The 121,896-nt window shown below is 41.1% G+C and overlaps 3 long non-coding RNA genes across 3 annotated transcripts; 2 read left to right on the top strand and 1 right to left on the bottom strand.

Annotated features, from left to right (window-relative positions):
• Nucleotides 1-680: 680 nt before the first annotated feature.
• On the bottom strand, nucleotides 681-17,669 carry LOC148132241 (uncharacterized). Its single transcript, XR_015747763.1, has 3 exons — nucleotides 17,553-17,669; nucleotides 10,111-16,534; nucleotides 681-7,358 (listed from the first exon to the last, which is right to left on the bottom strand). It is a non-coding gene; the product is annotated as an uncharacterized LOC148132241 (long non-coding RNA).
• LOC113420757 (uncharacterized) lies at nucleotides 17,015-76,809 on the top strand. Its single transcript, XR_003372090.2, has 2 exons — nucleotides 17,015-17,669; nucleotides 75,605-76,809. It is a non-coding gene; the product is annotated as an uncharacterized LOC113420757 (long non-coding RNA).
• A 5,481-nt stretch (nucleotides 76,810-82,290) lies between these two features.
• Nucleotides 82,291-91,492, top strand: LOC148132240 (uncharacterized). The gene is made up of 2 exons (XR_015747764.1): nucleotides 82,291-83,823; nucleotides 90,952-91,492. It is a non-coding gene; the product is annotated as an uncharacterized LOC148132240 (long non-coding RNA).
• Nucleotides 91,493-121,896: the final 30,404 nt, after the last annotated feature.

Genomic DNA, 121,896 nt, shown 5'->3' with positions numbered 1-121,896 from the left:
ATGGAGAAGATATAAAAAGCCCTGTGTTGCAGAAACAGAAATTCTCTCTTTTTAAAACAAATATATTACTTTTTTTTATTCAGTCTTGAGGAAGCTCAGGCTCTTCCTCCCCACCCCAAAATACTATTTATGTAACCGTTCTGTTAAACTCGATTGAGAAACTGTTGGGATGTTATACAGAAGGATAGAGTCATGCAAATACATGCTTATGGCTACTTCTTTGTTAAACTATAGATGACTGAGCAGAATCTGTAAGCATGACTTATTCTGTTCAATTAATTTTTTTATACTGAATTCCTACATGAGCAGCACATGGCAGCGCAGGAAAAATGTTGAAAGAAAAATGTTTAAATATAATCAACAAAAATATAGCCGTGATATTTATGATTTTAGTTATATTTATAAATAAGTAAGCATATACAGTACAGTATGCATCTATCACGGAGGGAGAAAGATTAGCTTTTACTCATGGAAGTCCTGAGTGAAACGATAGGCCTTCAGTGGAGCCCAGAAAAGCACCCGCAAATATGAGCAAGGGATGCAGAGGGGGCTGGCTGAGACTACTGAAGGCTCTGGGCCTCTACTTTAGTGCTAGTGATGCCACTGCCATGGAGGAGTCTGCTGTGCAGAGTGGCCAAAATGACCGAAATTGGGAGTGGGAGTTAAAGAGGAGGCAGTTCCTTGTCTTACCAAGGATTGGGGCTGAGAGGGACAAGGCAGGAATGACTTGGATCTGGGAAGGTCCTAACCTAAACACTGGTGGGATTCAGTTAACAATAAGCAATGAGGACTGTTTGTTTGCCACTGCTAAGCAATGCGGTCATATGTTGCTGCGGTTTACAAACACATCATGTAGCGACAGAAATGTTCGTCATTTGTTAAGACAGATCACAAGTGAAATGCTTTATACACTTGTTGTATAGGAACACGCTTAAGCAGAAATTCTATTTCCACTTATCCAGAGGACTTTCTTCAAAGTCAATTGCCTTTGAGCTAAACTCAACTTAAGACAGTGGAGGCTGCCAAGCCAGATGGGAACCTGTGACTCTCTTGATGTTGCTGTAGCCCTTTTTCTACTGGCTGGAACTTCTGGGAATTCAAATTAGGAGGGGGACAAATTATCTTGTCTTTTATATCTCTGTGGGGTGTAGTTTGAATAGAAGTTATATGATGTTGTGTGGCCCAAAGCTTTAGTGGAAAAATAGTCCAAAATCGAATGTATTAAGCATTTTCTAGCTGCAATTTCTATATTCTTTGTGCAAATATGGGAAAACATTGGCTTGAGTGAAATAAGAAAGTTAAAGGGATTAAAAAAATAAAGAATTTGATTCCTAGTGATGGTGCCCATATAGGGGCTTGAGACTGTTAAATGTTTTCTTCACAGCCATTACTGAAGTGATCCTTATTGTTTTCTTCCAGGATTCTATAAAAATTTCCAGTCTAGCTAACAGCTTTGGGATTCCCATATGGCACTCCAAATATAAACCAGGATTGTCACTATTTCTTTTCCAATATCAGCCACAATTGGCCATATCCTTGGAAGTACATACAGTACAGCTTAAAACAATTTTTTTTGAGAAGGATGAAGTTGATAATTCTTCCAAGCCTAGAGAAGCTGTCTAATTTATCACAATTGCTTGGATAAAGGCTTTGGTGGGTTTACAATAGCTTTATTCAATCAACTTTCATAAATAAATATTGGGAGGGACATTATAACCTATTAATCTTCCATATGTATTGTTGTTTGTGAACCTGCCTCCTTGTGGTGAAATCAAGATACAACCCTGCAAAAACTCAAAAGCTTTGCAAACAATCTTGGAAAAATGATTAGGATAGGAGAAATCACTTAAAGGACATTTTTTAATGTTGACCTACGCAGCTTGGAAGCAGGAACTGTCTCCTCCTGCTAGAAGGCTAAAGAAGTCTTTCTTTCTATGCCTGATAGAAACACAAATGGAAGGATAAGAGAAAAGATCTTTTATGGTGACATAGAGAAGGGACATTTTGTATACATTTCTATCACCTAGCAGTGTTAAGTTTACATGGGTAGTGCCAGGAAAAAAAAGCTGACAATCTTCCTTTCAGTTTGAGCTTTATTTAGTAATATTTTATTGAGCGTCTGCATATACTGTATAAAACTGGTACCATTAAAATGGATGGAAGGGAATAAATTAATAATATAGTTAAAGAAACAAAGAAAAAGAAGTGAAGCTTGTCTCCAGCCTTCCATTGTAGGATAAGATTGTTGAAAAGGTGGTCAGATTGCAGTTTCAGAGGGCCTGGAAGAAATGGATTATTTGGATCAATTTCATTTGAGTTTCAGGCCAGGGCATAGTACCAAAAGGGCATTGATTGCATTTGTGGATAACTTCTGGTGGGGCCAGGATAGGGCTGGTATAACTGTTCTTGTTTTTCTTGATTTCTCAGCGACCTTTGATACTATTGACCATAACCAGCTACAGGGCTTGGGAACGAGAGGCCCAGTGTTGCGGTGGTTCTCTTTTCATTATGGCCGATGCCAGTCCATGTCGACAGTAGAGAGCTGGAGCCTGCGATCCCTAACTTGCAAGGTACCACAAGGCTCAACTCTCTTGATTTTCTTTTTTGTAAAATATCATTTTTATTGAAGGTATTTTTTTTACAAAGTTAAAAGTTAAACATGAAATATATAGAAGAAATATAAAGTGTGTTGAGAAAAAGAGAAAGCAAAGAAGCTACTTCCAATCTTCTCTACAGTTATATACCTAGTATTGTGCCCCTCTCAATTCCTCCCATACACAACCCTTTTTAGTTGATACAGATAAATATGGAAATCACTTTTCAAATCAAATCATTTTTACCAGTTTTCAGCAAAAAAGTCCATAGTGCTTTTTTTTTTTAAGTTGTTGCTCCCACTCTAATCAAACAAGTCAATTTAGCCATTTCTGCAAATCCTACCATCTTCTCAGTCTATTCTATTGTGGCTATTTTTGTGTTCTTCCATTTTGGTGCCTATAATAATCTCACTGTCATTACCATATATAAAATCAACTGCTCATGAGTCTTTTCTGATTGATTATCCATAAATCCTAGTAAGAAAAACTTTAGATTCAATAATTTTGACTCTCTTGTTTAACACTTATATGAAACCTCTGGGCAAGATCATCCATTGAGGCCAGGTTTGGTCAGTATGATGATGATAGCTGTATTTTTCAACCCTTGGTGTTGCAGTCAAGATATTTTCCAGTGATTGGAAACTGTTAGGTCTGAAGCAGTGGGAGGGGGGAGGAACTTGACAAGGCTTTAAATGGAACCTTTTCCGGGAATGAAAGCTGCTCAGTTACTTATGTCATGGCCACCTTGTGCATAGAGTATTGCAGTGTGCTGTACACGGATCTGTTCTTGAAGACTACTTGGAACCTGTGGCCAGTCCAGAATGCAGTGGGGTGAACAATTATGAACCCATCACAATGTGCCCTTGTAACGCTTCTGGTATTTGAAGAATTCTGAATGCAGTTCCAGGTGCTGTTTACTACCTATAAAGCCCTTCATAGCACAGAGCCTGGATATTTGGCAAGGAAGGTATGTTGCGGATCTTGTCATCCAAAGAATTCTGATTGGTAGGATCCAAGAATAGAGCCTTCTCTTGCCCCCACTTTGTGGAACATTCATTGCCTGGAGTGAGGGGAGCTCCACTCTTGGCCTTTAGGAAAGGCATTAAAATGTGGCTTCGCCATCTTGCTTGGGGTACAGAGAGGCATGTGTCTGTGGGTTTGATTAGCGCCTGAAAGCCCTTCTCCCACCTTTAATTAACATTGTTTGCGTCTTTTTAAAATTTATATATAGTTTTTATATTTTTAATATTTTGTTTGTACATCACCCAGTCTCTCTGAGGAAGATCAGCAATTTTAAAAAGTTGATAAAAAAAAATCTATAGGACCTTTCTCCCATCATTTCTCCTTGTCACATATATTTCAACAGAGCAGGCATGCTTTGTGTTCTGTGCATTAAGTAGTGTTACCTGATGGGACTCAGGAAGGGCACTTTCTCTTGTACTGCCTGCCCTTTAGAATAACAACTCCCCAGAGGTTCAAGCTATCCTGACTCTGTAACCCTAGGGTGGTGGTGATATCAGCACTATCATCATCCAGTCGAGTCTGATTCTATGGGCCAGGTCTTTCCACATCTTTTGATCTTGCACTGCTTCAAGTTTTTCTATGCTCTGGTTGGTAGTGTCAGCTTGATGGTGTCCAGCCACCAAGTTCTTTAATAGCCTAATTTCTAAGCTTTCTTCAGTGAATTCCCCTCCTTTGACATGGTCAAAGTGAGACACATTTTTGTGATTTTGCCTTCCTAGTGATATGTCTGCTGTTACGCATTCCAGTACTTGTTTGTTAGTCAGCTTTGCGTCCAAGGAATAGATTCTAGGGTACCACTGCAGATTAAAGATTTTAATAAAATTTGCTAGCTACTTTCAATGCTATTTGTAGAAAGGCAGATAAAAATATTTTGAATAATTAAGGAAGTACTGAATACCAAATTGAAGTTGCATTCTTAATTTCTAGACCATTCTATATTACTCTGGGATTAGGAAAAAAACCAAATGCTGTTTGTAGTCAAGATGTTATGTTTTTCATGAAACTGGGAATCAGAATGATAGTGGGAAGAGTACAAATAGGCTTGTCCTTTTTTACTTGATGAGGAGCTGGGTCTTGCCACTAGATCAAGAGCCGTGGTGGCACAGTGGTTAGAATGCAGTAATTTGCAAGCTAATTCTGCCAACTACCAGCAGTTCAATCCTGACTGGTTCAAGGTTGACTCAGCCTTCCATCCTTCCTAGGTGGATAAAATGAGGACCCAGATTGTTGGAGGCAATATACTGACTTAAACTGCTTAGAGAGAGCTGTAAAGCACTATGAAGCAATATGTCTTTTTGCTATTCCCATTTAGCTATCTAAAATCTACCAAATTCCTAATCACCAAAGCAAATGGAGAGGGTAAAATAAGCCTTTTACTCTTGCACAAGATTTCTTGGACTTTTGCAAGAACTCCTGGAATTTGACCTCATTGGTTTTGTGCAAGATTGGACAAGAAGCACCTTCTCTTTATGGTAATGCTATATGGTATCAGTTGACTCAAACAAGGCAACAGTTGGAGCTCTATTGGTAATATCAAAACCTGAATTTCAAGGATATCCATAGGGTTTTCTCCTTTGCCTATTACTCTGCTATCTCTCAAAGGAAATCCCATTTCCAGTTCTGCTAATACACATACATCTGCATCTACAAGAAAAGGAAGAGTGGAAAGTCTCTTACAGCTGAGTCCTATAGTGTATATATCAACTGCAGGCTTTCTTATTTGATCTTGTGGTCAAACCTGGAGTGAAATGCAGAACTGAATTTCATTCATTTTATTGCTATCCCACTTTTATTGTTTATAAATAACTCAAAGCTGTGAACATACCTAATATCCTCCTTTCTCTTCCTATTTTCCCTACAACAACCACCCTATGAGGTGGGTTTGGCTGAGAGAGTCACTGGCCCAAAATCTCCCAGCCAGTTGTTCATGGCCAGGACTAGAACTCATGGTCTCCTAGCTGATGCCTTAACCGTTAGACCAGGGCTATCAAACTCTCAGTCCGCAGGCCAAATGCATCACATGCTGCCCATGCCCAGTTTAGCGAAGGGGAAAAGTCACAATTTGTCATGTGACGATGCTGTGACAACACATGTGTGACACCCCTGCATTAAACCAAATTGTACCATTGTTGAATATGAAGGAAATGAACACAGTTACTTTTAAAAAATTAAGTTGAATGGGAAGAAATTTAAAGACGCACTAGACCTCTTGGGTGGAATCCAGCCTGCCAAATTTCAGTGAAATTGATACAGGACATTTCCGGTTACTCTTCATTAAAATCTGCCTTTTTGTGTGTGAGGGTAATGTGCCTATGGCTCTGTTTGGGAATATAATTTGTTTTTAAAATGTAGTGAATGTAGTCTTTCCTGTGGGGAACCACTGCCAAATTTCAGACAGATGGATTTTGGTGCAAATGGAAGTGATTATATCAATGTTTATTAATGACTCATCACTTGTGTAATAGAAGGACTTGTACTGAAAGATGTTCTCTTTCATTACATCCTTATCCAGCCCTACAAGCAACAGATAACCAGTGGGGCTGGACTTTTACTGCCACAGATTTTCAATCTTGCAGCCAGGTTAGAAGTACAAAAAATATTATGCCTAGGGACCATAAAAAAATACAGTCTGAATTATTTGAATGTTTATTCCAATCCACATGAAGCTGTAAGGATAAAACTCTTCCTGGGAGATTAAGCACCAACATAAACATGATGGCGATGGTTTTCACAAAAATATATGACAACACAGAAAAAAGATTGTATGGATGAAATTATCAATAAATCTGAACAATTTAGTCAAAGGGAGGGATGCCAATAACAACAGTAATAAAAACAAGAAGTTGGCTAAGGAAGGCCGAAATATTAGTAGGTCTTCCATGAAAAAAGAATCAAATGAATTAGAGGAGATTTTATGGAGGAGGAAGCAGTCAATTCCATAACATTTAAAAAACCACTAAACTCAGTTAACCAAAACAGGCCATAACCTGAACAATATGCCAAACTGCAGAAGGAAGGAACCACTGCAGAGCATATCATGCAAGTTCCCAGGAACACTGAAGTGCTACCAGTCCCTGAAATCTGACCAATTACTCCTGTCTCCTTCAGTACTATCAATTGTTTGAGAAAGCAATCTTAATCCCCCCGTTTACAAAAATGGAAAGGACGAGATTGTCAGCAATGTCCAAATCTGTATTGAAGCTGAATCGACTGGGCCCACTTCCTCCAAAGTTTCCAAAAGATCTTATCAAAGTACCTCGCTCTTCTGAATCCTATGCATAACACTTGTGGGGCTTCAGGCAGATTCTTGAATGTTAAATTTGATAAAGTTTTATAAACTTTGATAAACTTTGATAAAGTTTAACAGATCAGATCTGATTACATAAGGAAGGAATAAAATAACAGCCTATCCTCCATGGAGGGCAAGCCAGCAGTTTACAATGTTTTAAAACATTTTTAATGTCATAAATACATAAAATGCAAAGTTGTAAAATATTGCAGTAATAAATATCGAGGACTCCTAATTCCCAAGTGAAGCCAGTTGCACAAGGGCAAATACTTAACAAAAACTGCTCAAAGTGTTTCTCTGCTACCTTCCTCCAGGAAGCCTTCCACCAGCACCAGAATGGATTGGCAAGGACAGGTGAGGGATCAGAGGGCTCAAATTGCTGTCGCTCTTAGACTGCAAGAGTCAAGTTTGGGTAAAGGCTCTAGATGTGCTTCATAATCAGGCCTGCAAATCTGTAATTGATTTAAGAAGTACAACTATTCATTTAAAACTCTCATTAACAATTAAAAAACTCCAGTTAATCAGTAAGGCTAACAGCAAGCCAAGAATCAGGCAGTTTGGAAAGGTCAGACTTTTTATTTTTGTTTCAATTTTAATTATTATCTATTACTTTAAAATGTTTTCTTGAATATGTTATTAAAAAAAGAAAAAATGGGTCAGACACATTTCTGCAGGGGAAACTGATGGTTTTTGAGATAACTTGGTTCCAAGCTGTGGGACTAGAGCAGAGGGATGCAACCAAAGTTTTGCTGGGTCAAAAACAGCCACTCAGTTGTAACTTTTAATGTGACTGAGAGGGAATTTATGAAATACATGTGGAGTAATTATTGCTTTCATTTGATTCTATTAAAGCTTGAAGGAAACAAAATTTAGTTTTAAACCTCTTTTTTATTCTAGCTTCACCCACTTACAATCTCTCTCTCTCTCTCTCTCACACACACACACACACACACACACAAACTCTTCATACACCATGCAGGCTGCCCCTGCAGCTCTATATGATAGGGACCCTGGGGTTTTCCAAATTTCAGTTAAGCTTGGAGAGACATGAGGGAAATTGCTTTCCTCAGAGTTCTGCTTCAGCTCAGAAGCTATGGGAGATGAAGTTGTTCATCTCATCCAAGAAGCTCTCTAGCCACCTCAAAAATTAATCCCACTGAAATTAAGGGACCCATTCCCACAAAGATGTAACATTTGCAGCCTGAAGATAATATGGATGCAGATAGACTGGCTTGGAATAATTTAAGGGAAATCTGAAATCAAATTCTTTGACTGTGTCCTGTTCCTGTTAGGATGCTTATTCTGATTTTAACTGTGACCTTTTCAATGTGCATTTCAATTGGAAATTAAAAGATCTGCGTGAAGCTTTTCTGTGCTCACCACCAGTTTACTTGGATAAATCACTAAACATGTTAATCTCCTTCAGAAATTAGACATGAAAGCTTTAAACACAGTTGTATAAATACTTAATGCCACTAGTCTTTTGTAGATGTCAACTAAGATGCGTTATGCTGACTTCTGGGGAAATGCATTCCAATTTTCACTACTTTTGTCTCTGAGTACTTAAGAAAAAACGTCATAGAACCAAATCCCCAGTAGAGAAAATCTCAGTGTGAATAACTTCTTGATGTTTTGTTGCTTTCCAGGATGTTGGGATTATTATAGGATAATAGCCTTCCCCAGTAACAGGTGTTCTTGTCTGTGCATATTATTTATATATGCAAGTTGTTAATCCTGTTGTAATATTTCAAAAGCAGTCGGTCAGTGTGCCAATTGTAATCATATCTGATGCTACAAGGTGATCCCTACAAGCAATTTGCCATTAATAGCCATAACCTGCAATAAATGTTTCACAACAGGGCAACATCATGTGATTGTGCACTTCTGTTGCTCTTTGCTCTCTGGTAGTGTTAAAAACAAGGGGAGGTCAGTGTTAGTCTATTTGGTTAGTTCTCCAACTTTTCTTTTAAGGGGGAAAATTGTTAGGTCCAGTTTGGGCCCTTCCTGATCCCTTTGACAACATCACAGGGAAGCAAAAACACCTAGAATGAGGGGGGGGGGGCTTGCTCTGCCCTGTTTTAGGAAGACAGTGAATCTTATCTATTGGACTTCAGCCCTGGCCCTGCTTACTACAACTCCACACTAGGGACCCCAACAGCTATGTCCTAGGGAAACACAACCGTTCATAAATATATTGCCTGCCTATTTTGGATTTTAAATCTTAGAACTGGTTGGCAGACAAAAAAACAATTTGGAAAGAAGAAAGGAGGCTGCCTAATTAACCAAATTCTACTTTTCAATTCAGGGCAACCAGCCTTAGCCCCAGCTATCCCACTACCAGTCAGACCCCTCCTTCCAGGGTAATCCCCCGATTCCTGGGGTAGGGCTGCCCAGGGCCATGCATCACTGCCCAGAGTGGGACTCCCCACTACTGGGCAATCAATCATTCCAACCTAGTGAACAGTTTCTTCCCATCCTATTTCCTGCCTGCCAAATCTGAAAAGCGGCAGAGGAGGATGGAATTGGGCATATGGCCAGAGTTGAACCCATTGAGACTGAGTTGAACCTATTGAGTATTAGGGCTTTCCAAAAGTTTTTTTGACAAAGTCCCTCATTTTGACAATGGCATTCTTGAGTTAGCTGAGGAATTGTCAACTTCAAAGGAAGGAATTGTCAATTTCTCTTGCCATCCATAGACAACTAGCTGAAGGATAGGAAAGGTGATAGGAATTAATGGGCAGTAATCTATTACTCTGAGAAGTAAGAAGACTCTCATGGGTGATTGATTTTTAATCACTCTATTTTCTTTTTGTCACTGAAACAGGCAGTGCCTACCGCAGTTCTATAAAAGCTGCATATTGCAGAAAATAAGAAAAACAGCACTTCAAAAGTAACTTTTTCCAATAAAAAAGGCATCTTTCCTTCTAAAGAATTTGAAAACTCTGAAAAGTAAAAGCATAGTTTAGGTTTTGTATCCAATATGTCAATTCTGAATTAAATCTTTTAATTTTTTTAGTTCAGATTCTGTCAATGTTCCATTTGGAAAACACTGGTTTTACCTCGATTTGCAAGAATCTACCTCTTATGTTTATTTAGAGATGTGTGTATATGGAGGGGTTACCAAACCTAGTGTTGCCTTAGGTCCCTCAATTCCTTAAATATACCTAGTGCTGTAATAATGATCACAAATGGGACTCTGAATACCTCTTACCAATCCAGATACTTCTTCTCACATCATTTGCAGCTTGCCTATTCAGGTACCCATTGGTGATGATGCACTAGACTTTGGGCCTCAAGACTAACTTGGCTAGTCTTGGCTGAAACACTCACCCCCCCACCCCAAGATTTATGTAAAATGAATTGAAAATATATCTAATAACAACACAATACAACAACTCTGAAAGAACCAATTGTCTAGTTGCAACAGAACAGAGCACAACAGGTTTGTGCTGCTTGATCATCAAGTTAAAGGTCATCTTTTGCTGTCACTAAAAATAAGCTACAATGAAAGGTTCAGGGGAAGGGGTATTCTCTTGGAAGTGACTTCCACAGGGTGATGTCACAACAAAGCCTATTTGGTTACAAGTATCTTACAATCTTAGCCTCTGTCTTTTTAGATTGGACACAGAGGGTCAACTTCACTGCAGAGCTTAACAACCACCCTGTTTGTGTGAATTCTGGCTTTCTGAAAGTACCTTGAAGGAGTGAAGCATATTTGCCCTGAAGACGTGGTTCTGTCAGGGCGCCTAGGGAACCCGGAGTGGGAGGGAGCCCATTAATTGGTTAGTATGAATGTGTGTTGGTACCAGAGGGGAGGATGGAGGGTTATTATTTTTCTTTTTATTATTATTTTATTTCTTTTATATGGTGTTTTTATATCTTTGTAAGCCGCCTTCAGTTGCCATGTGCGAATAGGCAGCAATATAACATTTCTAAATAAATAAATTTGATTAAACAGAATTCATCTGCAGGTATTAGTTTATAGAGACAGGATACAGATGGACATATAGACCTCAAGTCTTTTTTCAGACTCTCAGAAGACGTGGCTGTTTTAAAGAGGTGCTGTGCTTGTAAATCCTTACATTTTAAAGTAACTCTTCCCAATCATTTTGAAAATATGCACAGCCCTAAAAGTTATCCCAGAAGTCTCCAAGTGAACAAACATATGTCCTTATCTACTCTTGATTTATTTTGTGAACCCAGAGGCAAGGATAAAGCCTTCAGTGTTACTTTCCTTCACACATACAGATCAAAGGTGGAAATGTAGTGAAGTTGTCACATCATGTCCTGAGATTTAGTTGTATTTCCCTCAAATTGTTATTTTCAGTAGCAGTTTAATGCATTGTTCCAGATCCTTCAGTCTTAAACAAACCATTCTTACGTAGCCTTCTGATTGCCAAACTAGTCTGAATAGTATCTATTACATTTTACATTTATTTTTAGAAATGTGACAGTAAGGATGTGCTACAACCTGCTGGGCATGTGATTACATCTGAATTGAATGTTGCAATTAATCCTTTCTATCTATTCTATCACCAACTCCCTCTACACTCTCCTCGTTCTAGCACACATGCACTGACATACAAGCCAAGAAGCCAGAGAGGAATATTCACATAGTCCCAAAGGATTAGCTTCCAGATGCTTGGAGAAGTTCCACATATCTCCATATCCATATACTTAGCTTAATCCTGAGTCTGGGCCACCATCTGGCATTTGGAAATCTCTAGTACAGGTTCTGTGGGGTGTGTGTGAAAGGACAATATGCAACAGAAGGCTCCAGCCAGATAAATGTCCTCTTATCTTTCTATCCATTGTTTATGTTAACATGCATGGCTACTGTTTTTGCCACATTGCTTAATATTAAAATATGCTTAAAGGATCTCAGTTTTTAGGGATTAACTGATGAGTACCTAGTCCTTTGGAGGTTGAAAGCAGTCCTTCAGTTCATTTCATATGCATCAGGTTTCCCAACCTTGGCAACTTTAAAATACGTGGACTTCAACTCCCAGAATTCCAAGATGCCACGCTGGCTAGGGAATTCTAGAAATTGAAGTGCATACATCTTAGTTACCAAGGTTGGGAAACCTGATGTACCCTACATTCAAATGTTTATAACTTTGGCTTCCCACCTCAGATCCTGAGCTTGGGACTCTGCTTCTTTTAAGAACTGGATTTGTTTAAACAACAAACACGTGCTAATTGAGCAAGTAACATTTCCTCCCTGTTTTACTTTCTTCAAATGGCTGCTGCTTAAGCTCTGTTCCTGTACCACACCCTGTTTCTAAACAATCTCTCTTATCAGATTCCAAGACCCCAGGCATTTAAATATACATAAAAGAAAGTCTCTCACATAGCTTTGAAATATGTATGAAAAAAACCTCAATAAAACCTTCAATCACTGTCAGCCTCTCCCATATAATAGGCACAATAACAGCAGCTTCAGTGATCATGTATACATGCATGTTAATGAGATATCACAGATCAAACTCCCACAGTAACTGGCAAGATTCACCTTCATGTAAATGGCATGATTTTCTCCTCATGGTTAAGACTGCCAGGCAGAAAAAAGCATGTATCTGAGCAATGTTGTTAAGATCCACACACCTGTCAACTTGGACATGTTGTGAAAGAACATGTGTGATCAACACTCAGAGTATTGTTAGGTGGCTGACATCCTATTTTGGATGAAAAGGTGTGGTGATGTTGTACAGAACCCATCTGTTCGAGGATTTGCTTTAACTTAATTTGTCTATTTTTTTTAGCTTAGATTGTCTAGGGTGATCAATAAAAACAAGCCAGCTCTCAAGCAGAAAACTTCCCTCCAGCAATCCAATTTTTCTAGCTGCAGATGCCAGAAACTGAACCCGCCCCTTCCGCCTGGAAAACTTGCTCAGAAGCACCTGTGATTTAATTTGTACATGACATGCCCTTGGAACAAGTGCAGGGGATAAGTTTTCTTGCAAGTTGATTATTCATGTTCAGAATGACAGGCTAATTTCTATTCAGTTGCATTTCATTTTACTCCTGACTTTCCATTTAAATATATATATATATATACAGGGTTGCAACTGGATCTCCAAATATCAGGACTGGGCAAGAACATTGCCAGAAAGAGATTAACTGGTATGACTCAAACACTATGCAGGTATAACGGGCACAACAGGGTTGGGGGATGTGGGTGTGTAAACGTGTTCCGCCCCAATTTTCCCATGCACAGTTTCTTTACTGATCTTTGCACTGATCCTCCTCATTCTGAGTCTGGAAAGCCTGCTTATCTGGTTCTCCAGTCATTAGTCAGGGCTGTAATGCAAGTATGTGTGATCATATCTCTCAAATCTATTAAATACTACATGTTTGCAAGTGGATGCTTTTAGGCACATTTTGATGAAAATTAAAATGAGCTCAAAATGTTTGCATGTTCAGTATTTAAGAAGTTGAGTACTTGAAGGCTGGGGGTCTTCAGTACTAGAGCTGCAAGGAATCGCCTGTGCAAGTTGACCACTAAAGATCAAGCAGCATCACTCAAATGTGATCATGTTAAGAGAAGGATCAGTATGGTAAGCTTAGATAGAGAGATCAAGTGAGATACAGTGACATCTTGTTGATACTTGTTGATTTTTGGAGTGCATAGACGGGCTTGCTTCTTCAGATACATTGAGATTGTAGCTCCTTAATTCCCAATGGACATTCTGGCTGGAAAGTTACAAACAGCTGTTCCAATGCATTTGCAGGATGCCAAGAGGGGGAACGCTAATCTCATCATTCTAAAAGCCATCTGATACCAATAAGTCTTCAGCTTACAGATTCACTTTATGCTGTACATTCAGGATACCTCCATTAGCCATCCTCAGTTAGAATCCAACCTATATTTAAGTGACATTTATGCACAATAAAAAAGCCAATCTTAACAGGATAATTTCTTGGATCAAAACAGCAAAATAACCAAGACTAACTTAAAGGCAGATGTCTTGTCTGTAGGTTTTCACAGTCTGCTGTCTCAGATGTTTTACCCTCCTTTGCCTAATCATACCTTGGACACAGAGAAACCAATTAGAGACACAAGATCAAATGCCCACAAAAAGCATGAGACATAGTTAATAATATTTCAGTGTAAAACTTAATTGAATACAGAGGTAATTATGGCAGTGATGCTGACTGATGTCTATAGCAAGTGGTGGAAAAGCTCAGTAGAGGTTGGATAGTATTTATGAGAAGAAACCACCAGAAATCTCAGGGATTTAGTCTCAACTAAGAACTACAAAGATATTCTGGAAAAATGTAATGGCACACCACTTCCATATTGTTACCAAGAAAACTGCATAGATGCAACTCCTTAATCACCAGGACCCAAGGGCAGCTAAACAGATACCTTATCTGCAATTGATGACAAATTACACCTTAGTTATGAAATGTTAATTCTTTTTTTCTACTTCCTAGCATTTTTGCACAGGTTCAAGGTTTCCCCTTCCCCATCAACCTAGTGTTGATCTATCTGTTGTGAAAGACTTGTCACCAGAGCCTGAGGTCATGGGCTAGGAAAGAGTGACTGGCCTAAAGTCACCCAGCCAGCTTTCATGCCTGAAGTGGAACAGTCTCCTGGTTTCTAGACTACCATCTTAACCACTATACCCCCAAAAGCTCTCATTCTATAGTCATTCTTATATGGGACAAGTAGCTATCATCAAATAATTGAACCAAATTTGATATTGGATTCTTACATAAAAGATTGCTCTTCTGCAATATGTATTTTGTACAGGTATCTATTTTGCAGCAACCAATTATATGTTTAACCTAGTGGTTTATGTTCTATCTAAGGGTGGTGGTGGAAAAATGTATGACAATGTACAATAAACTCAACACTTAAAATACTCAATTAGCAGCAATGAGAAAAGGCTAACAATATACCTAGCAATAAAATGATCAAAATGTTATCTGCTAAAAAACAAAGAAAAAAAACAATGCAGCAAAGTAGAAGGAAATCTAGTTGCATAACTAGCAAATGTTTCTCAAGAAAATGTATAGAAATTTAGATACAGGTAATTTACTTTAGATGTCTTGTGTTGGTTACAATACAGAATTAGTTGAATGTACTATAACTAATAATTCTGGTTACATGAGCGTAAAGGACAGACCAAAGGCCTTCACATACAGGTAGTCCTCAACTTACAACCATTTGTTTAGCAATTGTTCCAAGTTACAACAGCACTGAAAAAATCACTAGTTCTTGCAGTTATGACTATTGCATTATCCCCAAGGTTACATGATCAAAATTCAGGCACTTGACAACTGACATGTATTTATGATGGTTACAGCATCCTGAAATCATGTGAACAACTTTTGATACCTTTTCCACAAGCGGTCAAGTGGGGAAGCTTAATAGCACTTAGACTTATATAGTGCTTTACAGCCCTCTCTAAGTGGTTTACAGAGTCAGCATATGGCCCCCAACAATCTGGCTCCTCATTTTATCAACCTCAGAAGGATGGAAGGCTGAGTCAATCTTGAGCTGTTCAGAGTGATTCGTTTAACAACTATGATTAAACAAAAAACTTCATAAAGTCAGGCACAACTCACTTAACAGTTGCCTTATTTAACAACAGAAATTATTGTCACAACTGAGATCATAAGTCAAGGACTACCTGTACCGTGTAGAATTTATCAGCAACCATCCACAGGGCCATTGGGAGTGGGAATTCAGTGACTTCTTTAGAACCACCAATTTTCCAGGTGAAAATCAGCTGCTGGAAACTGCAACACAATTCACTGTTCTTATTACTATTATTGCTCTTACTAATAATTATAGTCTTCCAGCCGTTTATATCAGTAAAGCACTCTCTTTAATTTCATGTTTCCTCACAACCACCCTGTGAGAAAGGACAAAGTGAACTTCCATAGCTGTGAACCTAATCCTGCCTTTCCCATTTTATTCCAACAGCTGAACCACTATATCATGTCATTGGGTTTTACAGGGGAGTAAACACATTTAACAAATTGGCCTCCTAAAAAAAGGAGTAATTTGCCAAACTGGGCTCCATCGCTATGTTGTACTACAACTCCCAGCTAACTAGGAGATGTAATCCAAGGCACCCATAAGGAAAAGTTGTAGAATTGGCCCCAAAGAAGCTGAAGGCCAGAGAGCTGGTGGCATTACTTGCCTGGGCCTCACTGGGTGGAGGATTATGGGAGCTGTTGTCTAGCTAATTTAGCTGGGGGGGGGGGGGCATTGCTCATGCCCAGCGTTTTGCGTGTGCTGACAAGGAAACGAGCGCGCGAACTCCTGGGAGCCCGACCGCTGCGTCTTTGGGGGTTTGCCTTCTAATCCGAGTCATTCTTGGCTCAGGCCTCTCCTGGAAAAGCTGCGAAGCTGCCGGAAATTCGCTACCTGTCACGGTCCCCGAGTTCGAATCAGCGCGGGCCTGACTCAGCAGAAAGCAACCGCGAGGCTCCCTTGCAAGGCGCGGAAGGAACGACAGGCACCATCGGGGCAATTGCCCCGAGACGATCGCGGCCGGTGGGAGATCCGACGGTAAAGTTGCACATCGCCGGTCGCCACCGCGCTGGCTTCTCTTTACAGCACTGGGCATAAACGGCGCCCGCCGCGTTGCTGGCTTTTGCCGCGGGGAGATGACTGAAGGGGAAAGGGGGGGAGAGTATTTAATCGTCTGGCTCTTTATGGAGACTGGCTATAACCACTAGGGGGCCGTCTTTCTCCTAGCTTGCGCCTGCAAAGGTTGGAAGAAAGAAAACAGCCCTGATCTGAATGCTCAGCTGGTAGCAGAGGGAGAGGGGCGGAATCTGGGCGGCGGGACGCGGGGTGGGGAAGAGACCATCGGGAAACCCAACGGCCGTATCAAGATCGGGCCCGAAATTCCAAAGCGGAGGTTTGCGAGCGGCCCCAGTCGTTCCTTTCCTAGCTGGGATATGTATATATATATATATATATTTTGGGGGGAGGGGGGGGAGGTGGAGACAGAAAGGCGGTCCATTATTTTGGATGGTGGCGCTCACCCTGTAAATCTGCCAAGCGAAATTGCACCATCGGAGCGGTCTAACTTTAGTGGGTGGGGACGAGGGTGCTTCCTTAAACAGCCCGGAGAAGGAGAAGAGCGGAGGGAACCGGGTTAGGGGCGCGCTTCTTCTTCCTGGGCGGCGGCTGCTGGTGCTGCTGCTGCTGGTGTCGCCGTCGCCGCTACTGTTGCCCAGCCCAGCCCAGCCCAGCGCTTCTGGATCTATCGCCTAACACGTGGGGCTCTTTTTTTTTTTTTGCACGGCGGAAACTTTCGAGGGATACTTGCTGCTAACTTAGACACACGCGCTCGGTGACAGCGGCGTGGGACTCTCGCCGTGGCTTTACGGGTGGTGGAATCGCAGCTCCACACGCGGATCCAGGCGCTCTTTTTCGGCCAGGGGTGTTTTGTGTGTGTGTGTGTGTTTGTGTGTGTTCGTGCCTCTCTTGCCTTCTCCTGCGGTTGGAATTCCGCCCTTCGTTGCTGACTTTCCGGGGCTCCCGCCGGTCACCCCCCCGCCGCCGCTCCCTTTTTCCTTAAAGCAGTGGAAAAAAAAATGTGGCCGGCGAGCCTTTTCCACGAAGCCGCTCTAGTTTTCCCGAGGGGCGGGAGCCTGCCCCCCCCGCCCCCCCCCCGTACCTCCTCGTTTTTGTGCCGTCCAGTCTAACTCATGAAGATCTTGGCCAGGACGAGCAAGTTCAATCCACAGGAACGCGCCAGGGTTGCTGCCTGTCGTCCCCCCCGCCTTGACAGAAGGTAAGCAGGGAGGGGAAAGGACCGACCGGCCGACTACGCACGCGTGTGCTGGGAGCTCCTTTGCCAGGGTTCGGCTCTTGTCAGTTTCATGGTGCTCACGGGCTGGCGTGAATCGGGGACCCTTTAAATCTCCGGGTTTTTTTTGGGGGAATCAATCTCGGGCAGGTTCGATCGAGCTCTCCACGCGGACATCTTTTCCCGGGGAGACGTTCGATGGTCGTCTGATGGGCAGGGCGGTCTGTTTTGCAAGCGGTCGGGTGGCGTGCGCAGGTTCCCCGGGCAGACTCGAACCTGCTTTTCCACACGTTCCTGCAGATCCACCCTTTCCTTCCCCGTTGGGAGAACTACCCGGGTCAGCATAATTCTTTCCTTTTTGTCTTTTTCTTTTCCAAGGCGCGTTTCCTAAAGAGCAAGAAGCTAATTGGCAGTTTAAGGTGCACTTGGGCTTTTAAAACCCGCCGGCGAACCCAAAACGGGGCTAAAAATGGAATGGCGTTATTAAGGTGCTGCTGAAAAGGATCTGTGGCTCCCCGTTTGTACGGGTGTGTCCCCCCCTATACACACACACACACTCTCTTCCCCTGATCATTGTAAGAAGCAACGGTTTCATTTCTTCGGACGAGCAGCTGGGAGTTTGGGGCTGGGTCTTTGCGGGCGAGATGAGAAGTTTCTGCCTTCAACTGGCCTACAAAGTCCCAGTTCTCGGCTCTTAACTTTGCAGTACGGCTAGGCGCTACCCTGAGGGGAGAGGACAGACGCGGGCGAGGCAAGCAGCCGAAAAGGAGTTTCTATTGTGAAGGTGCGGGGAAGGGTCACAAGGGTCTGGGGTCGGTGAAATAATTCTTCCCGTCTCGGAATATGCGCTTTAAGGAAAGCTGTTCTCCCTCCACACGTCGCCCTTCCTCACCCGCGACACCCAGCCACTGCGATTCAGATTTTCCCCTATGAAATGAAGCACCAGGCGGTATCGATCCCTCAATCCAGCCCAAATGGAGCCCTGGAAAGTCGCGTCCCTTTTAGAGGAAGCACGTGCTTAACTTTTCCTGGCGAACAGTCCCGGGTTCCTAGCAGAAATTAATTTTTCTCTGGGTTGTTACATTGTGATAGGCCTTCATACCAATTTGAAACGTACAGAATGTTACAGACATTTTTTTAAAAAAATTAACATGAATAAGTACGGATTCCAATATTGATTTTAAAATTTTAGATCTTTTGAAAATATATCAAATGCAACCAGCTGAGTAATATTGGCGAATTACTTATTTAAATGTGCTTGAATTGAAGTTTTCCATCCTTTTCCCATGTTCACATGAAATGTATTTTTATGTCTCCCAAATTTGCAAGTCATTGTAACCATGTCTGGTTTGGGGCCTTAGTTCAAGAGTGCCAATATTTATTTTCCCTTTTTTTCTTTATGTTCTTTATCTTAGAAAGAAAATGAAGTTTCTTTCTCAGAAAAAAAATGATAATCATAACTGGAAATAGTATGAATATTAGTGATTGTCATATTGTTTGTAGGAATGCTTTTTAAAAAGTTATTTATCCAGCGATGAGGCAGCTTTTGAAAATATACAGTATTCCTAACAGCTGTGATTGTTTGGTTTGACACAGTTCTGGAGAAAAAACCTAAATGTATTGTATTCTGAATAATAGAAGCTATTTGATTTTACATACATATCACACTGTGGAAAGCCTTTAAGTAAAAAAGTTTTATAAGCAGAATTTTGGTGAAGGAAAAATAATGGCTGTATAATTTCAGCATATACATATTCAGTAATAAATCTAGTGACTTTAGTAGAAATTATTTCTAAGTAATTGTGTGTAAGACTCTGACTTTTAAAAGTTGATCCAAATGTTAATACCTGGGGGGGAACGTTATACACATTAATGATTCTTTCCATAAATAATGTGTGCCTTATGGTATAATTGTCCTATATCCCCATAAGACTTAACCACATTATAGTATGTTCACCAGTGTATTAATCTTTCTGATTTTAAAACAGTCTGACAGCTTTCTATTTTAAAATTTATTTACAGGGAATGAAAAGTACAGCTTTGTATACTTCGTTCAGACAACACAATAATCACAATCTATTCCATCTGCAGCCTACACCCCATGTCATTAATAAAATAAACTCTCCATCCACTAAAATATAACCATTTATTTAACCATGATCATACCTATTGGTAAACATTAATTAAAACTATTATTAAAAGAAGGCCTAGTTCAACATAGGTTTAAAGAGGCGTTTAGTATTAATTGGAAATACAAATATAAATAAAATATATAATTCTGCACAAAAACTTTGAAAGCCAGCTGGGAGGTGGGGAATATTTTACCTTTTATGGTCCAAAGATGTCAACCAAGATCACATTTAAGACCGAGATGAAGAGGCAACTCTGCTTTCATTATATATGTCTATATCTTCTGAATGAACAAATCATTCACCTAGTTCTGAGTGTATGTGGGGGAAATGTCGTCGAACTCTAGGATCATGGTGCTAAATTTTAATCCATACTTTGGAATTTAACATTTCGGTAATAGAAACATATCAAAGGTGTAAAGGCCAAATAAATATGAACAATTTTAATGCCCTTTGTTATTTTTCAAAAAGCTTCAGTTTTGGTATTTTGCATTGCTGCTATATTTTTCAAAATGATTTCTACAAAAAAACTATTGGTATTTCTATCGTAAAAAATTTCATACACAAAAATTCAAATAGATTTTAGGCAGTGTTACTTGAGTACCTGCAACTGTGACTGTACATTCCAGAAAACTGAAAATCCAAGTGTATTCTGTGAGACCTGATCCATTTGCTAGCGAATGCATTAAGAATTTCTGGTGTCCGTTTGGGCCTTGTTCTATTTTCTTAGGAATACTCTTAATATAACTGTCAGATCAACTTTTTCTGTAAAGAAGTATGCATGGTGCAATCCTATGTCGGTTTATTTGGAAATGAATTCTGCTCTGCAAATTTAAGATCTAATTTAAATTTCACATGCATAGGATCAGATTTCTGTGGTGTAGTTCTGAGAAAGAAACTAATCCCATTCTGTGAGACTTACTGCTAGAATAAGTCTTTAGACTTAAGTCAATGTCACTCTTTTTTTTTAGTAAAAAAATCATCTTTAGTAGGATTGCATGATAAATGTGATTTTACTTTTAAGGTTACTTTTCTAGCTTTTTTACTGTTCTAGAGGGATGCACTTAATATATTAAAAAACAAATATATATCTATTTTGTTTATCTTTTTATATCCCATATTAGCTTATTAATTGCTCTGGGTAGCTGATAAACAGTAGCTTATGTTTATTTAAATAATAAAAATCCTACTTTTCCAGATCTAAACCAGATCAGTGCCAGAGCAAGAAATATGCTTTATACTTACGTGTGTTTGTGTATGTATTCATATTCTATATAATCTCCCAAACCTTGATTATTTAATAGACACATTTTCCATGGAGGCAAACATACCTTATTTTCAGACCTAGATATTTTCCATCATACAGTAAATCTGACTACAAGAAAATCTGTTTGCTTTGAGAAACAAACCATTTTTTAAAAATATGATGTTTTTTATTATAAGGATTCATCTCATCATGTGGGAAATTCAATTTCCATCCCTGTTCTCCAGCCTTTGCATTTTATGCACTCAGTAGGAAAATTACATTTCCCATTACCTTGTTCTGGGTTAGTTTTCTCACTTAACCTTAACATGAAGTAGATGTGTGAACTCAATGGAGGAAGAGAGGAAATGCCCTCCTTTGGGGCTACTTATGTCCAATTATCATTGAATTTTCTACTCTAAATTCTCTTAAGAGCAGCATTTCTTGAGAAAAGGCCCTTAAAAACAGCTATGAAAGGAAGCGGATCTTCTTGAAAGTTCTTCTGCTAGGCCAACGCCTGTCAAAAGTATGATGGCATGATCTAGCACACGGTGATGTGTCCTGGGGTATTTATTAAAATTAAATGTAAATTTGTACTGGATTGGATTCCAAACATTTTGTAAGGTGTTCCCGCATAGGCTGAAAATGGATTTGTTTCTAGACAGTGTGTGTGAGATCAATCGAAAACAATGTGAATACAAAGTCCTTGGTTAAGAATGCATTCCTAAAATTTCTACACGTGAGAAGGGTGGAAAGACTTTAGAAGGACTCAGATAATTCTCTAAGCTTAGGTCCTATGTCTGCAATCCTTTGTGTGCTGCTCTGAAGCCCATAGGCTGCATTTACACTGCAGCATTTCTGTAAGAAACGGTTTGAATAGAGTCGCGCTGTAAATCCCCTGAATATTAATATTTTTCAAATTCTGTTGATAGCCTCAAAGTAGTTTGGGGAAAACCAAAAGGGCAAATGTTTTTCAACAATTGTAAGAGCTCAATTCACATAGTAGCTGGAACTCTGGAAGATTAATAATGATATATAAAGTATTTCCTTTGGATGCTTCCGTCTTCAGTTTATAATATTCCCTGATCTTGGACTTTTGGATTTTAATAGGGAAGTTTTAAAGGAAGCATGCTTTCAGTTTTCTTTCAGTAGCCTTTTGTTATATTGCAGTGGCACTTGTATTTTTTTCTTTGAAGAAATTCCAGAGATACTAGTAGTCCACTTTTTCCTCCTTGCGCCATGTCACTTCAGCTGTTCTTTAATCTTGTTTTTTGTTTTCTACAATAAATGAAGCTGCTAGTAGCTCTGCAGCAAAAGGGAAGAAAACCTAAAAGGGGTGTGGGTGAAAAGGCACCCGACTCATTTGGAGCGAGAAAATGTTGTGCATGTTCATATGTTTCTCTTGTTAAATCAGGAAATTGCACCCTGTTAAAACCATGGAAATGCTATTTTACAATTAATGGAGTCTCCTAGTGAATTCATTTCATGCATCTGTATATTTTTTTCTCACAAAAAACATGAGCAATTCATAAAATGTCATCCTAGTGTATTCCTTCAGGCATCTGCGTAGTTCTTGTAGCAAGAATATGGAAGGGATTTGCCACCACTTTCTTCTGGGAAGCTTTATGACTTAAGAGTCTGGCCTATAGCCCAGGGATTTCCCTGTGGCCTCCCATCCAAACCCTGTCTTACCTCCAAGCCCAATTCAATAATGGAAAAAATCAACACAAGATCGTCATGTTCTTTAGCTTAATGATTGCCCCTTAGTTGAAATCGTGTTCCTTATTTTAGGAGCTTATCCATCATTTTTCAGCTTCTAGTCAGTCAGAACAGTGGGGACACCTATTTAACTTCTTTTTTTTTTTTTTACCAAAAGGGGAGTTTAGTTGAGGGGATTTCATGAGGTCTATAAGAAAAAGCAGGAACTCCGCCAAGAATCTGGTTTCTGCTCAGCTCTGGCTGTACCTCCTGGAATTCTAGTCTTGCAATTCCCTTTTTTCCTTAGGGCTCTTCCCAGGTTCAGATGGGAGGGGGAGAGAGATTACTGAAAGCAGACAAACCAATAACTTTTTAGGAGAGAAACATAGAGTTCTGTTTGGAAAGAGCAGGCATCTGCCTTTTGAGTACAGATTTCATTGCTTGTCTCTTCCCTTTTCAATGAATACTTCAGGGTTTTGTTGTCCTTTAAATAGACAAGTCATTCTGTTTGAAGATTCTCCCTTATATTATGCCTTGTGCAGATTTTCTAGGGATGGCTTAAATGTTTGTACTCGATACGTAACGTAATAATCCATCCTTTGGGAAATTGCCCAGTGGGAGTTCAAGTATTTACACAGTTCTTCTGCAGGCACTTTCAAATTTTGACATGTGCGAGGCTATCTGTTCCTGTTCTACAGAATGTATTCTTACCGGCAGCGTTTCAGTGTGCAACCTTCCTGTAAATGTTTGGGCAAAAACAGAAAGAAAGAAAAAAAGATTGATGTGACTTCTCTTTTTTAGGCTAGCAAGCTGACATAGGAGGAACATGCCAAAGCAAACCTATAAACGTATTCCAGGCCCCGTTCCATGTTTTAGCTGACAGCCATGTTTGCTGTGGCTGAACAAGTGTTCAACTGGTGTTTTTCTGCAGGAATCCTATGATGTGTGAATGGGAGAATTGTGCTTCCCGTGTGGACTCTGGGGCATACATGTTTGCAAACTGGGGACGTGTGAAGGATCCTTCCAGGAAGGTATCATGGGTTGCCGGCCGTTTAGCAGGGTCTTCTGGATTCATTCTCTGGAGGCTGAACTCTCCCATTCATTTTTATTAGAAGGCGTCTTGCAGACTGAGTGAGAATGACTGAAGGAGTTTGGACTTTCTGTCCTAATACATTGACTGGTAATTAAGAGAATGAAATTCTGTCTTGAGTGAGAAGAGTTTGTTCAGTTTGGGAACCTCCAAAGACTGGCCTTTTAGGTATCAGCTAGTGGCTTTTGGCAGTGCTGCGTAGAAGCAGAAGTGAGGGCCAGTTTATAAGGCCATAAAACGACCCATAAAACAATGGCAATGAAGTCATTGCTGCATAGAATCTCTCTGACCTCTGGGTCAGGCTGACTATCCTGGCCTAGCTCAGAAGGAGATTGCCCCAGGGCCTAGCTGCCTTGTTCACAAACATATTGTTGTTGTTCGACTTGATAAACCAATGCTCAAGTTAAGCCCTTGTTTTCTCTATCACAAGTTAAGGATCCTGCCTATCTTGGAACAACAAAGGATTCCTTCTTTGGGGGAGATAAGGCAGTATTGTTGCTCTCCCTCCTCCCTCCCCCCCTCCAGTCCTTGGGATGGCATCGGAATGAAAATCTAGATAAATAAATAACCTTGTGATCCTGTTATCTCCCTCACCCACCCCCAATTTCAAGAGTCTTTCAAGTAACTTGGTTGGAAGGCTTCTGCTTGTCCATCAATTACTAGAGACTGACTAATGGAAGGCATAGGGCTGAGTTTCTCTGCAGAATTGCAAAACTTATTTGCACTCAGAAAAAAAGTCCCACATTTTTACTTGGGAGTAATAATACGCAATGGAAGGGGAGGCGGGGAGAGATTTTAGCCTTTAGGGTGTGGCTTCTTGCATGCCAGCAGAAGGTACTAATGACTTGGACATTAAAAAGCCATTTTTAAAAAATAGCCTTTTTTGGAAGTATTCATAGATAGAAAGATAGGAAGGCTGTGCAGGGCTTCTCCAATTAATTTCCTTATCTGCCGAGCCATCTTGTGTTCATCTTGGAGAAGGTTTCTCTTAGTCCATCCCTGGTTCTTGAACATTATTTGGGAAATCAAGAGTTAGTCTAGGAAGTAAAAAGGAAAATGTAAAGAAACAATTTTTTTCTTTCTTCTCGTCAGAATGAAATTGTTAAAGGAACCCAGAACATTGCAGGTACAAGTAGTCCTCAAGTTACGACCACAACTGACTCCAACATTTCTGTTGCTAAGCAAGACAGTTATTAAGTGAGCATTGCCCCATTTTGCCATTTTTTTCTTGCCACGGTCGTTAAATGAATGACTGCGGTTGTTAAGTATAACATGTTTGTTGCGTGAATTTGGCTTCCTCATGGACTTTGCTTGTCAGAAGGTCGCAAAAGGGGAGTCACATAACTCCGGGACACTGCAGCTGTCATAAAAAAATTGCCAAGCATCCTAATTTTGATTGTGTGACTGTGGAGATGCTGCAAAGATTGTGAGTGTGAAAAATGGTCTTGAAGTCACCTTTTTCAGGGATGTAACTTTGAAGTGTCACTAAATGAATGGTTGTAACTTGAGAACTTCCTATACAAACTATATTTCAATCAATTTGATGCAAGGATGTGTTAGTTCAACAAACAAAGGTTCTTTGGGCTTGATTCCTGATGATTCAGGAAGGTTGTTTTTTTTTTTTTAGTTGCTTGCCTTTAGCGTTTTTAAGTACCTCTTTGTGCGCACGCGTGTGCATATAGACATGTTTCGTTTTCACCCAACAGATCAAGATTGTTATTCTATATTCTAGGAAAGCGTCTCTGTTACGAATAAGCCCTTGTCCCCCTTTTAATGTAGTGCTGGTCTTTCCACCATGTGAGACATGAATAATGGATGGTATCTGAAGTGGAGCTCCCTGGAAGATTTCGAATCGGGGACAGAGCAAGTAAAATGTTTCTGCCTATGGAATTAATTAGAAACTGCCTCCGGCTGCCCCATTCCGTTTGATTTTGAATTCAGAGTTTGCATTGAGTTGAAGCATAGCCTTTCCCCCCCAAAAGCTGAATTAGAGCATTTACGGTACTTTAGGGCGGTTGCTAGTTGTGGAAAAATAGAAATGAGCCGTATGTGAATCATGCATTTTAGTACATTAGGTGAATTTTTGTATTTATTTATTGGTGTCTTCGAATCCATGCCGAGGCTTGGCAACTGCCTTGACACGTCCCTGCAATTTTTACGGCAAGGTATTTTGCAAGGGGTTTGCCCATGCCTGCTTCCTAGGACTGAGAGAGTGTGTCTGGCCTAGGATCACCCAGCTGGCCTCGTGCCTAAGGCAAGACTAGAACTCGCACTCTCCCAGTTGGTAGACAAGTGCCTTAACTGCTATATCAAACTGGTTGTAACTAGGTGTAAAAAGTGGGATTACAGATCTGGGAAACTTTAAAAATGGTAAGAAAGGTTGCTTGTGAACTGTCCTCGCTATGGTTTTAAGGCGCCTAACCCAGCACCTTCAGTATTAATGATTCATCAGAGCAATTGCTAAGTAAGTCTGTTCTTTCATGTTGATGGAGAACTGGCAAAAAAAAAAGTTACCTGTATGTATTACATTTTACTTTGTTATGTATTTAAAACTTTTATAAAGCTGCTGCTCTTATAACCAAATCTGGGCGGCTCCCAGTCAAAAGTTAAAAGAGCATCAAAGCCATATTAAAATTATGAAAACTAAACACATTTAAAAAAAAAAAAACCTGGCACCTAGTCAAACTTATACTGTGCAATTATCCAATATTACCCCAGCACTTGGGGGAAGTGCCAGATCTTTAAAACTTTTACGGAGGGCTAGAAGGGCAGGGGTCTGTCAAACTTTAGGGGGCAGAGATCCCAGGCTACTTCCTAGTTCCCATCATATGGCAATAATTTAGGGGAGGGGTCTAAGAGGATGCCCATCCTATCTCACCAGGTTGGATGGGTAGATGTCCTTAGGGAAAGATGGTCCTGCAGTTAGCCTGGCCCTGTGCCGTATGGTGCTTTAGAGGTGACAGCCATCACCTTGTACCTGAAAAGAAACTGGAAGCCAGTGCAGCTCGCACAACAGAAGTGCTACGTGGGCAAGCCTGGGGGGCCTCCATTACAGGTTGTGATCAACTTAAAACTACAATTGAGCCTAGAATTGTAAGTCATGCTGCTTGTTAAACAGGTCATTAAGTGAATCACCACAGTTGTTAAATGAATTCATTGTCCACCATGGGAGGGGGTTATTTTGCCAAAAACTGGAAATAAACACCAGTTTCCAGCAAAAAACAACAACAACAACCCGTTAAAATACGATCACATGATTGCAGGACGCTGCACATGGCTGCAAATGTGAGCCGGTTGCCGAATTCCCAAATGCAATCACATGACCACAGGAGGGCGCGGCTGACGGAATTTTGATTCTGAGTTGTAAGAAGCCTTGGGGAGGTCCGTTGTAACTTTGAACGGTTGCTAAGTGACCATCATAAATTGAGGACTACCAAATATTGTGTGTGCTGCTGTATTATGGGACAGATTATATCTGTTGAAATTTCTGGGTGGTCGTCAAGGGCAGTCCAAAGCATTTTCTTGCGTTTGTGCCAAAATATAGTATTTTGTTATAGAAATGAGTCTCAAGGGTAGGTGTTTTTTTCCTGGCAGTTGATGGGATGAAAGATGCCTTTGTCTATAAGAGGGGGTTCCTTGCTGATGCTCAGGGACTTGGCTTTTCGGCAAGATAGCAGCTCTTTTCTCAACTGCACTCATGGGTTATGGTATGAGTTGCCAGCCCTAATCCAGAACTTCAAGATCAGTGAACAAAGTCTTAAATAAATTAATATTTCTTTTGTATGGTTCAAAATAGGCTTTTCAGCATGACAGGGTGAATCCTGTTTGTTGTCCCAGTGATGGGAATATTCTGCAACGTGGTTACTTGAAATAAAAACTTTCTAAGGATGTCTCCCTAATTGTGGAATTTCCATCCATCATGGTTACATTTTGGGCAACAACAAATCAGTTGTTTGATATGTCATGTAGCCTTAGAATTATAATCCTCTTTAACTCAATATTTGTAATGTTAGAGCTACTGGTTTATGATGTTTCTGTTTTAGTTTAATTTTTTTCATAGGATTTTAATACTACACAGTATGCGGGGCTATTTCTTTGTTGTGCAATGCTTGCGGCCCCTCAAGAAAGGATGGCAAATAAATAGTAATGATAATAAAAGAAAGTTGGCATTCATTGATGGTTGCTGTAAGTTATACGAATGGTTTCAAAAAGGAGCTAATTATTTATAGCACTTCTCAGCCTGTAGTTTTTCCATCATTTATAGAATATTGGTGATGTGGTATCTCTAGACTCCAGTTTATTTTAGGAAGCTGGTTCCTGGGCAGGGTAATTTATTTGTTTTATTTATGTATTGAATTTATTTACTACCCATCTGGTAACAAAATGATTCAATCAGGTGATGTCCCAAGGGAGAAATTTATTATGAATTAGTCCAGTTTAAATTCCATTTTCGCTACATTTCTTTGATACAAGTTTTTCTCGAGTTACTATCATTCTTTTAGGGACTGTTCAAATTTACAACAATAAAAAGTGACTCATGGCCGTTTTTCACACTTATGACCATTGCTTCAACCCCATGGTCACGTGATCAAAATTTGGTTGCTTGGCCACTGGTATGTATTTATGACAGTTACAATGTCCTGGGGTCTTGTGACCACTTTCTGTAACTTGTAAAGTCAACAGGAAAGTGAGGTTCACTTAACTGTTGGAAGTAAGATCATAACATGAGACAAAAATCACTTAACAAGTATCTTGCTTAACAACACAAATATTGGGCTCAATTGTGGTCATAACCTGTACTAGATGACACTTGATTGCTGTCCATTGCTGTTGATATAGCATGTAGTTGTGGCTAAGTTTATGTTGGGTTGATGATGCCACCACGCGCTTTTTTTGGGGGGGGGTCACTTGCTTCCATGAGGATGGGTATTCCGCCCATCTCTCTGGTCACCCACTTAGCCAAGCAGGTATGTCTGCACGTGTTCACCAAGGGGATGCTCCACTGTTCCTTCTCGCCTCTAAGCAAATGTTTTGTATCCAAGTGTTTTTGCTGCCTAAAGATTTGCCTGAGATTTAAATTCACCCCCTTTCTCTGTCCCTTACACACACATATGTTGATCCCATGGGGCAAACCACGATATATTAATTAGGCTGCATTTGGCTTGACAATTCACAGCCGGCGCAAGCTTGATTAAATGCTACCTGGCAGGCCCCATCTCCCCTTTCACTGTTACTCCTGGTTTATCTTGAGGTAATAGCATTATACTTGTGCCCAAAGTGACTTGTCACTTCATACGTTTTCATGCCATTCATCAAGAGGATTTTCTTTTACTTCGTCTTCAACATTTTACCTTATTTTTGTTAGTCTTTATTCCTCCCCCCCATTCCAATAAAGGGCTGTGGGTGTGAGGGAAGTCAATAGCCAGGAAAGATGACTGATTCCCCTCAAGAATTGGCCTTTTACAGAGTGGACTAATTTGTTCCCTTTTCCCGTCCCACTGCCTCCTGCCAATTAAAGTCTCTGAAATTTCATTGTGCAAGTAAAGGTGACATTTTCAGCATTCTGCAAGAAAGGGTAAATATTTGGACAGCCAACATAGCAGGCAGAATCTTTTTACTTGTGATAAAGCCTAAAACAAGTAAGGCTGCTCACTTGGTGGGGGAGAGGGCAAATGAATGACTCTCTCAACTTACCCTGGTTAGATAGGCAAAACTTTACATAAGCAGGTATCACCACAAGGGGGCTATTAGAAGGGGGATGGTGGCTTGAACATTCATACAAGATCGTCACAGTCATTTCAAGTAGATCTTGAAAATTATTTCTGTGACCCTTCTTCCTTGGCAAACATAGGCCTATAGTTGCCGTTGCCTTTTTCTGAGACATGGCTTTGATTTCCGCCAGCTGTGGGATATCCTGGTACTAACAAAGTCTCCGAGAAAGATCCTTTTTTTCAGAACGACTAGTTAATGAAGTCGTTTCATGCCATCCTGTCTGGGCCTTTCTGGATGTTCCCTATAATCCTGTTTATCAGGGGTCCCCAAACTTGGCAACTTTAAGACTTGTGGACTTCAACTCCCAGAATTCTCCAGCCAGCTATGGCTATGCTGGCTGGAGAATTCTGGGAGTTGAAATCCACAAGTCTTAAAGTTGCCAAGTTTGGAGATCTTTGCTATTTATCTTGATTAGGTTTGGTTGGATTTGGATGTTCTGGCCTTGAGATGGGACTTTATTACATTTGCAACTCACTTCTCAATTTTTTGGGAGGCTGTCAGTGCTTGCTGGGGAATGCTGGGATTTGAAATCCACAAGTCTTAAAAACATTGCCAAGCTTGGACACCCCACTGTAGAGTGTTAAAAATGCTGATTGGCACAAGCCTTGGCTTTAGAAATCTTAGATCTCTTCCTTACTTGTGTCTAACCATGGCATGAACACATCCTGACAACCGCCTCCTCCTTCCATATTCTTGTGACATTATCCTTTGCCTTTTCTCTAGTCTGACAAAGGCAGCTTCAAATGTTCCAGGTTCAAAGTAGTATTTTCCCCTGTTTTCCCAGCCCAATTTTCCCTGTGGTTACAGTCTGGTCTGCTTGTGGGTGATAACTCTTCTTGCTGTGTTAGAAGGCTCCGAAGCAATTTGATACCTTTAATCCAAAGTTTTGGCATTTTGAAATCTGGCTGAAGCCTACCGAAACTGAGTGGCAAAAAAATGCCCAAGGAAGGAAGGAAGAAATCAAAGATTAAATTTGGTGGTTGATGCAGGGCCCTCGTGACCATTTTAATCTTGCATGGAATCATACCCTCCCCTCTCGCCATTCACCACTGTTTCAGGGGTGAAATTCAACCACCTCAGCTCACCTCAGGAGAGCTGGTAGGGACGATTTGAATCAGTAAAAAAAATTGCCCCAGTCGCTCCTGGTTGCTATTAACTATTGTACCAAGCCACGCCCACAGCCATGCCCACAAAGCCGGCAGGGAAAAATTTTGAATTTCACCCCTGCACTGTTCTCTGAGGGCTTGGGCTTCACATAATCGCTGGGCAAGGCCAAACGCGAGTTTGGCCCACTTGAAGAAAGAGCACTCGATCTGGGTTTAAACCCCCAGACTCCTGATCTTGGGAAAGACAGGGAGATTGTTACGCAAACCTTGAAAGAATACCCATTTAAACTGGGAAAGAGACCTGCTTCCAGAATGCATGTTGCTAATTCTGTCCCTCCACAGAGTAGTTCCTGCTCTTTGCCGCTTCAGCTGGCAAGGGATGGGGAAGGGAGGAATGGCATGTGTTTATAGGTAGCCCTCGACTTACTACAGTTCATTTAATGACCATTTAATGACCGTTCGAAGTTACAACAGTATTGAAAAAAGTGACTTGTGACCATTTTTCACACTTAACGACCGTTGTAGCATCCCCGTGGTCACGTGATTTTACATTTGGATGCTTGGCAGCCGAGCTGACTCATATTTATGACGGTTGCAGTGTCCTGGGAATCATGGGATTCCCCTTTTTGCGACCAAAGTCATTGGGGAAGCCAGATTCACTTTAACAACCGTATTTACTAATTTAACAACTGCAGTGATTCACTAAACAAATATGGCCAGAAAAGGTCGTAAAGTGGGGCAAAAAGTCACTTAACAAATTTCTCACTGAACAATATAAATTTTGGGCTCAATTGTGGTTGTAACTTGAGAACTACCTGTCCCAATTATTTTCGTTAAGTTTTTTTGGACTTGAGGGCTAACAACTATTGTACTGACCAGGGAGCAGCATAAGCGCATCCGCAGTTTTAATGGTTGTTTATACAGTGCTCTGGAATTTATTATTTTCCCTTTGGCTAGGGAGAATTGGGATTCCTCTTCATTTTGGCTTTGGCTGCACTAAGTGCCATGGGGATGGCTGTTACTGGATGTGGGTTAGTCACGATTGCATCCATCATCCCATTCGTTCTAATCTGTCTGTTTTCCAGGTTCAGTACTTCTAGTGTCTACCTGCCCCAAGGTCAGATGTAGGCTCCTTGACCATTGGCTGCCAGCATGACATTTCTGTTGATTGGGGAGGTGAAGGCTTTTTCCCTATCCACCAAGATATTTCCAATGTAAGTTTAGTACTTATTTAAAAGAGTGCTTGACCCACACTTGGACACAAAAGAGATGCAGAGCAGTAGTTACACTGGGCAGAAGCAATGAGGCAACTCGCTCTGTACCCTTCCTTATCACCTTTCACGTTTTAGGTAGTTGGCTAGACCTGCAAATTTTAAAAGACGGCTTAAGCCCACCCCAGCCCATATAAGTAGTCCTTGACTTACAGCTGTAATGGAACTTGCCATTATGGTGCTAAGTCATGACGGTCATAAAGCAGGACGCAATGTAACCCAACGGGTTTTGGCAACCTTTTTTTGTGGCAGCTGTTAAGTGAATGCTACAGTAATGAAGCAAACCCATTGTTCGCTATGGGCTGGTTTTGCTTAAAACTGAAAGTAAAATGTCGGTTTTCAGCAAAAATAATGTGAAACACAGTCACACGATCTCAGGACACTGCAAACAGCCATAAATACAGGTTGGCTGCAGAGAGACCAACATGTAGGCACATGACCATTTTGGAGGGGAAGAGCAGCCATTAGAAGTTTGGTTCCACATCATAAATCTTATTTTTTTGAGGGGGGGGGGGGTGTCTGTCATAACTTGTGACTGGTCGTAACTTGAGGCCTACCTGTATAAAGGAGAATGTTTTTCTACCCATAGGTATGGGTAGAAGACGAAGTTACCATAGGTAACCAACTAAGGGGAATCCACCAGTCCTTTCTTAGCTTCACCCTGGCCCCAACGACAGCACCGATCACCAGCAACTTTAATATGGCAGAATAAGGATTGGGAGTAGGGGCACCCAGTTTTAAGATGGCATATTCCCCCCTCTCCCCACTAAATCTGAGAGGTAGGACTTTAACTTAAAAGTGAGGAAGAGAAGACCGCTAGACAAGCGACCCCTTTTGGAGATGCCCTCTGTCTTATACTTGCTCAGGTGTAATGCTTTTGTTAGGTCAGAAAGTCCAAGTTTCCAATCACGATTTTAAACATAATAATTCAAATGGTCCAAAGGAATCACTGAAACTCTAGGCTCATCATCCTCTCCGGGTGCGCTTGGATCATCCTAGAAGAACGTTGGCTTTTGCGGATTTGCGGCCACCTTCCTTTGTTTTTAAGTGCGTCCAGAGATGATTCCAGTCTTGCCAATTTTCTCCTAATGTCTAGAGGCTTGCGGGAAATCTTGGAGGCAATGAAAAATCTCCTATTGCTATGACTAAATGCTTCCAGAGCCAGATGATAAGATGCAGCCCTTGCATTCATCCTTGCACAGTTTATATTCTTCTGAAAACAAGCAGCGCCAAGGTTAACTTAAGCCGCTGCGGTGCCTGTTTTCTTAATTAGGAGAGTATGAGACTAGAAGCGGATAGATTGGAAGGATCGTATCTGCTTCTGAAATCCAATTCTCTACTATTTTTGGTTTCTTATTGTTCTCTTTAGATTGCTAGGTCACAGTGCTCCAGTGGCCGTAAAAGCCACTATTGCTACAATTATGTGGAATTGTTATGAACACAGCCACGCTATATTTACCAAGCTTTGGCCTCCTGGTCTACATTTCCAAACTCTTTGAACTTTTGTTTATCTGATTCATTCTCTGCTCATTGGGTCATTCTTTCCTTCATTTACCTTCTCTTCTGTGCTCTAATCTCAAACTCTCTTTCTTTTCATTTATTTTTCTTGGATAGGGAAATCCGATTTGGTTGCAACCATTCGAAATCTGTACAGCCCATGAGAGGGCAGCACTGAGCCTTTTGTACCTCTTTGCTGTCCTCTAGTGGCTGTGCAGATTTCGGCGGCCCATATTGTGACACTATTCTTTCCATCTGTCTTTGGACCTAGCCCACCCTGTTACCCCATTACATTAATGTGCTATCTGCCAATAGAAAAGTAGGCTGACATCACCTTTGCTCTCCAATCACCAATTATTCTGCCATATTAATGGTGTCAGCAACTAGTGCTACTATTTTATTAAGAATAAATTAAGGACTCCCCAGCTTGGCTTCCCCTCTTACTAGCAATCACACTCTTCAAGATGGCGTGAGGTTGGTGCTTGGAATAATGTTTAGTTTCCCAACTAGAGGTTGCAGGCATGGAAGTGCCACACCTGTGATGTGCCATTCACAGTATTTCTGATGATTTAGTGGTCTTGTGTATTAAATCCATGCCCCAAAGTAGTCTAACAGATGGATTACCGGTGTGTGGGGGGGTATGTGGAGATGGAGGAAGGAAGGAAGCAAGCAAATGATAATCGGCAAACTCTATGCTTAGCATAACTGGCTGAGGAATTCTGGGAGTTGAAGTCCACATGTCTGAAAAGGTGCCAAGTTTGGGGACTCCTGATATAAGGGAATAGGTCTGTTAGTAGCAAATCCAGGTCTGACCTCATGGAATCATAGACCACCTGGAAGGAGCCCATGGATGGCCAAGGAGCTGTAATGGAGCAGGCCAGATACAGCTGGTACCCTCAATGTAATCCAATATAGATTGAAGAGGGGAAACCCCTTGCTAACTGAAGCAGCTGAAAACCCAAAATAACAGAATTTTCACAGGTTAAAAACTAGTTCCAGTTCCTAGCTCAAATTGGCTTTCTGTGCCGCCAAAGGATTATCTTTCTCTCAGGATCCATGTTCTGGAGACGCCAACCCCATGTTTAAAAAGCAGATCGAGCATTGTTGCAAAAGAGCCATTTCACTCTCAATAAGGCTCCACAAGGGTTCAGAAATCCCTAGGCAGGCATTATGGGTCCGCCGTCTCCTTCAGCCCGCCCCTCCCTCAGGCAAAATAGCCACAGAAGGCATTTCCCAGTCATGAGAAAGTCAGGCCTGTGTCCGGCAGCAGCCTGTAGTGGCCAACAGCTGGACAGACCCTGTTCCTGACCACATCAGCAGCCGCATCATCAACGAAGCATGCTAAATTGCACCCGCAGCCAAAATTGTGTTATAGGAGAAAAAGTGGGGGGGGGGGGAATACTACTTTGGAAACGGAACAGCTTAAGACAGCCTTAAATTGCCTTGCTGGAGGCGGGGGTGAGAGGAGAGCAACGTGGAGAGGACGTGATATGAAAAGAAATAGTTATCAGGGCATGTTCGTTCTGCGGTTAGAGGCAGGCAAGGAAGGGCCCTGTTCTCAGCTCATTCTCTATCAGCTCTTCCTCCTCTTGGCTCTCTTACTCCTTTCCCTACGGCTTCGAAGCAATCCTCAGCCTCTACCCATCAAATGGCACCATTCCCAAGCCTCGCGTGAGGTTTTCATCTCCACTAAATGAGCAAACCTTCCTACCCTCCCAGAAACTCCCTCCCGCTTTCTGCAACATTCCCGAGGCAGCTTTGGCGGCACGATTGGGAACTCTGGCCCTTCCAAGCCTCATGCGGAGCTCCTGCCTTCCTCTGCCCCTTTCTCCCAACAGCCCCAAAGTGGATTCTGGAATTTTTGCAGAGGTTGATCAGGCCGGGAAAGTGAATCCCCCACCTCCCATTTCCCCCCCCCCCCTTTCCCCTTCCCCAAGTCATGTTCTTCTCATAATCGGCTGGGCTCTGAAAGGAGGGTTGAATCAGATGGCAGATGAGCAGTTTTGGGAAGGGAATGCCGTTTGCAAGGGGAGATCCACAAGCCCTGAAGGAAAGGAAAGTTTCTGTTTCCTGTAATGTGACTTGTTCACCCACTTTGCCCTCTTGTGGAAAGGGACAGCGAGAACTGTCAGAATGCACAAAGGGGGGAAAAACTTTCTTTAGATTTGGGCTTATTAAAATTTGCATATGCCTATTCATATGGAGTCAAAAAGTTGGGGGAGGAGGATTGCAGTATTTTGGAACTTTTAAAACCTTGAGAATAACCCTTCCTTCCTCCCTCCCTCCCTCTTGCATTTACTTCTCTTTCCTTCTCTCCCCCTCCTCTTTTTCTTCAATTTTTTTTTTTTAAAGCCTTTGGGCTACCCTTGAGTATTCCTGTGCAAAGTTCAGATTTTTAGAAAAATGAAAACTGCAGTTATTTGAAGAAGAAAAAAAGTCACAAGGCTCGAAATGGCTCCCTCGAGAGGGAGGGGAGTTAGGCCTCCCTTGGAATTTTGACAATATGCTGAGATCTTAGACAAGTCACAGCTCCTGGCTCCAGAACTGCAGTAAAAATGGCTTTTGCATGGAAAGAGCTTTGAAAATTATTATCTCGTTGGCTTTTACAATAGCTAGATTTGGCAGGCATTTTAAAGAGAACGTCTTTATTCCAGGACCTCAGATCTCTGTTGGACATATGATAAAATATGTTTCTTATTTCAGTGGAACCCAGTTCCATTGTGTCCATTACTTTATGAAACTTTGATTTGGCAACCTTAATGGTATAATTCTGTAACGAACTGGCTGCAAAATACATGCTTCTATTTTATTGGAGAAAAATTAGGGCGAGGAAAGAATTGGCTTAGCTCATGAGAAGGCTAACATTTACCTGTTTTTAAAAACAGACCTTTATATTGTAGCCATGTGCTTGAATCGCTAAGTTACATTGATTGGTTAACGAACAAGGAGAAGCATACATTGGATTTTAAAATATAGATTAGGGAGTATGTCCCAGCTAAAGCTGATGCAGTGAAAATAATTATAGGCTAAGTTGTGTGTATTTTAGGCTCCTTCAACACTCTTCCTCCTCCCCCTCCTCCCCTTTCATTAGATTTATAATAGCCCACCCGGTTATTAGGAAAGTTTATTTACTTGTCAAATTTATAAGGCATATAAACGCTTACAATCTTAAAACAATATAAAGCAATGTATAGAGAGAGGGAGAGAGAGAGAGGTGGGGGGGAGAGGGAAGGAAGAGAAGAAAAGAACAGTGACTATCTTGAATAGATAAACTTTCAGATTAACATGTAAAATCGTGAAAGAGACTTGTCACCTACCCAAGCTCAAGGATTGGGGAAAACTTGATTTATAAAGAGTTTTGAATCATTGTACGGTTATGCTATATTATATCTTATATATAACTTATCCTATATTGGATCATATGGATCTTTAGGTGGATGCTTTTCCAGAAATTCTCTTTTTAAGTTCCAAAGAATTCTAGGGAATTTACTCTTAGTGAGCTACATATCTTTCCTATTGAAGCCAGTAATACGTACAAAAAATTAGGTTGAATGGTGTGTCCATGAGTTCCTTTTCTTCAGTTTTTCTAACAGTTCGTTTCTTCCTCTTCCTCTCTGTCTCTGCTCTTCATTTGAGCATTACAAATCTGTGAAGAGAGAAACTTGCAAATAAAATTGAGGATAACTTGTCATTTTTAGGACAGAACAGATGACTAGGAATATTTTTTCCCAAATGGCAGCCTAGGCTGAATTTTAAACATGGGAGTTATTTTTCAAAACACCTCATATATTTTCAGTTGACAGAACGCAAGCTAAGTTGCTACAAAATGTGTTTTTCTGAATATCTGAAGACTTTGGGATCTCCATCCTAGTTCCTTTGCTCCCTGTAGGCCCTTCTATTTCCTCATCCTCTCTGTCTCTCTCAAATAGTATAGGCAATCCTCGATTTACAACAGTTTGCTTAGTGTCTCTTTGAAGTTACAACTGAAAGAATGTGACTTATGGCTGTTTTTCACACTTGCAGTGTTCCAGGATTCCGATGGACCTGTGATCAGACACTTGGCAACTAGCATGTATTTATGTATGTAGTTATTAGGGTTGCAGGGTCATGTGATTCCCTTTTGCGACCTTCTGACAAGCGAAATCAATGGAGAAGCTGGATTTACTTAACAACTGTGTTACTAAATTAACAAGTAAGTGTAACAGATAACAGATAATCAGAGTTGGAAGGGACCTTGTAGGTCATCTAGTCCAACCCCCCCGCCCAAGCGGGAGACCCTACACCAGTAGTTCCCAAAGTGGGCGGTACCGCCCCGGGGAGCGGTGGGATGCCTTAGGGGGTTGCTAAGAGGCAAGGGGGCCAACAGGGGGGCGTTTGAGGCGCTGGCCCTGCAGGGTCACCCATTGACTTGCACCGCTCCGGAGCTGGCGCCTCAAATGCGGCAGCTACGATGCACTGTTCCGGTGCAACAGTCAATGGCATCCGTGGATCACCTAGGGGGAGGCAGAGGAAGCGGGGCTTTGACCACATGCCCAATATCCAGGATCCCGCTCAGCCAAGCTGGACCCTCTTTGTGAGTTGCCATGCCTGACAGCAAGTTCACAGGCTGCCCCTCCCGCCAGGGATCAGCCTCCCAAGCTGCCCCCCCTGGGGCACTCACATCGTAGAGGGCGGTGCTGTTTCCTCCTTCCTGGAGCAGGGCAGGGTTGAGGAAGCCTAGGGCAGGCAGCTTTGCTCTACTTTCGCAATGTGCCACTGCTTCGTTCAACGCACTGGCTCTGCAGGCTCACCCCATTGAGCCCCTTGCATCGCTCCAGTGCAACAGTCAATAAGGTGAGCCTGCGGTGCCAGCTCCTTGAACGCCCCCTGCCGCCTCTTAGCATCCCCAAGGGGGCCGGCAGAGGCGCTAAAAGGCGGCAGAGGGGCGTTCGAGGCACTGGCACTGCAGGCTCACCCCATTGACCGTTGCACTGCTCCGGAGCCAGTGCCTCCCTCGATTGCGGTGGCAGCGGCTTTGCTTTACTTTCCCAAAGTGCCGCCGCTGTCGCGTTCTGTCTGTCTTATCATCTATCCATCTATCCATCCAAAAGGTCTGTCTGTCTGTCTGTTTGCCTGCCTTCCTGCCTAGCTACCTACCTGCCTGTCTGTCTGTCTTTCTGTCTACCTACCTACCTATCTACCAATATAGATCCATCCATCTATCCATCCACCCAAAAGTTCTGTCTGTCTGTCTGCCTGCCTTCCTACCTGCCTGCCTTTCTATCTACCTACCTACCTATCTACCAATATAGATCCATCCATCCAAAAGGTCTGTCTGTCTGTTTGCCTGCCTTCCTGCCTACCTACCTGTCTGCCTGTCTTTCTGTCTACCTACCTATCTATCTACCAATATAAATGTATCTACCTACCTAACTACTTATCTACCTACCTACCTACCAATATAGATCTACCTACCTATCTACCTATCTATCTACCTACTTATCTATCTACCAATGTAGATCTATCTACCTATCTACCCAACTATCTACTTACCTACCTACCAACCAATATAGAAATACCTACCTACCTATCTACCAATATAGATCTGCCTACCTACCTATCTACCTACCTACCTATTCACTAATATAGATTTATCTACCTACCTACTTATTTACCTACCTACCTATTTACCAATATAGATCTATCTATCTTCCTACCTACCTACTTATCTACCTATCAATCTACCTACCTACCAATATAGATCTATCTATCTACCTATCTACATACCTACCTGTCTACCAATATAGATCTATCTACCTATTTACCTACCTACTTATCTACCTGCCTATCTACCAGTATAGATCTACCTACCTACCTATTTACCAATATAGATCTATCTCTACCTACCTACCTATCTACCTACCTATCTACCAATATAGATTATCCATCTATCTACCTATCCACCTACCTATCAATCTACCAATATAGATCTATCTACCTATCTACCAATTTAGATCTACCTACCTACCTACTTATCTACTTACTTATCTACCTACCTACCTGTCTCTCTCTGTCTCTCTCTCTCTCTCTATCCATCCATCCATCCATCCATCCATCCATCCATCCATCCATCCATCCTTGTTCAAAGCGCCGGCCCCGCAGGCACATCGGGAAAGTAGAGCAAAGCCAGTCTGGGAGAGAGGGAGCGAGAGAGAGAGAGAGAGACCTGATGCATCAGATTGAAATGAGGCCTAGTTTATACCTAGGTCCTTTTCCACATTGAAACCTCTTTGGCTTCTATTAAAGGTTTTGTGGACGAAACATGGTCAAGACTATGAAGAAACTCTCACATTTTGTTGAGGCTTTAAACAGGATCCATTGGACCAGATCTCCACCTTAAAAAAATACTTTTCCCCAATGTATTACAGTGCCCATACTGAAGAAGGCAAAACCAAAATGTACTGGTAAATTACAAGAAGAACACACACACACACACACCCTTCTAACCCTGCTGGAGCAGTTGATTGGACTAGAATAGATATCTCATTATCTTTCTCCTCCCTCCCTCCCTCCCTCCTTTATTTCTTTTTCTTTCTGTCCCTTCCTTCCATCCCCCCCTCTTTCTTTGTCCCTTTTTCTTTCTCTTTTCTTCCTCTCTCTTTCTTTTCTTTCTCTCTCTTTCCCTCTCTCAGGCTCACCCCATTGACTTGGTGCACTGCTCCGCTCGGACTTGCTTGGGCAGGTCCCTCCGTTGCAGCAGGCTCAATGGGATGGACCTGCGGGTCTGGCACCTAAAACGTGGCATTGGCAGCACATTTGAAAAGCCGAGCAAAGCCAGAGGTCGGTGATTCTTGCTGCAAAGAATCACAAAAGCTTCTGCGTTGTGCACAAGAAGGGACACACATGTCAATGCAATTCAGCAACATAAAGAAACAAAAATAAAACAAAACAACAAGAATTGCCAAAGCATCTCTGATTAGATTTTATTCACTACTAGAATCTAAGATGCTTTGCCGATTCTAGTCCAATGACCTGCTCCAGCAGGGTCATTGGACTAGAATCGGCAAGGGAGCGTGTGTGTATGTGTGTGCATGGCTGTCAAAACTCCAAAAACAGGTCAAGTAGCTCTGGGGAGGCCAGTCATGAACACTTGCTAAACAACCGGCCATTAAGTGAGGACCACTTGTATTTGGTTTGCCAGTCACCTGGCCATGCCCACCCAGTCACATGACCACCAAACCACACCTATCCGGTCATGTGACCAGCAAGCCATGCCCACCCAGTCACATGACCAGCAAGCCATGCCCACCCAGTCACATGACCAGCAAGCCGTGCCCACCCAGTCACATGACCAGCAAGCCATGCCCACCCAGTCACATGACCAGCAAGCCACACCCTCAAATTAGGCCACTCCCCCTGGATGGGGGGGCACCGAGGATGAGTTTGTAGTACCAAGGGGGCGGTAGACTGAAAAAGTTTGGGAACTACTGCCCTATACCATTTCTGACAGATGGCAGTCCAATCTCTTCTTGAAAGTCTCAAGTGCGGTGATTCGCTAAACATCTGTGGCAAGAAAGGTCGTAAAATGGAGCAAAGATCACTTAACAAATATCTCACTTAGCAATTGAAATTTTGGGCTCAGTTGTGGTCGTAAATAGAGGACTACCTTTAATCTAAAAAAAAAAGTCCTTGGAACTGCAGCCCTTTACCCAAGTGCTTGTTTTAGATAAGATTCTCCCTTGAAAGCTGCACTTTGAAATGAGAGGTTGAAAGTCAGTCTTTCAGCCAGCCTTTGGAATCACTAGAGCAGCATTTCTCAACTTTAGCTACTTTAAGAGGTCTGGACTTCAAACTCCCAGAATTCCCCAGCCAGCTCTAGAGTTCAACTCTAGGAGACGGAATATTAGAACACAATTTGTGAATGAACTTTGTCCCGTCTTGCAGATGCAATGGGATTTCGCCTGGCCATATTAGTTAAGAGGAGCTGAAAGGGCATGAAATTGATCAAAGCCAGCAACAGCCACAAATTTTAGCAATAAGTTTCATTCTCTTTATATACCCATTGTAACAAACACTATTTAAATCCAGTGTGCAAACAAAAGTTGTCTTCATTAAATTTGCAGTTAACTATAGGGTTAAGTTCAAGTATGCAAGCCCAGTAATGAAAGGAACAAATTCCAGAAGCTGCTAAGGCTGTGGCATTGTTGCAGAACTGTGATGGGGTTTGCCTTGTGCTAGGACATCTGGAATCATACTGAATTTCTGCTAGAAGGAATTTTCTTCAAAAAAATGACGATGGGCTAAGGGATAAGGCTTTGATGTTATTCTCCATTTAATCTAAATACTTAGATTTAATCAGATTAAAGGTGTGTATGTGTTGTAGACACATATATCCACCCATATTCTGGACAACAACTATGGAGACTTTATGACCTGAGAACTTCAACTCCCAGAATTCCTGAGCCAGTCATTGATCATAAAGTTGCCATAGTTGTCCACCTCTGTTCTGGGCCATCCACTCTCCCATCAGTTTCAGTTTAGTGTATTTTAAGTCATCCTTTTGTATTAGCAAGCATGAAATTGAAGTCGTATGTAAAGAATGGCTTTTCCCCTCTTCGACTTTTCAGTGGGCAAGTGTGGTTTTCTTTGTGACCATGTATGTTGTGCAAAGCATGATCAATCCAGATGACGGAGAGTAGAAGCATGGTGTGGCGTCAGATGGCGTAGTGGTCCATGGTGTGATGACCCAGAGTATATCAGAAATATAACAAAACCCCAAACGTAACTAAAAGTCCTTTAATGCAGTGATCCCCAACCTTTTTGACGCCGCGGCCCGGTACCGGCATCAGCTGGGTGCCGCGGCCCGGCCGGCATCAGCTGGGTGCCGCGGCCCGGTACCGGCATCAGCTGGGCGCCGCCATCTTTTTGATGAAAAGTGCTTCCGGTGACCTCACCGGAAGCACATTTTCATCAAAAAAAGATGGCGGCACACGCTTCGGTGAGCTTTTCCAGGTAGAAATGGCTTTCTACCCGGAAAAGCTCACGAGCGCTGGCGCCACCATCTTTTTGATGGCGTGCTTCCGGTGAGCTTTCTACCCGGAAAAGCTCACGGAAGCACTTTTCATGAGAAAAGATGGCGGCGCCAGCAAGCCAGCGGCCCGGTAGGAGTTGTTCTGCGGCCCGGTACCGGTCCGTGGACCGGTGGTTGGGGACCCCTGCTTTAATGCCTTCAACTTGGCTTCACTGTTTAATTGTTCACAGTGGAGGAGTAAACTATTTTCAAAATAACATTTCAGAGGAAAGAAACACAGTTCAAATTCAAAGAGCCGATAACGAAGCAAAAACAAAAAACAAACCGCACCGAATAAAGTTCCACGACAGACCAGGATAGATAATTGCCAACTTCAGGAAGATAACCAGGTACGTTGGAAGAACGCCAACCAAGATAAACCTTCTTTAGGAATAAAACACTAAATTGTCTCCAGCGTCTGTTAGCACGCAGGTCCAAACTCTTATGCAAATCTCACACCTGCAACCCATGAAGAGGATCATGGCCCTCTAATCCTGAGTAAACCACGTTTTACCCTGATCCTCTCCTCCCTGCGTGGATAGGGATAGGGGATGGGCCTGGGTCCTCCTCTGACTGCTCAGCCGGCCTCTGCCCTTCCCCAGCCTCCTCCACCACCTCTGGAGCCACACTTCCACTCCCTGTTGGCTGTTCCTCCCCTTCCTCAGAGTCAGTCTCCACCAGGGGCATGATATATGGTTTGCATATAGAAGATTTGATTGTCAGTCTGCGCCATCTCTTAAATTGGGCTGGAAAATCTGCCAAAGAACAATATGGACGTGATCAGACTTTATACGCTGTAACTCACATCTGAATATACAGATACAGATGCATATCTACAAATTTATTGGATAATTTCTTTATTACAGCCAAAGGCCAGCTACTTTTAAGTAGTCAAAAACACTAACAAAAAAAAAAGCAATGGGAAATAAAATCCAACGGTTGCAGAGATTCATGGATTGCCAATACTGCCAGCAATTGCCTGTTGTCTTTTGCCACATTTGAAATGCCATTGTGCAAGATTTGCTTCCTTACAAGCAGCCTTATCCAAGTAAAAGGGTCCACAGGACTTCATCTGGGTGCAGTAGTGGGATTCAAAAAAAATTTACTACCGGTTTTGTGGATGAGCATGGTGTGGTGAGCGTGGTGTGGCTTGGCGGGTGTGGCTTGGCGGGCATGGCAGGGGAAGGTTATTGCAAAATCCCCATTCCCTCCCCATCCCACTAACCTGCTTTCCAGCTCCATTTTCCTGTGCAGGGCAACCAAAGAAGACCCAGTCGATCAGCTGGGACTCGGGAAGCAGAGAATAAATGGGGACGGGGCCAGTCAGAGGTGATATTTGCCGGTTCTCCGAACTACTCAAAATTTCTGCTACCGGTTCTCCAGAACTGGTCAGAACCTGCTGAATACCACCTCTGTCTGGGTGATATGGAAAGTTTGCTTGCATTCTCTCTGCGTTGGTAAGAGAGCAAAAAGAGAGTCTGATAGTGTTTTTATTAAAGTAAGATTTGGGACATTATGTGGCCTGATCCCCCACATAACAGGATAACATTGCAACCTGAAAATGTTTGGGTATATCATTTGCTACCAGTATATGCTGCTTGAGAAAGATTACAATTCCCACTTGTCAATGTGAAAGTGAAATGAATTTATGTACAGAAGCTCTAGGAATTGATTCTGAAGCTAATCCCAGAGTGTGTTCCTGTAGGTCATCCAGGAGGCAAGAAAGCGCTGTGGTTCCCTATAATATCTGGGAAACGGGATTATTTGGTTCCAGAACCTCCAGTGATGTCTTAAAAACCCAGCTGAATGCTAAAATGGAGGGGATTCCCAAGGATATCTACCATAAGGGAAATGTCCCCATTACTTTTGCAGGAGAGAAGAGACACAAAATTGCACAGAGCTTAGTGGGTATATCAGAGTCTTTGCTGCATTCGGTTCAGAGCATTTGGCATTGACTCCCAAGGATGAATGAACCTGATGCGCATCAACATTTGACCATTGGCTACTTCATCCATTATAATAGACCAGAAAAAGAAACTGTACTGTTTATAATCCACAAAGCTGAAACTTTCCTTAGCATGTAATTTCAGTATAAAGCAGTTTCAGGATGTCTCTTTAATTTTTACAGCAGCTCTACTATGCTTTCTGCCCCAACACATCCAGAGAGTTAGTAATGTGGTCTTTAAGAAAATGGAAGGGCACTAGAGAGACCCAGCTTCTAGTCCATCCACAGTCTAGAAGCTTACTGGGGAATTTGGGGCCACTTGCTGTCTCCCAGACCAACCAAATTCATAGGGTTGTTCTTCTGCACATTTACTTCTGCATATGAATGAAAGGCAGGCTATAAACAAACAAACAAACAAACAATTGGGAGATCTTAGACTCAACCCAAGACTTCTAAGAGCTGCAGTGGTGCAGTGGCTAGAATGCAGTACTGCAGGCTACTTCTGATGACTGCCGGCTGACTGCAATTTGACAGTTCGAATCTCACCAAGGCTCCACCCTTCCGAGGTCGGTAAAATGAGGACCCAGATTGTTGGGGGCAATATGCTGATTCTAAACTGCTTAGAAAGAGCTATAAAGCACTGTGAAGAGGTATATAAGTTTAAGTGCTATTGCCATTCTTTTTGGAGCCAGGCAACAGCAATGCTAGAGGAAATTGGTTGTCTTCTTGCCTTGAATCCATTAGTAGGGCTAGTGTAGCTTGGTTACAGTTGATGCAACCAGCAGCCATATCCCATTTGGCATGTGCATAGTTCTACTCAGGAGTCTTTGATAACTGGCAGCATAACAACTTTAATAAATAAATTATATACTCACAATGCATAGTTAATGTCTTAAAAAGCCTAGCCTAGCCTCTAATATAATTTTGGACACAAGACTTCTGATCATTGGGTTGTAAGAGAAATTGTTATATGCGTGCACATAGTTCTTTTATAAACAGTCATTGTTTTAACAACTGTTCAAAGTTACAATGGCCTTGGAAAGGATGCTTAATAGCAGAGGTGGTATTCAGCAGATACTGACCAGTTCTGGAGAACCAGTAGCAGAAATTCTGAGTAGTTCGGAGAACCATCAAATACCACCTTTGACTGACCCCACCCCCATCTATTCTCTGCGTCCCAAGTCCCAGCTGGTCAGCTGGGTCTTCTTTTGTTGTCCTGCACAGGAGAACGGAGCTGGAAAGCAGGTTAGTGGGGTGGGGAGGGAAGGGGTTTTTGCAATAACCTTCCCCCAGGAGTGGGGAGGAAATGGGGATTTTGCAGTATCACTCCCCTGCCATGCCCACAGAATCGGTAGTAAAAAAATTTGAATCCCACCACTGCTTAATAGCTTGTAAAGCACTTCTAAATGTCCTAAAATGTTGGACTGCCCGCCTGCAGACACATTTCAGAGGCCTGGCAACCAGCTTGCATTTACGATCAGCTGTCAAGCATTCTGTGACCATATGATTGCTATTTGTAATCTTCTCTTCCAGCTTTCCCAGAAAGTCAGTGAAGATGGCAGGGAAGGTTGCAAGCAGAGGGAGGCTGAAATCCTTCAGCTTGGCTGCAAGAATGGAGCTAAAATATTCACGATTTCAGCTCTGTTCCTGCAGCCTCCAAAGGATTTCTCCTCTGTGCATGTGCACTCCATGAATAATCCTTCAGCATGCTGTCGAGATGTTTGAGAGCAAAAAGGGCTGCCTGCCAGGAAGATTTCAGCTTTACATTCCCAAGGACCTGCCATCTTCCACCTTCAGACAGTGCTCTTTTTTTGTTGATAGGCCCTGTGGCCTGCCTCAGGCTACTATGGGTCGCAGGAGGCTTTGTTCATGAACTAGTTTGGGAAAATGCTCTTCTGTGGCCTCTGTAGCCTCTGAAAATTCCTGAGAAGCACGTCCTGTTCTTACAAAATTTTCAGAGGTTCTTGAGGCCACATTGGAAGCACAGCCCTCTTCAGGGGTGGGATCCAACCCGTGTAACCACTGGTTCAGTGATTTGCTATGCACGCCTGCAAATCATCGTCAGCTTGCTGCCTGGACAGCTGAGCAGCACTGCGCGTGGGTGCGCAGGAGTTGAAAAAGCACTTTTCCCTGCTTTTTTCAACCGCAGTGTGCCACGCAAAGCAGCTGAGGTTGAAAAAGCAGGAAATAAAGGTCAGGTAAGAGCCTGGGCAGGCGGGTGGGCCAAAACAGCAGCAGACACAGAACCAGTTCTATGCTGCTGTTCAGAGCTACCAGTTCTACAGAGCCAGACAGAACCGGTAGAATCCCACCCCTGGCCCTCTAGCACAACTTCCGAAGGCTGCACAAGAGACACCCCATTATTGCATGGCTTCAGCAGCCTCCAAAAATTGTGTAAGCATGGGGCATGCTTTTCAAGGATAATTGTTGGCATGACACTTTGACCCACATATCATAGGTTCACTATCACTGGTTTAGGAAATGAAATAATATTCAAAAGTGTCTCAGGCAGATGCCTCCCTAATTCATTGAACTGTAAGTAGAAGGAAAAGATACAGCATAATCAGACTTGCAAGATTTATGTTGTTATAGCTAATCTCAGTAACAGTAGTTTTAGCCTTCCTTTGGAGTAGATTTCTATCTAGTCTGGAATCTGGTCTACCTAGTGAGCTGAAAGGTACTTAGCATGGTAAATATTTCTGGAATTGGATAGAAATTAAAGCATTGAAGTGCTATAAAAAAAGGATGCCAAGACAGTGAGCTTGGGAGAGTGGGAGTTGAATAGAATCTGAAAGAGACGAGCTGTATCCAGTGTCTTCATCTTGTATCTTGCAGTTGCTGATTAACAGTGCCTGGACCAAATCAGATCTATCCTGCATGCTCAGCTTTTACCCAGTTATGTGATGTTTACCATTGTAACCTTGTTGCCAGAGCAAATAACCACACTCTAGTAAGGCATTGTTGTATAGCAAAAAGGAGCTGCTGAATTGGTGACATACGGTATGTCTGTGTCTGTGTGTGTGCCAGGAGCACAGAGTGAGAAGGAGCTTTGCTAAGAGAGTTTCTAATCTGGAACCTGTCCTGGCCTTGCTTGATCTCAGAGGTTAGGATGAAAGAGGCCTGTTCTCACAGCATTGTACAAACACAAGTGGACAAGATTAGGGAAAGGAGTGCAGTCTACATTGCCTTAAAAAAAATCTAACAAGAAAATAAAGCCATGTGTGATGAATTGAAAGCTAATTGAGGTATATTGCAACTGTCCCAATTGTTCATGCCTTTGTTGCGCTCACGTTTAATTGAGGCACTTTGGAAGGGGAGCTGAAAGAGCTTTAGCCTTTACTTATTTTAATTAAATCTTTAATCAATTTTATCAAGCTCAAAACAAATTCCAAAGTGGGGATTTCACACACACACACACACACAGAGAGAAGCATACTTGCATTGTTATATCTGTCTGTGTGGTAATTCTGAAGGGGGATTACGCTCTGTAGTAAACAAAACACTACACAATGAGATAGTAGCCTCTAGCAGGAGATGTTTCAGAACAAGTGGGATGACAAGAAGGTGTTGGAAAAATAGATCTGTGGGCAACTCATCCTGAACCTCTTGAGGTTGTCCTCACCAGGGTTGGGATAAGATTTTGGTGCAGGATGAAAGAGTTTTGCAGCAATGGTCACGATCCCAGAAGCTACAGTGTAGATTAGTAGCATCCTCCTTTACTCTTCTGGTGCAGAGCTCCTAAGGAAACATTTTATTTTCATATGATCCTCCTGAACTTCTCTGGATTTGTCTGGAGGCATGGATGTTGTCCATTAACTGCGTTAGCAATCCAAACAATAGTTCTCTCTATTACACTCTTAGCAAACCAAATGGTAAGACTGGCAACAGATTCATCCTAGCTCGTGCTTAAAATATTCCGTGCTGGTTGCTTGTTTTAAAACTACCAAATTGTCTTGTTTCCTACTGTGCCAGCAGCATACCCATTCAGAAGGTTTGGGGGAAGCTGTGACACGCCAAATAGAGATCACAGATGTTGTACCGTTTCCACTGTACTGTATATAAAACCAAAGCAAAAAGTTTGCAAGAAAACAAAGATGCCTGAAGAAGCCTGTTTGGCACTACTCTGAATGGGCCTTGCAGAGTAATTTACTTTGGTATGTTCTTGTTGACCACAGAGGGGGCCTGAGTGCCACGCAGATTCATTTCCTATTAATTGGTGAAATGAATATTTACAGCATTTATGTACTGTTCTTTGTAAGAAAGACATCTATTTTTTACTAAAAGAAGAGAGAAACACGAGAGAAGGAGAGAGACTAAACTCCTATCTTCTAAAAGAGGAGGGTCTATTTTATCAATGGTTGAACAGTAGAAGTAGAAATTTGAAAAAAATTAAATTTGTTTTAGGTTTAATATATTTATATATTATGTACTGCGAGGTAAGGAAATGAACCTAGACAGTACGTTGTTCATAAAGCACTTATGTAAAGGAAAATATATAAATAAACTGTTAAAAGAGGAGGGTCTGAGTGTTGCTAGCTTAGGTCTGTTCACATATTTGCCTTACAATATGCACTTTACCCTCCCCCCCCCCCTTTGAGAATTTTTACAAGGACAGGTCAGGCAGCAAACAAAGTCAGATTAAAACATGTCAGAGAGGAAATTTCAAGCCAAACAACCTAACTTGAATATAGCACTCCCACCCCCACCCCGTTTCATTTTTAAAAAATAGTCCCAGTCAAATGTTCTAACCGAGGCAGGGAGATGAGGAAAAGGAAACCTGGGAAGGAGCAAATTGGCAAGCTGCTGTATAAATTGTTGATCTAAATTGGTCATTGCTCTGGATAGCCATGCCATCCAAATGAACAGGAAGATAAAGTGGTAAAGTGAAAGTAATCCAAATGCCTTCCCTTGTCTTGTAATTAGCTATTAATGTTGAATTTTAACTCTCCTTGCGTTTTTTAAAAACTTTTTAATTTAATACTCAGTTTTGATGTTTTAACATTTTATTTGTACATTGCCCAGAGTATCTCTGTGATGAAAGTGGGCAGTTTCTAAATGTGAGATAGGTAGGTAGGTATGTAGGTAGGGAAAGAAAGAAAGAAAAGAAAGAAAAAGAAAGAAAGAAAGAAAGAAAGAAAGAAAGAAAAGAAAGAAAGAAAGAAAGAAAGAAAGAAAGAAAGAAAGAAAGAAAGAAAGAAAGAAAGAAAGAAAGATGATAGATAGCCAGACAGTTAATCTTAAGTGGATGAAAGGGGGCCTAACTTTTTCAAAGGGAGTCTTCAAAGTCAAATTGCAAGGGTGAAACCCCAAATGCTGAACTTTAGAACTATCCAACTAAATAAAACAATTTGTCTTCTATTCATTTAGACCTTGCAGGGTCTACTGAAAATTTGACAATTGCTTTATTTGAATGAGTAGGCAGTTATTTTAAATGCTGTGAATACTTTGAAGACCAAATCATAAACTAGAGCCGTGGTGGCTCAATGGTTAGAATGCAGTACTGCAGGGCTAACTCACTGCTCACTCCAGAAGTTTGAACAGCTCAAGGTTGACTCAGCCTTCCATTCTTCCGAGGTCAGAAAATGAGGACCCAGATTGTTGGGGGCAATAGGCTGACTCTGTAAACCACATAGGGCTGTAATGCAATGTGAAGTGGTACATAAGTCTAAGTGCTATTCCTGTTAGAGACCAAAACTCATTTTATTTGACATGTGATGTGATATCTCACACATTGAATATGTTGGAACGGATAGTTATGTTTCGTCTCATCTGGAACAACTCTAAAGAAAATATTATGCTACAACTGTGAAAGGATGAATCATCTTTTGTGGAATTCGAATAGAATTTTCAAAAATAGGAAAGTAATTAAATTCATTAAAATCTTTTTGCAAGGCCAGCTTTTAGCCAGGAACTCCTCCTGGATTATGCTAGATTAAGGGGTGGGGGTGATACTGCATTGCTGGATGTGCCAAACATTTCCTTCAAATGGAAAAACAGTGTGCAATCCTATATAGTATATAATGCAGTATAAATAACACAGTATAGGAAAAATTGTGTTGTGTGGTTCTACTGAATGTATAGGTGGGCCTTGCTTGGAAGAGAAGGTAAATTTGCCAAATTTCATTCGTCTCTCTCCCCCCCACCCCCCAAATTTAGAGAAGTTCCTGGTTGGTTACACATATGCCTCATGATTTGTGCTGTCAGTCTTGTGAGTCAAAGGAGCAGCATACTATTTCCTATCATTGTTTTGTTTCCTTGGGAATGTCATGTCCACCTCTTCAGGCATCCTTATGCCAAAATGAGGAGCTCAAATGTCCTACTGCCAGGATCTCATTATACATTCTGGCTGGTTGCACATGCTGATAGAGACTTATGAAGATGCCCTTGGATTCGAGTTTAGCACAGGGGTGGGGAACTATTGACCATTTATGATTTGTGGGCTTCAGCTCCCAGAATTCTTGGTTGGCTCAGGAATTCTGGGAGATGAAGTCCACAAGTCATGAAAGGACCGTAGTTCCCCACCTCTGGATTAAGGGCTGGTGTCCACAGGAATCCAATGATAGCAAGATCCTGTAGGGGGTTTTGGAATAGCAGGAAATAATGGGATATTTTCCTAGAAAGAAACAATGCAAACAATATATGAACGCTAACGATTAGGAGAAAAGTCCTTCGTGACCCAAGTTAATATAATCAATCCACTGATTATTTTGAATAAGCAGGTGAGACTGTAAATAAACCTCACTGAAATTTTTACTGCAACCAAGCCTGGGTTTGGTACGCTTACTTGATCCACTAATTTTCATATATCAGCATTCACAAGAATATAGTTTGTTATATTAAAATATATAAAAAGTCTGAGTTTATTATCTAGACATCATGGCAACTGACAGTTTCCTGGCAGTTTCTGCTAGGAAACTCACAAGCAAGGAGTAAACTTAACGCAGACAGACAGACAGTCACCTATTTATTGACATTCCATCAAGTTGGTAGGAATATCTAGAAGACTAGAAACTTAAACGTTTTGGGTAAATGATAGTGTTCATTGTTTCCATCCTGTAAAACTGAAGTGCCCTGCCTCAAATATTTGGGAAGAGGGTTGCAGGGAAAAGAATTTGGGGGAGCCCTGCTTCAAAGCAAGGGGACAACCACATTTAGTAAGGAAAAAGAGGGGCTGAGGCGCTGCCACAGATTGTCCTCCTTTATGAAAAACTTTATTGAATCAGTTGTGAAGACATGAGGAACAAAAATATCAGGCTGCAGTATAATTCCCCCTTTTTTCTCTGCCTCCCCCCCCCCCCGCATGACTAAAATGTGCCCTTTCATAGATTTCTTGAAAATAAAACATGTGATCGAAGAAGAAAGCGTATGTTTCAATACCAACCACAATTTAATTTTTTTAAAAAAAAATCTTTCAGAAGAGGCATTCTGGTTTTCTCAACCTTCACCCACATGACTCTATTGTCAAATGCTTATGATTGGGTTGGTCTTTATGTTCTATTCAGGGGCAGGCTTCAAAAATTTCAGCAACGGGTTCTGTGTCAGGTTGCTAGGTGGGCGTGGCCATGGTGGGCGTGGCCTAGTCGGCCTCCTGCAGCACAGCAGGGGTGATGGTGGTGTTCGCCTTCCCCAGGCTCCGGAGCAGAGGTGGTATTAAGCAGGTTCTGACCAGTTCTGCAGAACCGGTAGCAGAAATTTTGAGTAATTCGGAGAACCGGTCGTAACCTTCCCCCTGGAGTGGGGTGGGCAATGGAAATTTTACAGTATCCTTTTCCTGCCATGCTCACCAAGCCATGCCACGCCCACCAAGCCACGCCCACAGAACCGGTAGTAAAAAGTTTTGAATCCCACCACTGCTCCAGAAGCTTTCCTTGAGCCTCTGGGAGGGCGAAAAACTGCCTTCCCCAGGCACTAGAGGCCCTCCAGAGGCTGGAAACAGGCCCGTTTTCAGACTTCCGGAACTTCCAGGAGGCCTGTTTCTCCCCCCCTTTCTGATCCTCCCTGTGGGCCCTGCACTTACCTCACATCCAAAACGGGCCAGGTGGAGACTCCTGGGAGGGGCAGAGTGGGGTGGGTGGGGCCAGCCAGGGCTAGGATTTGGTGGTTCACCGAACCAGCCATAACGTTAGCAACAGATCCACTCGAACCCAGGCAAACACATAGCAGCCCTCCCTTGGTTCTATCTTCCCATCTCATGCTTTCCAGAGTTGCGCATTGAAAATGGAGTTTGATCCAGAGTAATTGAGATCTTATGGCGTGGTGGGTTTGCAAGTTTTTTCCTCTTACAATTCTTGGTTTCAGCAAGCCACAACTTAGGTGTCGTGTAGATTTCTTGCACGGAAAGGTTCATTGTTTATTGACCATCTATTATTGGGGCTAAAGAAAGCTTTTGGAGATAATTTAAGGACTGCAGCATATTGTTAAAATCTTGTATCTGCACAGCTGTGAAAAACTATGGAATGTGCTTTCAGCTGATTTGCCCATAACTAATGTCAGGAGACAAGAAAAAAAAATCAACTTGTGCTCTATTTTTGTTACTTATACAATTAGTTGCCTTTGATCCACAACTGATGTCCAGGGTCTCTGAATATCCTGGTTTTCTACTTAAAAAATCCTTCCATTCTATAAATAGGAATTACAGGTGTTCGCTTTTGGATTGTTGTCTTGCTGTAATCACAGGAGGCATATGTTGGCTAACCCAAGTTGTCAAAATATATGTTAGAAAAATGTGTGGTTGTTTTTTTGTTTTGGGTGTCCATAGGCTTTCTCCTTGCCTTCATTCATTCACTCAGGGTAAGAAAATCATTCATTGCTGAGAAGGTAGAAAGTGACAAGCCCATCCATAAATTCTAGAAGTTGAAATGTAACATGACACTAATAAGGACAACTGACCCATAATCTATCTATTACACTCTGTCACATGGTGGACTCCCTCTCCTAATAAGGCTTGGATTTTATTTTTCTTCCACCTTTTCATAGATGCAAGATAACATACCTTTCCATATGATTTTTCCTTCCTTTCCTCTGAATTGAAGATTATGTGCCTCAACTTTTAGACAAGGCACTTTAAAAATAAATAAGGGGTCCTTGGTGCTGTCTTGAGTTTGGTTATTTTTTTGCAGTTGTTTCTTATCCAGTCCAGGGAACATTATCAGTGCTCTGATCAGCACATCAGTCCTGATGGTGTTATCCAGTTGGGTACTGAAATGTCTGAAGAAAACAAGAGCACCAAGCACCTCTCATTTCAACCTTGAACTACAAATATTCTTCTCTAAAAATAAGTAAAACGATACACTGAAGCAAACAGAAAGACAGGCTTCTTAACTTATTTCCAAAAGTGTATATTTGCGTGTTCTAAAATTCCAATGTCTTACAATAAAAAAGATTAATAGCTTTTTTCTGGCATATGAATACTTGCATCCATATATGTCTTTTCCTTACCTTAAATCTTTACAGTGGAGTAAACCTGCCTCCATTTCACCCCTCCCCTTTGATACACTCCAAACTTTCACAAGAATGCAGCCAGAACTTTCTCCAACATATTTAATTACAATAGAGATCTTAGCTGCAGTTTTTCCCCCAGTTTTGGTTTAATGGCGTCATATATCTATTAATTGCAAGGTTATTTTTGGCAAGCTTTAATAATGCAGCGTCTCCTTGTTCATCAACCAATGTGATTTGTTCGTCAGGGCAAACAAATGTTTGATAATGCCTGTGCAGTGATGCTCCTCACACTTAATGATATTACATCGACTTCCATTAGATGGTTCTGGGGGAAAAAATACTTTCTATTTATTTATTCCACTTATGACCCAGACAGTCCTCTTGCTAAATTTAAATGAACTGTCTAGACTTTCAGGGAATTAATCAAGTAATAAAATAATGTGCCCTGCATGTATAGTCAGCCAGCCTAAAATTACAGAACGTCAGGATTTTGCAAATGCAAACTAGGAAGGCCATTTAATCCTTGTAAATTTGGAGATAAATCACAGCCACACTTTTAGCACAATATGGGATGGGATCATGCTTTGTTTCTCTAGTGGTGTTTCTCAACCTTAAGAACTTTAAGGCATGTGGACTTCAACTCCCAGAATTACTCAGCCAGCATGGGTGAGTTCCCGTGGCTGGCTGAGGAATTCTGGGAGTTGAAATCCGTATGCCTTAAAGTTCCCAAGGTTGAGAAACACTGTTTTAAAAGGTAGTCAGAAGGGGAAAAGGAAATTACAATAGTTTGTTCTCAAACTTTAAGCAGAAGCCAAGGCTGGAATTCCAACAGAGGTGAGAGGTGGCACTTTTTTCATGTTCACTGGTTGCAATTGCAGTTGCTCATGTTCACTGGTTACACAAGCATGAATCTAGCACCCTCCGCTCCGTTGATGGCAAGAACCCAAACCACATGCTCCTGCAGCCATGCTGAATCTTGGAAATGTGGGAGAAATAAAAGTCTGGGAAAGTTCATTTGTTCTGTGCTACCCCCACCCCCTGAAAAAGCTCCAGTGGCCGTGGTTTCAGTTTCCTTTTTGAAAAAAGAAGAAAATAACACACACACATGCAGGCATATCTTTATCCAGCATCACTTTGTGATTGATCACAGCTTTGCACCTCGTAGATGCAGTTGGACAAATAGCCCCAAATAAATAAATAAGAAATCCTGGTTTCCTGCCCACAAATCCTTGCTCCCAAAGGACAAGTGAGAGCAGGTTTTCTTGACTTTCTAACAATGCTTATTTTAGATATTAACCCTTTGCTGGGTCCAGTCCTGCTGGAGAAGGAGATTCCTTTGCTTTTCCTTTTTCGTGCCTACCTCTTCCTTCCTGACTCTCCTGCAGCCTCATGTTCCTCTCTGGCCTTACAGGAGGTGCAGCAGCCCAAATCTCCCTCTTGCATGCTCGTGTTTCCCCATCCAGCCCTAAGTCCTGGACGTTGAAATCCAGTATAGATTATCCTCTACTTCCAACAGTTCATTTGGTAACCAAAGTTACAACAACACCGGAAAAAGTGACTTACGACCAGGGGTGGGCTTCAAAAATTTTAGCAAGGGGTTCTCTGCCCAGTTGCTGGGTGGGTGTGGCCATGGTGGGCGTGGCCTAGTTGGCCTCCTGCACCATGGCGGTGGGGGGGGTGTATTTTTGCCCTTCCCAGGCTCCGGAGGCTTTCCTTGAGCCTCTGGGAAAGCAAAAACAGTCTCCCTGGGCTCCGGAGGCTCTCTTGAGGCGGGAAACAGACCCATTTCCGGCCTTCCTGAACTACCAGGAAGCCCGTTTTTTGCCCTTCCCAAGCCTCCGTGCGCGCCCTGCACTTACGTGCATCAAAACAGGCCGCATGGGGACTTCTAGGATGGGGCGGGGTGGGCGGGGCCAGCCAGGAATGGGATTTGGGGGTTCTCCGAACTGCACAGAATCTTAGCTAGGGGCTCTTCTGAACCCCCAGCAGCCCATCCCTGCTTATGACCGTTTTTCAGAGTTACGACTTTTGTCGCATCCCCCACGATCACATGATAAAAATGCAGAGGCTTGTAACTGCTTCATGTTTTATGACGGTTGTAGTGTCCCACGGTCATATTGATCTCCCTTTTTGAAACCTCTGACAAGTCAGTGGGGCAACCAGATTCACTTAACCACTTGGCAAGAAAGGTCGTGAAATGAGGCAAAACTCACTTAACAACAGAAATGTTGGGCTCAATTGTCAAGGACTACCTGTACTTGTGAAATATGGAAAATTGGTTCAGGCTGGATTCATCTCAAGGAAGCTCAGGTTAGGGAAAGTTTGAAGGGAAATAGGGGCCAGAGAAGATTTAAGGAGCCCATCCTACACTTCCTGAGTGACTAAAAATCTCTAAGCCAAAATGAAAGGCTCATGGAGTTGGATGCCAGAGACACAGATGTCAGCATGGAGATGTCAGAGCAGTGCTATTTCAGCTCATTTCCACACTCCCGGGGGAGTCGTAAACTCTTGAGAGAATCCTAGGTGGCTGCAGAGGCTTGAATGCCCCAACCACATGGTTTGAATCAATCAGGAGGATCTTTCCCATAGGATCAGTCATCTTCTGAGAAGGATTCTGATGTAATTGGAAGACCTTACCTCCGCCTTCCTCATCCTAGTGCCCTGTAAATGTGTGAGAACTCCCAGTGACCAAGCTAGATTATATTTCTGGAGTTGGGAGGTACCAGCTTAAGGAAAGTGGAACAGCCTTCTTCCCTTCTCATACAAGCAGCTGGCATTCGGAAACAGAGAAGGGGCTGCTCTGTCATTTGCTAGGGCCTGCAGACCACGTTGTTAGCAATTAAAAACATGACGTAGGCCAGTGACGGCTAACCTTTTCAGCACCAAGTGCCCAAAGTGCACACACACACACACACACGCATCCCCATAATGCAATGTACGTGCACACTCTGCACATGCGCCCTGCTCCCTGTACCTCTGCGCATGTGCATGCAAACCCCTGCCTCCGCCCCATGCATGCACGCGCAACTATCACGTGTGCGCCTCCCCGTGCATGTGCACGCAACCACAACGCGCAATCCACCCCTGCGCATGACCCAAAGATCAGCTGGCCAGCAGGAGGCACGCATGCACGTATGCGCAGCAGAGCTGAGCTGGGGTGATGGCTCGTGTGCCCAGAGAGGGCTCTGCATGCCACCTCTGGCACGTGTGCCATAGGTTCGCCATCACAGGCATAGGCCAATAAAAATGTTGGTCTGTCTTCTACATGAACAGGGCATCTGGCATCTCTTGGGCCAGAGACATGAGAGTGATGGCAGGGGCTTTTTCCTCTAAAGCAGAGTGGATTTATGGACTTCAATTCTCAGGAATTCTGGGAACTGAAGTCCACAAGTCATAAAGGGGCCATCATTTGCCATCCCTACTCTAAAGGGCACAGTTTTTTTGGAGACTTTGCTGTTCTGATAACCTCAGACTTACCTGGTGCTGCCCTCAGTGCAGTGTTGAGTCTGTTTTAGCTCTCAGGACTTCACTTGCTACGATTGCGTGGTGGCAAACTGGCGTTGGTTTTTAAATGATTCCGTTTAGCGTTCTTTTTCTTACTCCCTTACTTTGTTGTTCTGTGCTTATATTGATTTGTCTGGTATTCAGAAATGTGAACAAGTGATTTAGGTTATAATCTCAGACACATTTACCTAAGCGTAAATCTCCATTATACTCAGCGGCAGTTCTTTTTCAATAAGTATATTATTGCTGTATATTTAGGGCAGCATAGTCAAGGACACTCTAATCATTGGTTGGGATTCAGATTAGCCTTCTGCATAGATTTTCATTGTTTAAACTGATGCACTTTCTCCCTAAAAATATCTTTCCAATCAGTCAGACTAATTGCATATGAATCAGAGCAAAAAAAAAAAAAAAGGTCATCGTCCACATTTATATGTGTATGTGTAAACATAAAGTAATCCCCGACTTACAACCACAATGGAGTCCAACATTTCCATTGCTAAGCAAGATAGTTGTTAAGTGAGTTTTGCCCCATTTGCACCTTTGTTGCCTCAGTAGTTAAGTGAATCACTGCAGTTGATAAATCAGTAACACGGTTATTAAGTGAATTGGGCTTCCCTGTTGACTTTGCGTGTCAGAAGGTTGCAGAAATTAGTCACGTGACCTCAGGATACCGCAACCATCACAAATATGAGTCATTTGCCTAGTGCTGGAATTTTGATCATGTGACGATATGGATGCTGCATTGTTCAGAAGTGTGAAAACAGTCATAAGTCACTTTTTTTCAGTGCCTTTGTAACATTGAACCGTCACTAAAGAAATGGTTGTAAGTAGAGGATTACCTGTAGATGCATTTCAGCTAAATCAAAATCTGGAAGTGAAGAAATTTTCTATTTCTGACAAATAATTAACTCTTTAAGAGCCTCTCTTCATGGGTCTTGTCTTGGTTCAACTATTGGTTAGAAAAGGATGATAAAAGGAAAGAATGAGAAAGTCTATATCGGGTATTCTCATATGGGCAAGAATTGTTCACACCTCTCAACTAGGGTCCTTCAGATGTTGTAGGACTGCAATTCATCCTAACTACTGCAAAGAAAGTTCTTGTGTTGCTCCAGAGCCTACCAGATGAAAAAACAATATAGCCGTTGTTTATATATGGTATGAAAGGGTAATATAGTCATTGGCAATGGGATGATATGTCTCGTAGGCAGGTTTGTCTGTCGTAAGATGTGAGAAGAGTAAGGAAATTGTAAGCTAAGACAAGTCTCAAAGGTGCTTTTTCAAAAGGCAGATGGACTTTCTGAAGTCAAGCTGTTCCATTGGTTAATTGTCCTCACTATTAGGAAGTTTCTCCTTAATTCTCTCCTTGGTTAGTTTCCATCCATTGTTTCTTGTCCTGGTCACAGGTGCTTTGGAGAAATATTTGACTCCTTCTTCTTTGTGGCAGCCCCTCAAATACTGGAATACTGCTATAATGTCACCCCTAATTCTTCTTTTCTTTAGACTAGCAAACCCAAAACCTGCAGCCATTCTTCATATGGTTTAGCGGCCACTCAGATCTCACTGAGATCTTAAGATAGCGACTTGTTTTTTTTTCTTGAAAACGTTTCACTTCTCATCCAAGAAGCTTCTCAAGAAACTTCTTGGATGAGAAGCAAAACATTTTCAAGAAAAAAAAAAACCATGAAAGTACAGGTTGCCTTTTGAGAAAGCACTTTTGGGACAATCATCATCTGGTTAATTGAGAATCTCTAAGACGAGTTATTGTACCTGCTTGGTGAATTTGGTTGCTTGCATTTGAAATTTCTAATGTTTTATTCTAGCATGGCTAGGGCTTCTACAGAGAACTGAATGTCTGGGTGTCAAAATGACAAATGGGGAGGGGGGATAAGTGGCAAAATGCCAAATTGAGTTGAAAGTCAACAAGTGCAAAGAGATGCCCATTAGCCTTTCCAGCATTCAGATTAATGGAATCTGAGCTGGTACTGAGCAATCAGGAGAGCGATCTTGACGTCATGGCGGACAGCTCAATGAAAATGTCAAACACAGGGTGCAATTGCAATCAGTAAGACAAATCCCATGCTTGGCATCTTAGGATAGGATGAAAATAGAACAGCCAATAGAGTAATGCCTTTTATATACATCTGTGGTGAGACTGCACTTGGAGCCTGGGTACGATTTTAGTCACCACATCTGAAAAGGGATACTGCACAGCTGGAAAAGCTGTACGAAGGGACGGCTAAAGCAAGAAGAGAAGCTTTCCCTACAAGGAAAGACTATGGGTCAGAGGAGATAATAATCCTTGAGATCATTCATAACATGCAACCTGTGGATGAAGATAAGGTTTTTCTCACTGTCTCAGGAAGTTAAGCCTTGGACTTGTATTGGAGACAAATTCCTTGTGTGTTGGATCACACTTGGCCTATTATTCTATGCTATGCTATGCTATGCTATGCTATGCTATGCTATGCTATGCTATGCTATGCTATGTGATGCTACCCTACCCTACTCTACCCTATTCTACCCACTAGATCCAGGAAAATATAGGATCAGCAGAACAATATGTTTCTTTAAAAGCACAAAGCTGACCTGGAATTTTATCCCATGGGGCCACTAAGGAGGAGGTTGGATAAATTCCTGGAGGATCAGGCAATCAATAGCTATTAGTTGGTTGGCTCTTTACTCCTTCCAGCATTACAGACAACATACATTAAGTCTCAGCTGTCAGGGAGCCAAAGCGGAAGAATGTTCTTGTCTTGATATTTCTGAGCTTCCTGGATGTATCTGATTGGCCACTCAGTTGGACTGGGCAGGCTATTGGCCTGTTCCACCAGGCTTTTCTCTTGTTCATTGTTGCCAACTTACTGGGTGGTTCAGGGACAATATGTACTTGTGATTTTGCTTCCAAGTAACTGTCTTACTTAGCGATGGATCACACTAAGGTTGGAGGAAGACGACAAAACCTCCATTAGCTTCATTAGTTGTGATTGCTAATAAGTGAGCTTGGTGAGATTGCACCAGAGCAGAAGGATTATTCTTAGGTAAATAGGACTAGCTGTACTATTTGGAGTATATTAACAAAGTAGTAGATGATAAAAGCCTTGTCTATAATTCAGCCAAACTAGATGTGCTTAAATCCACAATGAATTTAAGGATTGCCTGAGTTGTTTCTGTCAGTATCTGCTGTCAACAAAAAAGAGTTTAGGGGGTAGTTAAAAGGCTCTTTGACCCAAAGATGGGATCAAAAAGACAGAGAGGTGTGGGAAAGAAGAGAAACGGCCTATTCCAATTGCCTCAGGTCTTCTTCATTTCCATCTAAGGGTGGCAGGGGGGGGGGTTCATTCCCTCACAATGATTAAACTGCTGATCCCAGCTGGTTGCTACAAGAAAACTAAAGCCTTTCATCTGAATTTGCTTTTTCCCTCCCTTTGTTTTTGCCTGGGATTGGTCCTAATTTGGACAATCAGGTGGAGGGGAGTGCATATTAGTTTTGCGGGTGACACAACTACGTGCACAAGAATAGAAAGGGGCATACATGGGTTGGTAATCATACTCGATCTGGCAGTCAAAGAGCATCACAAGCTGAGTCTGCGTCAACATGGCTATCAGAAACGCAGATGTGATTTTAGGCTGCAACTGGTATAAGGAAGATGTGATTTAACAATGGGCAACGAATATAATAGCAATATCACTTAGATTTATATACCACTTCACGGTGCTTTTAAAGCCCTCTCTAAGCGATTTACAGAGTCAGCATATTGCCCCCAATAATCTGGGTCCTCATTTTACCAATCTTGGAAAGATGGAAGGCTGAGTCAACCTTGAGCCTAGCCTGGTGAGATTTGAACTGCCAAATTGCAGGCAGGCAGCAGAAGTAGCCTGCAGTACTGCACTCTAACCACTGCACCACCGTGGCTCATGGGATTGGGAGCTAAATCCCATGAGGAGAGAATGAGGGAACTGGGCAAATTTAGCCTTGGCAAGAAAAGACTATGATGGCAGTCTTCAAGAACCTCAAAGGGCTGTAGAAAAAAAAAACACAAAAGGCATTTCTCTTATCATCTCAAAAGTGCTGGGTGTGAAATAATGATCTTAGGTCACAGCAAGACAGTTTTCTGGGGGAATGGTACCAAAGCTTCTTCATGAAACTTTGACCATAGAGCTAATCTTTTTAGAGAGAAAGGTTTCCCTTCTCTGGAGTTGATCATACAGAGGCTACAAAGACATTGGTTGGGGATGTATTAAGAGGTTGGATCAATTGGGGTGGGTGTGTGTGTTAAGCTTTTGAAACTGTTTCAGAAAAAGGATTTGCATGTTTGTTTTAAATAATTTTTAAACAAGAATAGTCCTTTAACAAGTTCTATATTTTAATACTTATTCGTAGAAACCCTCGAGTGATGATGCTGTTTCAATTTCTAATTCCTTTCGGAATTGCTTGATCCTGTAATCAAATGTATTAGGGCTCTTTTCTCTCTCATACTAAAATATTTTAGAGCTCAAGTCCCAAAGCTACCAAATAAAGTTTTTCCAAACAGTTTTCCCTAAGACTGTCCTGTTTAATGCCCTGTAGTCCCTCCTTGAATGCGTTTGGACAGTACTATTTTTAAACATTGAGATTACCCTCATCCTTAAGCACTTTGGATTTTGGACAGTTTATTGGTAGCTTGATCCTTGGGAAGAATTGCAGTTCCAAAATGACTTTCAGAAAAAAAGAAGAGTTTGTTTGGTATAGTCTGAATCACGCAGGTAAATCAGACTCTTCTTGGTCTCTGAATTACCCTGGACATAAATAACAGTGAGATAATCACAGCAAGGCTGAACAAATTAGACAAGTTGCTATTTGAATGCTTGGCTCCTGCATTGTTTTTTCAGCTACATGGAAAATCTGTCTAATGTACGAGGCAGAGGAGACCCTAAAAATAAGTTGATTTTTCCTTAAAAAAAAAAAAACAAAGCAGTTAAAAAAACCAAAAACAAAATATAACTTGGACTTTCTAGCTTTTATCACATTTGGGAAGTAGTGCCATAAAACTATGAAAATGTAAATTTTGAAATTGTTTCAGAGGAATAAGATACATGTTTGTTTTAAACAAAAATATCCTTTGTCTTTAACCAGTCTTCCATTTTAGTACGTATTATATATAGTTCTTGACCTACAATCACAATTGAGACCCAAACTGCTATTGCTAGGCAAGTCATTGCTAAGTGAGTTGTGTCCCATTTTACAATTATTATTATTTTTGCCACGCTTGTTAAGCAAATCGCTGCACTTGTTAAATAAATCATGCAATAAAAAATAATAATAAAGCAAATTGGGAACAGCGTGTGATTGTTACTGTCTCAGGAAGTCTTGGTCAGAACAAGGTTGTTAAGTGAATCTGGCTACCTGCATTGATTTTGCTTGTCAGAAAATGGCTGGGAAGGTCGTAAAAGGTTGATCACATGACCCGGGGACACTGCAACTGTCATAAATATGTGCCAGCAGTGACCAAGCGCTGGAGTTTTGATCACATGATCATGGATATGCTGCAGCACTTGTTAAGTGTGAAAAATGGCCATAAGCAGTGGTGGGATTCAATTTCTTTTACTACCGGTCCTGTGGGTGTGACTTGGTGGGCGTGGCAGGGGAAGGATACTGTAAAATCTCCACTCAGAGGTGGTATTTGCTGGTTCCCCGAACTATTCAAAATGTCGGCTACCGGTTCTCCAGAACTGGTCAGAACCTGCTGAATACCACCTCTGGCCATAAGTCACTTTTTCCAGTGCCGTTGTAACTTCAAATGGTCACTAGAATTATTTAAAATAAATTGAGGAGTAACTGTAGTAGAAATTCATAGATGACAATACTCTTTCAATTTCTAAAATCACCTATTGGTTTTGGTTGGCCTTTTAATCAGTTGTATCGGTATTTTTCCCCTCCTCTTAAAATGTTTTAGAGCTAGTCCCAAAGACTTTTTATTATAGTCATGGACCAGCACACATCAAATAAAAATTTTAGGCAACTTTCACTAAGAATATAAACACATACACACACACACACACACACATTTCATGATGGAAAATGTTCATCAACACCTGTAACATTAATAACTTGGTGTTTCACCAAGAACACCTGTTATAAAATAGCAGATCACCTATAAACCTCAATCAATTTCCCTTTCTCTTCTATTTTCATATTCCTGTTTTCTATATTAGAAGTTTCTCTCTGTACCAAGAAGATCCAAAAAATACTTTTTGAGCCATGGAAAACGCCCCCCCCTCCCCCCACCAATGTAGATCATATTTTTTTAAACAATTGGATAAGTGGACAATGATTATTAACACACTTCACTGATTTTAATAGGTCATCTCCAAGCGTGACTTAAGTTTGGATCCAGCAAAGCCACTCAGTGTTTCATTTATGGAGAAAGACAAAAACAAACAAACATAAAAAATATGTGAGGGAATGTAAAAAGTATTGGCCAATTTGTGAGGAGTCTTCTCGAGTCATGAGAATTTCACTCTTGCCTTCCATTACTAGATTTGCTGTGACAGCCTTTGTAACGCTGGCACCATCCTGCAATCACAGCATGTTCTTTCAGACATGAATCCTCATTGATCCAATCTTAGGCCCCATAATTTCTGTTATTTCTATATTAATCACTGTGATTTATAGAAATTCTACAATGCATGGCACAGTTATGTAGGAAAATATATTAGAATGAAGTCAGTTGATATACTTTTGTGGTTTACAGCACGGAAGCTACCATTTTGGAATGAATGTCCCATGAAGCAGGACACTGCAAGAATGAGAGAAGATGAGATATTACGTTGGGGAATTTGTACATTTAGCAATATTTATTAATGTTTAGCTTCGTGCTAGTGTGTGGGAAGATGGTGTTACAGAAGAAGGCCATGCCTGTATTGTGAAGTCTCTTATGCGCGTAGCATGTGGTGTCTTGTATAGGTAGTCCTCAGCTTGAAACCATTTACTTAGTGATTATTCAAAGTTTAAAATGGCACTGAAAAAAAAGTGATTTATGACAATTTTTCACACATCCTCAAGGTCCCGTGAACAAAATTCAGGTGCTTGGCAACTGGCATGTACTTATGACGGTTGCAGTCTCCCTGGGTCACGTGCGACTTTCTGACAAGTAAAGTCAATGAGGAAGCCAGAGTCAGTTAACAACCAACAACTTTAGTAATTCATGTAACTGTGGCAAGAAAGGTTGTAAACTGAGGCAGAATTCACTTAACCCAGTGGTGGGCTGCCACCGGTTCGGACTAGCTCGCCCGCACTAGTTGTTCTGACCACCAGCTGGGCCCGTCTACCCGCCCCAGTGCTATCCCATCCTACATATCTGGCTCACTCGCCCCGCTCATGTAGCCCAGCTGATTTTCGCACCTCACCCACTCTACTCACCGCGGCTGCCGTGCGCAGAAAATCCTGTGTTTTTGCAGCCATGTGCAAGGGCAGATGGTGCGTGTGCATGAAGCATACGTGCACACACGCGCGCTCACATTTTTGGTTCTGCACTAGGCAAACCGGTTGTTACAGTATGTGAGGCCACTTAGCCACTGTCTTGTTGGCAATGGAAATTTGCGCCTCAATTGTGGTTGTAAGTCTTGGACTGCCTGTACTGGTTGGCAACCTAGATGTGGACCCTGTCGGGAGAGAAAATGAATCAATAATTTTACTTTAAAATTCTAATATCCGAACGAAACCAAACATCTGGTCTGCTGCTAAGCCAACTGGCAACTCATTACTCCGTTGCTTAATATGAAATAAAATTTCCATTTCTATTTGTACAAGTGCCACAGCCACCCTCCTGCTCCCTTCCCCCTGCCGCCAAATATATATCAGCCGAAGAATTGGTCCCTTCGCCTTTCATAGTGCATTTGATGCAGCTCTCCTGGTGTCTCCATAGACGTGATGAATGCAGGCTAGAGAAAGCTTCTTTTGAGGTACTTTTGAAGAGAATGATCAGCTTGGTTGTTGTTTTTTTTAAGTGTAAACATGACACAAGGCTCTCTTCATAAAAGGCCATTTGTGCTTCCTCAAGAGAACTCGCATAGCTAACGGATAGTCTGCCTCTCCAGGACCCTTCAGAAGCTGTCTAAGATGTCTCAGCAGGAGGAATGTCTTCCTTGCCTATATACAATACCTGCGTGTTTATGTGCACAGATTTTTCTCTGCTCTTCATACATCTGCTTTATAATTGGATCAGTCTATTGCTAAGTGTAAATTGTTGGTCTGCACTCATGGATGCTAATTTTCTATGGTAATTTGGAGGTGCTCCAATGAAATACTAGGGAAAGAGGGTGTTTTTCCCCAGATACAAGTTCAAGGATGGCCTAAGCCAGGGGTGTCCAACCTTGGCAACTTTAAGACTTGTGGACTTCAACTCCCAGAATTCCTCAGCCAGCAAAGCTGGCTGAGGAATTCTGGGAGTTGAAGTCCACAAGTCTTAAAGTTGCCAAGGTTGGACACCCCTGGCCTAAGCTATTTTTTGCCTGAGGTGAAGAACAATAAAGTGGAAATGCAGTTGCATTTTCTTTTCACTGTTGGTGACGAAATACTGTTTTCTGCGGCATCAGATTAGTTTAGGAGTCACATAGCAACACAGCACTCTGTCTGCCAAGGAATAGAAAGCTACCACTACTCTTGATGGTACCTGCTTTCTAAAGTAATTGCTAGGTAAAGATTAGGCTGGGCCTTCCTGCATGTGATTCCAAAATGCTGATAGTTATCTGTGACCAAGTACAATGTCGGTTAAGAAGCAGATCCTGACCATGGAACTATTCTGAAACTAATTTTACAAGGTCTAACGTTCTGCTTTAAGATGAGGCAGATAATGAATCGGGCATGGATTTGGATAGCCTGAGCACTGAGTGGCTATGAAGAAGTTTTATTTCAGTTGATTATCGAGAAGCCATCTATTTAAGAGGGTTGTTTGAAAGGTAACTGCCCCAGAATAATATTGTGTTTGCTCAGTTTCTGTTACACAGGACATATGTACTCCCTTGATATATTCAGATAAATACCGGTATTTATATTTAAAATCAAGTGCATGTTGATCAAGTTCATGATCCTAAATACTAAAGACTGGTTTGATATAGAATACTGAAAGGGGTATTTTTACAAGGGTGTTTTTACATGATCACTTGATGTGGTGTTATTCAGAATTATAGCATTGGTCCAGCTATTCTTGTTTTCTTGGGCTATGGGTCTTCAAGAAAGCAGAATGTCCAAATTCCTTGGATCAGAGATAGGGAATACATGACTCTTCAGACGTTGCTCAATAACCATTCCCAGCATCGTTCACATGATTGAGCCTGCTCTGAATGTATCCGTTAGCAGCACCTGGGGAGCCATTTGTTTCTCCGTCTTATATTAAAGGGAGGTGTGGGAAATTGACTCAGAGTCCTTCTATTATCTCTCCAAATGTAGCATCCTACAGATGTGTTGAACTTTCAAAATTTCCATCTAATAAAACAAAGAGGCTACCAATGGGAGAGCACATAATTCTACATAAGAAACATCCATTTTGTTATGGAGATTCTATGTTTTTTCCCTCCAGCACTATAGTTCATGTAAGGGTCAAATCTGGAGACAAATATCATCCCTTTTGATTCTCACTGAAACTGCAAACTGAATTACAGGTAGTCCTCGACTTACAACCACAATTGAGCCCAACGTTTCCATTGCTAAGAAAGGCAGTTCTTAAGTGATTTTGCTCCATTTTACGACCTTTCTTGCCGCAATTGTTAAATGACTCACTGCAGTTGATAAATCAGTAACACTGTTCTTAAGTGAATCTGGCTTCCCCATTGACTTTGCTTGTTAGAAGGTTGCAAAAGTGATCACATGAACCCAGGACACCACAACCTCATAAATACAGTTTTGATCATGTGACCATGGGGATGCTGCAATGGTCATAAGTATGACAAACAATCCTAAGTCCCTTTTTTTCAGTGCTGTTGTAACTTCGAACAATCACTAAACAAATGGATGTAAGTCAAGGACTACCTGTATATTAGTATGTGTACTTCCACACATAATCCCAACCTTATCCATATGCTGTCTTGTGCCTATTCAAGAAAGATGGACTCAAAAGATGATCAACAAAAACCACTCTGGGCCTATCTGCCCAAATTATCTTGTCAATATGCCATCTAAGCACACAACAAAATTTCATCCTTTTCTCCTGAATCTTGTTTACGGTTAGTATTCCATTTTTTCTGCACATTCAGGTTTGGAAGTTTCTTGAGTGATTATGGCTTCGCTTTTCCATGATTATAATGTTTCTTGGTGGGTGTAGTTTTAAAATCTGGTCACATACCAAAGATTGGGACAGAGCCTACCAGCTATAGGGGAATATACACTGTTGGCAGAGCCAACAAACAGTTAATCTTTAAAAGAAGAACTGGCAGTTTGCTCCAAATTCTTAAAAGAAGAACTGGCACTTTGCTTTAAATTCTCCTGGGAGGAAAGAATTTTCAGGCAGGAAATTTATTTTTATTTTATTTTTTAAATTCTAATCACATCAAGACGTTTGGGTGATTTTCCAAAAAGAAGGAAAAGAGTTTGAGAAAGTTTAAAGGAAAAAAAAGATATATACAACATTTTATACGATGTACTAAACTTGATTTATGGCTTACTGTGAATGTTCATGATATTGCCAGCTGCCTCCTTTCTGGTTGATGCAGCTGGAAAACCACCACTGCTGGATTGCACAATACTTGTAATAATCTGTCCAAGACTTTCACCTGTCTTAAGAGAATCAAACTTAAGCATTCAGTTAGCAAAGATGGAAATTGGAGACTAATTTCACTCTTAAGTCCTGATCAAACCAATGGTAGATCCACCAGTGTGGATCAGGAAGATACCGGATCTCTGACCAGTTGCTGGGTGGGTGTGGCCATGGTGGGCGTGGCCTACTGGAACTTCCGGAAGGATGTTTTTCGCCTTCCCCAGAGTTTGAAGACTTCCCTCAAGCCTCTGGGAAGGGGAAAACAGTCTCCCCAGTGCTCTGGAGGCCGTCTGGAAGCAGGAAACAGGCCCGTTTCCAGACTTCCAGAATTTCCGGGAGGGCTGTTTTTCGCCCTCCTAGAGCCCCCGCGCAAACCCTGCGCTGCATCCAAAACAGGCTGCGTGGAAACTCAGGGGAGGGGTGGATGGGGCCAGCCAATTGGTTCTACTATCGGTTTGGCGAACCAGATGTAAATTTAACATCCGGTTTGCCCAAACCGGTCTGAACTGGCTGCATCCCACCCCTGACCTTATGGCCTTATTCCCCACCCTCCCTTTAATCAGTTCCTCAATTTCCCTAATATGTTAGCTGTCCTGAACACAATCATTATCAGGGTACATACTGGATGTACTCTTTTGTATTTAAAAAATACAATCAAAAGACGAAATAGAGGTAGATATAAGCATTTCACATTGACTCATCAGTACCTACATTACAATAACACGGTTAAAATCAGCCTCTGATATAAGATCTATCAAAAGCATTAATTAATTAAGCCTAAAACATATGCAAGAAAGCAACCAATAGCTAGCCTTACTCCCACGGGAGGCATAGATTGACATAAAGCCAAGCACTCACAAGTGGGAGGAGGGCTTCAAAGGATTAATGGCAACCACCTCAGCAAACCGGATGAAACAAGACTTCTGGTGGCATAGTAGAACTTTAAAACGCAGAGTTTGGATCCACTAGGTGACCTGTAGATAGTAAGTGTCTCGCAATGGCCGAAGAAGGCATTTTATGGCCATGATTTGCTGCTGCTGTTGGATTACTCAAGGCTGTTTGGAACCATTTTGGAAGATGCTCCTTTATTCTGAAAGGCAAACATCTATCAGTTCTGCAGATGTAATTGTCTCCGCAATTACAAACAAATTGGTAAACACAATGAGTTTTGGTGCTGATAGATTGTGCTTCCTTAATTAGGACCAGTGGTAGCCTCTTGTATTTACTTATTATAGGTACAGTGGAGCCTCAGGTCGCAAGTGTAATCCGTTCCCAGACTCCAGTCGTGACCCAATTTGGTTGTGTCCGGAAGCACGACCAACTGCGCATGCGTGCAGTAAAGAAAAATGGCGCCGAAGGGGAAATTTCATTCGCCACCCGATTTTTGAATCATGACCTGGTTCAAAAATGGGGTGGATTTTTTGTTTACCACCCGATTTGGTTGCAAACAGGAGCGTTCGTGACCCGAGGTTCCACTATAGTCCTCAACTTACAACCATGTTCTGACCATCTGAAATTACAACAGTTCTGAAAAAAAGTGACTTATGAGGATTTTTTGCATTTACCCATGGTCACATAATCAAAATGTGGGTGCATGTATTTATGACAATTGTAACGTCCCAAGGTTCTCTGTTTGCTATTTGTGGCTTTCCCAGCTGGCTCCTGACAAGCAAAGTTAATGGAAGAAGTCAGATTCACTTAATAACCATGTGATTCACTTAACATCTGCAGTGATTTGCTTAACAACCATGGCAAAAACATTTGTAAAACAGGGTGCAATTTATTTAATAGCCACACTTGCTTAGCAATGGAAATTAAACTCTGGTCGTAAGTCAGGACTACTATAAGTCAGTATTTGACTTATACCAGGCCTTTCTTCACTGGCAAATAAATGCTCGTGATATTTACATAGCTAAACGGAGACATGTACGAGAAAGACCCCCAACAATTACTCGCCAGTCCAACTTAATTAGATTTTCCAGTCTGGTGGAATTCTCACATTATCTCTTGGCAGAAGAAAAAGAACATTGGGAATTTATATTCATAGAAAAATTGTGTGCAGGGAAACTTGGAATCGCTTGCTGTAATGTAAAATTATTTCAAGAGGCCTGTGAAGCGGTATATAAGGTTATTGCTATTTCATCAAAGTGTAGGAACTGCCCTCAGGTGAGTAAAACTCATCGATTCCCTTTCTTCTTCCAATAATAAAAATGGAGCAGCTTCAAGTCCTTTTTGATCCCCCTCCCTCTCTTATTCTGAAACCAAATCTAAAGGAATCAAAGTGCCTAACCTCCAAACAATTCTCTCCCCCCCCCCCAGAAAGTTGCTTATTTTTCTTTTTTTTAAAAAAAAAAAAGATGATACATCCTTCTATCATCTGTGACAGCTATAACAAAAGGAGGGGGGAAAAGACAATGCCATCCAACTGAACACTAAAACATGAACACCATAGAAGCAATGTAATCAAAATTGAGGAGTGTGAATATCCACTTCACATTCATTACATCGAGATGGATTCCTCCTCTTTTTTTTTAACGAATGAAACAGCTGTTGGGTCTAAGCGTAGTTGACATCTCTTGTTGCTTTGTCTTGAACGTTGTGTTTCAATGGGGAGGCCAGAACAGTAGCTTTTAAAAGAATCAGCCTCCCAGAGATACCTCAGGCAATTTTTTTCTCTCCCTCTTGAGAAAAGCATGTCTTCCCCCCCTTTTTTTAAAAAAATAAGTGTGGCTCAGCTGTTTGCCTTGCTATGAATTTATGGATGTTTTTTAACATACCTTTTTTTTTGCAACTTTTCCTTGACAGTCATGAATCATATTATTGTTCTATTTGTACCCTGATTTTTTTCCACTTCCGAGTAATTCAGAGCCATTTGCAGATGGCTTCCTGGCAGCTTCCCATTAAGGAAACTTTGGACAGGTGTCCCATTTAGTTTGTGAACCATCCGTTAAGGAATGATAGTCATTAGGGAAAGATGGTTGGATGGGAGGAGCAAAGTTGTGGACAAGAAAGAATTCATCTATTGAAATTCTTACATTTATTAAAATTAGGGCCGCAGCCCAGTTCAAGGCTTTGAATGGATTGATGCCTGTAGGTTTTAGGTTGCAATTCTAATCTTTGTGGTTGTATCTTAGGTCTAAAGAGTGGGTCCTTTTGATCAGAGATCAAGCAGTAAGGCTTACTCTCCAAAGAGGTTAATACATTATGAGGAGTTTCTCCAAGAGGATGACGCAAATCTCCATACTTCCATTTTCAATGTTCTGTGACAGCTACAGAGCTCAACTACAGTTCTTGTCACTCCAGGCAGTAGAGACGACAGCAAAGATTTTGGAATTTGTAGTTCAAGAGGTATTAGAATTAGCGGGAAGAGAAGTCATGAGGAAACCAACGAGGGAATGAGAAGGCAATAAATCTCAAGCCTTCCTCTGGTTTCTGCCTCTGGTTTATCTGCCCTAGTCCTTCCTCCAGGAAGTGGATGTCTCTGCTCTTTGATGGAGTATGAGTCTTACTGTATTTGCAAAGAGGTAAAAACCTGCATTTGTGAGCCAGTAAAGGTAATTCTTGTCATTTAAAATAAAACACTTTAGTAGACACATACACGCCTAATGTGAAAGAGAAGAGGGAATAACTTCTAAGATGGCAAAAACCATTTGGAATTCTTTATAAATATTTCTGTAAAAATGTTTAATATGGTGTCTAATGAACAGCAGACTTTGTTGTCTTAAATCATTTTTAATATGCACTCCAGAAGTTGAGACGCTTCTAGAACAGTTCCCCTTAAATCTATCAGTGGCCATTTTAGCAAGCGGAATACATGGCAAGTCCTTAATTATTCTCCCCCCCCCCTTCTTGTGGCCCTGCTGAAAATCTGTGGTTTCGGTGGTACCCTTGGGGAAGTCAGAGGATCACAAGTTGCCTATCAGCTGAGAATTGTCCTGCTCTGGCCTTGTCATTCCTAGTCTCTTTCTTAGTTTCTTTCTTCTTCTAATAGATGATTAGCAAAGTATCTGCTTTTGTTGAGCAGTGGTCATAGAGTTTCTGAGGATGCTGACGTCAGCCTGGTGTCTCTAATGGAAAGCAGAGAGCAACCCATATGCTAGCCCTGAACCAAATATATATATAGTCCTTGACTTACAATCACAATTTCTGCTGCTAAATGAGACATTGGTTAAGTGAATTTTGTTCTATTTTACGACCTGTCTTGTCACGTTTGTTAAGTGAATCACTGCAGTTGTCGAGTTAGTGACATGGTTGTAAAGTGAATCTGGCTTCCCCATTGTCTTTGCTTGTTGGAAAAGGTGATTGTGTGACGCGGGACACTGCAACCGTCAATAAATATGAACCATTTACCAAATAACTGAATTTTGATCACATGACCATAGGGATGCCACAGCGGTCATAAGTGTGAAAAATGGTCATAAGTCCCTTTTTTCAGAGCTGTTGTAACTTTGAACAATCACTAAATGAACTGTTGTAAGTCAAGGACTACCTGTATGCAGCCCGCCCCCCTCCCTTGGCTATGAAAGATGATTCAAAGGAATGGAGAGCTTAGGGTCTGAAATATTTGGAAAGATAAGGCACTTTTTAATTCCTTCTCTTCCTCCTTATACTCTTCTTTTGACAGGAGTAGGAGGAACCAGACCATGTTCCCTTCCACAAGTGACCTTGCCATGAAGCTAGCAACCATCTCTCTCATGGCTGGAGACAATTTGAATAGGTCTTCTACTTACCACTGAAGTTACTTCCACTTTTTAGAAGGGGATTGAGGTCGAGTCATTGTTACCCATGACTGGACCTTCCTTCCATAATTATCTGAAGCATTATAGTCCCCATGTTTTTCAGTTGTGCCCTGACTTGGGGGTGGGGGTAGAATGTCCTCCTGAAATAAAATGAGCAGATCATCCCCACCAAGTTGGTAGTACTTGCAGGTTTCTTTCTCTGTCGTGGCATTTAAAAATATAGAAACAGTTTGGTGCAGTAGTTGAAAAACCAGGGAGTTCTAGTTCTGTGTTAGGCATGAAAGCCAGCTGGGTGACTTTGGGCAAGTCACTCTCTCTCTGCCCAAGTCATCTCACGGGGTTGTTATTGTGGGGAAAATAGGAGAAAGAAGAAATATTACCTATGTTTGCCACCTTGAGTTATTTATAAAAATAGTAAAGCCAGGAGAGGATGCATGGACTGGACTGGACTGGAATAGAGATAGGATAGGATAGGATAGGATAGAATGAGAGAGATGGAGGGAGGGAGAGAGCTACCACTAGTGGCAAATCACATGGATAAATGCTACTATACTGTATGTCAGAGGTCCCCAACCCCCAGGCCATGGCAATCCATGGCTTGTTAGGAACCGGTCCACAAAACTACAGATGAGTGGTGGGCAAGTGAGCAAAAACAGAACCTTCCCCTCCCCCATGAAACCAGTCCCTAATGCCAAAAAGGTTGGGTTGACACTGCTGTATATCATATAGTGAAATGGAAGTATTGGATATAAAGAATTCTTATTTTGCAGCAAGGTTTGACCACTCAACGTGTCTTCCTCAATCAAGCCAAATTCATGTCCTTTCTGGCCAGTGTGGCCCATAATTGAAGGACACCGGGTTTTAGAAAGGTGGTTTAGCGGCACTAGTCTGAGCTTGAAGGATGTTAAATTGGCTTCAATTATTCAAGAGCAATTGACAATCCATCTCCCAAGAGCTTCTATATGCTGCAGAACTTAACAGTCTTTGATATTATCTGTGGTTGTTTGCTCACTTGGAAGAACAAAAATGACACATGTGGATTTCTTTCGGTGGGATCTGAAAGGGCAAATAAAAACATCTCTACACTTGCTTGCTTTCACCATATTGCAGCTGATTGTTCAAAATGATAGAAGGGTGGTTAAAAAAAAAAAGAGAAAGAGGTCTGTGTTGATTTTTGTCAAGTATGCTGATCTGTGCAAAATGGAGTTCACCACTCTTGTTTCCGGGGACCCCAAAGGAAGACGGTGTGAGACAGCAAGAAAAATGAGGGACTTTCAGGGGCAGCTGTGTTTTACTAACCCAGTCATAATGCCCCTAAAAATCCTTATTGTTCCTTGCAATGTTCAACTATGCTCTGCAGTCAAGAAAGATTTTCAAAGGTGAGTTTCCATGGGGCAACAGTTCGGTTTCCATCCGACGGTGTAAAGATCTTCCGTTGCAGTCAAAGAAGAGTTGCAAACTCTTCCAATCTTTAGCAGCATCGAACAGAGGTTGACTTATTTGTGCTTTTTTGTGGTGTTGTTCATGACAGGCCCTTCCTCCCCGCAACACACTTCTGTTGAACAGAGAGATACAATATTTATTAAAGAGTGTCGCAAGTTTTCCCCTGCGCTGAATGTAAATATGCACGCATACAGATCATGCTGTTCCCGTTTGTAGTAAGCGGCGCTAGGCAAAGTGCAGAAAAGAAGTAAGGCACAGTAAGTAAAAGAAGTGAAGGACCATGCGATAAGGAAAAAGAAGAAGAAAGACATATTGCAACATCAAGTATTATACCAACATTATGGGTATATTGTAGATACAGAGCAGGCCAGATCTCTTAGGTAACTACCATATTGGGCTTGCTCAAACTTTGGCAGCTGCCTTAAGAGTACATTCTGAAATTTTTATACTATAGACCAAGTTTGCCAAGTGCCCTGCTGAACAAATGTCTTTTCCTTGCACATGGGGTTTTGAGGCACATATGGTGTTCCCCAGAAGAGGTTAGCCAGTGTCAGAGACAGCCCCACGGAGTTCTTTGACCTGATTCCATCAAGTCCAACATACACACCAGAAGGCCTTTTCTGCCTGAGAGCTACTGTACAACAGTTTATATCTCAGCTGGTTTCATTTTTATGAGCTTGAGCTGAGGTATGTTTCTCTGAACAAGGTTGTGCAAATATTCTCTGCCAAGACTATTAAGATCGTGCCAAGAAAAGCTGCATTTTTCTCTCCCTCCCTCCCTACCTCTCTCTCTCTCTCTCTCTCTCTTAGGAAAAGACTGAAAATTTTTGCATATGCACATCTGATTTAAAAAAAAAACAATTATTTTTGCTTGCTAGCTAGCTCTTGGCTTCAGCTAGTCTTAAGGCAGGACAACATGAAGTAGTCAAGTCTTTCTCCTAACCGCTAAGAATCACACCCAGCTTCCTCTCGCATCACTGTCCGTATATTTCCAAACGGCCTTGCTGCAGAAAGTGCTTAAAACCTGATTGCTAAAATTTCAAATACTGTATCCTTTCTTGCATTTTTCTGATGGGCTGCTGCAACTCGGAAGATACTTCTTATGAAGTATTGGAAGCATCCTAGATCTATTTCTAAATTCCTTTAGTCTGCAAAGGGATGGTAACATCTGTGTTTGAAGAGGTGAATTTTCCTATCCTAGATTTCTTCTGGCAACTAATCTATTTTATCCTTTTCTTTTTTTCTTTTTTTGGTCTGTAGGGCTCTGCTTCCAAGAAGCATTTCTTGAGTGACAACTATACAGAACATTGCAACTTGTGTCCCTGCTGCAAAGTTTCAATTGTGCAAGGGCAATCTTTTATACTAAATTTCTCAACTGCTTTCAAGACTTGGTGCTATTCCCAATCTGGTACAAAGATGGGGAATTTCTCAGGTAGATTTTTTTCACATTTTTTTTCACTGGTAAAAAAAAAAGGTTGTAAAGTGGGCACAATTCACTTAACAACCACCTTGCTTAGCGATGGAAATTCTCTTCCCATAAGGCAGGGACTAGCTGTATTAGGTGGATGAGGTTGGAAGATTTGACACCTTTCGATTAGCTGGAAATGATCTTCTTTAACCTTGAAGCCTCCTAGATGACATCAACTATAGTCTACCTCATCTCTGACTCGCAATTGGGAATGGTGGGACATGTAGTCCATTTGGAAGGCACCAACTGGGACAAGGTTGCCTACAAAGATGAACTCACCCTGAAGAGCTTTACAGAAGCTGGTCTCTAACCCAGTATGAATGGGGGTACTTTCAATAACTATCTCCATCTTCATCAACACCTTAAAACAGGTAAGCAGAAAAGCAGCTGTTCAACTGTTGACTAAAGGAAAAGTTGCCCCCAAAAGACCATTTGGCCTCCTTATGCCCACCTAGCCAATTGGTTAGGCTATTCCTGTGCAGCTCTAGACCCTGGATCAATTGCCTGTTTTAAGGAAGGACATACTGGTGCAACTAATGTTTTATTTTATTTTACACGAGGAGCGCAATGGCTCAGGGGTTAAGACGCTGGACTTGCTGGCTGTAAAGTCAGCAGCCCGGGTTTGAGACCCGAGCGCCACATGGCGGAGTGAGCTTCTGTTACTTGCCCCTGCCCTCCTAGCATTTTGAAAGCATACACATGCCAGTAAATAGGTACCACTTCGGTGGGAAGGTAACAGTATTTCGTGAGCCTTGGCATATAGCCATGGTGGTCATGTGACCATTGTCTTTGGACAATGTTGGCTCCCTCTGCTACGAAATGGAGATGAGCACCTCTCCTTAGAGTTGGACATGACTGGTCCGGCGAAGCCTTTACCTTTCTAGAAGGGTACATGCTTTTCCAAATTATATCAAAGTAATTGCTGCTGGCTATTCTAATGTGCAAAATGCCGCATTGTATATCAAATGCTTTGAAAATAAACGGAACTTACAATAAATGCTTGGGATTCCTAAGTTCATTGTGTTTGCCCTCTATTACTGTTCTCCAGGAAACTCACTGAAACCAGTAAGAAATCATTTCATTTTGCCCCTATAAAGCATGCTCTTTTTTTTGAGCAGTGAGAATTAAAGCTAAACCAAGATTTGGATCCAAGCTTCCAGATGAAATCTAGCAACATATGAAGAATAAAAAGGGGTGGGTGGGTATTTCAGTGTTTCTTCTTTCTTTCTGACTAGATGTGCTGTAAACGCAGGGGTCTCCAACCTTGGCAACTTTAAGACTTGTGGACTTCAACTCCCAGAATTCCTCAGCCAGCTTTGCTGGCTGAGGAATTCTGGGAGTTGAAGTCCACAAGTCTTAAAGTTGCCAAGGTTGGAGACCCCTGCTGTAAAGGACGGAATAGAGAAAGGAAAAGATATTTGGATATTAATGACAGATGCTTATTCTCTGGACAGTATCCAGTCCTCTGAAAAGATCTGGTGAAGATTAAGTAAAATAAAATTGGTTGTTTCCAAGTTGTTCAGTCTTGGATGTTATTTACTAATTGCTTTCTTCTTGGATACATACTAAATATTACGTGTCATGACACGGAGAGTAATCACACCTAGCCCCAATGATGTCTTCAGGTAATCAATATTTTGGTAAGCAAAGATAAAGGCATTGGTGGGGGTTTTGTTTCTTTTGAGGGAGAAGTTTTGTGTGTGTTTTGCAATTTTGGTGGGGATCCACTGAGCCGAGTATGACTACAAGGTTTCTAAAAAGTGGATGGAGGGAAAGCTGTAACCCTGCTATATTCAGACATACCCCAAGAGATGGAATTGTAATAAATTCATAGTAGAAAGTAATTGATGCAATGTATAATTAAGTTTATATTTTTCAATAAAAAGGCTTCTTATACCAATATGTATATAAAGTTTTAGACAGCTGTTTCAATAGAGAATGACGATGTTTCATTGTAATCTGTATATAATCTAGAACTGTAACCAATTTATTCCTCATCAGTAGCATCAGGTTTTCAAGATTCCATATATCTTGTGGAAGGCTGGTTTAGAGGTTTTAAAGAGTGGAGGTACAAATGGGGATAAGATCCTGGTCAATACTTGTAAAGAAAGAAAAGTCTTTCAAGTTAACTTAATTTCCTGATAATGTTCACCCTTGGCAACATAGTTTGCTAGTGGTGCCTTTCGGGACTTATTTAATTTTTTAAAAAAAATTCCAGTCATGTCAATAGCCTTAAATGTCCTGCTTGGTCTCTCATCCTATGACTAACAGGTTAGCTTTTCAAGATCTGCCCTGGCTGGTTGGATCTCAAATTTATAAACAATCTAATTTTAAGTATGACTGACTCTCAATAAGTCTGTGGGCCTCTGATTGATTGAACAATTCCCCCCCCTCCCCCAAAAAAAAAAATTCTGGTTAAACAAATACCTGGTTGAGAACTTCCCCCAGATATTTAGTAGAACCAGACATTTGGAAACAAGTTGTTGGATCTCATGGGCTTTCCAAATGAGCTCTGTCCCAAGAAAATTACAATCTGAATTTTGACAAGGAAGGAATGAGCAGTGAAATAAAGCAAAATGGAAGCATAAGCAGGGTGGAGGAAAACATCTCAAAAATGTCTATTTGTACCTTTAGTTATTTTTGTCCACCAGAAAATCTCTGGAGTTTCATAGCTGTTAGCCCATGCAGACTCGTATAAGTTTGCAATCCTCAACAGTTGTGAATGCTTCTAGAGCAGAGTCTTCAAGGCAGTGTTTCCTTTATTCTCAGCAGCTAAGGGTCCATGTCAAGTTGCAGTCACTCAGTCGTGCGGGAGTGACAGCTAAGCCTAGACAAATAAAATCTGCATCTTCAAATTTTGGGGTGCCCCTCCCAACCGAGCCACGTCATCTCTTTAACACGTTGCCTCTTTAAGCAAATGTTCCCACTAGAATTTTTTTCCCCCACCTATGGTCTGGAAAATGTGTCCTATTGGTACAGAGGTGAGAAGGAAGGGTCCGTCTGTTTTTGTTGGCACCACCTGTGGATGTGATTAGCTTTATCTGTGTTTAAGTTGTGTTGAACACAGCAGAGGGAGCATTAGCTCACTGTGCATCAGGCTGCAGACCAGAAAGCCATTACTCTCACGTATTTTTAGCATTCCAAACAGGAAAAGGCCTGCCGTGGCTATGGATGTTTGGGGATGCTTTCCTTTCTGCCCTTTGCTTTCTCTTTGTCGTATCATATTTATCCTCTCGTTGCAAGGCACCGTAAAGCCAGTGATGACCCTTTGTCTGGAAAAGGAAATGATCGCTTGTTGTTCCTTATGTGGGAATAATTTTCTTCAGCTTCCTTTGGATCATAAATCATGGGTGGCTGTTAAGACGAGGAGGAATGCCAATGGCCTCCCCTCCACAGCTAGACAGCACAGTTCCTCTTGGAAACCAGCATAATCTCTGGTGTCAATTGCAGGGGGGGCGGAATCTTGTTTTTCCCCACACCTGGATGTTTTAAGTACTTTGGGAGGGGGCAATTGTATTTTGCTGTACCGATTTTTCTCCCAGTGCATTAAATGAGTTCTCTACTGTGTTTTTCTTTACCAGGCCCACTTAATTTAATTGCTTAGTTGAGAGGTCAGAGTTTTCCAACTTTTTTGGCGGGGGGGGCTGGGCTGATGGACCCACCTGGAATATTAAGAGTGCATTTTGGACTGTCCCTCGCCCAGAGTTCCTCTGGAAGGAGGATGGGAGATTCAAAAATGTAATAGATAATAGATAGACGATAGGTAGATTAGATAGACGAGAGAGAGAGAGAGAGAGGGAGGGAGGGAGAGAGGGAGGGGGAGAGAGAGAGAGAGATGGATGGGTGGTGGAAGGACGGACGGATAGTATAGATGATAGATAGATAGATAGATAGATAGATAGATAGATAGATAGATAATAGATAGATAGATAGATAGATGATTGATAGATAGACAGACAAATGATAGATGATAGACAAATGATAGATGACAGACAGACAGTCTATTTACCAGATAGCAAAGTGAGAAAAGCTTTTCCTTCACCACCTCTAGACCAGGGGTCTTCAAACTTGACAGCTTTAAGATTTGTGGACTTCAACTCCCAGAATTCCTCCTCCAGTCATGTTAGCTCAGGAATTCTGGGAGTTGAAATCCACAAATCTTAAACTTGCCAAGTTTGAAAATCCTTGCTCTTAGACCTCCTGAGAGGCTCTTTACCATGTTAATGAACCATGGTTTAAATCAGGGTCTCCAAACTTGGCAACTTTAAGATTTGTGGATTTCAACCCTCATAATTCCCTAACCACCATGGCTGGCTGAGGAATTCTAGGAGTTGAAGTCTACAAGTCTTAAAGTTGAGAAGATTGGTCACCCCTGGTTTAGAGTTTCTAGACAGGTGGGCACATTCTCTAAGCTGTCTCTAGACTGCAGTAGTTTTATAGCATGTAGCACCCCCTTTTTTATTAAATCACTCCAACTGTTCAATAGGAGCGAGCACCTGCTGGGTATCAAGACAAGGGTTGATAGGCCTCTGGTATCCACCATCTTACCCTGAGAACATCTTCCTTCAGACTTTTGTGTATCTGCCAGCCTTCTCCAAGACTGAAGGTTATTCTGGATCAGCATCAAGCAAAGGTCTGGAGGCAGATTCTTTACACAAGTAGACACTTCATACTAAATACGAGTTGCCAGTCCTCAACAATACAACCAAGTCTGATCAGAGGCTGGGTTGAGCTACATATTACTGCAGGCCTGAAAGAACCTTATTCACAGGTTAGTCGTTTCAGGTAAGTATTTTTCCTTGCAGTGATTTCACTGGTAGTAGAACAGGAAGTGGCAAAAATGTTGCACGTTCCATACATTTCCAATGCAATGCTTGTGTAAAGCTACCAACTGATTAGAGAACATTCAGCAGATTAATCATCAACTTGTTGACAGATTGATCAATTAATTCATTGGTTGGGTGTTAATCTGTTATAGCAGAACATCAATAAAGTTGCCATTCAGAAATAATCAAGGAGATCTAGGATAGAATTCAATTGAGAGAAATTCATCTCCTGTTAGGTGTTTTCTCTCATTTTCTTTTGCTTTCCTCTTTTAAATTTAATAAATATTAATTAAATATTTTATATCCTCTTTGCTATACTGCAAGGAAACTGAACTGAAGCAGCCATTCCCCAAGCAACTTCCGTAATTTTCAAATCTGCTGAAAGTTTAAATTAAATGTTAATTGATTTATTAACGTAAAGCTTTAATTTACTAATTGATGCTTAACTTTTTTTAAAAAAAATGGATTTATTGCTTCATTATTCATTAAAATATTCTTATGATTTTTTTTTTACTGGAGGCAGCCATCCTAACTCACGTTGTCAGGGAGTTGCTATAAGGAAAAGTTGGAGGCTCCTGTCAATATGTTTCCTCCTATTAATGTAAAAAGCAGCCGCTGCTGTTAATTTGACAATTTATTCACAATAAATCACTAGACCAGAGCAGAACTTTTTGGTGGTAATTTATTTATTTATTAAAAGAGTTTAGATTGTCACCCATCTACCAGAAGGAACTTGGGAAGAGGGGAATAACATAAAATCACAATACAATGCAGCAACCATTTAAAGAAATAAACAATGTTGAGGTCCCCACCAATCACCCAATATCAGCTATATCAACATGCTGACCTCGGTACTGGGGGTGTTGGGGGGGGGGAATCCAGGTCTTTATTGCTTTAACAGATGGACAAATGACTAGAATATGTCCAAGGTTTAATATTTCTACTATAATTCATCCCTCTATTAACTAGTGGGATGAATTATAGTAGAAATATTAAACCTTGGATATAGCCACACCCCTGAAGTATGTATGTTTATAGGATTGGTATGAACGATAGCAAATGGTGGATGTGTGCATGCTTGTGCTTTTGAAATCCCTGTCTTGTGTAGAACTAGTTGAAACATATCCCCTTGGCGATAAGAAAGTTGCAGCCTCTAATAAATCATAATTTGCAACAGGCGGCTTTTAATATTAAGCAGCACATTGTATAAGCTTGTCTATAAATTGCACACAGCTTTTGCTCATCGTTGTTGATTTAATAGTGCGGGGTGTGTGTCGTAAATGTTTAGAGCATCATGTGAAATGAGGGAGTGTATGAATCTGTATGCAGATATTTCTAAAGCTGAGTACTGATTTAATCATTTCTGATTTTTTTTTCTCTTTCTGTTCATGGTGAAAAATAAAAGCAGTGATCTGAGTGCTGAAATACTTGCATTAGACTCATCCATCACCTGCTCCCAATCTGAAAACCTCCACCCTCACATATTGAGACTATAATTTCCTTAATTTAATTTAACAATTCCTGGACATTCAAGTTCTAAAACCTCTGGAGGGCATCAAGCTACGAGAAATTGGTTTAAGGCAGGGGTCGTAACCCCCAAGCTGCAGGCAGATATTGGTTTGTGGCCTGTTAGGAACCAGACCACACAAGCAGCAGGCGAGCAAGCAAAGCTTCATCTGCGCATGCCGCTTGTGCTCGCGCATGAAGCTTCCCTCACATGAGTGGCAGCTGCTTGCCCTCATGCACACTCGCCTGACACTCACAGGGAACTATATTCCCTCTCCCACCGCCCCTGCTGGGCCATCTAGACAGAAAGGGTGGGGACCGCTGTCCTAGAGCCTAACTTCACAAACAGGAACTCATATTCAATTTTGCGTGGAACAATGACACTGAAACCCACAAAAGATCTCCATACACTCTCCACAACTGTGCTGTGTTCAATCCAAGTGAACATATTTCCAAGAGAGAAACCTCTTTCAAAGTGCCCATCCAGATCTTGATAATGCATGTCAAGTCAGCCCCCACATCCATAATAACTTGGATGAAATAATGTGATGGAATATCCACACCAGACCTGAGGAACATGAAAGAGGGAGCAAGGTATTATGGGAGGAAACTGAATTGTCACAGAAAAAATATCCTTATTTTAGAAGACTTTTGTGAGAAAGAGACATAGAGTAACTCTACCTTAATTATGCTAGATATAGGTTGATCTGGAAAATAGCTTTAACAGGTTTTCAAGATTCTGTTACCATAAATGGTTTTTTTCCACCAAAAAAATTGAATGGTTCACATTCCTGAGTTTTCTAGTCTTATTGCAGGCCTACCTGACATTGAACAGCAACAACTGAATACAAGATCTCTGAGAATTTGAGGATCAGACATTGGGGTTGAGCCCAGAAGGCATCATCTATACTAGATTCCAAATACAGGTAGTTGATTTATCACCATAATTGAGCCCCAAATTTCCATTGCTAAGCAAGACAGTCATTAAGTGAGTTTTCCCCCATTTATGACCTTGTTGCCACAGTTGTCAAGTGGATCACTGCAGTTGTTAAGTTAATAACACGGTTGTGGAAGTGAATGCCGCTTCCTCTGATTTTGCTTGTCAGATGGTCGTAGAAGGTGATCACATGACCCTAGGACACTGCAACTGTCATAAATATGAGAGTTGCTAAGCGTTTGAATTCTGATTACATGAATGCTGCAACAGTTATGTGAAAAATGGTCATAAGTCACCTTTCCAGTGCCATTGTAACTTCAAACACTCACTAAATGAACTGTTGTAAGTTGAGAACTACCAGTATACTTTCCCCGAGATCAGCCTTCTCCCACTATCTCTTCATCCTTTCTTCTGCTCTTCACACCAGAGATGTCACACTGCCCTTTCCTGGAACTGAACCCACCCTGCTATTTATGCCGCTAGCTCTATGGATTTCATCCAACATCCAGGTATCCCCAACTACTTCCAGACTAGATGACTTGTCAGAACCTTAAGTCTCCTTCTGTTGTGTCTGTTTGTGTACATAGAAGACTTCAGGCCTAAACAAGTCAGCTGTCCCCACCACCAGACTGCTACATACCCAGACTGCTACGTCCAATCCTGTGACTGCTTTCAACATGACTAATCAGGGCATGAAAACAACCCAGTCTAACCCAATTACAGCCTGGTGTTATCTGAGAAGGTAAGAAGGATATGTTGCCCTTCAGTCTCACACCCAGAGGGAAAATAAAACAAATTTCTGATCAGTTGTCCCCAGTCCAAGACAGCCATCCATTACAACCTTTCAAAACTGGAAAACACAGATCTCAGGCCTAACTGTCACACCTTTGGCCGACACTCAAACACTCATTGCGAAGGCACAAAGAGCACTGGGAGCAGACAGCTTTCTTGTGATCCCAGTGGCACAACCCAGTCACTACGGCACAGCAGCACACCAAAACCTTGCATACTCAGGATCCCATAACTAGTACCACTGAATTGACCAGAGAAGCAACTGCGGCTGTTCACAAAGAGACACTCACCATCACTGCTGCCACTCTACAATCTTAATGTCAAGTAGGTGATTGGTGGCACATTTGAGTAAACTCATATTAGCCTCCAGAAGCACCAGTCATTATGATCTAAACAAAATTTTCAAATCCAACAATCCCCAAAGCATTAGAAGATCTTCAGCCCCATTCACAGCCATTCCCTCTGTCTACCAACTCTAGAACTCCTAACGGGCCTAGGTTTTTTTTCACATACCTCTAAAACGTATCACCGGAAACATTGGAAGTTCTAAGAACTTTCACTGACCATCAATCTTCCATTATTTTATTTAAAGAAAAGGAGGTAATGGAGAGGGAGGGAGAACGGAGCGAACCATTCATCCATTATATCAAGAAAGGAAAGCATTTATTTATTTATTTATTTATTTATTTATTTATTTAATCAGTCGATGGATCAATCAATCTCAGATCCCATTGGTGCCTTTTTCCAGAGGCAACTGGACTTTCTGGTTTTTCTTTGAAGACGTTTTTCTTCTCATCCAAGAAGCTTCTTCATTTCACTTTTCATCCAAGAAGCTTCATGGATGAGAAGTGAAATGTCTTCAAAGAAAAACCAGAAAGTCCAGTTGCCTCTGAAAAAAAGTACCATTGGGACTACCATGACCCAGAGAACTGACAGTCTCCATAGGAATCACCCCATCTCAAGGGGATTCATGGCCTGAAGGGCTTAACAACAGTACAATGTTGATTTGAACTGCCCTTCCCTGCTGTGTGTACGAAGGCCAGTGACTTCTTCAGGAGCTTGATCCTCAACGGATGGACGCAGTGAAAATATTATTTACCCAGGAGTAGAAAATGTTCCCCATGATACATGATGTTTAATTAATCCAATGACTTGACAGGAAATATTAAAATTTCACAGCAATAGCTACTTTTTCAATGAGGCTTTTTATGAAAAAGCAGGCAATCCCATAAGATAAAGTTATGAGCAGTTTTAACGCTTAATCTCCTTGTGGGAAAAGGATGAAATCCCAGCTGCTTGATGGTGTTATTGAAACTTGCCCTTCCCTTTTACAAATCAAAATGGAGCCCTGACTGACCCAGAAAGCAAATTGGCTAAACTTGAGTTTACTGTCTGAAAAGATTGAAGTGGTGGTTTTGAGGAGTGGGTGAAGGCAGTGAAAAAACAGGAATACTTGAGACTATTTGTTTAGTGACCATTCAAAGATACAACAGCACTGAAAAAAGTGACCTCTGATCAATCCCCATGCTTATGTCCACTGCAGTATCCCCACAGTCACATGATCAAAATTTGGGTTCTTGGCTATCAGCATGTATTTACAACAGATGCAGAATCCTGGGGAGGAAGCCAACCTTCCCACTTGGCTTCTAACAAAGCAAGTCCATGGTTAAAGCTGAATTCACTTAACAACTGTATGATTTACTTAACAATTGCAGTGATTCACTTAACAACTAGGGCAAAAGGGGTCATAAAATCAGGCACGGCTCATTTAAGCATTGGTTAGCAACAGAAATTCCAGTACCAATTCCGTTGATTGTAATCTGAGGTCTACTTGTATATCCACAGGCATCCACCAAGTTGTAGTGTCGGAAGAGTCCAGGGCCATATGACTGAAGATCTGTCCCCTTTGAGAATGTAATATACATAAAAAACAGACAGAACTTCTACTATACAGTTGAAACCACCATCTTGATTTTTTTTACCCTATCAATGATAGCAGTGTTCCAAGATCTCAGGGGTTGCCTCAAAGAAGAGGGAGTTAACCTATTCTCCAAAGCACCTGAGGGCAGGACAAGAAGCAATGGATGGAAACTGGATCAAGGAGAGAAGCAACCTAGAACTAAGGAGAAATTTTCTGACAGCTAGAACAATTATTCAGTGAAAAACTTGCCTCCAGAAGTTGTAAATGCTCCAACACTGGAAGTTTTTAAGAAGAGATTGGATAACCATTTGTCTGAAATGGTGTAGGGTTTCCTGCCTAAGCAGGGGGTTGGACTAGAAGACCTCCAAGGTCACTTTCAGCTTTGTTAATCCCTTTAAATTGACTAGGAAGAAAGTTTTTTAAAAAATAATTGGCTAATTAACTAGTACTTCTCCTCCAGTTGCTATGATGTTTTAACAATGCCTAGAAATGAAGCATGGGCAGCTGAAGGTTTTCTTCTTGTCACTTGTGAACATTATGGATGACAATTTGTCATATCGTTACTTAACTGTAATTTGGCTTCCATTTGTAAAGAACATTTCACCCATTTAGTATTAAGATGTGCTTGTAAGGTTAGAGTGTGGGCATGAAGAGGGGATGAAGAACCAAGGATTAAGTTCGGCGGGATTGGGAACTTCTTTTCAAAAAGCAACCCACCATATTCAAATTCTGTCATATGATAGGCACACTTTTAAAGCACTTTTATGGTAGGAGCCTGTGTAGAAATGCAAATAACGAGAGAAGGGTTGCTGTGAGAGCAGAGAGATCTCCAGCTCTAAATTATGGTGATTCCCTGGACTGTCTCCAGCCATGCCTTTGTCTTCCCAGATTTGTTATACTTTGGGAATGTGTGACACGCAGTTACAATGGGAGGATATTGTTTCCTGCTTGCTAACAATCCCTAAATATATACGGAGGTGCTGACAATCAATCTCCATGATATATGCTCGTTTGTCACTGAACTAAAGTCCTTGTCTTGCAAATATGACATTCTGAAGGCCACCAAGGATGCCTGGTTACTGAAAACAGACCCTAATGTTTGAGTGTGAACTCATGCCCAAAAAGGCCAGCCTTTTTTCCTATAGCCCTCACTCTGAGAATCTCTTGCGATGCCCCCAAAGTGGCATTTCGCACCAGCTCAGTTTGCCTTCTTTTCCATGGGCAATTGCCAGTGGGTGGCTGTACACTTTAAAATGTATTCGGTTAAACAGCGCTAGAAATATGAAGGTGAGGCAGCTCATCTGCAGCAAGCAAGAAGCAAAGGGTGGGTAGGAATTTGAGAATTACAAAGATAAGCCTCTCCCAAAATGGCTGCCCAGAGAGGAAGCCACTAGGCACAAAATGGTTGCTATACTGGATCAAGCTCCTCGAAAACGAAAAGAATAACAGAACCAAATAACAGAATTGGAAGGGACCTTGAAGGTCTTCTAGTCCAACCCACTGCTCAGGCAGGAAACCGTATACCATTCCAGACAAATGATTGTTCAATCTCTTCTTAACAACTCTTAAAAACTTTTTTAAAAAGAAATGGATCAAAAGGCAAACAGTTGTGGTTTTTTCCCATTCCTATTCCCACCCCATTCCAAGGGGGTTCATCCCAAATTGTCTATAGAATAACAGAGTTGGAAGGGACCTTGGAGGTCTTCTAGTCCAACCCCCTGCTCTGCACCATTTCAGACCAATCTCTTCTTAAAAACATCCAGTGTTGGAGCATTTACAACCTCTGGAGGCAAGTTGTTCTACTGATTAATTATTCTATCTGTCAGGAAATTTCTCCTTAGTTCTAAGTTGCTTCTCTCCTTGATTAGTTTCTACCCATTGCTTCTTGTCCTACCCTCAGGTGCTTTGGAGAATAGCTTGACTCCCTCTTCTTTGTGGAAGCCCCTGAGATATTGGCACACTGCTATCATGTGTCCCCTAGTCCTTCTTTTCATCAGACTAGACATATCCAGTTCCTGCAACCATTCTTTATATGTTTTAGTCTCCAGTCCCCTAATCATCTTTGTTGCTCTTCTTTGCACTCTTTCTCTAGGTTCTTCCTAGTATTCCTCTGTTGATCCCTACCTTTTTCTAAGCAGGTAAGCATCCCAAACCAAGCAAAATAAACCCCTTTAACCTATCCTTTTCATTTTTCTAAGAACGCCTTTGGAGCCCGATGCATTCTGGTTAATAAAAATGATTTCATCGGCTTGGGTTTTGCTTTGTAGCATTTTAACTTGCCACTGAATATTGTTTTAATCAAAAGCACTTTAAAACACGAAATGAAGTGGGACAGAGGATGATGAGAAGAACTTGCAAACACATGTTTGCTTACAGGCACCCTGTGGCCTATTTATTGTCTTTTTTTAAATACAAAAGCGTGGTGTTATTTATTTGAAATTTGATAGGCTGCACCCTATGAATTTTTTTACAAAAACATCCCATTCTGCAGAAATAGACATACAGTCAGTATTTATTGATTGCAACCTGGGGTGAAGGTTACCTAAGCCTTTAGAAAAATGAGGGAAAGTGTGGCATTAATCCTGTAGAAGCCCTCAGACTGAGCTGACATCCTATTCAAGCCAGCAAAGTATGTTCTGGATTGTAGAGAAGCCACAGAAACTCCTGTTCAGGGTACATGTCAAATCGGACTGTCATAGCCATCCAATCTTTGTGAGTTTTCCTATATTAACATTCATCTGTTCTTCTTACGTTCCTGTGTTGACCAAAGATTCGTTATCCATCAAATTTCACTTTCCCCTAAAAATTGTGATGCAATTCTTGGCAACTGAAAGGCATCAACATTCTCTACACAATCCATATATATATTGGAAGGGATTTTTTTACAAAAATAAATAACAGAGAAACAGAGTTGGAAGGGAACCTGGAGGTCTTCTAGCCCAACCCCTTGCTCTGGCAGGAAACCCTATACCATTTAAGGCAAATGGTTGTCCAATCTCTTCTTAAAAGCTTCCAGTGTTGGAACACCCACAAGTTCTGGAAGCAAGTTGTTCCACTGATTAATTGTTCTGTCTGGAAATTTCTCCTTAGTTCTAAGTTGCTTCTCTCCTTGATTAGATTCCATCCATTGCTTCTTTTTCTACCCTCAGGTGCTTTGGAGAATAGGTTGACAACCCCTCCCCCTCTTCATCAGGGATATTTTGGGGAGAATTTTTAAAAGTCTCATAAGACAGTCAGGAGTAGGAACCTCTGAAAGACATATAGTTCTCAAATGAACAGATTTATTCATTCCTAAGGTGAATTTCCTCATGAGTTTGCCACGTCTCTGATTCTTTGTGGAGAATTTCCCTCTATCTTTTCTCAGGGCTTTCAAGTAAAACAAAAGCATTTTGATAACAAGCACTGAGGCATCTCTGACTTGAATTTTGACATTTGGGAAAGCTCAGCTATCTCGCACAATAATGTACTCAGCCAGGCGATAACATTTCAGTCTGAAGGAAATTGCCAATGCTGGGACCGGCCCACTGTGTGCTGTGGTATTTCTTTCAGATGTATCATTTTTTTTAATCTGGGGAGGGAGAAATGGAATGTGAAAAAGAAAAAAAAATGTGACTTTTATAAAGAAAAGCAAACACAATCTTGTAGTAGATCAATCTGGCAAGGAAAGGCTAGTAAAAAAGGATGACGGTCATAATGACGATGATATCATAAAAGTGGAGAGAGAACTATGAAATCTTGCAGAAATATAGAATGAGAATAATGGTAACTAAGTCAGAAAGAAATAGATGAAATAATAATAATAAAATGGAATAAGAGTAAAGAGAAAGAAAGAGAAAATGGATAAGAGGTTTTTGTATGTTTATATGGAAATGGTTTAAAACAGAATTATAGTTTATCTGACTTGTTAAATTTATAATGGAAAAAGGTTTAAATATGTAATGGATAATGACGACTTGTGTGTTTTGAAAAAATTAATAAAACTTGTTTAAAAAAAAAAAAGTGGAGAGAGAACCCTGCCCCCCCAAACCAGCTTATCCGACTTCAGTGAAACACTGTGACTCTGAAGCATTTTTTCCTTCACCATCCGATAACATCTCAAAGGCCCTTTTCTCTACAGCATTTAGCTGCTGCATATGTCCAAAAACTAATTTTTCTATTGTTTTTCTTTTTTAATGGGCTGGTAATGTAGCTACAGCAAAAGGAAATGCCACTAGCACCACTTGCCGTCTTAGCCAGCTCCTGAGATGCACCACGCTGTATTAAAGTTTTCTTTGAGACGAAGGACCACATAAGTATCACCACCTCTGATTTCAGCAAAGTAACAGGGAGGGTGTGAGAATTATTCATAGGGACCCAAGAGGGTTGTTATAGTTAGATATTTATAGCAAAGGTAGCAACATGATCAAGCCGATGCAGCACCTTCTAGCTACAGGTAGTCCAAAATCAGGGGTACAACTTGGAAGTTGGGAGTTTCCGATTCTGGACATGGTGTAAGAGTACAGGTTGACCCCATAGACCCGATGGTGGGATAGAGCACACTTTTTAAATTGAGTTTTAGGACACAGAGTATACATAGACTTGCCAGGAACCCAGTGTTATCTACTGATGGAGAAGAGGGGGCTCAAATTTCTAGCCTTTTTTAGCACAGTTGACTGGAATTGCTATCTTAGAAGGTAAAGGGTGAACTGTCCTTAGCAGAGGACACTGCCTCAAAAATTGTCAAGCAAGTCAAGGTTAGGTGGGCCTTGACTAGCAACCACAATTGAGCCCAACATTTCCATTGCCAAGCCAGACAGTTGTTATGTGAGTTTTGCCCCATTTTCTGCCCTTTCTTGCCACTGTTAAGTGAATCACTGTGGTTGTTAAGTTAGTAACATGGTTGTTAACTGAATCTGGCTTCTTCCCCATTGACTTTGCGTGTCGGAAGGATGCAAAAGTTGATCACATGACCCCAGGACACTGCAACCATCATAAGTACATGCCAGTTGCCAAGCCTCCGAATCTTGATCACATGACCATGGGGATGCTGCAATGGTGGTGTGAAAAATGGTCATAAGTCAGTTCCATTGTAATTTCAAACCGTCACTAAACAAATGGCTGTAAGTCGAGAACTACCTGCATCCCTGCTCTCATCCCTGTCTGGGCCTTCCCAAATAGGTCCTTGCAGATAGGTTGGATCACAGCACCCATCACTCAGCATACACTGAATGCCAAAGGAGTAAACCTGGAGTCCAGATGCATAGGATCAGTCTGGAAATGTATTGAAGATCTGATTTAACAGCATTCATCACAGAGCTAGTGTTGTTAACGACAAGAGCCATTGAAAAATAATGCTGCATCCAGCTTTGAATTCAAGAATATCCAGGTTTCTTCATATATTGTAACCAGATCAATTGATAGAATTCCTTTCTTCGTTAGTGAATTAATTAGCACTGCATGAATATTTTTGACACATTGTTAGTAGTTAAGCAATGTTGAATATTTACAATTCATTATTTTTTTGGTATTGCCTAATGCTATGTGTTCTGAAATATTTATGTCCTGCTCTGTTTTGTCTTGGCTGACTTGACTTTAATAAATCTACTGAAAGTTCTTCATTGCTTAATTCATCATGAGTTGAACTCAGAGATGCATGAATCAGTATTCCAGAACTGAAGAAAACTTTAAAACAAAAAATAAACGGGTGTATTTAATTACACTTAGTTGTACTTTATCCTGTTTAAGTTGCGATTTTACAGGCTGAGGCTGTGGGTATATTGGTTGATCAATACATTTGATCTGCTGTTTTGTTTTTTATGTTATTTATACAGGGCTACAAGTGCTTGTGGGGCATGGCATGATAAAATATATTAAATAAACAAATGATTTTTTTTTAAGTTGAACTTGCTGAAACTGCACATTTCTCTCTTCCTCAAAAAACAGGCCCTGGAATTCTATCAATTTTTTTTAAAGTCCTTGGGAAATGGAAGCATTGCAAAGATCAACTTTATCTCTGAAACCGGGCAGACAAGCCAATATTTCTAGTCAGCGTGCTGAGCCAGGACCCCTTTTTATGTATATTTTGGCTATCCAGCCAAGGCCCCATGGCTTTATTAAGTCCAGTGGGAATCCATCTCTTACACACATGTAGTGGCCATCTGAGAAGCTGGATCGTGCCCATTCTACTTCAGTCCCAAAGCCATTTGAAATTTCCTGAGGAAATAAGAACACAGTTGTCAAATTTGTGGTGTCACGAGGAGGGAATTTGTAGTATTGGAGGACTGACTCTCTCTCTCTCTCTCTCTCTCTCTCTCTCTCTCTCTCTCTCTCTCTCTCTCTCTCTCTCTCTTTCTCTCTCTTTCTCTCTCTCTTTATATATATATATAAAGATATATATGCATATGCCTTGGCATGGGAAATATTATTCACTCCATCGAACGGTGTCAGATTTGGGCAGCTTTTCCTCTTACCAGCTAGGAAGAAGAAGAGGGAGGAGAAGAGGGAAGAGAAAGTCCATTCTGAATCAAAGTAAATGTGTGTGTGAGAGAAAGGGGGGAGGGGGGAGAGAGAAAGAGATGCATTTTTGCTCACTTTCAGGAAGGCAAATGGGCCAACTCTTCAGCTTCTATAACTTTGGCCAATCCTTGAGAGTTGTAACTTTTCTCCAAGTGAGAAATGGTGGTGTAAATGGCCATCTCCACTACTGTTGGAAGCACAAAGCAGCTCTGTGTTGCTTTTAGGACTGAATGTCGACTTCAAAATGTTGGTCTTATCCTTGGCTTTTGAAACAAGGCACCAAACCAACCATATGCAAGCTGTTCCTCAGCTCACAGGCCTCTGCCAGTCTGGCTGAGCTCAGAGTCCCAATTTATTGGTCTGTCTTAAGAAAAATGAGCCGGATGTGGCCACCTTGAAGCTGCCAACTCCACCTTATTTATCCAATCAGGCAATGATGAAGCTTTCCCTCAAAAGGTGACTCAGGTTGGTGCACATTTAAAACCACAAAATGAGAAACAGCAACCCTAAAATACAATAATATATCTCTAATCATCCCAAACCAATGACTTGAGGCTGATGGGGTGGACTCTAACAAGCCCACCCGTGTTATAGGGTTTGGTCCCTGTGGTTGTAAACTACTGTAGGTCCAGATGTTCTTCTCCGTGTTATAATCCACTCAGCACTTGTATGATAAAGAAGGATCCGGAGCATTGCTTCCACTGCATCTATTTATTTTCATTTATTTATTAAATATGTGCATTGCCTACCTCGTCCAGAGGCAACTATTGGTAGTTTACAAACATTAAAAATGGGCAAACATTAAAACAATAAATACCAGTAACAATTTACCATTAAAAATGGATTGGAGCATAAAATACAGAAGTTTCCTTAATCCAACATGATGCACTCTCATTGAGGTCCCAGGCCAACTGGCTGAGTCAGATCTTCAGGCCCTACAGAAAGCCAGGAGTGAGGATCTCTCCTTGAGGGAATACAATCTTCCAAAGGGGAGGAGCCACAGCAGAAAAGGGCTCTTCTAGACATTTACACAAGACCCCTGTGTGCTCAGGGACTATTTCTCCTCCCAATGCAAAATAAGCCACTACAGAAACATTATTTGGAGGCAATGTTGTCCTAAATATGTGATGAGGGCCAGCAAAACCTCAGACCGATATAGAGCTGACGTTACTCAGTTGTGATTTACATTGGGCTCCTTTGGACACCTGTACTTTCTCATTTAGCTCCCCAGGAAGCACAGTGGAGGGATGGGGGCGGGGGGGGGAGGAGAGATCACTACAAAAGCTAGTTTGACAAGTTTTAGAGCTGTAATTAAGCTGAGGCTCATGACATCCCAGCTAATAAGTAGTCGCTAGTACTAACTAAATTCAGAGCGAGGCACCTTGAATGCTGCAGCCCTCTGGCCTTTGGTCCTGTGTTCCAGTTGTCCAAGAGCAGAGTGTTGACCTTGAAAAGGAAGACACATACTGTATAAGAGAAAAATTCATGTGCTTTGGGGTTTTCATTCAAACCAGGAAAATCATGGTAATTTTAGGGTGCGCTGGCAGGGGGTGATGGAAGTCTAGAGAGCATCTTGCAGATGATTTAAGCAGGAGTCTCCAAACTTGGGCAACTTTAAGACTTGTGGACCAACTCCCAGAATTGCCCAGCCAACATGACTAGCTGAGGAATTCTGGGAGTTGAAATCTTAGAGTTGCCAAATTTGGAGACCCCTGGTTTAATTCATTACTGGTGACAGGGCAATGTGGATGTTTAACTGTGGGGCTGTTGGAAAGAGACTGTCCCAGTCGGGAGGAGGGGTCAGGTGAGGAATTAGCCTGGAATCATTACATAGACATAAGAGGGCAAGGTCTGGAACCCCCTTGAAAGCTGTTGAACCTTATCTAGTTTTTCCTACGGGCAAACTGCCAGTCTGGGAAGATTCCCAGCTAGTTTAAACTCTTCACGTGTATGTCTGCTTGTTCACACCTGACAAGGGCCAAGTCATTACACAGTTCTCTCCCCTTTTCTCCTAGGATTACTCTGCTTTTAGGATTGCATATCAATATGAACCCTGTTCTGGACTAACTGAAGTAAAAAGGGATGGTCCCTTAGTAATAGATGGTCCATTTGGAGCCATTGGCAAGTAGCCCAAAGTGTTTGATTTTTTTTTTTAATGCATTGCCAAATCTAAACCCTGTTACAATATTTCTGATATTTTTCCTCTACAAAACTCCCTGTTGCTCCAGGATGTTACTCATGGCAGCATCTCTGTTGCTAGAGAGTGCAAGCAACCTTTTACCAGATTGTCCCAAAATCAAGCAATGCACCACTGAGATGTAGTCATAATCCTGCTTTTAATTTACACCCCCAAAGGCAATGGAGTCATGGTAATGATAATCTAATCATCTAATGAAGAGCAGTCTATTACTTGCCTAAAGTAGACAATTCTCATTTCAAGTTTCTGTCAGCATCTTAATCACACTTATCCTCCCCCTCACCATTATCAAACTGAAAGAAATAGGCACATTTCAACTGCTTTTCATTTTACTGGACAATTCTTTCTGTGTGTGCGGTGGAGAGAGCGCTAAGCTCTGGAGTGGCTGTGATTATATGATGACTGTGCCTCAACAGGAGAAAACCACAGAGAATCAAGAGAAATCAGATATTGAGCACCTCCAAGCATAGTATGCGTGAATTTCCAGAATCAAATCTGCATCGTTTCTAGTAGTTCAGCCTCAGTGTGTAAGAGGCATTGCAACTCTGGAGCTAGTGGTGAGTAAGCTGTTCTCCTCTGGTGACTGCTGGATGAACCCCTATAGATTTTGGTTTGTTTTTTTCTTAAGATTTCAGAAGTGGCTTGCCATTGTCCTCCTAGGGCTGGCACAGAATGGCTGGCCCTAGCTATCTTTGTACCTAAGGCAGGATCAGAACTCCTGGCTTTTATCCTGATGCCTTAACCCCTACACCAAAATGGCTCACTATTTTAACAAACTCCTCTTTCCCCGCCTCACCTTCAACCAAATTCCCAGCTCCTTAAAACAAACAATGCATAATGCTCTTCAGCTTTCTCTCATTAAAACCATTGGGATTTTTTCCTCCCTGGAAAGCCAGAATGCAACACAAAGTACCAACATCAATATGGCATACAAAGTGTTTTATTTAATTCTGTTTTACATGGAATGGGAACAAGGTGTTCCTTGTTGTGTCAGGACGTGGACTAAAATAGGAAAAACCTGATGTGCAGGAAGAAGGTAAGTAGCAGTACTACTTTTCTGAAGAATCTGGGTGTCTTAGGTGATTTATGCATGAGGCAACTGAGTGCTTTAGCTGCCAAAAGAATCAGAATCATCCTTGTTGAGGCAATGTTAGGTTGCGGCAACAGTGATACTCAGTAGAGGAAAGTAAAGTCCTACACTTAGGCAAGAAAAACCAAAAGTACACATATAGATTGGGTGAAACCAGGCTCAATAGCAGTAACTGTGAGAGGGATCTTGGAGTCTTAGTGGACAACCAGCTAATTATGAGCCAGCAGTGTGCAGCAGCAGCCAAAAAAGCTAATGCAATCCTAAGTTGTATTAACAGAGGGATACAGTCAAGATCAAGGGAGGTACTAATACCACTCTATAAAGCCTTAGTAAGACCACACCTAGAGTACTGCATCCAGTTTTGTTCACCACATTACAAAAAAGATGTTGAGACACTAAAAAAAGTACAGAGAAGAGCAACTATGATGATTAAGGGACTGGAGACTAAAACATATGAAGAACAGTTACAGGAACTGGGCTTGGCTAGTCTAGTGAAGAGAAGGACCAGGGAAGACATGATAGTGGTCTTCCAATATTTGAGGGACTGCCACGGAGAGGAAGGGGGTCAAGCTATTTTCTAAAGTGCCTGTAGGCCAGACAAGGAATAATGGATGGAAACTGAACAAGGAGAGATTTAGCCTGGAAATAAGGAGGAACTTTCTGACAGTGAGAACAATCAGCCAATGGAACAGCTTGCCCTCAGAAGTTGTTGGAGCTCCATCACTTGAGACTTTCAAGAAGAGATTGGACTGCCATCTGTCAGAAATGGTGTAGGGTCTCCCGCTTGGGCGGGGGGTTGGACTAGATGACCTACAAGGTCCCTTCCAACTCTGATTATCTATTATCTGTTATCTGAGACAATGTTGAAATCACAAGAAATGATCATTCCCTTTCGCTGAGTTGGTCAGACTGTATTTGGAATTCTATGTCCAGGTTTGGTCGCTACAGAATCACTTGACAGTGAGATAGAGGGCATATAAATGTAATAAATAAACACATACATGCATGCATACATACCTGCAAGAAGGTTTCTGAGAAATTGGAAAGAGTGAAGAAAAGAATAACCAAGATGACGGGAGCCTGGGAAGCTAAATAGCAATAGACAGGCTTATATACCACTTTACAGTGCTTTTAAAGCCCTCTCTAAGCAGTTTACAAGAGTCAGCCTATTGCCCCCAACAATCTGGGTCCTCATTTTACCAATCTTGGAAAGATGGAAGGCTGAGTCAACCTTGAGCCTGGTGAGATTTGAACTGCCAAATTGCAGGCAGGCAGCAGAAGTATCCTGCAGTACTGCACTCTAACCACTGCGCCACCGTAGCTCATATGAAGAACTGTGAAAAGAACTGCATATGTTTAACTTAAAAAAGAGAAAGCTAAGGGGAAACATGATAGCAGCTTTCCAATACTTGAACAGCTGTCCCAGGGAAAAGGGCATGAATAGTGCCTGGGCTTAGGACAAAACCAATGGGTAGAAGCTTTATAGAGAAAGACCCAAACTGGAAATAAAGAGTAATTTCTTGACCTTGACAGCTGTTAAAACAGTGGAAAAGCCTGCCTCCTGGAGTCATGGATGCTCTATTTTTGGAGGTTATCAAACCGAAGATTGGACGGCTATTTGTCTGGGATGGTTTTAGAATTCCTCCAAGACCTTCAAGTCCCATCCAACTCTATGATTCTAAGATTCAACCTGTGGGCAGCTCAAGACTGGCCCCGCCATGTTGTTTCTTGTTCTTGTAGTGTCTGAAGAGGCTTCAGTGAAATCAATGGCACGTTACCTTCATGCTGCTTTTAAGCAGTGAGAATGTGTGTGTGCCCCTTGTCTACTTTCATTTCGAGTTGTGTTTTCTCACTGCCTTTCCTCTCCTCTTTTTCCAAGTATGGAGATTGGAAGAAGGAGGAAGATATAATTGCACCCTGACTTTTGACTGGTAACACAAAGAATCCTCTGTCCGGATGCCCCATTGGATTCTCGCTAATGCTAACCAGTCACACCCTCTGAATGCAAATGCTCTTGTAGCTCTCTGTCCTGGCATTCTCCAGATGCTGGCTGGGAATTCTAGAAGCTGACATTGCAATGTAGGGCGAGGGTGCCAGATTCAGGAAGGCTGTTGGCCATTTGCCTGATCCTGATTTTCAGCATGAGGAAAAATCCACAAAATCTGTTAGACTGAACAATGAAGGAGGAGGAATCCCATAGCAACAAGTAAAAGTGAAGTGGGATTGTTAACTACCTCCTTCATCTCCCTTTCTCTAGCTCATTACAGGATGAGGATCTGTACGTTAATGATGTCCTTTAAGCCACATTCTAAAAACCAATTAGTAATGAAAGCTTCCAGATGCCTGAGAGGCAATTTGTTAGTGATGAGCTTCGTTAACGTGCACCATATAAATATGCTTTCACAGCTATTGATGCGTGCAAAGAAACATTGATGGTATTACATGGGCTCTTTCCTGCAAATTTAATATCGTATTTACCACTTAAAGAAGTATTTCCCAGTGGTACCTAGCCTGATCTCTATGCCCTTTGCACAAATGAATCCAATCTTGAACAAGTGTTTAGCTGGAAAAAGTATAGCAACCTCTCTCAGTATATTTCAGGTGGCTAGCTTAAAGTTTAGATTTAAAGTTTAGACTGCAACCACATACAGGCTGATCTGACTCAGCCTAAGGTTGAATAGGCACACACACAAAAATTTCTGGTTTAAAATTGGAGGACCACAGGGCTCCTAATGCTCCTCCGACTTATTTTTAGCAAACAAAGAACAAGACTTACTCACATCCTCAGAGGAGACCACCTGCCTGTATTTCGGCATGAGTCACCATTCTTAGTATGGTTCCTGATCAGAAGGAAGCCAAAATTGACTTATACGGGAATGCCATTGGCAGCCTCGTCCAAGGGTGGGTAATCCTTCTGTGCATCTTGAGTTGGGAGAAATGGGATGACCTCATCAAACTTTGAGCAGAGGTGCAAAGCAAATACTTCTTACCCAGCAGAGCCTGAAACTAGAGCCTTGCTTCATATAGCAAAGCAGCTGGCACTTTCCTCCAGATGGACGTCTCCTTTGGGTTCAAAGTAGTCTTTGGCCAATGCGTTTGTATATTGCTAGCAGCCACCATCATGCCTCACTGTGAGAGGGTGCCAACTCACAGACATCTAAATTACATCACTCAGCTGTGGTGGTCCATCCAGCCCTCAGCAATAGATGACCTTCAAGTCTGAACCCACCCACCTGTTGACCATGTTGATCCAAGAGAATAAGTCTACCAAAGACAGGTAAACTGATACTTTGCAATGGCTTAACTCCTGGAAATTCTTGGAAACTGATGCTAAACACATTTCCTCAACACAGCACTGGTGAAAATAAGCCACCATTCCTAATCAAAGAGTTCTCTGCATTACATATATACATATACATATGCACATGCACACGCACACGCACACACACACACATATATATATATATATATATATATATATATATATATATATATATATATATATATATATATATATTCTAAGTCGTATGTATGTTCAGTGTTTTTTCCGCATATATATGGTGAAATCCAACAACTGAATTATATTTATATAAATTGTTTACAAATATAAATATCAAACACACAGTGCAACCATTCTGGCATTACTCTGCCATACATACCAGGATATTACTAAATTCATATTATTGGTACAATATTAATTTTGTTACAGTTGTTTTGTCCATCCTACTTGATTAAATTCTCTATCTCTGCATTACAATTGTCCCTCAAGCTCCACAGCAATGCCCTGTAAGGCAGGAGCCAAGCAATCTTGATGACTTGAGCTTTCTTGGAAGAGAGGAAATTCAGCTGTTAAGAGCTTTAAAGGAGGGAAGTAACAAAACATGTTATGCAAATGCGAGGAACATTGCCCGTCCCTTTTATTGGGGAGATTTGGGGGCCAAGCCAATCCTAATGAATTGTTTGCAAAGATTCTCCTTTTTTTTCTGCCCATATCGGGGTGCAAGAAATATCTCAGTGGTTATTTTAGCAATAAAAGAAGAAGAAAAAGGGCGGTGTTTCTCTCCCAAGAGATTTCCCCATGCTTTCCCATTTAGAACAAAAACCAAGCAAAGCAGAAATGCTCTGAACATCCAGGAAAAAAAATGAAGCCTGAATAGCAATTAAACAACTTTCCAAGCAGGGAAATAATAATAATAATAATAAAATCCATCAGTGAAATGTACTGAGCTAAAAGTTCTTTCAAAGGAACGTTTGGCTTCCAAAGGGCCGATGGGTGGGGCAAGGGGAAAAAGGAAGAAAAGAAATGTGAAGGACCACGTTTTACAGCCCCTTTTTCCTTAGCAATTGTTTATTTGTTGTGCCTCTTCCAAGGTAGAGTATACAGACACACACACACACACACATTCTTTTAAAAATTGTTTCTGGCACTGCCAAGGGCAAAACTGAAATCTTTTGATAGCCCTTCCAAGAAATACCTCCATGTGCTGAAAGTATTATGACTGGATTACGCTCCATCCCAACCCTTTAAAAGAGCTGCTGTTTTTAACCAACTTCATGCAATCATTAAATAGAGATCGCTGCTGTTTTCATTTCAGAGTGGGGAAGAAGCTGTTGGAGGGGGGCGGAACCTAGCATAATAAATGACACTTTTACTATATGTACATTAATTATGCATATAACTAGGCATGCCAAAAACTGGTTTCATTTTAAAAATAAAGCAGAATCCAGGGATGAAATGGCTAAAGGACAATGAACAAAGTAATGTGGAGGTAGACCTTGTGTCAACCCTGAAGCTGGCTTGACCGAAGCCATTTTGATTGCTTCAATGTTTCCACCTTGGAGTTGAGGGATTGTGAAGAGGAGGGTTGTGAGAAAGAGGGGATTTTGTAGCCAAAACAAAATACTTTCTCTTGGGAACCAAGGACATTGTGATGACTCGGGGCGTGGCCCAAAGGCAACACAGTCAAATAAGCAATAAGGGTCCCTTTATTATCTCCAACTTTGTCCCCAATGCCCAGGTTACCTTCAGCTGGAGAAAAACTCTCCCAGGAACAGCCATTGACTGTAGAAAATTCAGTCCAAAACAAGGTACATACAAACTGTAACTAAAAATCCAAACAAACCAAGCTGAAGTAATTAGTTTGACAGGGCAGGAGAAGGAATTTCAGACTTGAAAGCATGACAAAACTCACACAGTTGGGAAGATGCCAGGAACACAGATAAGGCACGATGATACAAGATAAATTCACATTTGCTCCCAACAGCTTGCAGCATGCAGCTTCCCTTTTAAAACACTGTGTTCCCAGCTGCAGGTAATGAAGGGAATCAGGGCCCTTTCCTGCCCCGTAAGCCACACAACTCACATTGCTCCCTTCCCTGTTCTTCCCTGTGTGCCCTAGGATGAAGAGGGGGTGGGCCTGGGTCTTCCTCCAAATTCCCTCTACCTTCTTCTACCTCTCCCCTGCTCTGCCCAGCCAGACTTTGCCCTTCCTCAGTTTCTTCCACAGCCAACAGAGCCACACTCCCACTCCCTATCAGCTGTTTGGCTTCCCCCTCCGAGTCAGATTCCGACAGGGGCATGACAGACATTCTCACACCTAGTCGGAGAAAGCAGAGTGATGCTACCTGGTTGTTAGACTGCATAGTGATTGGACCATGTGACTGCTTTGAGAAAGTAGAAAATGTTTTAATTTTAATTAGGTGAAAACCACAGGAGTTTTCAGAGTCGGTTTTCACCAGATATGTGCCAATTTGATAATTCCAATAGAAACATTCTTTGAGGAATTCAATTGCCTCAGAGTCTTGCTTGCCATAAATGTATTACTTGGAACCCTGACACCTCATGCATTTAGCTACAGTTCAAAGCTACAGCAGCATTGAAGAAGTTTACTTACAACCAGTACTTGCATTTACAATACCTGCAGCCTTCCAGGATCAAAATTTTGGTGCTTGGCAACCAGCGTGTATTTTTGATGGTTGCACTGCAGTATCCTGGGGCCATGTGATTGCCATTTTCAACCTTCCCAGCTGACCTCTAATAAGCAAAGTCTTTGGGGAAGCTGGATTCACTTAACAACCACGTGATTCACTTAGCAACTGCAGTGATACACTTAACAGCAGTGGGGAAAAGGGTAGAAAATCAAGCCACCACTCACTTAACCACTGCCTTGCTTAGCAATGGAAATTCTGCTCCCAATTGTAGTTGTAAATCAAGGACTACCTGTATCTCACTTTGGTGGCATTACTTGCAAGAAAAGGGGGAAATGGCCTGAACTCATACTCCTCTCCCCATGACTGCATTCCTATAATCTTTTTTTTCTTTCAGATATCACTTTGGACTATGGCCCTGTAATTCCCACGTAGTCCTCCAATCCCCCGTAGCGCTTGAGAATCAGCCATATAGCCAGCTTTAAACTAGATAGCCAACATAGTGTAACATTTAAGGTGTCGAACCAAGGACTTGGGAGATTCCCCTGAGTTGTGGAAACCATGATCATTATTGATCAGTCTCTCTTTCCCTCTCAGCTCAAGCAACCTCCTAAACTTGTTTGTTGGGGGATTAAGACTGGAGGACAGAATCCTCTGCAGGGGAGGTGTAAATGCAATAAAGAAGCAAGGTGCAAGGAATATTATCCTGCTAATTTTTAGCTCAAGCCACAATAGCTTCCTCATCCCAATCAAACACAAGAGAAATGAAGCAGGTGTGGTAATGAAAAGAATCCAGACATCTCCTGTTTGGGCAAATATCTGTCTTCCTGAACCATCCGTCTTGGCGATCATTCCTGTCTTTCTCAAGGATTCTTCCTGCTCCTACTTGCAGCCCGTGCCCTGGGGTTGCTACTGTGGCACCCCTGTGGAATGGGGGGAGGGGAGAGAAACCTAAACTCAACAGAGACTGGCTGGAATTATTTGGCAGTCCCAGAAATGTTAAAAGATCTTCTCCTGAGGAGCATCATCAGAGTTGAAAAGTATATCTTGGATCAAAATGGCAGATTTCCACATGCTTTAGACCACACTTCCTGGGAGTGGAATTTCTTTCACACAGCTACTTACACAAGTATGTCCTCTTCTTCCATTTTACTCATACTGACGATATACAAAAGGAGTAAGAATGGCAGCCAGTAGTATTGTGGGCGATGACTGCCATATAATATCTAGTTCTCCATCTGAAATCTTTCTGTTCTCCATAATTAGGCACTGAAAGAAGAAAGCCAAGCGGGAAAATGGAATGAGAAGAACGCCTAGAGCCTTTTCTAATCTGGAGTTTTCACAGAGTTGATGAAATTACGGTTCTAAAATTCCTAACCAGCGTAGCCTCAGAATTTTCAGAATTGCAGGTCAATTGATCAAGACAGAATCCAGATAGGCTGGCATGCAACTTTTTCTTTGTCACTTAAGATCTCAGCTAGGGGGAAGGTCCACGTTCCATCCACTAAAAACATGGATGCACACGTGACCGTGAACATATCCTACAAAATATTACAGAGGGTATGTTTTAAGCTTTTTCAAGCCTGATTGTTTAGCTTGGCTCTGCAGACTAAACTGTTATTGCTGTGAGAGGAAAAATAAATAAAAATAGAGGAAATCAAGTAAGCATGTCAGAACTGCAAGGATGACAGCCCAGTTCTACTCCCAGGTCCCTTTGAAAACACAGCTAAACGCTGGAGTAAACAGACTGTCCATCCATCAAGATTTAGCTCCTAACCCAGACTGGAATGCTACTGTCTCAGCCTATTGCAAGAACTGCACAGGTGCACTTGCATAACTTCTCTTTCAAGATTAAACATTTTCCATTTTTTAGGGAAATCATTGCTCTTTTCTAGTGCCAGAAGTGCCCATTTGAAAAGTACAGTATTTTATGTTGACTTCTCTTCAAAGAGATTTCTGTAAAAGGAAGAATCCAAAGGCCTGGACAGCAGAGCAAGGAAGCACTCAATCCCCTTGTCTTATCTTGCAGTTTTGTCAGCTTTGTGTGGCTCCACATCCTCTTTTGTCCCTTTTTTTGATGATATGGCGATCCTTCTTACCAAATAAGAGCCGTGGTGGTGCAGTGGTTAGAATGGAGTATTGCAAGCTAATTCTTGCTAACTGCCGATTGTCAGCAGTTCGATCCTGACAGCTGAAGTTTGACTCAGCCTTCCATCCTTCCGAGGTTGGTAAAATGAGGACCCAGATTGTTGGTGGGGGGCAATTATGTTGACTCTGAAAACTGCTTAGAGAGGGCTGTAAAGCACTGTGAAGAGGTATGCAAGCCTAGGTGCTATTGCTATCTTCAGCAGACAAAGCCAATTTATTTTTGATTTATACAGGGAGTCCTCATTTACAATAATTCCTTTAATGACAATTCAGAGTTACAACGACACTGAAAAAAGGACTTACAACCATCACAGAGCTCCTGTGGTCATTTGATCACCCTCTGCATGAATTTACAACTGTTGCAGTGTCCTTGGAGTCATATGATAGCCATTTGCCACCTTCCCCGTGGGTTTCCAACAAGCAAAGCCAATGGGGGAAGCCAGATTCTCTCAACAACTGTGAGATTCACTTAGCAGCTACAGCAAATAGGTCATAAACTCAGGTGTGACTCACTTAATGACTGCATCACTTAGCGACAGAAGTTCTGTTTCAAACTATGGTCATAAGCTGACGATTACCTGTATAGCTCTTTTTACCTTTTGAATGAATGAATCTGCTCACTTTGGATTTTCCCCCCTCCCCAATGTTTCTACTTTTTAAATGTGGTTTCATCCCACACACTTGAGATGCTTTCATGAAAATGTACAGTAAAATATGTCAGTATTTCTGTGCGTGTTCCTCTAAGCATCCATATTTTGGTTTGCAGTTTTATTTAATGCACCTAGTTTTTGCAAATGTAATGGATTTTTGCAGATATTTCTCATAAATATGTGGGGGCAGCCTTCCTTTATACTGCTGTTTTCTTGTTGGCAAAGTGCTTGCACAATTTGGAAAAAAATGGCTGTCTTGACTTTCAAGTGGGAGTTAGAAACTTCTTCCCATTCCATCCCTAATATTATTCCTCTGTGAAACTACTTTCTAGTCTTTACAGTCATGCATACAAAGAATGGTTGCTGGAACTGGATATGTCTAGTTTAATGAAAAGAAGGACTAGGGGTGACATGAGAGCAGTGTGCCAATATCTCAGGGGCTGCCACAAAGAAAAGGGAATCAAGCTATTATCCAAATCACCTGAAGCCAGGACAAGAAGCAATGGGTGGAAACTAATCAAGGACAGAAGCAACCTAGAAATAAGGAGAAATTTTCTGACAGTTAAAACAATTAATCAGTGGAACAACTTGCCTCCAGAAGTTGTGAATGTTTTTATGAAGAGACTGCACAGCCATTTATCCGGAGTGGTATAGGGCCTCCTGCTTGAGCAGGGGGTTGGACTAGAAGACCTCCAAGGTCCCATCCAACTCTGTTGTTCTGTTAAACTTGTATCTACATTTCCAAGGGGAGCATTGTCGTATAGCAGAGGCTCTCAAATTTTCTGGTACAGTGACTCAGAAAGATGAATGATTTTGTGTGATTTCTCAATAATAAAACAAATGTGTGTTTGCGATTTGGATTGGGCAATGTAATTTTTTTTTTACAATTTTAATATTTAAATTTTAATCTACAGGTTATATCACAGACAGTGGTGGGATTCAATGTTTTTTTACTACCGGATCTGTGGGCGTGGCTTGGTGGGCGTGGCAGGGGAAGGATATTGTAAAATATCCAGTCAGAGGTGGGATTTGCCAGTTCTCTGAACCAATCAAATTTTCCGCTACCAGTTCTCTAGAACTGGTCAGAACCTGCTGAATACCATCTCTGATCATAGATCTCAAACTCTGGATTGTCCAACTGCCCTCTGGAGCCTATTTTAACCATGTTCCTCTGGGCTAATGAAAGTGGAATCAGGTTGAAAGAAAAATCAGGTCACTGCCTCCCAAGATGCTAGTAGCTCCCTGGAAGATCCTGAACCGAAGTTTGAGAATTCCTATCCAAGAGCACATTTGCCCTGCAGAAGAAAACGTATTGATGACTCCGCAGTGCTGTTTGTCAGAATGGAGGAATTTCGTTCACGGCTTTTTCAAAGAGTGTCCATGAGTACAAACTGGCTGGAGATATGACTCCAGCTGGTTGGTGTTTCCCAGAATATACGTACCAATTTCCCCTTCTGCAATTATGTTCTCTGCATGCTTTCCTCTGTGGAGAAGGAAAAAACAACCACATTCCATCAAACTGACCTAAATCAATTAACAATCTGGCTTCATATGTTTAGTTACTGCATGCTGATATGTCATTTTAGGAAATGAGGCAAACAGGGTTTGTCAACAAAAGATGATGTTAAAAAAAAACCTCAGCTTGTGCCTTTTTAAACTCCTTTCTCAATATCTTTCTCTCTTTCTCTTTCTCTCTCTCCCTCCCTCCTTCAACACAAAATCAGAGTTGTTGGCAGACCACACACAGAGGTGCATATTTATGAATTCATGACCTCCAATAAACACAGCTATTGTTTACCATCCTGCGAGAGAGCCAGAAAAAAAAGTTATAATGAGATAATAATAGTGAAAGGCTCCTAACACATTTATTTCTGATGTGTCAGCAAAAAAATTTTTTTTTATTTTTTTTTAAAATCACGGGCTCTCCAGCTGGCACTGGCAGCACACAAGCAGCTGCAAAGGAAGGTTACAGGCACAGAAGCATCAGCTCTAGGGCAGAGAAAAAAAGGGGAAGCTTGAGAAGGTAGGGAAACAGGCAAGTAGAGGCAGAAGAAGCAGATGCCTGCATAGAACATAGGAGAGGACAACCAGCAGCAAAGATGGATCGATTCAGTTACAGCGGCGATGGGCTGCACCGTTGGAAGACCTGAAAGATCAGCTTAGGGACAGATTGCCTTGGAGAAGATTTATATATGGAATCTTTTAAGAGTTGACAATGATTTGATGGCACATGATCGATCAATCACGTAATCCAGAAGCTCTACGTGTTAATTGAATAATGTGTAAGATACACCCATGAAGACACACAGAGATAAATCTTCCCCAGTTCGTGGTGTGCTTTCAAAAGACCTCTGGCATTGCTAAATGTTGAAAATACTACCAGATTTAAAATGTCCCCTTTGTACATTTTGACATGCAAACGTGGAAACCAACTCAAAGGGCGATCAAGAAAGAAATGAGAAAGAAACCAGGACTGTTTAACCCATCCTTCTCCTCACATCTTAAAAAAAGAACAGCTCAAAAAATCTGAAGGAAAGAACTAAAGACAACCCTACAGAATGGGCTGGAAACTTGCTACTCTTTCCCAGCGACTGTACTTTCCGGTAGCTGAATTTCATTAAAGAGAGGGAACTGGGAATATGTTGATGTGCCTGCTGTGTAAAGCCTACTTTAGCTCTAAAACAAGGAGGAAATCCATCCAAGCTTAAGTATTCTGAAGCCGATACAGCAACTGTCCAAAAAACACATATTGGCTGCTGGGTTTGCATAATATACAAGGTTAAAACGAGGTTAGCAACTTAGGGACTTCATGAGTGGGGTGGACCCAGATGACTGGATGAAATGAGTAAACCATCAGTGTGTTTGCATGAATAATGAAACTACAAGAGGAAGCTAATCTGAATAGCAATAGAAGAGCAATAGCAGCAATAGCTTAAACTTATATACCACTTTGCAGTGCTTTACAGCCCTCTCTAAGAAGTTTACAGTCAGCATGTTGCTCTCAACAATCTGGGTATTCGTTTTACCCATCCCAGAAGGATGGAAGGCTGAGTCAGCCTTGAGCTGGGGAGAACTGAACTGCCAAACTGCAGCCAGTAGTCAGCAGAAGTAAGTTGCACTACTGCATTCTAACCACTGCACCACCACGAATAGGACAATGTTACAAGGAGACCTTTTGCTTATGCACATAGCCTTGAATAAATCCTGTTTAGTTAAGAGAAGAACTGGATACTTTAAGACATCCCAGTAACTGATAAGGCTTTTAGTATCAGAGCCCCCTAAACATCAGTTAAACTGACCCCAAGCCAACAGGTTCGAATAAATGGGAGTCTGCTTTGGCTTTTCCCCAGATCCTAATAAAAGAGGCCTCTTCGATGCAATCCCATTTATATCACCCCATTTCACAACACATGTTTAGAATTTCTCCAAGTGGGAAGCTGAGATTTAGGTGTTAGCTAAGTTCAGAATATCAGAGCATTTGGCTAAGTGAGTCAAAGCAATAGTCAGTTCCTGACTTCCCCTTGTCCTCTGCATTCTTGAGAATGGGACTAGAAGAAAAAGAGGAAGAAAGGAGAATGGAGGACTGCCTAACAATATCCATAAAGGAGGCCAAGATATTCTCTCTTCAACCATCATCTCTGGAATGAACCCTGGGCATGTTGAAACCTAAAGCACAGAGACAGAGATAATAAATAACTAGTTTAACCATGCTGACTATCGGTTTTACTTTGAATTCTTTGGGGTTTTTAAAAATGTATTATTACATTTATTTGCCGCTCATCTCGCCACGAGGCAAATCTTGTGATTGTTGTTTCCTTTACTTTCTGGTATTCCCAATAAATGTCTTTATAGATCTCAGATGAAACGGTGTTAAGGAAGCTGGAGCAGAATTGAGGAGGCCAAAATACAAACCTATCTTGAAGTAAGCTTTGGGCCAGTCATCCTCGCTCAGTTCAATTTATCTCACAAGGCTTTGGTGGGGATAAATTGGAGAGGGCCCACCTGCTTCTGAAAACAAAATATACAACTATTAACTATTCTACATTTTAATGGATTTATATAGAGAAAGGTGTGTTTAATCCTCTAGGTGTGTTTAATCCTTTCTCATTTAAACCTTTCCCACAAGCAAGACTGAACGGTTGCACTGCTACTTCTTGTGTTTCAGATTTCATTGTCTGGTCTGGATAGATTCTGGATAGGAGAATCCAAAGCTCCTTTCCGTTTTCCCTCAACTGAACTGAAAGGAGATGTTGTAGGTAGAATAGCTGTGAATTCCCAAACTGGACAGCCTGACTAACAACAGATTATTAAATTTTCAAGGGAAAAGTCTTGAGGGAAGGAGGTTTCCAGGGAAATTTTATTCCATTTCGTAATCATGAGCCACTAGCAAATCCAATGAGAAGAACTGAGTGTAGAATGTGACAACTTTAAGATGTGTGGACTTCAACTCCCAGAATTCCCTAGCCAGAGAATTCTGGGAATTGAAGTCCCCCAGTCTTAAAGGTGCCAAGGTTGGACACCCCTGGTATACAGTATTGGTGAAACTGACATGAACTTCATTGTTGTTTTGTTCTACCTCTCCACTCACCTTTGAGGCCAGTCCGTACTGTGTTCTTATTCCTTGTGTTCATGTTGCAACAAAGAAATGCTTAGAAACCTCAGTTCTGGAAAATTGGTATAAACAGCTGAAAAAACCCAAGCACTGAAAAAAAAAGTTGTCAACAAGATGCCAAATGGATGAGATAATTTTGGGCCTGGAAACTTTCCCTGCATGCACTTAATGCTGGTACAAACATGCCATGGCAGACTCTTTCCTGTGTGATGCCCTCATGACATCTCATTCGGCTGAGTGGAACGACCATCTTAAATTGTCTTCATTCTCCAAATGCAGAATGCCAAACTAGGATTCACACAGATCAAACACCAGTCAGCCTCTTCACTGAATCTCAAATCAATGTGCCTGTCACTTCTTAGACATGTAGAGAACACCCAGGATGCACATCACTGTAAACCATGGTTTGATGAACATATCATGATTAGCCAAAACAAACCAAATTATCAGGGCAGAAGCGGGCAACTTTTCACTGGCCAAGGCTGCCCTTAAAATTTGGAAGGGTGGTTTGAGGGTTGCCAAATGTGTGAAGTCATACAAGTAGTCCTTGACTTACAACTATTTGTTTAATGAATGTTCAAAGGTACAACGGCATTGAAAAAAGTGACTTATGGTCTTTTTTCACAGTTTAACAATTGTTGCAGCTTCCCCATGGTCACATGATCAAAATTCGGATCTTGGCAACTGTATTTATGATGGTTGCTGTGTCCTGGGGTCATTTGATCAGCTTTTCTGACCTTCTGGCAAGCAAAGTCAATGGAGAAGCCAGGTTCATTTAACAGCCATGTTACTAACTTAACTACTGCAGTGATTCACTTACGAACTGTGGCAAGAAAGGTTGTAAAACGGGACAGAACTCACTTAACAAATGTTTCACTTAGCAATAGAAATTTTGGGCTCAGTTGTGGTTGTAAGCTGAGGACCACCTGTGCTTTGGGGTGAATTTTCAAGTCTGATTTCCTTCTGAAATCAACAGGATCCAGTAATGAAATCTGTAAATTCACTTACATCGCTTATTACGTCATGGCATCCTCTGTTACAAGGTGCCAGGAAACCATTCCAAAATCATGTTGCTCTTTTCCATCTTGTTTTTCTGCCTAATTTTCCTTATACCACCTTTACTATTTTTATAAATAACTCAAGGCAGTGAACATATGTAATTTTAGGGGGATCCTTGGTGCTCTCTGAGCTTGGTTGTTTTCTTGCAGATGTTTCACTACCCAAACTAGATAACATCATCAGTGCTAGTCAGGACTGGCATTGATGATGTTACCTAATTTGGGTAATGAAACGTCTGTGAGAAAACAACCGAGCTCAGAGAGTAACAAGGACCCTCTCATTTCAACCCTGAACTACAAATAGTCTCCTTTATTGGTATCTAATTTTTATTTTATTTTATTACTTATATCCTGCTTTATTATTACAGTGAGCATATGTAATATTCCTCCTATTTTTTCCCACAAACACAACCCTGTGAGGTGAGTTGGGCTGAGGAAGAGCGACTGGCCTAAAGTCACTCAGCTGACTTTCATGCCTTTGAACTCACAGTCTCCTGGTTTCTAGCCAAGTCCTTTAACCCTAACCTAATTCCTACCAGCCTCCTTCTTTCTCATGTAAGAAACCTCCTTTCCTGCTGTGTCTGGATGTTCAACTTGGGAGAAGAATGCACTCACTCAGGTTCTATCAGGCCACTTTCTGAAGCCAAGCGACTGAGAAAATGTATGCTAAACCTTTAAAAGGAGCAAAGTGCTGAAGTGAGTAAACTGGCTGCAAAGTTGCTCATAGGCTCTGTAGCCCAATTGCTTTTTTCCTTTGTAGCTCTCAGGGCATCCTTTGTTTACAAGGAGCTAGAGATCAGTGCATTTTGGGGAAAGGAAGGAGAGGATTAAGGTTTAAAACAGCTGGAAAACAGCTTTAAAAACCAAGAACAGCCAGGAGAAAAGGAACATCACAGTCCCATCCATCAAACCTGCAACTTTACTGAATTTTATTTCTTGTTCTTGATCCCAAAGGAGTTCAGGGCAGACCAATAAAAAGAAAAATTCAGTAAAAATAAATAAGTCAACAACGAACCACATGCTTCTGGTAAGAGAGAACATCTTCTTTGAGCTGAATTCTACTTCTAGTGACTACAGATCGTGTCCTATGATCACGTCATGGGATAATTTTGCCTTTCTTCTTATTCCCATTTTTTTAAAAAAAAATGTTTATTTACAACTTTTCAATCTAGCCTACAGCCTCAGCATTTCCTAGTGATCTTCCTTCTAAACCTCACCCTGCTTTTAGCTCTTCCGGATCAGCCAAGGTCAGATGGCGTGGCCACTTAGTTAAGCACATCTTAAAACAAAACCATACAGGAATACCCACATATTGAAAACATCATTTAAAAGACTGTCTGACCTCTAATTTAATCCTGGACCAGTGGTGGCGGGGTGGAGTCAGCAATCAAAGGAGAGGGAGGAATAAAGAGGGGTTCCAGCACGGAGACCCACTGTGGGAGGAAATGACATGGTCTGGATTAGTGAAGCTGTTATCTACCATTTTCCAAGGGAGAACAGTCAATCTGGTGAGATTCTTGTAAAATAGGTGCTCAGCGATTGAGAAACTGCTTTGGTCTGTTCAAAGAGTTATTCTAGTTCCGTATGCCTGGCAGGAACGGCAGTATTTGAACTGCAGTTCCCGTCAGGCGTAAGGAACTGGAATAACTCCTTGAACAGATCAAAGCAGTTTCTTTGAACTGCAGTTCAAATACTTGACAACAGACAATTATTCATTGGCCACCTAGATATAGGCTGCGAGGGGGACCGACAGACTTCTTTTCAGAAAGACTCCCATAAAAAGGAAGTTGCCACCAAGAAGTCTTGCTACTAGCCACCACATTGCTGAATTGAAGAAAGCCTTCCGAGCCCATCAGAATGCATAAGACGTGGGTTGATTTTTTTAAAAAAGTTATGAAGTCCTAAGCATGTGGTGGCATTTATAGATGAACATCACCACCTACTATTGAGACTGGATAAGTCATTTGTTATACAAAAGTAGTATGTCAAGGACCAGCTAGTATTGCCCCATTTAGCCATTCCGCTTAGCAAATTGGACTTTCTCCACCGCTTTGCAGCCTCGGGCCTCTCAAGGCGAGAGGGTGGAATTTGGCAGAATGCCATTAGAGGAACAGGTTTCCCTGTGACATCTTTCCCCAGTAATCAGTAAGTGTTTAACTATCTTTTTTACACAACAGATGCAACCAGCTACTTGTGGGAGAGGGGAAAGGAGGAGGAAATTATACCTGGAATAGGGGACTCTTGAGAGTTGAACAACTAAGTTGATTTCTTTCTAATATGATTTTTTTTGATGATACCAGTTGCTTAAGAAGTGGAGTCAGCACTTTGAAAAAGACTTCATTTATGTCGCAAAGGAAGTTTCATTTAAAAAAACCACACACACAAAAGCTTGGCAAAGCAACGTAAAATGGGTGCTTCTAAAATCCTTGCTCTCATCTCCTCCAGAAGTCAGAACAGTGAAGGAATTCTCAACAGACCCCGTGACTATCCTCGGACTGTTAATATTCTCGCAATCCCTCTCCCTCAGAGTTTGCCAGCCTGGAGCACTTGACCAAGGGTTGCCTCTTCTGTGCCAAGTCAGCCAGGCATGTCAACATCCTCGTGGTTGCTCTGTGACTTGCCTAAACATAAACATCACCCATCGCTTTTGATTGATTGTCATCTAAAAATACGTTCTGGCCAGAAGCTAAAGTCCAGGAACTTGTTGCTTCTTTCAAGCTGAATCCACAATACATCTTAGCAGTGGGCCAGGAGGAGCGACCTCTACTGCCTGGTGGGGTATGAAGATGGCAAGGGACTTTATTCAAGGTTATAGTGGCTCAAGGGAGATTCTCTTCTCTCCCTTTCTCAGAGCCACAGGCCACAGAATCAGTCATTTTGTTCAGTGAGACTAATGCTTCCTCCCCGCTGCTTTTATTTCTCCACTGACAATACTGAGAGAGGTTGAATTGTATGAATTTCAGGGCAAACTACGGTAGGTTGAGTTGCATCTCAGAATTCCTGGGCAGATCAGAATGCAATTCTTCATTTGACTTTGCATTTCTTCCATGTTTCTGATCGGAATCTCAGCTTCTAAGTATATCAGGCTGTGTTTTAGAATGGGTATGTTATCACTGACTGGATTTACAAAGGTATTCCATAAATTGTACTTTGTGGTGAGAAATTACATTCCAAAACTATTGTCCGTGTTTCTGCATATGAATGTTTATTTTAATTTTTTAATTTTAAAACAACCAGGCCTTTATTTGAATAATGAAGGTTGACACAGGGATAAACCCATCATTTATCCCATCCTGACTGGAGAGAAATTGTGGGCTCATCAGCTTGATTGAAATGAATTGCCCAAAAAATATGGGTAATTCTTGTGGGCAGGAACAGAAAACTTCACCGTCAATCCAGACTCATCCCACAGGGAAGACAAGCTCTGTCTTCTATGACGTATCAAAAGTTCTGATAACTTGTGTTGGCTGAAGTGGCACAGTTTGGCTAGCCTGCTTCACAGGTAGTCCTTGACTTACAGCCACAATTGAGCCCAGAATTTATGTTGCTAAGTGAGAAATTTGTTAAGTGAGTTTTGCCCCAGATTTGTTAAACGAACCACTGCAATTGTTCAATTAGTAACCCGTTTGTTAAGTGAATCTGGTTTCTCCATTGACTTTGTTTGTCAGAAGGTCGCCAAAGATGATCACATGATCCTGGGGACATTGCATAAATGTGAGTCAGTTGTCAGGCATCCAAATGTAAATCATGTGACCATGAGGATGCGACAACAGTCATAAGTGTGGAAAGTGGTCATAATGGTCACTTTTTTCAGTGCCGTCATAACTTTGAATGGTCACTAAATGAACTGTTGTAAGTTGAGGTCTACCTGTACTTGATCACATTGTAGGCAAGACCCTCCTTGACCTCTGGCTACTGTGCCAGGAATGGCCCTTCTTCTCTGGTCACCAGTGATTGTTCTCCATGGCCGTCTTCTTGGGCTATCTACCCTTCAAAAAGAATCGCAGCCTGGGAGCCTAAGGGGAAGAGGGTGAAATCCTGGGTTTTTATTTTACAAATTTTTTACCCCCCCCCCCCCATTTTTTTTTACAAGTTCATTAAGGGGGTGTGTGAAACAGTAGACTGTTTAACTGGGGGAAGCTTGACAAGAGTGCTATCAAGGTCTCAGCGGTACAGCATGCGATCTTGAAGCTCCGAGATCACCGCTGATTTCTCCATTGCAGGACGGTCCCACTGGACCTAAACCGTCCCGTAGAGACGGTGATTGAGGAGGGCACATCCTGTCGATCCCAGGGACATCGCAAAGTCCCTGGTTGGTCCAGGAAAAGCCCTTTTTGCCAGCGGCAGAGAGGCAGCCTTCCAAGCTGCTGAAGCTGGGACAGCTCCGGAATGTAAGAGACTGGAAGAAAGTGTGTCAGTTTGGTGAGATGAACTTTTACTTATTATTTCTTGGAGAAAACATCCTGAAAAAATTAAAGTGGACTAAAAGTGAAGAGAAAAGAATTTAAGCGGCGTGATTAATTGTCAAAGTGAAAGTTGTTTTCTTTTTTCCCCTTTTATTGCAACTTTGAATTTGGCAAAGCTGTTTCACTTTAAGTTGGACTGGTACTTTTTAATCTTTTTATTTTTGTTTGTATTTCTTTCTCCCTTTTTTAACAACCCTTTTGAAAATCCCTTTTTGATTAAGATTATTCTGCTTGACTTAAGATTTATTTTTCTCCTTTAAAAAAAAAAAAAGGAAAAGACTTTACTTTTTTTTTAGTTCCTGGTTGTAGATTGAGGAGGGGGAAGTCAAAGTTAAGGAAAATAAGTAGCACTGCCACCCAGAGGCTTGGATACATTGTTTCTTTTCTCTCTCTCTCTCTCTCTCTCTCTCTCTCTCTCTCTCTCTCTCTCTCTCTCTCACTAGCTTGTGTTACAGTCAAGGACTCTGAGCTTTGTATTGGAAAAGATAGGGATGAGCATGGCAGTTTGTTTATTCAGGTGCTCATTTGTACAGATAGCTGGAGTCTGGAGTTGAAGTTGAAAGAAAGAAGATTGAAGTGACCTTGAAAAATTCTGAGCTGATTTATCAAAGAGCCTCGGATATTTGGCGGCAGAGGCTTGTTTTATATTAGACTTGCTTTTTACCTTTTGCGTCCCTTTCTAAACCCCCCCCCTGCCACTAGTGGGGCTCTTTTTTTCTCTTTAATTGGATTTTAACTTTTTAAACCAGGAGCTAGAATGTAATCCTTTTATTTTGGTTTTCTTTTTGTTTATTAAGAAGAACATATAGAATATTTTTCTTTTTTTCTTTTTTCTTTTTTACATCTACCATTGCAACTAATTGGATTAAGATAAGCATTACAAGATGAGTAGAAAGACAACAGCCCCAGCTTCTTCAATACCAACTCCCTCACCATCTGGAGGACAACGATCTATACAGACAATATTACAACAGGAAAAAGAGAAAGAGAAGGAAGTGACATTACAGATGATTATGCAAGGAATTCAGAAAATTGAGCAAAAAATTGAAAAGACAGATGAAAAAGTGGAAAATATTCAACAGATGATGATGAAATATGAAGACAGATTCAAAAAAAATTGAAGAACAAGATATACAAAGAGATAAGAAAATTGGAGATATTGATATTCATTTCAGCAATGTCGAGAAGGACAGATGTGAACCATTAGGATGGGAAATAGACAAATCAGAATTTTATTTAAGATTTCAAAATATAGAAGAAGGAAAAGGTGAAAATCTTGCTGAAATAATGGCAGAAATATTGGCAGAAGCACTGGAAATAACCAAAGAAAAGATGATGGATGGGATGGAAGAAGTGTTTCGTGTCTACACAAGATATGCCACAAGGAATAGATTACCAAGAGAAGTTCACATTAGATTTACTAAGAAGATTATTAAGACACAGATACTCCAGGTGGTGAGAGAGAAAACACTAAAATATAAAGATAAAGAAATTGTGGTGCTGAAACAGATACCAAGAAGAGTAAGAGAGATGAGAAGAGAATATTTATTATTGACTAAAGAGTTACTTAAAAGAGGAGTAAACTACAGATGGCTGATGCCAGAAGGCCTCTTGTTCACTTGGCAGGAAGAAAGACACAGAATTGACACAGTTGGAAAAGCTGAGCTATTCTACTTAGAATACTTTAGAGAAAAGGAGGAAGAAGAAAGAAAGGAAGAGTCACTAATTGAGTTCCAAGAGGAGTGTATAGCAGTAATTGAAAAAGAAAAAGAAGAAGGTGCAGTAGGCGCTGAACCCAGAGAACAACGAGAATTGAGATCTACTAGAGCAGGGGTTCCCAACCTGGGGTGCTCGCACCCCTTGGGGTTGCGAGACGATATTCCAGGGGGTGCGAGAAAAGTCCAGGTAAATAATAGGATATTGGCTATATGTTGGCATTTTTATTTATTATTTATTTCAGGGGGTGCGAGGTTCGAGTGAAATTTCTTTAGGGGCGCGGGGCGAAAAAAAGGTTGGGAACCACTGTACTAGAGCAATAAAACCCTTTTATAAAGCTTAACATGGATGAAAGAAAATTGATTACGATTAACATAAATGGATTTAATTTGGCTACTAAAAGAAGGAAGGTATTTCATAAATTAGAAAAATTAAAATTTGATATAATCTGCTTACAAGAGGTACATATTAAAAAACAACATGAATATATACTAAAACAAGGAAAACTAGGGCAATTATTTACGTCACTGGCACAATCTAAAAAAAGAGATGTGGTATTATATATTAAAGAAACAATTTTGGAAGAACTAATTTACACAGATGATGATGGAAGGATTTTGATGGTGGAAATAACAGATAGCGTTAAAACACCTTTAATTGCAATTTATGCCCTGAATGATAAACAAGAAGAATTCTATGGAAAATTACATACAAAAATAATTGAATTGGACTATGTTAATATTTGTATGATGGGAGATTTTAATGGAATAATTAATGACTGATTGGACTATAAAACAGAAAACAACAAATAAAGTTAGAAAGATACGACCAAAATCCTTCCTTCGAATAACAGAAGAATTTATTTTAAAAGATGCATGGAGAGAGAGAAATGTGGAAAGTAAGCAATATACTTTTTATTCAAACAGGCACACATCCTGGTCTAGAACAGATATGATATGGATGTCAGCAGAATTATTGACTAATGTACGACAGATTGAAATAGAAACAAGCACTTGGGCAGATCATAATCCAGTGTCAATTATTTGGAAAGGACACAAGAGGAGATATAGATGAACTTTAAATAATATGATACTGAAAGAAAAAGACTTTAAACAGAAAATAGAGAAAGAGGATACATCTTTACAGAATCTCTGGGACACAATGAAGGCCTATACAAGAGGCTTGATAATAGATTATACTAGGAGAAGAAACATAAAACAGAAAAAGACATTTAAGACATTAGAGAATGACTATAAAAGACTGGAAAAAGATTTACAGATGTTCCCATAAAAAAGATATTAAAAATAAAATGGATATAATTAAACATAAAATGGGACTAATGGAAAAAGAGGAAATTAAAAATGCTAAACAGAATCACTTTGAAGATGCAAATAAACCAGGCAGATGGCTAGCTTATAAACTGAGAAAGGAAAGAGAAGCAAGAAGAATTAGTCAATTGATAAATAAAGAAGGACAGGTTTGCTATGGAAATGAGGAGAAGAAAAAAATTATACAAGACTACTACAGAAAACTGTACTTTCAAGAGAATATTCAAGAAGAAAAAGTTAAACAATACCTTCAGAAAGTGAACCTACCTCATATACCCAAAAACATTGAAACAATGTTAGAAGGAAGTATAACAATGATGGAATTAACAGAAGCCTTAAAAAAACAGAATGCTGGGAAAGCACCAGGTCCAGATGGTTTGCCAGCAGAATTTTACAAGACTTTTCAGGAAATATTGAATTTTCATCTTTTAGAAGTTATGAATGAAGTTATGTTAAAAAGAATACCAAAAACATGGTCAGAAGCATACATTACACTTATACCGAAGGAAGGTACAGACCTACAGCAAGTTAAAAATTATAGACCTATATCTTTATTGAACTCAGACTATAAAATCTTTGCTTCAATTTTGGCAGAAAAACTAAAAAGATACTTAAATAATTTTATTCATACTGATCAAAATGGATTTCTGCCAGACAAATTAAAGACAATGTGAGAATCATTTTGGATACTCTGGAATATTATGAAGCACACCCTGAGAAACAAATGGCCTTGATGTTTCTAGATGCTCAAAGAGCCTTTGACAATGTGAGTTGGCGATTTATTTTACTGCAATTGATACAAATGGGCTTTGGTAAGAAATTTATCCATTGAAACAATATACCATGAACAAACTACAAAGGTGATGGTGAATGGAGAATTAACAGAATCCATAGATATAAGAAAAGGGACAAGGCAAGGCTGTCCATTGTCGCCTCTGCTGTTTGTGTTAACATTGGAAGCCTTGAATAGGAAAATCAGAGAAGAAAAAGAAATAAATGGAATGAAAATTAAAAAGGAGGAGTATAAATTGCAAGCTTTTGCAGATGACCTGGTATTTATATTAGAAGACCCATTGGAAACAACACCCAAATTAATAGAAAAAATAGAAGAATATGGAAAAGTAGCAGGGTTGAGAATAAACAAAGACAAAACAAAGATATTAACAAAGAACATGTTAGCAAGACGAAAGAAAGAGTTGGAAGAAATTTTAAAAATACAGGTCACAAACAAGGTTAAATATTTAGGGATTCATATTACACCAAGATGTAGTACGCTGAAGGAAGATAACTATGTTAAACTCAAACAGCAGATTGCGACAGATTTGATGAAATGGGAAAAACTGCAACCACCATTGATTGGGAAAATATCCACAATTAAGATGAATATATTGCCTAGAGTTTTATATTTATTCCAGACAATTCCTATTCGATTAGGGAAAGAGTTTTTTGAAGATTTAAATAGAATTGTGTTGAAATATATTTGGCAGGGTAAAAAAGCAAGAATAAAATTAAAACTATTACAAGATGCAAGAACAAGAGGAGGGTTTGCCTTGCCCAATTGGGAGCTATATTACCAGGCAACAAGTTTGATGTGGGTAAAGGAATGGATAACACTAAGGAACAGTAGATTATTGACTTTAGAAGACCATGACTTGCTGCTGGGATGGCATGCCTTTCTCTGGTATAAGAGAACTAAAACACAGGGGTATTTCAGAAGACATTATATTTGTGAGGCATTGTTTTTGAACTGCGAGAAGATAAAAAGACAATATTACTTAAAAATTCCAACATGAATATCAACTATTGAAACGTTTTCTTATCCAATAATATATAAAAAAGAAACAAACAATTAGATACGGGGAGATATTGAATGAAAAGGGTGAACTTAAATCTATGCAAGTGTTGGAAGAACAAGGTATAAAAATGAATTGGTTTTCATATTTGCAAATACAATCTAGGTTTGATAAAGACTCTAAGGCAGAAGGTATTTACGACAAGTTGACTGATTTAGATAAAATTTTGATGGGTACTGATGAAAAGGTAATTAAAAAACCTTATGGACATCTATTAGAATTTAAATTGGAGGAGGAACAAGTCGAAGAAACGATGATTGCTTGGGAGAAAATTTTTGGATATGGGATTGATTTAGAAAAATGGCAAAAATTGTGGTCTCAAAATTATAAAATGACAATGGCAACTGCATATAAAGAAAATTTGTATAAGATGTTTTACAGGTGGCACTTACCCCCGACGAGACTTGTGAGAATGTTTAAGAATAAATCGGATAAATGCTGGAAATGTCATCAGATACCTGGTTCGTATTATCATATGTGGTGGACATGTTCGGACCCAAAGAAATATTGGACAAAAATCCACACATGGTTGGAAAAAATGATAAAACAACATATGGACTTTAAACCAGAGATCTTTTTATTGGGAGTCATACCAGACATATACAATAAAGAACTGAAATATTTGATTGTAAATGTTTTAACAGCAGCTAGAATTGTATTTGCGAAGAACTGGAAAAATGACAAAATACCTATGCAGGAGGAAGTTATCAAAAAATTATGGACTGTGCTGAAATGTGTAAACTGACATTTGAAGTTAGAGAACAAGAAGACAAGCAATTTTATATGATATGGGATTTTGTTTTATCAATGGTTGGATAAAAAGGTATGGTAATGTAATAGACTAGATAATTTTATGATAGAAATTTAATAGACTGATATAAAACATAATATAGATATATACAGTATAACCACTGGTTGAAAGTATAACACAAATTTTAAGATAAAACTTGGAACATCTCGTATAAAATGATGGAATAAATAGTTTAGTCATGGATGATTAATAACTGATAAATACAGTATATAAGCATATGTTAGTTCAACAATGTGAAGACTGATATAAATTGTGAGTAAATGACTACAAAAGGATAGCACAAAAGATATGTAACCAACTGACACACTGTATGTATATAAAATGGGAGATGGTTTTATGTTTTTATGTTTTTATGTTTTGTATGTGTATGTTTGTTTTTTAAAAAAAAAAAAAAATTTAAAAGAAGAGTGCTATCAATTTCTACTTCCTGCCAGAATGAAATGGAACTTTCTTTTCATTCTTTTCCTATTTCGTTAGTGGAGACCCCAAATGGAAAGGTTACAAGCACAAGGGCAAGCCAATGAATGTAGCTCATATGAAACATTGAGCCAATGGAAACCACAAGTTCTCAAAGACCTGTGCGTGGCAAAGGGCTTGCTCTGCTGGCATTTGTGGGAGAGATAGATAAATAGGTGGGTCCAGCCATTAGTGGCCATTGTGTACACATTCTGGAGAGTTTACACACAGGCGTTAAGCAGTTTAAGATTGCAGGGCAGAAAAGCCCTTTATAAGCCAGGAGACTGTGAGTTCTAGTTTCGCGCTTAGATATGAAAACCAGCTGGATGACGTTGGCCCAATCAATCCCTCTCAGCCTAACCCACCTCACAGGGCTGTTGCTGTGGTGGAAAATAGGAGGAAGCAGTATTAGGTATGTTTGCCGCCTTGAGTTATAAGAATAGTAAAGGTGGGATTAAAAAAATGAATAAATAAATAAATTAGTCAACCATCACTAATCCCTTACCTATGATTAGCAAGGAGGGTTGATAAAAGCAAAGAGAAGAACCAAAAGCAGGAAATGTTTAATTAACATTGTGGGGCATCTATGCTATGTTGAACTTTATAGAAGTAATATAATATAAAATAATATAATGATAGTATAAGTTCAAATAGGTTTAGGGGATGTGGTAGCTCAGTGGTTAAGACACTGAGCTTGTCAATCAGAAAGGTCGGCAGTTCAGCGGTTTAAATCCCTAGCACCGTGTAACGGAGTGAGCTCCCATTACTTGTCCCAGCTTCTGCCAACCTAGCAGTTTGAAAGCATGTAAAAAGTGCAAGTAGAAAAATAGGGACCACTTTGGTGGGAAGGTAACAGTGTTCTGTGCACCTTTGGCGTTTAGTCATGCTGGCCGCATGATCACAGAGACGTCTTCAGACAGCGTTGGCTCTTTGGCTTTGTAACGGAGATGAGCACCGTCCCCTAGGGCCAGAAATGACTAGCACGTATATGCAAGGGGAACCTTTACCTTTACCTTATAAGTTCAAAAAGCAATCGTTTATTAACTTTTTGCCCCACCAGTTTTCATTCTTGTCCAATAAAGCATCTGTTTGTCAAGAGTTCAACAACAAGAGGCATAAAGAGAAAGGAGCACAGATCATCTCATTCCTTTCCTCATTCTAAATCTTTGCTGCTGCTTTAAGGCATTTTTTTTTATCAGAACTACCTTCATCCTGAAGCTAAGTCCAGCTACAAAAACACATTTTAAAGCTGGTTTGGAGAATTGGAGGAACACAGGGCAATGCGTGGGCCAGG

This window comes from Notechis scutatus, chromosome 2 (genome assembly GCF_049901735.1).
Source record: "Notechis scutatus isolate UNSWTSFEM ecotype Mainland chromosome 2, rNotScu1.2, whole genome shotgun sequence".
Taxonomy (NCBI): Eukaryota; Metazoa; Chordata; class Lepidosauria; order Squamata; family Elapidae; genus Notechis; species Notechis scutatus.
This window is presented reverse-complemented; position numbering and strand designations above follow the sequence as displayed.